At 38.6% G+C, this 144179-nt stretch overlaps 1 protein-coding gene across 6 annotated transcripts; it reads right to left on the bottom strand.

Annotated features, from left to right (window-relative positions):
* Positions 1-30270: 30270 nt before the first annotated feature.
* COL12A1 (collagen type XII alpha 1 chain) lies at positions 30271-132116 on the bottom strand. 6 transcript variants are annotated; one of them, XM_040058098.2, is made up of 67 exons: positions 132032-132116; positions 131427-131526; positions 128671-128778; positions 120373-120489; positions 119556-119699; positions 118632-118688; positions 117623-117886; positions 117345-117509; positions 116714-116887; positions 115594-115884; positions 114773-115375; positions 113130-113402; positions 110584-110856; positions 108712-108984; positions 97042-97311; positions 94878-95144; positions 92677-92869; positions 90983-91104; positions 88209-88358; positions 88002-88121; positions 87316-87480; positions 86980-87126; positions 86232-86371; positions 84951-85080; positions 84366-84511; positions 83970-84099; positions 83071-83210; positions 82203-82332; positions 80702-80841; positions 80279-80411; positions 80151-80177; positions 79698-79840; positions 77445-77574; positions 76432-76571; positions 75204-75333; positions 74397-74539; positions 73342-73471; positions 72282-72424; positions 70761-70890; positions 70455-70574; positions 69706-69852; positions 68831-68947; positions 68248-68394; positions 68086-68160; positions 67392-67531; positions 65374-65497; positions 65039-65182; positions 63073-63237; positions 60331-60369; positions 60097-60235; positions 57857-57999; positions 57379-57488; positions 52118-52267; positions 51638-51715; positions 50955-51041; positions 50064-50117; positions 49463-49558; positions 47975-48028; positions 46979-47032; positions 45712-45765; positions 43775-43846; positions 38051-38086; positions 37888-37954; positions 36135-36323; positions 35039-35107; positions 33834-34004; positions 30271-31442 (listed from the first exon to the last, which is right to left on the bottom strand). In XM_040058098.2, exons 3-67 carry the CDS (start codon positions 128741-128743, stop codon positions 31261-31263), a joined length of 9369 nt encoding a protein of 3122 aa, XP_039914032.1. In that variant the 5' UTR covers positions 128744-128778; positions 131427-131526; positions 132032-132116; the 3' UTR covers positions 30271-31260. The 6 variants fall into 6 exon arrangements, with proteins under 6 accessions (XP_039914032.1, XP_039914031.1, XP_039914033.1 ...); XM_040058097.2 differs by lacking the exons at positions 131427-131526; positions 132032-132116 and adding an exon at positions 131567-131698; XM_040058099.1 differs by lacking the exon at positions 132032-132116 and having other exon boundaries at positions 30271-32685; positions 131427-131692.
* Between the last annotated feature and the right edge of the window lie 12063 nt (positions 132117-144179).

The raw sequence follows: 144179 nt of genomic DNA, 5'->3' as shown, positions 1-144179 counted from the left end.
AAGCATGTAACCTTGAAGACTCCGTCTTTTCCTGCGTTTAGCACAGAGCTTTGCAAAAGGCCAAAACTCTAAAACCACCTGAGAGCCGAAAAATTTAAGCTCCTAAAAAGGAGCCCCCGACAACTGCCGTCCCTAAAATGAGACAGAAACAACTAGCACCCCAAATAAAATAAACAGAAACAGGTTCAGAACATTATTTCTTTAAAATTCCATGACCAATTTAAAATGCTGCTAATAATCACACATTCAAAACTGGCCAACCACAATCTATTTGCCACTAACTGCTTAAAAGGATAATCTGGCAGATAACATATAATCAAGTAAACTTCCAGCGTTTCTGATGTGTCTGTCTCAGGTGGCATCCTTCCCCTTCTGTGTCTCAGCTCTATGCACAGGAGCTGTGTAGACCATGGTACTATGCAGTAGCAAGCTCTTGAGAGTTGTTTTATAATTCACTCTAAAATCTGTGCTGGAGAACAGCTTATTACCACAACAAAATTGTATTTGGACTTTACTAATTACGCAGCGTATTCTGAACCTGTTTAAGTCTCCAGGAATGATGATCATCCCTGACATAAAAAGTTTTACAACTAATATATCAGTGGAAGTTAAGGATCTTCAATTCATACTGTGATAATCTCATTCATCCTTAATGTCTCAGGGGGCATTTATCTTTTGCATAGAAGCTCATGTTCCATCTGCACAAGACCTTGAGCATGTCCCTTGCTTTTTTGGCAAAGGTTTTGTAAATTTAGGATCTGATTCATGTAAAATGTGTCTATAATTAAATGAATGGTCCATATTACCCAGTCTGGCAACTCCTAAATCTAGAAACATCTAAAGTACTTCTGATGCCCTTCTAGTTATCCTGAATGTTCTGGAAGCAGATGAAGTATATACTTGAGAAATGCTGGATTCAGCAGCAACCCTTCTGGAAGGAGCTGGAATTTTTGGTTGTTCCTAAACTGAAAGGATCATCTATGCTCCATTGTTGAAGAAAACAAAAAAATCCCATTCTGATGGGATCAGCAAAGAACATGAAGAAAAACATCCTTTTCATATGGTTCAGATGACAAGAATTTAACTGAAGTATTTTGTTCAGGTAAAGGTGCTGCAGTTTGATAAAACTATGGATCAGTTAGGGAGAGTCCAAATGAGAACAAAGAGGAAGTCTAGAAAAGGATACCGGGGGAGTAATGGAAATTAAAGATATTGGAAAAATTATTAAAGTGAAAAACCAAAATAAAGCACTTTCCTTGGGATGATTTCTGTTCATCTGCTCTGTCTTACCAATCAAATCTTAAGGTCACCCAGTGCATATTTTAAAGTGTTTCCGCAACTGAGTGAGCTTCTAAATATTTTAGAACAAATGAGAGAATGTAGGAATTTAGCTTCCTTCCTTACTTTGTCCTATCCTCAGTAATGGATCTAGTAATCCCACTAACAACTGACTTCAAAAAGGACACTACTCTTCAGATTCTGCTCTGGATTCAAGAAGGATGACCTCAACAATTAATCTTCCACTGCTGTTCTTTGTAAATAAAATTCCACCAGCTGCTACATTTAGGCTCCTTGAAAAGTGAAGATGTCACTCCTCAAATATTTTAGTGGTTATTCCTTTTTTTTTTTTTTTAAATGGCTTTGTCACTAGCCTGTTATTATGTGAGGTTTTTTCCACATATGGTGTTTGTATCAAATCAGTAAGAAATAGCCATAGTGACAGGATGTTGAGCTTATGTAAACAAAAATAATGTCATTTTAACCCATGGACTCTTATTTATGGAGTGTTCTGAACATTGCTCCAAGGTCAGTAGATCTGGGTCAATGAGCATCACTGATATCCAGAGGATAGAAGGAGTAATTTTTAAACATGCTGTTTTCCAAAAATGCTTTTGAGCAAGTAGCTCTCTGAGATTTCCAGACTCTTACAAGCAGGGAAGTTTTTAGTTTAGACTTTAAATATATTTTATCACATTGACCCCACACAACATACGGGCAATAAATAGGAAGTTTTAAAATCAGGGTAACTAGTGAAGTATGTTAACCACCTCTCATACATTCTGCTCCAACACTGTGCTCATGTTGACCCATGGCATGTTTATTCTCCTATTACCTAAGACTCAATGCTACCAGTGTAACAGCATGAGCTATGGATATGATCTTTATAAGGGGTTTCTGTTAGGGCCTGAATAATTATGAAAAAAAATCCTTCCCTGAGATCAGTGACTACTCAGAACATACAGCAAATTTCAGTATAAGCCTAAAAATCTGTTAACGTGAATTATTCAACTGAAATATCAATGACATTTTAGGGCCTATGAAAAGAAGGGAAAATTCAATGCTACACAATATCACAAGCTGACCACAATTAAAAAGAAAAACTTCATATCTACTTCCTTGGATATTTCACTTCTAATCTAAGCTAAAGTATCTCAGGAACATGTCTTTTAACAATATAATTCCTAGAAAAAGTCCAGTATCCTACATGTCCATAAGTCAAAAACACCAGTCAAAACCAGATTTGGGTTTACCCTAACCAGTGACAATGTAGCTCTGTCTTTGTGGAAAATTTGTTTATCTGTTGGAAGTAATACTGTAGTGGATAGTAGTAATGTTGGCAGAGTAAATAGCCATTAGGGAAATGATAAAAATTATTCCAACAGCTAAACATTTTTAGAAATGCTTCAGTTGCCTTACTATTTTCATTACTTTTTTTCCTCCTGATGTTATTATTCAGCTTTTTCAGTCTTTGCCAATCACACAGCTGTCTTTCTTGTTTTACAGTCAGACAAGGATACTCCAAAATTCTCATGCTAAGACCATGAAAAACATTAAATTAAAAAAAAAATCCCTAACTTCTGCCCTTGTGTTCAGGCACAAATGTACATGTAATGGGGGCTGTGTCAAGAAAAAACAGATGTATATTATTACCTCGACTAGCACTGAGCAGGCTACTAGTGTCAGGAGCTTGATTTATCTTTCCACACTTAAACATCCTATGCCATTTCAGGAGTATTCTGCACATCCTCCAGCTTTAGGTCTCAAAAGTCATGGTTCATATCAATGTCATATCTCCTGGCCCACTGACAATGTCTGAGATTCATAAACATAAATATCTAGGATAATTTTAGGCAGCCAAAAGTAGCTGAAATGCTGCCTGTTTTGATGTAAACTAATGTTTGCATTAGGGCGAAGTTGTTCTCTGAGCTCAGAGCATTGACAAGAGACTTCGTTTGGCACATCTGAGACATTTGAAAAAGTCAAGAGAAAAATAAATAGCAGAAGCAATAAAGAAAAGAGCTAGGCCATTATATTGAGCAACAGGCCAAAAGCAAGGCCTGAAAGTATTTCTGCTCCAGTGATGGATATCCAGAAATTAGGACAGAAGAAGCACAGGGCAGACAATGAGTAGTCATCCCAATAGAGCAGCACATCAGAGGCCTCCTGAAAGGACAACCAGAGCAATGCACTCTCTGTAGAGGGGCAGGATACATAGGTGAAGGAGTAGTGCTGCACCTGAAATGATACAGTTCCAGTATCACAAGAAAAATAAACACCCTGAAGTTTCTAGGAAATACCTCATTCTAAAAAGAAAAGCATCATACTAGAGCTCTTCTACTGAGCGCATTTTTGAATTAAAATAATGAACAGGAAAAGCTGAACAGGAATAGAGAAGCTGCAAGTATTGAAGTTTTAGTTACAATGAGAGATTTCAGCTTCACAGTAATAAACTGCTTCCTCAGCCATCCAGTTGAGGGACCTATAAGAGATGATACTATTCCTGATTTGGCCTTGAGTGTTCCTAGGGCTTAGTTCAAAATGTATTAATGGGAAGGCCTTTCTGCAATAATATTCGTAATACAATTGGTTGCAAAGCTGTAATAACAGCTGATAAAGTAAATCAATGCATCACAAGGAATTTCACGTAAGAGGACTCTCTTAATTCGAAAAATTAGGGGATGAGGAGAAAAACAAGCAAACCATAGAGTACCAACATAAAGAAACCACACACCAAATTCACAGAAAATGCAATCACAAAAGCAAATCCCTACAAGCAGACTGAAGATGCTTCAAAAGAAACCAGCATACTCAGATAATCGCAATGCTAAATTCTGAAATTCAGAAAGAAATTTAAAAGTAATAATAAATAGGCAGGGCTAGCTACCACTCACTCAAGAGCCCTGAAGTAACTCTACCATAAAACTGCAGAATTGCTGGCTGAGATATACAGGTAGCCATGATGCCAGAGGACTAATGATACAACTGCCTTCCATAGAAGACACTCCACCGGAAAACTTGGGCTCCACAGACTAAGGAGACAGACTTTCTGCCCTGATGAGAGGATAGGGCCTATAATTTTGGTCTAGACCACAGAACACCCATATAAATTGAGTGCATCATAAAAGAATCTGTGTGACTTCTACAAAGGGAAAATCTTGCCCTCACTAACCTGATACCCACAGATGTAATATATTCAGATTTTTAAAAAGCTTTTCTGAGGCTCCAAACTAAATTTATTATTGTCAGAAAGCAGCAGGAGAAGGGCTGTTCCATGAGGGGGTAAGCCAAGAGCCGAGTGTAAGTACAACCCAAGCAGGGCCCTCTCCCTTGGGCTCGGAACCAGGCGTTCCAAGGTCAGGTGGGTGAACATGAGGGGTGACATCCATTACTCAGTGATGCCCTGGCAGGGCAAAGTCAGGTACTGAATCAGGCCCAGGGTTGGTTTGGGATGTCCTCCCAGGAGGAACAGGAGAGAAAGCAGGAGATTACAGCATAGGCTCAACCATAAGGCAGGTCTAGAGAGAAGGTGAAGCCAGCAGTACGATAAAATCTCACCCAGAAAGCCAGGGCAGGGAGGACAAAAGGCCAAGAAAAAGATTTACCTGCAGCATGGCTCAGACTCAGGGCTAGAGCTGAACTGAAACCCCTGGGCTCTCAGTTATAGGTGTGGATGTGGCCTCAGGTGAAGATGGTCAGGGCAATTAAAGCATATTGCTGCCCTGACAATAAAAGAAATTAATTCACCACGGAACTCCATTAAATGTCCTATTGTGAAATTAGAATTGGTTCAACAAGAAGAGGCAGTGTTTCCGTAGTAATGTGTTTGGGATGTGCCCTTTGGACTGGTTTAATTCGTGTTTTTATCAACGATCTGATGAGAGGAACATGGTTATACAACAACATAATGAAATGTCCAGATCTGATAATGATGTTAAAACCTTTCACCTACTAAAATGCTCAGTGGGTGGGAAAGACATGGTGAGTGAGTTTCAGTGTAAAAAAAAATGACAGATTTAAGTACAGGGCTAGAAATATGATTTGGGGCCTGTATCACCTCAGTTATGAGGAAAGGCTGGAGGAGCTGGGCCTGTTTAGCCTAGAGAAGAGAAAACTGAGAGGGCGTCTTATCAATGCATGAAAGTATATGAAGAGAGGGTGTCAAGAGAATGGAGCCAGGATCTGCTTGAGCAATAGGACAAGAGGCAACAGGAAAAAATGGAACACAGGAAGTTCCACTTGATTATGAGGTAGAACTTCTTTACTATGCATGTGACTGAGCACTGGAACAGGTTGCCCAGAGGCATTGTGGAGTCTCCTTCCCTGGGAGACACTCAAAAGCCGCCTGGACATAGTTCTGTGCAGGGTGCTTTGGAGGACCCTGCTTCAGAAGGACTACTGGGCCAATAGTCTTCCCAACCATACCCATTCTGAAATTCTGTAATTCTTTGAAGTAGAAATTATATGTATCATGTGCAGAGATTCGGTTCTCAGGTCTAAATTCAGCAATTCAGTGTGAAACTCAAACATTTGGAGTCAGCTCTCTGAAACTGGCTTTGTGTGCAGGAGCTGCCTATAAAGAAACTCTGCAGTGCACTGTGTCACTAGAAAGGGCATGGAAAACTCCATGGGCATAATTTTGCCAATGCTGTAAACTTTGTTGCACCTGCATTTGGTATAAGGCGTGTAGTCCTGGTCTTCACCTCTACAGGGAGCAGAAGATAAATAAAGTGCAGAGGAAGGCTCTTAAAATTATCAGGAGGATGAAGTAGTTGCCATATAGTAGGAAAATAAAAACCCTGGTACATTTAAATTTGGAAAGTAGGAGATTGAATGATATATTCATGAGGTTTACAGAGCAGTTAAAAAGAACACAAAGCTTTTTTTCAGCATAATCCACAAACTATAACAGCAGACACTGGCTGAATTTGCAGGAGGTTAGTATGAAACAGCTCTAAAATGAAGTACATTTTTTATACAAGGAGTAGTGGACTTCTGGAACTTTTTGTCACAGGAGTTTGTGGAGGCAGGAAATATCAGCAGGCTTAAAAGGGTATTATACAAATTAAGGGCAGCAGATCTATAGATACTTTGGGACTACAAATTGTTCTGAGTAGGAAGTGGTTCATTCTTTACTGTTCAGTATGGGATTCTGATTGTTTATCCTTGAGGTGTTGTTGTTGGACAGGCTTTTATAGCAGCAGTGTAATAGTAATCCACAGTTTATCTACATTTACTCAAACTACTCTCTTTGTTAATGCCAGCATGAGTAGGGACCAGAAATCCCATCCAGCTATACAAAGCAGTGGAGGGTAGAGGGTTTGGAAGCTAAGCAGTCAATCTAGAATAACAGAGAGAAGACCACCAAGCAGATTATTTAGGCTCCCACCTCCAACAATCTCTGAACTGCTGGATACACATTGTATGTACCTGGCTCTGTTTCCCAACTCACTTCATAACAGACTCTTCAAATTGGTATGGTTCAGTACGATATTTTTCTCAGGAAATCCCCTGAGCTGAAATAGTTGGAGGTCAGAAGAGTATTTGGGAGAAATAACTCCCATGGTTGCCCTCTAGGATTCCCCTTGCTCTTGTAAGAGGATATTGACTACATAAACAGAATGTGCTAATATTAAATTTGAAATTAAATCTACTTATCCATTGAAGCTAGATAATATTAGGTTTAATTCTTTTGCACCAGTCAGCTCAACCAGTTGGAGGTCTTAAGAATTCAACATGTGAAAAAAACATGTGGAAGACAATGTTCGTGTACAAATCTCATTGACTGTCTGTCACCAAATAAAAATTTGGTCACTGTTTGGAGGTGCTATGAGGTAGGTTGAAATTTCAATGGTTATTCTGTTCATTGTTATTTTGATCCTCTAAAGGCCACATTCTATGGCTTGCTTATACGTTGTTAATTTTAGTATATTTTAAATTGGCCCATTTGTCATCTGAATGTCATTGTGCTTTGAAAATATGCTGGATTTAGCATTTTGTAACTGATTAAAATACCTTCAGATATTTTCCTTTAAATCACACAGTTAAATAACAGGAAGACTACATCATTAATACACACTCTCTATAATTACACGAGTTCACTTTGTACAACAACATAAAGCCCCACTATTTCAGAAACTAGGTCTTGACAAAGTTCAAGAAAGGAGAAGTGCTAACTCAACATACTGGTGGGACACCAAAGCCTGGAGATACTACGTGATTTCCTTGAAGTTACTCAGGGAGGAGCAGAGGGGCTAAATTAATGCTAGGTCTCTTGGGTTCCAAATCACAACCACAGCATTGCCCTCCCTCTTCTCACTACTACTCAAGCCACAGCTTCCTATACTGATCTTCTGCAACTACATTCCTAGGGAATCCCAAGGGAATCTATCTTTTTGGACCTTCCTTCTGTGTGTAAGTGTGCTGGCAGAAGGGTGGCTGTCACAGATGCCAAACATCTGACGGGATGAGGCTAAGCAGCAGCCAGAGAGCAAGGCAGCCAAGCTGCTCCCTGGAGACAAGGAACAGAGCCTGCACATAGCCAGGAAATGTCCAAATGAGGATGTTAACAGAGAAACATCTCTAGCAAGAGTCATGTGCTTTGTCTCCTCCTCTGCTTTATGCCACCACGATGACACATCACGGTAAACCAAACTTGGAACAAGACAAAAACTCTGGACACATATAAAAATGCTTTTTTTCTGAAAGAGTGTTTTCCAGGCTTCCTCTGAGGTCAATGTAATATCTGCTTACTCTGAGCAATATTGCTCCCAACAATACAGACATTGTTTGAACAATGCAGTCCCGGACTGAACAATTGCTCTTAACAATGCAAGTCCTTAAACTCATCAGCCAGAGAGTTAATGAAACTGGAAAACTCTGCCATCTTGGACTATTTGCTTACAAGCGAAAGGAATTACCAAAAGAAGCATTCCCTAGAGCTAAATTTCATCCAGTACCACAGAACTGTTATTCTGTTCAGAACTGAAGGCCTGAAAGCAGTGCGCTGAAATACAACTTATTGGCTGCTGGAGAAGAACATTTCCCTTCTTTACTTGTAAGGATGGCCATTTGGGGAAAGCAGCTTCCTATATGTAACTCAGATCTTAACCCCAGGGCTTCTGGCCTTTGTGAAGGAATTACACAAACTTCAGAGGGACTCCTGAGACCTTGTGAGCCATCTCTCTCTGACACAGGACCCTGAATTTTTTTCCCGCTCACCTGGTTTTCTCAAGTCCATTATCCTTCTACATCAGGGTACATCCAGTGGGATACATTAGATATTAACTAACTAATATTAACATATTCTTCTTTGTGTCCAATCTTGAGATCACAGGTGATTTCAAGTCCAGATAATGTGTCATTAGGAACAAAACCAATATTCATAGCAAATGTTTTGCCAGGAAGCCTGGAAAATCTGAACTAGGGTAGAGAAAACCATTTAAACCCTTCCTGTCTTGTGACTGTCTCTCTGTTCTGCTTATAGATCTTCATTGGGTTATTCCCACAACCAGATTATATGTTTCCAAAGTGTGCACAGCTTTTACTTAGAGATTTAAATTGTGAGAAATTACATTTCCTTAGTTACAACATTTTAATAGTTATCTTCACAGTCAACAGTGTTACCTGGTTTGCTTGGGTTTCATTTCCAACTGCTGGACCTTTTGTTTTCTATTTTAAACTGCTTTATTTTTAAAGCAATTTAAATTGATATCCCCATGGAGAAGCATGGGAAACAATTTTAATAAATGATGGAACATGAACATCATGTTAGTTACTGGGTAATGTGCTTTAGCCTGTAGTAAGCGACCTGAACAATAATACTGTGAGCTGCCTCTAGGTTTTTACATACATAATTATTCGAAACAGCAGTGCTACACAGTGATGAAATGGCCATTTTTGCAGTTTTGTATGGCTTTTGAGGTGAATGTTAGATCAGAAAATCAGGGAGACAAGACTTCTTTTTAAAAGTAGAATGTAAAGTACCATGAAAATGGTGAACCTTGACACAGGATAGTCAAACCTTATCCCTGACTGCTTTTCGAAAACCACGTCCTACAATAATTTTGTGTTTGAACAATAACAATGTTTTTGCAAACATTTCTTAGCTCAGCAAATCAGTTTTTTTGTTAATTGTCTGTTGTCAATCATAAAATAGGACATTTTAGTGAGTATGTATATGCTCATATAGATTTGCATAAACAATACAATGTGTGTTTGTGTCACTTCAATCTCACCTTTTCCAAAGAACTTGTGCCATATCCGGTGCAGCCTGATTAAATACATGTCAATAACAGATGTTAGATTCCTCTCCCTTTCCTGCATATATAATTTTTAATTTCTCTCCTGAATGGAGCCCAGGATGGGACCTTATCCCCTGACACTTGGAGGAGTGTCTTGTGATTATTATTACACTAATTTTTACTGATTATTTCCTCCAGTATGGCAGTTTCCTCTGTGTGGCAGTCACATTCAGAACCCTTGCGCACTACACAGAAAATTTGTATAAAAGAAGAGACAATAGTTAGATCTGCATAGATGGATAGTACTTAACCTGATAGGCAACTCTCTCAGCATATCACCAACTAATTCTGAGGCTCTCAGGTTCTGTAGAAAAGGCAGATGCTAAAACATCTCTGGTTGCTGAATTTATTAATACTTATGAAGAGGCTTCTCTCTCATCAGAAGAGCAACTTGGGAAAATGCATGAAGATGTTTCTCATAAATATGTGATAGGAGGATGGTACTGTACTGCTTAGAGTTGGCACTGGCAATAAATAGATGATAAAACAGCTTTTCAGTGTGGTTGGAAGGAACAACAGAAATAACACTTGCAGAAGCATTCCTAATTAGGAGCCAAAATATTTGACATGCCATTTTTAGGTCAAGTGCTAAAATCCTGTGCTAATATGAGGCCAAACTAAAATCACGAAGGAGGAAATCTAACCTTTTTATTTATTCCATTAGATATCCTGAATAATGTTTTTATATGGCTTAAATTTGTGTTAAGAAAAAGGCTTAGTCAACAGATCCTTTATTCCAGCTTACACGATTTCCTAGCTACATCTGCCCCTCCAGGAGCTGACAGACTCTTTTGGTAGGCAGACTAGAGACAAGGGGTAGCAAGAACGGAAAAGAGGTGTCTGCTGTGCCTTTCTACTCCGAAGGACACCAGTGCATTACTTAATTGCACCTGAGGCAGCAGTTCCCCAAAAATGTTTGCCCCAGCTGGAGGGCCGGAGGATTTCTACAGCAGACTGGACTGCCAAAGAATGCAGTGGGGGAAACAGAGGTGAGTGGAACACGGGGTGAGGGCTGAGTGCTGGCTCATCTCCCTGCAGAGACACGGCCTTGTTGCAAGCTAAGGAGGAACATCTGATGGAGTTCTACAAACCAGTGCCAGAAGCCTCAAAGCAGCCTCATAGAAGTAATATCCTGTCAGGACTTTCAGAGAGACAGGACCACTTCAAGGCATTTTAAAGTATTATTTATTGCTGCAGTCTCATCAAAGGGCAAGAACGCCCTCACAGTATGCCGAAAGTCCGTGGCCAGTGGTCACAAGACCACAGGTTAGAAGGTCTTTTAAAGGTTAATTAGCCAATAAACTCCTGCCACAAAATTTGTTTATGTCTTCACACCACTAGTTAATTGAACTGTCTCACGTCTTGCCACAATGTGGGCTTTCTTATCCAAACATATAGTGACACACAAACTACCTGCTATACCTTAAAACCTTTTTACCATTTCTGTAACTACTTCTATATCCAAACTTAAAAATCTTAAAACTTTCCACTACCTAGCTTAATGTGTTTCTATCTAAACTACAAACTCGCATTTTATTTATGGTCTCTAAACTTGGAAGCCTTTTCCAAGGTCTCAGGTCGAACCCTGTATTCATTTTTTTTTGTATTTGGGCCTGCATGCACAAGATTTTGAGAATTTTCTGGGCCTGGAATTCCCACAATGTCCTTCAGCTGTCAGCAGAGTTAACCATTACTTGAAAAAAAATTGAATGTACTAAGCAGAGCAGAACTTTGAGTATACAAAACTAAGACTCAGGATCCTTGCTTACTTGTTGTGATTTATATCAAAAATGAGGAGTAAAAAACCCAGAACCCTTCACAATTCTTTGTCTTGAGTCTTACAAGCTAAAAGTAGCTGTAGGGTTGTATGGGATATGACCCATATTTACCAAGAATAGAAAACTTATTTATTTCTTTGGCTTTAGGTAAAACCAACCAACAAACAAACAAACAACAATAACAACAACAAAACGGTGCAAGGAGCTATCAAATAGTAAGCACCTGCTCTGCGTGTATTAGTGTTCACATGTTCAAAAAAACCCCAAAACTTTGATGGAGGAACAGAGACATCCTAACCCTGGACTAACTGGGTTTGGTACACACATCCTAAGGCTCTTCATGACTGTGTGGTCCTGCTCATTCCTCTAGTTGCTGGCAGGAGAAAAGGGCAGGGGAAATCCTTAAATTGCCTACATGACAGATTAAACAGTCGGGTCTCACAGTAGCACTAAGGAACTTGCTTGCAGACAAGGCTGAGCAGGAAAGCAGGACTTTGCTTACAGGAAAGAAGGACTTTGCTTGCATCATATCATCATTAATATCTACAGTGGTATAGACAAAAGCCAGACATCCAATGATTGCCTACATTTCCTTCAGGCAATCCACTCCAGATGCTGTCAAGCAACTTGTAGGAGTGCCCTGCTTGGAAAGAGGGATTAGCTGGATGATTCCTAAAAGGGCACTAACTCATTCTGACATAAAAAATGTCAGAAGGACAATATATAATAATTATTTCTATTTCTGACATATCTTACACTACACACTTTTAGAAATTGAAAAATATAGTTGGGAAAATCCCAGCAGTGATGATATGATTTGATCAGAACACTAATATGTGTTCCGATCAAATCACATCAGGAAGGAATTATTTCATCAGGAAGGAATTACTGAAAATGCTACCGTGCATACAAAGCTTTGATCCTACTGACTGACAGCCTCTTTTTTGTTGGTATAGCTCCAGAGAACTTCCAAAAATAAATTCAAATGGTTTTTAAACTATACATTTTGTATTATACTTCTGTCACCAAGTGATTGTGGAACTGATATGTCTAGAACAGGAAATTCAAAATCTGACCATTAAAAAGGAGAGATTTTGCAAGGAACTTGCAAGGAACAGTAGTCCCAATTTACTTAGATGTAGATTTAGAGGCGGAGCAACAAAACAAGCAACATTGTGATTTTTCGCAATTACAGCTGAAAAAAAAGTAAAATTGTATGCCAGGTCATAGTAAGAGAAAAACCTTCCCAAGGTTAGGGAGTGGTCAAAGATAATGCTCCAGATCTCTTTGCCTTCCTTCTGTACTGATTTTCCACAATAAGTGCCTTAGGGTTATGAATGTATCAAATATAGGATAATGCTGTATGAATTTTTCCCCCCCTAAAATTGACATCTATTTGTCTGCTGCTCCTGTTCATGAAGAAGTGAAAGTGCAGGTTATATCGCAAGAGGAGGTGCTGGTACTTACAGTGAACCCAAAGAGAAGGAGATAACTACTGGAAGAATTTAATCAGTGTATGTATTTTCTCTGTCCCATAGCCAGTGTCCCATGCTTTAGCTGCGCTGCTCTGTTCTATTATGTCACCACATTCAACTCTGGCTACACCAAACTCTTCCTTCACAACAGTTAGACAACAGAAAAAGGGATCAGATAAATTAGAAATTTCCTCATGTCCCTAAAGCTGCGGAAAAATTCAGATTGGATCCACAGATAAAAAAATAAATTTGCAGGGGGTTGGGCAGAGGGTTGGGCAGGCAGAAGAGAGGAGAAATAGCCCCAAGAATATATGTAGTGGGGAATAGAATCAAGTCTACGGGCATAACCTGGCCATGTGTGACAGCCTTTCTGGTTAAGGGAAGACAGCAGTTGTTCTGCCTCCAATCATCCAGGATTTACATGGTCCTAAATAGATTCTGAAAAGGGCACAAGCTCCTTTTTGGCCTCCTGCTCTTTTTGCAAACTAAGAACTCTAGGGTGCAGTCCAGTGGACTATGGCTTTATGGCTCCTTTAAGATTAATGTGGTTAGGGTTTATATGTGGGAAAAAAGCTGTTCCTCACCCCCACATTCATTCTATGCTCACATGGCCTCCAAATCACCCATAAAAGGTCTGCAACATAACCATTAAACTGGTCAAATATGAAAGGCAGTCTTTCAAAATTTTACTTAGTCACACTGCCTGTGTGAGTCACCTTTCATTTTAAACAGTAAGTAAAGCATTTTTTGGCTCTTGTTGTCACTACTGATGAAAATAGGGATGAATAGCTTTTCTGTAACTGTAAGGCAAATTATTCTTCTGTACTACTTTTCTCGTGGCATTTTTCAAGTCTGAAGCCGAAGTGTTTCATTCTGATCCATTTTATTGTGTTTTCTCAAAATCCTTGTGCTTCCTAGACATAAAAACACCCAGTGCATATACAAAGCCTCATATTTTAATTTATCTGCAATTTTACTTTTCAGGATTTAATCAAATGACAATGATAGCCAGCTAATTTATGGAGAATTTTCCATGATTTTCCAGAACAGAATTGAATAATTGTCCACCTAGATGTTGCCCTCTGTTGTGTTTTCAGCTGTTGATGTCTAGCACTCCTCTCAATGGACACATTGGTAGTGATTGAGTTTTAAACACCTTGTAGCATATTTGGGAAGGTGTCACAAAGCTGAAGATTTTTTTCTGTATTCCTGAAACTGACAGATAAACCAGGACAGATTATAGGACTCCTGCTGAAGAAAATAATCATTAATAGTTTTTGAAACACTTGTGAGCAAGGAGCAACAGCTTTCCAATCTTCTCACTCCTGTTCTTTACACACACTAGACCTCTTGAGAATATCTGAAGCATTGCCAGAAGTAATTTTTGTTTTCTTAGCTAACATGAGTAAAAGGTTACAGATGCTGAATGCAGTTTACATTCCACTTAACTGTGCCATTGAATATGCTCACCTGGAGATGCGCATGGGTCTTTCTCAGGAATACTTACAGAGAAGCAGCTGCCAGTATAGCAAACAGCTGTCTTAAGTTCCCTGAAAATTACTTACTAATAGTCTAATTTGTTCCAGTGAACAGAATTCTTCAGGTCACTGCTTTCTGGTATGTTTTTTAATGTGATGATGTAAAGTTCAAAGCACTCACAATCTCTTAAATGTTGTACTTAAAATCAACATGAGAAATAACTTTTAAATTGAGACCCGTGACTGTTCTCCAGTACAGTATGATGTTATGCTACACCTGAAGAGATTATTTTAGTACCTTGATACAGTGTACACAGAAATTTCCCCAGTGTGTTTTTGCAGCTCCCTTGGTACCTGCGTGCCTTACAGTCTTCAGTGTATTTTTCATAGCATAAATATATTCACTGGGCCTAGTCCCCACAATGGCAGATACTGTACCATGTAATCCTTTCCCAAGACACTCTCTGGCTACCAACTCTGCCAGAATCAGATTGCTCCCATAAGATTCCTCTCCTTAGACTTACCAATCCTCATCTCAAAACAGTGCATTTGTAGGTTTAGCTTATATCAGAGGTCCGGTTTCACCATGCTACTACTTTCCAGGCCATTTTCAGAATTATGCTCCACCTTTCCTGAGGTTTTGTAATTCCTGCCCAATATACATCTAGCTAGGAAAGATTTTGTTATTTTTTTTTAATAGCTGAGGCCTTGAGTCACAAGAAAACTCAGCAGCCTGGAGTGGAGGACTGGAACAGTTTGAATAAAGGCATCTTTCTTTTTGTAAGTGTGACTTGGATTTGAAAAAGCTGAATCTTTGAACTCTGGCCCACTGCCTGCATTTCCTGGTAACTATAACAGACATGGGCCATTTGTGAACAGCTCAGATATTTGGACGCCACTTACATACACAAGACTTGATCCAAAACCCACTACAGTCAATGGAAAGATTTTTGGTTGACTTCCATTCTCCCTGGATCGGGAATACTTCATAGGGCTAGAACATACATGCTGTCTTTTGCTGCTTTTTTTCCACGTAGTAGCACATCCATATTGCCTTTTCAAATATTTTCCAAATAATGGTCCAAAACAAAGACCCAAGTGCCTCAGCACAAAGTTGTCTTCTTCACAGAAAAATTCCGAAGGGCATAAACAGCAACTGTGAGTCACCACACCCAAAACAACAAATCGCTAAGTAGCAAATGCTCAGAAAAGGTAATACTTAATCTATAATGTCCAGAAAATCAAAAAAAAAGAAAAGCTTTGAAATAGGATTACCCCTATGAAGGTATGAGTTTGTACAAAAACTGACCCATTTATGAAACACTGCAGCAATCAGAACTGCCAGGGAAATTAAAATGAAAATAATGTGGGACTTTAACCTAGAAGCAGCAGACACAGTATTTTTTATATATAAAAGATGAAATATTGCTGCCAACTTCTAGTGGAAGTCATTGATTGCTTTCACTGACAAAAATTATTGTAAGATTGCCAATATTCTAAAATAATCATAGATGTTTCATTAAATATGACAATTGAACTGAACTCCTCAAAGAATGGGAAAACTTGGCACACTGAAAACTTTGGGCTCTTTGCACAGCCTGTAAGCGAAAGGAGATTTTCCCTGCAAACTCTTATGAAAGGACCTTAATGTGTCTGAGAGAGAGAGCACAGAGAGAACTTCTGTGCCTGGGGCTGCTGGACTTGGATTCTTTGGAGAGTGGAAGTCCTGGAGCTTCTGGGACACTGATGGGCTAATTGCACGAGTATAGCTGGTTCTGTGAAAAGCAGCAGTGGCCCTGCTGAGTCTCCATTCCATGCAATCACAGCAGTCTCAATGAGCTGGCACAAGTGTCAGTGTGTACGTCCAGAGCCACTGCAGTAGCACAAGGAAAAATTGGCGGTTTAATAGCAATAGAACACCTTGCCCAGATTCAGTCTCCAAGGAGAACCTCAGGGCACCAAGATCAGAGCAGCTGAGCCTGCTGCCCTGCCAGCCTCAATATGTGGGCACTTGGAGGTCCTGGGATCATGTCACTGCAGCCACTTTTACCACCTTGCCCTGTTACTGCTCCCCACTGAGGAAGACCCAGCTCCCACTGCTATGAGACCTTCAGAATGGTCTAATTCCTTCTTGAGCCCAAGGTGCAGCCATGAAGACACTATTGATTGCGTCCTTCCTCTTGTGAGGCTGCTGTTGGGTTTGAAGGCAGGGAAAAGTGTTTCAATTCTTGAATTTCCAAATGTTCTGGAGTAGCGTTATGGTTTTAAATCACCCAAATTTGATTGTTGTTTTGAAGATTGATGGAATTTAAATGTTTGTCATAAATCTGAACACACCAAACCAAAGTTTCTCTTTGGGGATGCAAAAATAAGAACAGCATAGGAAAATATAGAAATCCACCTGGTTTTCCAGTTGCAGGTAAGCACTGAGCAATCTAGGCCACTGACCAACCCAATCAATACTGGATTAGTGCCAAGAAGGACTAAGATAGCCCATCAGAAATGTTAAGATTACAAATAAAAGATCAAAAGAGGAGATGTCTATAGATATGAAAGATAATATTTGTTTTTCTTCCCAAAATGTTGTCTTGAGAACCCAACATTCTGCAAGAACAGACTGTACTGGCATGGGCAGACAAAAAACAATGGGAAAGACCATTAAATCCCCCTTCAACCACATAAACAAACTTGTCTCTAGGCATGACATCACAATCCATAAAAGCCTCCAGTGCTAGGGTTTCATTCTGCTTCGAGTGTCTTAAGAATTAATTTTAGACTTGAGCTGTTGAATAACCCCAGAGGGGAAAAGAAAACAAGCGATCAAGACTTTCCTCTATTCATCAAGTTCTGAAGGCGGTTTCCCACCAGCTGACACAAAGTATTTCAGCCATTTTCTTGAAGAGCAGCATAGCTGGAAAGAGATATAGGATGGATTGTCCTCCTAGCAGGGAGGTGAATTGCTGGTTTATATTCTGAAAGATTAGATGCTTTTGTTTGTTCACAGTATATCGACTTTAACAGAACCAAGAGAGTTCACTTACACATATATAAACATATAATTCATCCTTTCCTGAAAATGTTTCTGTTTGTGATAATGCCTGACAATAAAAGAAGCTTCCACTGAAAGGCCAGAATCTACTTCCCCAGAAAGAACAATTTAGTGATAATGTCAAAATTATATGTTACATCCAAACAATAATGTGCCACAAAGTGACAAACCACTGAGAGACAGATGTCAGTGATCTGAAAAATCAACAAACAACTATTTCAATGAATAAGAGGGCTCTCCCTTGGGTAAGTCACTGGTGCTCCAGGGTGCTCCAGTTAGGGCTGGGGTCAATGTTCCAAAGTTTTCTCTGAGTGGCAGCTAATGGTTAATTTGAATGCACAGCATTTGGATGTAGGGAAAGATTGCTCTTCTACTTCTTTCTCTTCCATTGCTTTCAGACCCTTATGAGGAAAGAGAAACAAATTGGACAAAAAGAGCTGAATCTATTATTACTTAAATTTTTAGTCTAAAAATAGAAGAGGGTCTTGTAAAAATCTCACTTCCCATGCTGTCTACAATTATTTATTTTGCAAGGTGCTGGGGAAAGATTAAGAGCAGGAATCACATAAGTACAGTCAGAAATCAGCTATTTTATGTCCTACCAACTCCAGCACCCTTTATCAGTCCTAAGATGGCTCTTTCCCTAAAAGCTTTTCCATGGAATAAATCACCTCAATTTTTAATTCTACACAAAGCAGTTCAGAACTACAGTTTTTCAAACCATGGTAGAAACTGGCGTTTGAGACAAAGCACACAGCTCCTTTGTGTGTGGGATCAGAACTATCACAAGCCGGATAACCTGGGATGGGAAATTATGCAGTCTCTGGAATGCTGCTAGGTCATGGAGGACCCAGAAGAAATGCTTATAAGCCACCTCTGCACACGTCCTCTACCAAAACTGCAGCCACTGTTTAGTATTTTGTCACCTGTTTACATAAAAATTGTGTCCTCTCTACGGGTTCACTTCTGAAAATAAGCCTCTGTTTTAAATGCTTTGACAGTGACTGCATAAATTTACAGGATGCATTTCACAATCCTTGGAAAATTGCTTTGCTTATGATGGATACTCAACATTTCTTTGAGATAAGTTTGCAATGGGAGCTGCGGGGGAAGGCTACACTGGCAAGACATCAAAATCTGAGGAAATCATGGAACACTGCTAATAACATCTTTGTGCTTTACCTCAACAATTATTTTTACTGCATGAGGAATTGTGCCAGAAATTCAAATTACATTTTTTTTATTACATTTGCCCAAGTGTTTTGCATGCAGGTATAATCCACTTTGCATCACAAGAATTAAGTAGGAGACTATCACTGGATCATAAAATTAGAGAATTGTCGAGCCTGGAAGGAGCCCCTGGAGGTCCAATCTACCTAGAGCCAGTGGCCCAAGACTATGTCCAGAGAGTTTTTGAATGTCTATCCAAGGATGGAGACTCCACATCATCTCTGGACAACCTGTGGTGCTGCTTAGCCACTCAGTCAGTGAAAAAGGTTTTCCCGATTCTCAGATGGAGCCTCCTGTGCTTCAGATTATGCCCACTGCCTCTGGTCCTGTCCCTGGATACCACTGGAAAGACTCTGGCTCTGTCTTCTTTTCTCCCTCCATCAGGTGTTTATACACATTGGTGAGATCCACCCTGAGCCTTCTCTTCCCCAGGATGAACAGTCCAGCCAGGTTTTCCCATCCACCAATATTATATTTCCTTGAATGTAAATGTACAGCTTGTAAATCTGACCTGCTACTTCTTTACCCTCTGCCCAGTGCCCTTTGAAATGTCTTCAGATGATTACAACATGGGGCTTTACTACATCAACTTTTTCCCCAGTTAAGAATAGCAGCACTAAAATGGACCTCATTTTTCAATACACATGAAGTCACAATTGGAAAGGAAGAAACCTCTGAAAATATTGTAAATGTTAAAGTGCAAGAGAAGGCAGAGAGATAAGTTGTTGTTTGTTTTGGTATTTTTAAAATTGTTCTAGTTCAACTACCTACATTTCATTTAGATGTATATGATGACAAAAAGACTTACAAGAATTATAAAACTGATTCATTTTTATTCATATTTTGCTAAAATAATTTGGCTTTTATATAAGCTACCTCATACGCTTCTGTTCAGTCCGAGGTATTTTGAGCAGACGTACTGCTTGTATCTTCCCTCTTAGGAAAGATGGATGGATATTTTTAATATGAAAGACACAATTCTTTTATCTATTGTATTTCTTCTTGGAGCATTTTCTGGTTTCCACAGTAATAATTGCCCACAGGAAAATTATTCTACATTTTACTTTTGTGCAATGTACATAATATATTTAGCTAAGACATCCAAATTCACCCACTAAAGATTATATTTTCCCAGTCTTGGGCTTGATGAAGTTCAACAGGAACTGAGATTTTGTAACCCAAAACATAAACCAGTCATGAGATCCCCACCACAGAGCACTTGCTATGCAGTTTCCATCTAAATGGCCTGGTCTAAATCAGGGAGGAAAAGATCTAAGCAAAAGACTTCATACTCTTGGCTCTCCACCTTTCTGCAAGAAGACATCGTCTCTTTCCTCATGGAAAGCACAGCGTGATTGCAAAGCACAGTCTCATGATGTAAAGGGAATGAGTTTACTGTAGCTATGGATGGCAAAGTAAACTGAGAAGTCCTCTATGTGCATGTCCATGGAAGCCTCACAATGATTCCTTTAGTGGAAAGAATTGAAAACATGACCATTTCATTTAAATTAAGGCTGCATAGAGACAAGTGTTAACCTGACTTGCATCTGAAAATGGGGAATTACAAGTCACCTCCCACTCAGAAGTTACTTAGACGTATTAATGTGGTACTAGACCTCAGCAAAAGCTGCTCTCATACTCTGCTATCATCAGATTGTGCTAGCTAGGGCTCAGCACCATGATAGCACCAGCTAAACAGGCTTCTTTAAAAAGCTGGTTCATGTCTGAAACTAGAGTATAATCGGTCCCAGTGCCAAACAGAAGCTGAACTTTCCGGGAAAAAAAAACTTACTTAAGTCAGGGTACTGAGACCTATTGAAAATCTGGCCATAATTCATGAAATTCCATGCTGATCCATTTCCAACGAGTTTCTTAAAGGCAAAACCCAATTGGTTTGGAAGGAACTTGTTCTTTCTCCGTGGAATTTCCACCACACTGAGATGTGGCTTTTCCCACAGTACAATGCACAATGCTACTAATGTTACAGGATAACCATAGTCCAATGTAAAGTGCCAGAAGACTGCATAATAAGTGAGAAATGTTGGTTGTAAAATCTGGCTGCCAAAGCTGAATTGATTCATTCAGCTTTTGAAATATGTATCCTTTTGCAGCATTTTGTGTAGGTGTGCTTCCTGGGCAAAGACTAGCAAGAATAAGATCCAATACAGCTTATAAAGGAAGGTGAATTTTAAACTGGAACAAAATGCCATACTGTATGGGTATAAAAGTAAGATCATCCCAGCTGTTGTAGCTGGAGCCATTCTTAAAACTTCAAAAATAAAATCAGTTTTATATGAGAAATATATATGTAAGACATGGCAGTGAATATACAATTTATGAATCACAGAACACATTTTATTGTAATGTTCATAATTTATTATTCTATTCTGTCTGTTTACACAGAATGCAAAACAAGGAGAAAACAAAGCCATTTACATGTGAAATATAAGCTATTTGGGTCCTCTGGGGTTCTAAAAGCACAGTTAATTACACTTCCTTAATTTACCATGTAGTGGAGTGTCTAGGTATCATAGAAACATTCTTCCAAAATGAAAAATATTTTAATGAAATTTATGATGCTGTAAGTTATCACAAAACAAATGTGTTATATTCTGACCTAGATACATTTTTGAAGCCTTGCAATACATGCACAAAGTCTGAGAAAGACAGTTGACAGGTAGTAAAAATAAGGGAGGTCTTCCTTTTTTTGATCACTTCTAGGTATGACCTATACCTTGATGTGAAATGAAACTGTTCTTACACATGCCTATCCAGAGGGTTTTTAACCTCTCCCGCGTTTCTAAGGTCAGTTTGAACACCACCACATCTTATGAGACCATCCTAGTACTTTTAAGAAGAAATTAATAATGTATTTTGGTTTTGAGATCTCAAGAACTCTTTATTTACTCCAATGTGCAAGATGGATCTATTAAAATACATTATATTACTATGCAAAAAATAGGAAAAACTCTTCTTGTAATACCTAATCATATATATGTATATATATACATATATATAGCCATAATATTACCCATTCATCTCTGAATAAGAGACATAGAATGATTCAGAACTAAGAAAATAAATTTTTTTCATGTAAAAGATAAATCTAAAATTGTAAATTGCAAGTCTGAGTAATGCAGTTAGACTGACTGTGAGACATCAAAAATGGACTGAGTCAGTCACAGCTAAATGAGCAGGGTTGTTAAAGAAAATCTTTATTGCAGGAAATCAGTAATGTTTCTCCTGACACAGTCAGTGTTTGGCTGAAAGACTATCATTTACGTCTCCTTTTAATGTCTTATCCATTCTACATTCTAGGACCATTTCTGTATACTTGTACATAAGGCAAGATGTAGGTATCATTCACATTTTTAACATATTCCCTTTTGAAAAAACATCAATCACATTCTGCTTCCAATGACTGTATTTTTAGAATATGCAGAAATTGTGTCTGTGTATCGTCTGCCAGAAAAGCATAGTGAGCACATTTATTTTAAAGCGTAGGCCTCTTATTCCTGTATTTGTATTTCTGTAGATTGTCAGCTACAATCTTCACCATTTTTTTCACAGTAAATCTCAATTAATCACAGCACAAAGCATTGCCTTAAATATGAACACGAAGATTTGTGAGCAAAACTGTGGGTTTTCTTAAATTTTACATCTATTTCAGTGTCCGTAGTTCAAGTATTATATGTGCAACATCTCAGTTCTTAATTTTTTCTACTCTGTAGAAATTACTCCCTCCGCTGTTGCTGATTCCAGGACAGTGTGGATGAACGTAGATGAGAGATCTCTGAAGCTGGGTTTTAGAAGAAGAGGTTTATTGTCTGGGACATGAGGCCTTGCTCGGAGCTGCCAGGTGCAGCTGTAGCATGGCCTTGGAAGGTGGGGGAAGGGAGAGATAAGGAAATTCCAAGAGCAAGAGGCAAGAGGCAAGGGGCAAGAGAGAGGAGCAAAGGAGAAGAGAACAAAGAGACAAGAGAGCGGCCCACTCTCGCAGCCCCCTGATAAGGGGTCTCGAGGTGGGCTGTAACAGGGTTGTGCCAATGGGGTTACAGCTACCTGATACTTCAGGGGGGGTTACATGTGTGGGATAAATCATACATAGGGGGGTGTTTTCCTAGGCATCCAGCAGCTAGGACATCTCAAACATCAAAACTTACTTTCAATTCTATCTCAGTTACAGGTTTCACATTCTCAGAATCTAAGCAATCATATTTATAGGGCTTTCTGGGTTCATCCTTCCCAACACCACTCCTCTGTTTCCAGCAGAGGCCTCATTTTCATCTTTATTCAGTGACGAAACTCGCTCTCTTCCATCCCTCCAGCAAGACTCTGCTGCAAAGAGTGACGTTCCAGTGTCAACAGCCACTGTCCCTCCCAGCGCACCTTCAGCCTTAGCAGGAACAGCCCATGCAGTCCTCCGAAGACACAGATTTTGTACAGTTTTACCACGCAACCCGGTGAAGGAATAGTCCCAGACATGATCATTTCAGGATTTCCCAAACTAAATATTGTTAATATAGTGCATGAGTAGAAAATAATATTTTCAGAGCTGCATGCTGAGCCTGACTGTCCTTTCCTAACAGACATGGGAACCTCCACACCCTCCAATGCCCCAGGATGCCATCTGAGCCCAGCCTGGGGCCATCAGCTCCTGCCCCAGCTGCGGGGCATGAATGTTGTGAATAATGAAAATACATTAATTTTGTGCCAATGTGTAAGTAAAGCTTTTGATCTTTACTATGCATTTAAACATCTTCCTCTTCAAGTTTCTGAAATCTTCCCATTTCATAGAAAGTTTCTTGCCTCATTTGTGGGGAAGCAAGTACCATGAAAGATCTTTCAGATCTGTATTTGAGAAAATGACCAGATACAGGAAATGTTTGGTGCCATTTTGACTTTTTTTGCTTCTGAAAAGAGATCAGTTCAGGAGACTGAGAAATATAACTGCAGGATACTACCTTAGAGGATGCATTGGTTTGGATTTTACAGTCTACAGGCATTCTCTGTCAAATATACTGTACACAAGGGCATTGCCAAATAACAAAAGAGAGTATTCATGGTATTCTGAGGAACTGCCAAAGAAAACAAGCCTGCAGATTACCCTTTATTTGATGTTATGCTGACATTTTTCACATGAACAGGGTTTCTGGAACTGAAAATTAAAGGATAAACATCTAAGAATGGATTCTGGGCTGGGATTCCTGCTTTCTCTTCAAACCTTGGTTATGGTTTTATATCTTTGCTTATTTACCCACGATGCAAAATAATGTTAGGGTCAAAAGCCATTTTCAGTTAAAAGAACATTTTTTTTCCTCTGTCTTTCCAGTGCACCAAAAAAGCATATATTTTCCTTGGAATTGCATTGAAGTAATCAATTTGGTTAAAATCATGTCTTGAGCCATCTTACTTCATAGTTGACAACTATGTGAAGTAGCTACTTAGAAGACGGAAATAATACATCTAATCTACCCAGAAGATGCCCCACTATTTAATCTATCACAACAGGAGTGTAGAAGCTGGAAGAGGTCTAACAGTTCAAAAAGATACAGGGAGACATGGAAAGGCCAATACTTATGCAAGTGTCAACAATAAGAAACCCTAAAACTCTATGTTCAATCCCCTGCTTTAGAGTTCTGGATGCAAGATGGATAATAGCAAAATGCAAGTTGTTGGGATGCAAAATCCCTCTGGGCGCCATACACACAGGCCCAGGGATGTCCAGAAATGTGAGGGCTGAATTAGAACCTTCAGAGAAACTAAAATACATAAATCCACGCAGACATGAGGTAGAAATGCAAGTTTAGTTTTAAATAAGGAGAGGACTTTTTAAGTGCCTTAGCAAATAAGAGACTGAATTAGTTAGTAAGAAAAGGATGTAAAACCTAGTTCAAAATTCAGTGGCATTGCCTTTTGCAAAGATAGTTAAGCTCTAGACATGGCGAAAACAATGTAGCCTTGCTGAACATTCCTAGATGGAACAGATAGAGCTATAGGCACAGAATTTGTGCAAGAAATTATGAATGTTGTTGTACATCAATCTTAGCTTAGGGTAGGTCCAGCAATACTATAGAAACATCATGTTCTCACCTGATCGGCTAAAAACAGAATAAAATGCACTACTTTAAGAATGCTGGTACGCTTGTGCTTACGGGACACAGACTGTGGGTGCTGTCACTGCTGCTGTTGCCACTATTACTGATAAAAATGCTGCTGCGTCTGCTTGGGGCGTAGAGACTCAGTGTTAGAAGGCTTCCTGGGTACAGGCATGGCCTGCAATAACTTTGCCTTCATGAGACTGATTTAATGATGCGATAAAGGACCTTGCTTTTACAACTACCCAGCTTTTGGTCATCAATGAAGACGCACCGACCTCTGGACGTCAGCAAGTCACATGGAGCACATGATTCAGGAATCCTAGAGACTTTCTTAATCTTATATACTTCCAGAAAAATGACAGGTAAACAGCTGCTTGGAATGAAAGGAAGGCAAAGGGAATGGAAGACAGCAGAGGGATTCCTTCCTGTCAGACTTTACTTTGCCAGGTTAAACAAGCCCAACTCTTGCAATCACCAGGTGCTCCAGCCCCTGGACCATCTTGGCGTTCCCCAGATGAATTAGCTGTAACATATCCTTATCCTTCATATTTCCTGCAGCTAAACAGGGAGGAGGTCTTTAGAGTGGGGAATGGCACATAAGCTTCAGGAAGGAAAGAGGGCGTGGAAGGAGGGAAGGAACACCATGCCAGGCACAACATGTTGGCATAACATAGCAGAGAAAAACTCTCCTGTACAGTGAACACTAATTTTAGTTACTTTGCTCTGTTCATTGTCATGAACAGAACCCAAAGCTGCAAACATTGAATGAAGTGTTGCAATTTTCCAATAGAAGTTGCTATGAAGCATGAATATCAAACCCAGTATTACTCAAGGTATTTTTCAGTTTTATATACTCCTGCTTGTCCCAGACAGGATTTTTTTTTTTTTTTCTTTCTTTTTTTCTTTTTTTTTTTTTTCCTCAGAGACCAATAATTCTGGTGAAGCCCATGACAGTAGGCCCTTGATGTGTTCCCTCTCTAATGGAAAAAGATAAAGCTTTTGTTTTCTTCTTTCTGGTATTTTCTGTGCATCTGAAGCTTTTCTACTTTCATTACAGATGAAGGAAGAAAATATATCTCCTTCAGTATTTTTAACTTCATAAATTTGCAGGGGTAACACACTCTGAAAATGAGAAACAGAATGTATTTTATTTCTTTGTCCCATTTTCATTGATTTGTTCAATATTTAATATTATAAAATAATCTTTGTAGTGACTTGGAAGATAACTCAAGGCTGGTTAAAGAGGCCAAGACATTAGGGCCATATTACATTCTGAAACTCAGAGATCAATGGGTGTCTGAAAGTAAGCACACAGAAATGTCATGTTCTTAAAACTTTAGGAACTCTTGAAAATCCAGTGAGTAACTTGCATCAGGCCAAGAAGTAATAAATAGGATCTTCACAGATAATATATGTACAGTGGTAATGAATAAAAACCTCAACATCCTGGACTGACTGTAGACAGACAGGGGGAGCCAAACTGGGCACAAAACTATTCTTTGCAAACAGTCCAGAAGCAAACAGGAGTGCTCAAGGATGAAGAAACGCATAAACACAAAGCTGACACAGAAATGAAACTGAGACCAGCACTTGCATGACAGCTCAGTAGAGTCTTGCCGCATTTCCTCATCAAATAGCAAACCTCTGATTACTAAGGGCTTTCTAAGTCTCCAAGCTTGGGAAACAGATTTGTTCACTCAAAGCAGGACTACACATGCAACCTCACTAAATTTGGTGGAAAAAACACAGTTAATCATACAAGAGAATTTCACAATCACTCTCTGAGGTGTAACTGTCACAATTAGCTCAATGATTGCACAAAAGAACAAAAAAAATTAAGGTGGAAACATATTAAGCATAAATCTATGAACATGTAACTGAGCTCTTTGGGTTTTTTTTTGTTTTGTTTTGTGGTTGTGGCTTTTTTTTTTTTTGTGTTTTTGTTTTGTTTTTTTTTTTTTGGTTTTTTTTTTTTTTTTTTTTTTTTTTTGTTTATTTTTTTTTTGTTTTTTTTTTTTTGAGATGCCAAGAAGGTATCAGCACTGAAATCACTGTTGTATTCTATTTTTTTTAGCTGAGTGTCATCTCAGAAATTTTCAGATCTGGAGAAGCATTCAAGACAATTTCTTTTAATCCTCAAATCCTTTTCCAGAACATGAAAGTGATCAGTAAGCATTTTTTAACTAGCTGGTGACAGCAAAATTGTGAGGCCTTCTGCAGGATACTGAAGGAAATAAACCATTCATTAGAAGATGTATTTCTTGATGGCTATAAGCTGGTACAATCTTTTTTGTTTTGAAGACCACAAATACAACAGTAGTTTCAATGATACATCAAAAATAAAATTATACAAAAGGTGTTCATTCTCATTTAAAAACTGGCATGAAAACAATTTATATTCTCACAGTGCAACATCTTCCCAAAATGTTTTCCCATTCATCGCTGTGGTCTGAGCTGCAGTCAAAAAACGCCAACACATTATTTCGCTTCATAACAAGGGACAATCTCAAGGCTTATGTGCCTTTTTTAATGTGTTTTCCACAGAAGAATATATTTTTGAAACTTCCTAATAAGAATTATTGCCCTTAAGATCTATAGAGATTGATTAATTTGTCACTAATATATTAATATTTTACTTTTTTAATACAAAGAGGGGCCTTCACAGGAACAAAGATAAACTGCTTTTTGTCTGGCCAAATCAGTTCTTTTCTCTTTATCTTCTTTTTTTAATAAGTCCCTCTGTGCAGTCAGTACTAGGGCATTCAACTGACTACTGCAAAACCACAGCAAAAGTGAAAATGAAGGACAACACTCTTCCATCCTTTCCTTTACTCCCTTTTTTGCCCACTATTGCACAAAAATTTCAACAGTGAGGCATTACCACAATATTTAGCCTCCATAAATCAGTAACATTGTCTGGGTATTTTGTCAGTTCTGCTATCCATCCTATCAGAAGTGCAAAGAACTTGCTCTCTGAGCAGGGGGCTTGTGGAACAAAGACTGTCTTCATTAAGCTCCTCTCTGCAAACACAGAATCACAAAATTACAGAGTCACACATGGGTAAGTTTGAAAGGGATCACAGTGGGTCGTGTGGTCCAGCCTCCCTGCTCAAGCAGGGTCATCCCAGAGCACATGGCACAGAATTGCATCCAGATGTTTCTTGACTGTTTCCAGTGAGGGAGACTCCACACCCTCTCTGGGAAATCTGTTTCAGTGCTCAATCATTCACAAGTAAAGTTCTTCCTCATAGTCAGATGGAACTTCCTGTACAAGAGTTTACGTCCATTTCCTCTTGTCCTATTGCTTGGTTCCACTGAGAAGAGCCTGGAGACCTCCTCTTGACACACTCCCTTCAGGTACTTACAGAGTTTGATGAAGTCCCTTCTCAATCGTCTCGTCTCGAGGCTGAACATGCTCAACTCCCTCAGCCTATCAAGTGGTTCATACTGATTTCAAGCAAGCAGCAGCCCTTTCCCACCTGCTTCTTTGTATCCACAGCTTTTGCCAAAATGAAAGGAAATGTGTATGCAATTAAAATTCAGCTTTCAAACAATTTCTTTCTTTCAAACTGCCAGACTACGTAAACTGCTCAGTTGTATATGAGATATCCAGGAACTGAAATTTGTTTATTTGCATTGAATCTGTATTTTTTTCTGGATTTCTTCAGCTCATGTTTGCAACAGCTTTCCCAGAAGTATCATCAGTAACCCTACCACCTCCTTAGAGTCATTCCCATGAGAATTCCTGGAAATAAGTTTTCTTCTTTGTTGGCCTCAAACAGTAAAGGTTTATAAATGGCCCAAACATCTAAAGTATTTTCTTCATATTCTGGATGGGCCAGTGAAAGCTCTTTTTGATTCAAAATGTAGTCAGAAATCTGACTCATGTCAAACAGGTGAAAGAAGTGTTAACCAGCTGTGGGGATTATGGGGATTTTTAAATGAAATATAAATGCTTATCAGCACCTATCTTAAGTACACAGATGGTCACAACTCATACTTTGGAATTCTGTGCCTGTAGGGAGCACACAACCTAGAGCTTTACATCTACCCTGCAGATCTTTGAACAGAATTTTGTCATTAAAAATACATTGACTACCAATAAACTCAGGTTTCATTGAATGTTTAAATATAATAAAGGCCACCAAGGTAAACAAACAGTGGCATATTTATTAGAATTGATATCAATAAAGAACAAAAAAATTACAAGGCATCCTTGGCAGGCATTTGGTGTATTTTGTGAAGAAATAAAAAATAATTAAAAATAATATGCTTTAAAAAAGGTAAAATTTTCTGTCTGGAGGACAGAAAGGAATCTTTTAAATTAAGACATGGGCATCTAGTTAAACTTATCCTAGAGAAAATGCCAGAAAAAGACAGATGGGAGTTCAGTGAAAGATGTCATTATTTTTAAATACAATTCAGATAAAGTTTTTAATGACTTCTCCAAATTTCTACCAGTATCTTTTTCTGCCTGACATATGCTTTCTTTGTTGTACATGAAACTGCAGAATATGTTTTTGATACTCAAGTCTGAACACTTAACAAAAAGCATAAAAAATTAATAGCTTTGATTCTACTTCCTCTGTTCAACCCAAAATTAGTCTCTTACTGTCTAAAAGACATGTAGATGTAATCAGGATCACTCTTTGAAATGCTGTTTGTTTGTATTTCATTTCACTGATAACCAGTCAGTGACTGATTCAGTCTGAGGAGTTATGTAATTTCCATTTGTGGACACTAAAATTTGCCATGCAGCTTCCAGTGTGGAGTAAGATTCAGTGATCAGGAAGCCAGCCTGCACATCTAGCTTCACTTCTGTGACAGATGTCTTGCATGATCTTAAGAAACACAGCTCCAGCCTTCCCATTTACATCAAAAGGCTTCGCTCCAGGTCCTATGGCAAAAGCCATTTCTACTTATCAGGTAGAGTTGGGATACCATGGAAAATAGGGATCACCGCCAGTCCACTCTTTCCTCAGTTAGTGAGTAACTCTTCTGGCCCACTGTTGCTCTTTCCCAAATCACTGGTGTCACCCTCTGCAGGTAATGCTCCATCACAGCCACCGCTGTGATCAGAGCTTGTGTGAACACAGATGACCTCCCAGGCAGGGAGGAGCCAGCTTTCTAGAGTCCCAGAAGGATGGAACTCGGCAGACAGCACACCCTGCTTCCTCAAGCAAGCTATTTGCTAATGCCACAATGCTCACAGCACACCACCAATTAGAGGCTGTGTAGCTTTAGACACTCTCTGCAGTTCAAGTGGTTCCTCAGGTGGAAAGACATTCACAAAAATCCCCAAAAAGACAGAAATTAATCCTCACAGTCGATCTCATTTTCCTCTCCCAAAGCCTTGCAGACTGAATTTCCTAGAAGTTACTCATACCTCAGACAGAGGAGGCATCTCCTGCTTTCATCCCGCCACCTCTAGCCACCACAGCCCAAACATCTCTTAGACTATTCCCGTTCTAATTGGTTTTTGATACCTGGCATTGCCAGTTCTTTGAGTAAATAACACTAATACAATACAAATATATCAGTCCAACAATGGCTTTCAAAAAAATGAATAGACATACACATTTTCAGTAGTTTTATTGAAAAATGCCTCTTTCATTTCAGAAATAAATAATATAAGGCAGTGAAATTCACAATTTGCAGTTAAAATATAAAAGCAGCAATTCTATATCCATAGTCTTGCGAACAATTTCCAACTGCTTTTGGTAACTAAGAAACCTTGTATTCTGAAAAAAAAATCCATACTAAATATACAACATAAACATGCAATTCCACCTCTGCAGGATTGACTGCAATTTGGCATAAATGTAACTGTGTCTACAAACAAGGAGATTTCAGGCATTATTAAACTGTATCCAGTTGATACAATGATTTCAGCTACTTAATGTTTGTGGTGTTTAGAGGAGATGTATAAGAGCAGTATATGCTCTGCAGATTGTAACTCAGAATAGAAGAAAATTACAATGATACTGGAAGGAGAGGGAAATTTTTGCTTCTTTTAACTAGATATTGCAGACCTGTGATCTGACTGAACTGAAAACATGCACTTGAAAAAGAAGAAAAATGTAGAGCTAAAGCAGACAGTCCTTAGAAAATATGCAACAGCTCTGTGGTTATTTTTGTTTTGCTTTTTCGGTTTTCTTTTCTTTTTTTTAATGTATTTGTTTTTACTTTATTTTAATGAAAAGACAGGACTGGGATAACTGAACACACACCTTAATCTGTATGCAACCACTATAAGCAACAGTATTTTACAAGTATTTCCAGAGCAACATGAAGTGTTTGGGTACACACATTGCTATCCCTACATAAGCGAGATACAAAACAGGGGTGTGTCTGATATGAAAAGACCAGAAAGCCATATTGCAAAAGGAATGATGCACTCTCCCTGTGTGTATCTGCAAATGCAAGCACAGCATAAAACAAAAAACAAAAACAAACAAACAAACAAAAAACCCAAACAAAACCAAAAACCCACCAACCAAAAAAAAAAAAAAAAAAAAAAAACCAAAAAAAAAAACAAAAAAAACCCACCAAAACAGGGCCCAGATTTTTACGGTTTTGTTTTTGCATTTCTTGACAGTGATCTTTTCCAACGCATGTGCTCAGGGTATTCTGGTGAATGTATTTCAACTCCATAGTCCTCATACTCGTCCTCTCTCCTTTCTGACTCCATAGGCACTATAAAGGGTTCACCTTCAGGCTGATAGGGTCCACTTTCAGGCACGTATGGTTCTGGTTGAAAATAGTTGTCCGATTGAACATAATAGTTATCATATGTCTTTGAATCCACATATGCAATGAAAGTTAGTCTGTCTACATAATGTTAGTTCAACCTTATTTTCATATAATAAATATATAAATAATTAGTTCACTGGGGGTATTTCTCAGTTTTGCTCAGGAATGCTTTCTTTGCAGTAAAATAAGAAAATGTTTAAAATTCATCTTGAAAGGCTTTGTATTTATAATACACAAAACAGTGCAGAAAGAGTCATAAATTAAGCAAGGGACAAATCATGGTAAAACTATTAAAAAAACCAAACAAACCCAAGTAAATCAGATAAAATTACTATTTTACAGCTACTTCAATAAATCTAAGCATTGGGCTTTATTTTAAACTGCTTAATTAATAAAAGACATGGAGCAGGTAAAATGAAGAGATGGATTTGGCATATACTAATTTTTTCTGAGAATGGGGAAGTAAGTGTAGACATAACTATCACCAGCGGCAATATACAGTACATGTCATTTTGTCGTGCTGTTCCTCGTAACAAACCGAGTTACAGCTGGTGCTTCAGGAACACCAAAAACTACAGCAAAACAGAAGAAAAATTATTATAAAACTTTGGTATTTATAACTGCAGTTACAGATCCAACAAGATTACACATAAAGAAAGGTATATGTCCCATTTCAGACATGTTGGTAACAAGAAACAAGGTAGGTTTCCTAAGTTGTCGAAGATGTTATTCTGGCATACAGCAAGCAGCAGCAGGCTTTTATGCAAAAGTATCACGTAGAGTTGTTAACAGATTTTAGTGGATACAGTCCCATACAAATCATCTACAAGCCACAATTAGTTTACTATTTACATAAGTTATTTCTCATTTTCCAGGTTAAATCTGTCTCTCTTCTCATGGCATTACCTTTGCTGGTTAGTAGTTTTACAAGCCTCCTCCGCCACTGAGGTTTTTGGTGGTCTAGGTCTTTTTTTAAAAAGAAAGACTGTCTATTTTATTATTGAAATGCAATAGGCTTAATGAATTGACGTCACTGTCCTTTATCTCATTCATGAGTTGTGTTAGTAAAAGTATCTCCCCGTTCTATGAGGTCAACATGGTTCAAGAACCATATCCGTGGTGAAATATCCATACGGACTCATTTTCTAATAAGCACGTGCGCAAACATCTCAGAAACAGGATTTTCATGTATTCAAACTGTAAGCAGCACTGGCGACTTAGAAAATTTGTTAGCCGAAACCTGAAACAGGTCAAAGATGATGTTAGTCTTTTAAAAAGTCCATCTCATGTGCAAAAACATACTTTCATCCAACTAAATACATAACAGTTAAGTCTTAGGCATATATTTATATATGTATACATAGCTGCTTGCTAGAAAGAACGCTGCTGAATCACATGTACAATTTTCTTTATTTTTCATTTAAATAAGATTTTTTTTGTGAGATCTGCACAACCACCTGGCTCTTTAACCAGTATCACTGAGTCTGCAAGTGTGTACATATATATATATATTTTTTCTTTTCTTTTTCTTTTCATGGATACATGCACAATTACACTAACAGCAAATCATATCCAATAGCAGTATCACATACACTAATTTTGAGATCTGGCAAGGCATACATATTAATTTGTTAACAATACTGTGGTCCTGCAGGATCCCAATATTAAAATATATTAGAAGCTTTCAAAAGCAGTCAAAAACTGGTGGTCACTGTGACCCTTCATTTTGGTTCCAGAAGCAGCCTACTGCTTTGAGCTATGTCACAAAGTGGAAGGCTTATATGATTCAGGGTTAATCAGAGACTCCATGGTGTTTAATTTGGTAGATACTGTAGGACAGTGGTGCTTTTCAGTTGTCTGCACTGTTATTACCAAATAGATTTCCTTTGTAGAACATTTTTATTTCAGGAATCAATTTTGTATAAATAATCCTGACATGGCTCAAAAAGAGACACGTGGAAACTGCCAACCACAGCATTCTTTTTATTTTTCAAGAGAAACATGGAGAATTCAACCTTGTTCTGAAGACGATTGGAAGGTATGGTGATAGAGGGGGAAAAAAGAAGAGAAGAAATTGGTCACAAATCCTATGAGCAACACTACCAGCTAGTAACCATCTATGTTAAAAAAAAAAAAAAAAAAAAAAAGACTACAATATTTACTCACTACTTCCTATTTAAAGCAAACCATGCATAACATCAAGTAATCCTACACCAAAGTCTAAATGGCTGCTCATATACCTGCACATTACAATGAGGCAGGCCTGCTCACTGCAGCCATCTCCTCATGACTCAGTATATTCAGATTAGCAGGACTGTCTCATGTAAAGCAGCTCAATCTGTGAAGGCTATTTAGGGCAAGGTTAAGGTTAAGTTGTTCACAACCTACCTGGGAATCCTTGGCCATTGTAAGGGATGCTAGCACACTGGGATGAATCACAATATCCTGGTGGCCCTGGAGGACCCCGAATGCCCGCATTTCCAGGACGGCCTGGAGGCCCTGGTGGTCCTCGTGATCCTGTGGAGCCTGGTGGACCAGCTCTAGATTCTCCTTGTGGACCTAATTTTAGAATTGAGAGGTTGGGAGGTTGTTTTCTTTAAGAACCATCTTGATAAAACAGCTAACAATACTTCTGTCTAGACTACACAGCCCCAGCTGTCTTTGGTGAGAAAGCATTTGCACTTTGTTGCTGTATGGGGGTCAACAGAAAGAAAACAAAAGAAATCTAGAAATGTGACTCATCATGAGTTGCTTCCCTGTGTGTGGCTTATTTAAATATTTATTCTTAGAAACTAATTTAGTAAGGTTTGAGCCAAGTAATAAATGTCAATATATTCTCTGGTTAATTTCCCCTTTGTATAAGATATGATGACCTCAAGGGAAACTACTAGATTAGACAAGCACACTGGATTTCAATTAAAATACAGGAGTACATCAATTATACTGCCCAGTAGCCCCAGGATAGATGAGGTAATGTTTTTCTTGGAACCAGTCTTATTATGGTTAGCAGAAAAGTAAAGCTTCAAATAACTGGGGCTACAATTTGCTGCAAGCATATAACGGTTCCTGTAATGAAAAGCAGTTTTAGCATAGTAAATGACAAGCAGGAACAAGTGATGCAGCTGATTTATGCCAAGACGTAAACAAAATTTCATAATGCAAAAACCAAAACTAATAATCAAATAATCTGTCTCTATTATCCGGTAACTCTGCACGTGGGAGTATTTTGTAGTCCAGCAAGTAAAAAGAAAAACCTAGGTACTACAAAAGAGTCATCTGATAAGACATATGAAAAGTATCTGTCAAATATTTGGACAATGTATTTTCATGAAACACATTTTCATATTAACAAGCAAGCCAGATGACTAAATTAAAAGATAAAGATAAATACCTATTAGCCATGTCCAATAACCATTCTAAATTGCTATTTTTGTGGTGGCTTCCTACAAATTTATTAGAGTAAACTCTAATACATGTGAAAAATATGAAGTGGGCAAAGAGTGTTCATTCACCATATCTAGTCTGGTTCTCTATGAAAAAATGTTTGCTTTTCTCCTACTTTTCTCTAATCTGACTAAACAAAAAATATTTACCGGGTGGTCCTGGCAAACCTCGTGGTCCTTGGGATCCAGTCCCTCTTTCACCTTTCTCTCCAGGGATTCCTACACAATAATAAAAAGGAAATGAAAATCAAAGAAAGGAAACCACATCAACAGATATTTCTTCACAATCTCTCACTGACATTAATATTTACTTCCCTTGATTTAATGCAACAGGGGTGGTTAAAATTTATGTTCTACAGAGGTTCAAATGTGAATTTGGGAAAATAATTTGGATATAAATATAAAAAACCTCAAGAATAAAATAGAATGTAGTTGTAATTTAGCACAAATAAACTCTCTCAAACATAGAAAAGTTTTGAGATACTGAAACACTGCAGAATCTTAGTTTAAACTACAAACAAAAAGGTATTTTCAGTCTTGAATACTTCTGCTAGAAAGGATGGTTTACACTTTCTTAGGAACCGATATAATGAAAAAAGTTTAACAACTTCTTCCGAATTCCTTGATTTAATCTTAGTCTTTTTAAAAGGGTGTGTAAAATATATTCTAGAAAACACAGCACTGAATCTATACTATAACAGAGTAGTGAAAATCAACAAAGGCCACAAAATAATACATATGGAAACCCCATGTGATTGCAGTGATCCAAGATAAAGTAGGTTTACCCATATGTTCACATTCAGTTCTGTAGCTTCCCTCCTTCTGATTATTGTAAAAAGCTAAGGATGTTGATCTAATTGTTTAAAATCCTACACTTTATATTTGCTAATGACTCATTTTCTCTCTTAATCAGTGTCCTATTTTGCAAGGAGTTGTATTACTCCGAACAGCCTTTCAAGATGCAGCTGTTTAGTGCCAGAAGAGATCTGAGACCACCTGCTTTCCTGGGATATTATGTGGAAGTCCCAGACAGCAGCCAAAATGTTATACTAACTTGTATTTCATGAAACCTGAGCAAGAGAGAGACAGGAAAGCACTGATCTAGTTAACCTTGTGCTTCAGTACACCAGTGTCCCTCAGGCAATCTAACTGGCCTAGCAGTGCTTCCTTGTCTGACATGGTAAAGGGAGCAGAGTGCCCCTCTGGCAGCTTCTGCACTACATCCACAGCCTCAGAATTTATTTACCTCTTTCACCAGGTGGTCCTTGAACCCCAGGAGGTCCTGGGAATCCTGGTCTTCCTCCAGGTCCAGGTTCCCCTCTTGTCCCAGCAGCTCCTGGGGGACCAGGTGGACCTGGTGGCCCTGGCTGGTTTCGGTTTGAATAATAATCATTCGGGATTTGATTCAGCATTTGATTGAACCGGCTCATTTGACCTTCAAAAGAAAATAAAAATGTGAAATAAGTGACAATCTTTTATCAGAGTGGGAAGAAATAAAATATTATTTCTCTTAATGGAATCCTATTTTTGTTCCCATTCAATAAATTAGTACAGATTAATTAGAAAGACTTAAGATGAATGATAAGAAGGCTGAACATAAATGGAGGAGGGAGGGGGTCAGGGAGAAAAGGTAAGGGAGCTTCTGAAAGCTAATGACATCAAAAAATTATCATAGAACCACTAAGATCAAAAAAGAGGCATTTTTTTACTCTTGCCCTTGGAGCTCTATTTAGAGGTTGCTTTTACTCTGAAGAACACAAAGGATTTGCTCCACTTCTAAAACCGTAGTATCACATTTCTATGTGCTTTCAGACCTCTGCAGCTACCACAGGCAATATAAATTATTAATGCATAGAGTTAGCAGCACAGTCCATTAAGTCATTTTCTTAAGCCTGTAGGATGCACAGGCTTGTACCTATATACCTTCTGCGTATGGGCAAATTTCATTTCCAAAAAAGGGTGTGTCAACAAAAGCAACACCATTTTGAAACTATGCAGGAAGGAAGCCTTAATGGAGAGACACATCTGATTAGTATAACGTGTCAGTCCTAGCATAACACTGAAGAGATCAGCTGAACATGAAAAAAATAAGGCGGGGATGCTCTAAGAAATGTTAAAAGATCTTGGACATTATATCCTTTTTCATAAGCCAAACACATTCACAAACGTACTTTACTTCTTCTGTCATGGCTAACTACATGTTTTTATTAGCAGCCACCACAGACATTCTAAAGGACGTACTTTCCTCCTCCCTGTACACAAGCACTCTTAATGATCCAAAAGGAATGTCTATTTTCCTCAGCCAGCCCTTACCCTTTTAATAGATACAATATTAAAAACCAATTTGCCTCTGTCTTTCTTGGCAGGTCTACTGATAGCAAAAGAACTGCTTCAGGGTCAGAGAGAAGGCCTCTGTAGAGAGTGACTTCATGGGCTGCAGAGCTACACTATGTGGCAGTAGAGGACTGAAATTATATTCAAAGTTCTTTTCCAAATAAATATTATTTCTACTTGCATAGCACCACTGATTCTGTGCATAGTATTTACCCAGCACTCATCTGTCTTTCCCTGCTGGCAAAGTAACTGCAGTAGGCATCTTTTTTCTCACTGATTTCCTCCTCTTGAAGATAGGACATGTTTAATGAGAAAATATATACTGATTTTATCACAAACATGAAGTAATTTTGGAGCAAAATGACAAAGGGAACCTCACCAGAATGTTAGAACTCCATGTGTATTTCCAAAGTTAATTTTCAGATTAGTTCCAGCTCAGTATATTCTGTTATTCTGTGGTTATCAAGCTAGCCTCTGGATCTGGCAAAAATTTGCTGCTACATTTTTTCCACTAAATCATTTGCATTGGACAGCTATCAGACTGGTAAAGCTCTTGTGTGCTCTGTGGCCAATGTCTGTCACTCAAAGTTTAAACCATTGTTTTTCTCTTTCTAAGAAAGTAGTTAATTACTTGTATAGGATACAAAGCAAGCAATACAGTTTACCATTTATCAGTTGTTCACAAACTTGTCTTGCAACAGCTCGCATCATGTTTTGAGAAGCAATATCACCCTAAATAATCAAATGCAAAAGAAGTGTTTCATTAGCCAGTGTCTATAGTGCTTAATTTTAAAATTATGAGAAGAATTGACTTTCAAGCAGACTTACTCTGTCACCTTTTTCTCCCTTCATTCCAGGTGCACCCTAAAATAAATAAGTAAAAATTAAGCAACTGAAGGATTCTGTTATTTACCCCAACTTTAAGTTTGAGATGTATAATTCTGGAAAAAGTTTTGACTTCTCAAGAAGAAAAATCTGCTTCTCCTTGAACTTTTCATTTCAGAGATGCTAAAACAGGTGCTAGAAAACAGTGGAGAAACAATGATCTTTTGTCTGTCATCAGACACAGTAACCGATGCAGAAGAAAAAGATCTGGAGGAAAAATTAAAACTAGGACCAAAATATGTGTGTATTCTGACACTTGAATCACACTGTCCATTTCAGAGTTGTATTTCTAGCATTATATTTCTGTAAATGGTCAATCGTCTTGTGAGAGTTATATATGACTATTTAATTTTAAGTTTTAAGACAACTTACTAATTGTTTTAAGACAATACTTATTACAAAAGGTATATTAGGAAGAATAACACATGTCAAGGAAGGGTAGTTGTATTCTTGAATTCATATGAAAAGGATTCTATATTAAGTAGAGTTATGCAGAGATGACACATAACATGGAGAGAGTGCTTATTCTGTTTATAAAAACAGCTTCCCTCTTAATTCTCAGCAATTTCTAGTCTTAAAAATGTCTCATAGAAGTCTTAGCTTTAGCTCCTTTATAATTACTAACATTTGCCAACTTTTCTCTAACAGTATTTTCTATTTGCCTTTGAATAGTTTAGTGGTTGTAGGGTTTTCAGTTTTCAATAATTTGTAAGAAGCAAACCAGAAGGACTGATTCTAATTTTTATATATGTATGTGTATATGAAAAACACCAGAAATAATGATGGGGCTAGCATGAGTTCACATTGATTTTCATTTCTAGCCTAAATTACTATTTGAACATAAGGCATATTTCAAAGGTGAAAGGTCAGTTTGGTCATATGCTGTTCTGCATGGCTCTCCACATGGTAACACAGACATCCTGAATGTTACTGCTTTTTACTCTGTAGTATTTCTTTAAGGAATCTATTTATCACCATTAACAAAGCAAAGGCCAAGTGTGGGCTGCAGCTGTTTCTCATAACATTCCTACAGTACCCGCAATTAATTTCAACAACACGAAACACCAAATCATTCCACTGAGGTCACAGCAGACACCTCTCAGATGTGGTGACACTGTTTCACAGACTTATGTCGAGGGTTTGGGCAGACAGATGCCCTTGGGGTATGTCAGGGTGTGAACTTAGTGTGGTCTCTGAGCTTCTCTGCTGCACACACCTACCCTGTGACATTCCACAGAAAATATGAGACAGTTCATCCATCACCAATTTAAGTAGATGTCACACGGTACATTCACATCACAAATAACAGATTGTTCTCGCAAAATTAATTGTACAGACTCAAATGAAAGTTTTAGAATGGTGACACCATAAATGTGTCATTGGAATAAATTATGCCACCAATGAGGCAGCTGCTAATACAGACAAAATATACCCATGAAGCTGATGAATATCTTTTCCCTTCTGTCCTTTGCTTTTCATTTATATTTTTCTTACACTGTGTAGTCCACAGGGAAATATCTGTCTTTTAGTTTTAGCTTATTACAGCCACATGCTAAAACAGACTATGGATTTGTAAATGCCATACCATAAATAAACGGTAACAACTAAAACCATCAGGAAAATATGGCACTTTCGTCTGTCATTCTCCCATAATTAACACTGTGGTAAATGAGGATGTACTGAAGCTTTTAAAAAAACCCTTTATTTGATTCCCAAATAAACAGACATTAACATCTCATTCATAAAGTATCACATATACCTGACATATCCATTGAACAGAACTATAGGGTTTTTAATTGCACTAGTCCATTACATAAAAACCGAGGAGGGGAGTGGGGTGTGAAGGTAAAAAACTATTCATGCTTCTCTTTCTCTTTGAAACTTGCCAATTCTTCTATTTCCTGCATGCATATTCCTTTAAAATTTTCCGCTATGTATGTATTTATAATACCTGCTTGTTTTATTCTTTCTAAGGTTTTCATAGTATGGCCTCCTACCAGAAGCAAGTCATACAGTACATTTTTGTTTATTCACTAGGTAAGTGCAGGCATTGTAAACCAGATTTCTTATCTACTATCCTGAAAATATCCTGATAATTACTTAAAATGCTATGTTCCAATCTCCTTACCAGAACATTCACCACCAGAACTATACTGCGAAGAGAAGAGAAAAGAAGAGAAGAGAAGAGAAGAGAAGAGAAGAGAAGAGAAGAGAAGAGAAGAGAAGAGAAGAGAAGAGAAGAGAAGAGAAGAGAAGAGAAGAGAAGAGAAGAGAAGAGAAGAGAAGAGAAGAGAAGAGAAGAGTGTGCAAAGTTAAAATGTTCAAATCCTATATACTGTTTCTGGAAAAATTTCTGTGGACTGGTCAAGAAAAGGTTGTCAGGCTGTCTTCAACTACAAGCCCTGTCCGTAAGACAGGGTGGTGCTCTGGTAACAAAACCATAACATTGTTCCAAAGCATTGACAACAAGGTCCCCCAGAGAGGAACATGCTAATGCCATTCCTTCATTATAAGCAACGCATGGTCAATTTTAAAATTCATTGAAATAAAATGAGCCTCTAGCTTCAGTCTGTGACCTTGCAAACACACTGATTCAGCCTTGTGGCTGGAAGTCTACAGCCTATTGGGAACTTACTTTAAAATTTGAAGATTAGAGGCTGACTGGCCATGTTAATAATAAAGTGCATTTTCCACCTGGATATTTTAAAAACAAATTTTCAAAAAAAAATTACAACTGCAATTACTGAGTTACTTATTTGCATCTTCCTCCCTATTGGTTATATGCCTCTCAAATTTCAGTTTATTTTCTTTTAACAGACAAAAAAATCTAGTTTAACCAACTGCTTCATGCCATTTTGAGAAACAGCAGCTGCTGCTGGCATTTTGTTTTGTTGATATTCTGCAATGAAGGAGTCACTTGAGGTCAGTGCAAGGAAAAGCTGGTTTATGTTGCATGTGGGATTTTTCTGAGCTGTGGGATGAAGGCTGGGCCTGCAGCATAGTTCTACTGCTGAAAGATGACAAAACAGAGGAAATTTTGCTATTTTTACTTTTAAAGATAATGTGCTCAATTGTTTTTTCCCGAAAGAATGTTTGCTTCCCTCAAGAATCATCAGCTCATTGCTCCCAAAGCAGTGCCTTTTTGAGACTTCATCTAGGACAGCTGCATAGATGGATGCAAGAGCAGTGAACAAATGGCAGCAGAGAATGCAAAATTCTCAAAACTTGCATGTAACTCACAACAGACTTGGACTACCCTCAAAAGGTTTTCACAGTTTATTCAGTCCTGGAGGCATCAGTTTAATAGCACCTTACTTATTAAATTTAAATGCATTTTTCCCCTGGAACCATCTAAATCAACCAAGTCAGACCCTGTTGTCAGAGAGTCTGTTTTGTAAACGGGACAGCTCTACCTTAACTTGGTCTGCCTACCCATCGTTACTGTTTTCAGTCTCACACCTATAAAACAACAAATACTGGAACTTCTCCTCTCTAATAGTCCGACATCATATACTTCCCATTATGTTTATTCATAGGAAATATATCCATTTCTTCCTGAACCAATATCCTCTTCTAGTTTAATGAGTCTTTCTTACCTTAGATATGTGCATGAACCACTATAGAATTCTCACTCTCTGACCAAACAGATGACAGGTATCTTAGTCTCCTCTAGGATAGCTTGGACACAGATCTCAATAAATTACCAACTCATTTGTGTTCTTACAGTTCCTTTCTCAGTCTTTTTGTTGCTACACTGGAAAAAACACCTAAGTTTCTCTTGGAAGTACTTGTAAGCAGACCAAAAAGCCAAATTTCCTATTTCCATGAAAATTCAGTTAACACCTCCAGGATATACTTGTTCTAATATAAGTACACAGTGAGGTAGAGAAATGTTTACAATGTGGTCTACCTCAGCTTAGCACATTAGTGCTGTTGAATACATCAAGAAGGAGCTCCAGCTGACCACACTGACTGGGAGTAACATCGTAACACCAAGGCTGCTCATAATTTGCAGGTAACTATACCTTTTACCTGGAATTCAGTATCTCTTGGTTTGCAGGGGTCTTTCTCCTGACTTTCACTTAATAGTACTAGCAATACAGACTGTTCAGGTAGAAGAAAAAGTGGCAGGATTTGATCAAAAATTATTTATTCCTTGTATTTACCAGAGGCAATGTGAAGCCTCATTATCTTTCTCTTCAGGCAGAATTATGATTCATGACAGTGAAAGTTGCATTTGGCTGTCAGGCTGCACCTTTGGCAACTGTAATACTGCAAGCAAAGGAAGGCCTTGAAATTCTGTCCACCAGGAATCTGATAAAACATCTGTGCAAGGCGCAAGCCAGAATTTCCTGCTGGGATCTGTTCTAGAAACATTAGAAATGGTAAATATGTTGTGCAGTGTCTCATTACAAGAAAGTGCAATATCTGCAGGGAAAAAAAAAAAAATGCATTTCTAATTGAAAGGAACTCTTAACAATTAGAGTGCAGGAGAATTTAGACATTTTGCTTGGACAGGAGTTGACTGCCTTACTTTGCAAAAGCCTTTAAACAGGGTTGGTATCCAGATTTCCTTCTAAACACATTATTTACCTGCAGAATATCTTTGCTTCTGAACTGGGTCAGCTATCCATTGTCCCAGGTGAAGGAAAAATCAGATACACCTGACAATTTAAAGCTCCCTCGTGAATAAAGCACAACACTTTGTGCTCATGCCATGTCTATTCAACATCTAACCAAGAATGTATATCTCATCAGCACTGTATGTCTAAAGGCAGGAAAGCTTCAAGACTTTCCTAAAACACTCTGTGTCCTACAAGGGGAAGTGGAGTTTATAGTCCAGCAAACACAGACTGAATTCAACATGTGTATGAGAAAATGACCTGGCCTCCTGGTGCTCCTGGGAGCTTCCACTTCATGGCCATCAAGTTTCCCAGTCTACTACATATTCTTTCAAATTATGCAGCTTTTTTATTTACAACTACACAGGCAGAATGGAAAATTCTAGATGACTGCCATACATTATTCACAAGTAATGAATGGCTTCTCATTTCACTTGCTGTCTCCACTCCTGACTCAAGCATAATTTCTCAGAGATCCTATAAGTGAATCAAATTAAATTTCGCCTGAAACTGTTGGTTGGAGGCAGCACCTCCTGCTTTTTCCCCTGTTCAGGAAGCACTTTAAAAGTTTGAATAGAACCCACAGAAACCACTCCTAAATAATTCTGAAATAACATTGTAAAAAAATGAAACATTTGCAGAGCAGAACTGATTATGTAAGATTACCAGAGATTGTCCACCTTCAGCCGTTTATCACTTTTTTACTACATACACATGCACCAATGTAAACTTTACAATCATTTTGCTGACCTAGTTTTTCATGCTTATGCACTATAGGAATGAATATATGTATTGGCACATAGTAGCCTACGAACTTTATAGTGGAAACCAGAGACCACAATTTCCAGCCCCAACTATTAAACTCAGCAAAATGGCATACTATAAAAATAAAATTGTTTTTGAAAAAAGCTTGTGGGTTTAGGTCTACTCGACTGTATTAACCACCATCATAAGTGCAAGGCAACTATTTAAAGCAGCAGAAGTCTCATGTTCATCAACAGACTATAATTTTAAATTTGATACTCTAAGTGTATCATTATCTTACTGGTGTCCCACGATCTCCTGGTTTCCCTGGTTTTCCACTTGGGCCAGCAACTCCTGGAACTCCGGGAGCACCCTGCAACAAAAGACACGTAAAATGAATTGTGGAAATACACAACCTAAGCGCTAATAAGAAATGTGTTACTGTATTGAGTACAAAGCAATATTGAAAATTATTCCTATCTGGTTGTTTTCTGTTAGGTACATATAAGGCTTGAATTTTTTTTAATGGAATAAACAGGGTTTTTCTTCTTACAAATGTATTCTTTTACGTAACACCACAGTTTAACAGGCGTTTCAGCAGTGAAAGATGCAGAGAATGTATATGTGTTTTTCGTATCATTCTTAAAGACCAATTCCTAGAGCAGTACAAAACAGCTTGGCCGCCTGAGTTCACCTAGCAGATCTGTGATCCATGTAAAAATCCACAACAAGAAGACCATAAGACATTCTGGTGATTCTAGATAAATATAAAATTTAAAAGACCAGTATCAGATTACATGACAAAAGCTCATTTGCACATTCACAAAGGAACATGAGAAAGACAACTGTGGGGGAGTGGGGCCAGCCCAAATAATACCCTGTTATCTCTAACCTTAGAGACTGCTATCTATATATGTAATTGTTGGGGGTTAGGTTTAGTTTTGGGGGTTTTTTTCTTTCCCTATAGAATTCCCCCCCCCCCCCCCCCCCCAAATTGCTAAGAGACTACATACTGATGCTTAAAGGGTACTTGACCCACACAAAAGAAGTGTCGAGGGTGGGGGAAGATCACTTAAGTCTGGGGGAGGGAAAGGCTCAGGGGCTCCGGGAGCTGAGGGTGCTCTCCTCCTGCTCTCGGCATCAGAGAGGATGGTCGGGTGACTGCTGGCTGCGTGAGGAGCCCACTGTTAACAGAGGGTCCGGTCCTGGGAATGCTATCATCTGCTGGAGCGCCCAGGAATTCAGAGCTCCTTGCCTGCCCTGCTGGAGCTGGGTCAGCCCCTGTCCAGCCATCACAGCTTCTTCAGCACTGCTCACTTTGCCTGCCGGGACAACCCGCCGTTTCCAGCCATCAGCCCGGAGTTTTTCCACCGTTCCAGCTTGGTGCTCTCGGGGTCCCAAGGGATCAGACTGCCCGGGACTTGTGAGACAAAGCACCTCGGGGTTCTTGGTTCCATTTATTATTATTGCTGTTGCTGTTGTTGTTTGTTTGTCCTGTTTTATTTATTAGTAAAGGACTGTTATTCCTTTCCCCATAGCTCTGACTGAAAAGCCTCTTTAATCTCCTAAATTATAATAACTTGGAGGGAAGGGATTGGGATTCCCCATTCCTAGAGAGGCCCCGCCTCTCCCTAGCAGACACCTGTCTTTCAAACGGAGACAGTAATGCAAATATGTGCTCTGTGTGCATCTGCCTTCTGGAAATGCACCTTCCAACTTGCTATATGTTAGACCTGGTGACATGGAGCTGCAGCAACTTGCTTATCTCAGGCTGTCTGATCCAACATAGGCTTCTCTCTAATAGCCAGCCTCGTTTCTAGCATGGTCCCACAAAATACAATGAAGCAGTTCTTTAGGCAAAAACTAATCCTCAAATACTCCTGTCAAGAAAAACTTTGATTTGCAGTGTTTGTTTTCACCAGTGTACAATAAGTAAAATAAGCCAATTGGTTTCAGAAGAGCTAGCTATGTGTTTAAAGATCATGGCTAAAGAACCAGTAAACTGGTCCTTTCCTTACGTGCCCTGGCAGAAATCAGTATCAAAACCACTGTTACAAATATTTGTGAATATATGCTTTGCCCAGCTATCTGCTCACCTTCTACCAAGAGTTTTTTCGGACCCATTTAGGAGATTGAGCAAAGGATCTGTTTCATATTTGACAGAAATGGAAAATGTCAATGTGGTTCTCTCTTGGCTCAGGCCTCTTCAGAGTATATAAAAAAAAAAATTATATTTACCGCTGGTCCTGGTGGGCCTCTGGGACCTGTGGGACCATCTTTTCCTGTGAAACCCTATTCAAAAACACATGCAAGATTAGAGAAAAATTGTCTTCACAATTATATTATTTCCATAATCCTGATTACTAGTAACATTTCTTTTAAAACCAATCCACAACATAAGCTATAAAATAACTATCACAAATCATGCTGGAGAAGGCTATGGAACAATGAGCTTCAGACACTTTAGATGTTCAGCTGCTGTTGATTAACTGAAAATGAAATCAATGTTTCTTAATATTTTTAAGAAAATGAATAATTATTCTATCCCAGGGGAGAAAAATCTCTTTTTTTACTGTTCTCTCATTCACGGTTTAACTGGAAAATCAGAGGTTTATACTTAACTGGAGAGCCACCTCCCTCTCAGATATTTCCCTGTCAAGAATGAATGTTGAAAAATCCCATTTCATTAATCCAAGATTACTGAGCATTCACAAGTCAATGTTGATGGTCGATGACCCACCAATCCAACAGCATCCTCTTTGGCAACTGGCTATCACATGGTCATCTATTTTCATTTCCAGCTATCAATTCCCACTAAAGGACATTCATAAATGCATATATCAGCTATTAATTTTGACTATAAAGGCAAATAATTGCTTCCGTCATCTTAAAGGGGATATTCTACTGTGACAACAAAAGAGATTTACTTGACTCCAATCAGAAGAAAGGAATTGCAACAACTCTGCAATTAAATACCTGTGTACATGCCCTTCATTAGGAAGACATTTCACAGTTCTTCATCCAAAGAAGCCTCCAATAGCCAAAGGTTTAGGGGCAAGCCTGACCTTCACAGTAAGTTTGGCACAGACAGATTCCTCACCAATATGACAGCCCATAGATGTTGAGTTAAGCAGAGTTTCAAAGGGATTCCCTGCAGCAGCAACAATGTGGGGAAGACAGCAGGGCTGAGTCCCTCAGCAGGGCCCTGCCCAGAGGACATACTGCCCTACTGGGTTCTGAAGGCAGCTGAGAACCTAGTCAGGGGAGGGAGCAGTGCAACTTTTACAGAACTCATCTGGGTACCAATAGTTGTCTCGGGAGGTTTTCACCCCTGAGGTGTTAACAACTCTCCTGCTTTTGTCTCTCCAGAAGGGATGCCGATAAAAGGTCTCCTCTCAAAAAAAACATTTAAAAATTGAAAGATATTTAAAGAAGGGGAAAGATCAACAAAACACAGAAATTACATTACTTGGTCTTTTCAGAACATAAACTCGGGAAACCTTACCCTTTCTCCTGGAGGTCCCACTGGTCCAGGTGGACCAGGTAGACCTGGCGTTCCCTAGAGGGAGAAAGAGTGAGAAATTGTATCCATGACAGAACAAACACCACTGCTATGTCATTCCATATATCTCAAGTACATATGTTCTTTCCTCCTTTCTGTCTAAACTCACTGTACACTAACATGTAGTATTGCTTCCTACAGGACATTGCTACTCCTTAAAAGTATATTATTCAGGGTTGTAAGGACTAACGAGACAGCAAAAGAATACAAGACCCTTGGCCCATGTCTGACCTTATCTGATATATGAAACTAAGTTTACAACAATGTTTAAACATTCCTCATATAGTCTTTTTATCATCAGTAAAATTAAGGACAATAGAGTAACCAAGGAATATTCATTATGCCATGACATGTGCATATCAATGACCTTAGATTATCTATAAATTTGGCCAATTAAAAAAGACTAATTTTTTCTCATTCTTGTATAGTTTACAATACAGAAACCTGCACATAATTGAACTTTAATATTGTTTTCTTCTTTCAGAAAGCATGCAATTAATATCCCAAGGCCATTTGAATTCCAAAAGTAGAAAGTAATTAGACAACATTGCTGAAAAAGGGTTCAGCAAAGGTCCTGCAATCTTTACTTTAGGAAGACCTTAACAACAAGTGGTCAGAAGATGAGAGTCCTTCCTGGGGAACTATCAGAGTTAGGAACTCTTCCTAATCCAACGGTCTATCACTGTGCATTCACCACTGTCCAGATGGACATTTGGCTTGACCAAGAACAGCTGTTTTTTCATGATTGCTCTTTTGAATGGCTTACTATTACCTACATTTCAAATTTGTAAGTGTAAGATAACTGTGTTTCCAAAACTGTGGCCCAGGGAGGTGTGAAAAGAGCCTATGACTCCTAGTGATGTCAAAGACAGCTGTCCAGCAGCCAGATTGCATCAGAAATAGTGGAAATGACATTATTTTGTCTAAGCGTCGACTTACCGATCGCCCTGGGAGTCCAGGCTGGCCAGCATCCCCTTTCATTCCTTGGCGACCCTATAATTTTCACAAATGATTACAGAATACATCACACGTCCAAGACACAAGATGTAGAAGCATATAAAGAAGCAATTTGTTGCCTTTCAAAACTAGCTTGCCTTCCATATATGCTACAGCACTGTAGTATAAATGGACAGTCCAAACCCACATGTGATAAAGTTGACAATTTTTTACAGTGGCTTGCATGATAATTCAGCATTAACAACTGGTACTAATCAAAAAATTTGTAAACATAGACTGAGAACGTGGATTGCAATTGATAAGAAAAATGAAAGCACATGACTCAAATGTGCTCTGAATTCTTGTTAGCTAATGAGAAATTCCACAAATGTTGGTGTTTTCATTTTTCAGACTTTTTCAAGTGAATGTGACAAATAAATGTAGTATTTGCATCACACGTGCAAAAGGAATGTTTTTCCTTTCTTGCTGTTTGGTGCCTCTAGATCTTCTTGATTAAATTTTTCTTCCCAGTAAAAAAAAAAAAAAACATGAAAACCAAAAAAAATCCATGAAAAGAATCTACATGGGGTAAAAAATCATTCTACATTGTCCTTACAGAGCAGAAGGTATTCCTAGTGTCTATCTTAGAGCACATTTTATTTTCCATTTCCCAAATTCCATTACTGATGGAGCAGGTAACCAATTTTCAAGTGAAAATGAAAAATGACACAGTATTCAATTAGACTTCACTTTTTCTTTCCATAAACTTTATATTTTGATCAAAGGCTAAATAAAAAAAGCTCCTGAATATATTAAAATTCAAATTAATCCTAAATAGGAAACATCAGAGTTATATTCTTGCTTTTAGGGTGATTATCTATTGAAATATGGCAAAAACAGCCTTAATACATTCACAATGCAGAGTTATGTATGCTATCTTCTATAAATACCAGAACAGTGAAACTTCATCAGTGTTAATGAGAATTATTCTGGTTTTCAAGGCGTGCATATGAAATCAGAAATAGCATCTTGCTAAAATATGAATGCTGCTGCCAAGAAAAACCCTAGCTACTGATTTAAGCTGGAAAATAGAAGTAGAACATGTAAGTTTGAGAGAAAGTCCTCAAAGTAATACTGCGTGCTTAATCTTCCTGTACTACAGTTTGATAGTTTTGAGTCCTTAAACTGGTATGTCTTGCAACTCCACAGTAAAGCCATTAAGACTGAAAACAGAGTAGTACAACTTACATTACAGCACTCAAACTTTGTCCCTTCATTAGAATCCCACAAGCACGTGTAACATTCAGGACAGAAAATGCTAGTCTATTAAGAGACATGTTTTGGAAAAAGATGTGTTTCACAATACTACTGTTGCAGGGAAAAACGAATGCTCTGGCACAGCTGGCACCCTCTTCCCAAGACTACCACCCCCATGGAGAGCTCTGGTTCCACACACATTGCCTGCTGATGGTGCTCAAAAGAGCCACTCACCGGTTCGCCTGGGATCGACAGCCCATTGGGACCCTGTGGTCCTGGGGGACCTTGAGGGCCTGGAGGACCTGTCTCACCACGAGGTCCAGGAGGCCCCTTAAAGCAGAAAATTAAAACAAAATTGTAAATTACAATCCCATCTGAAATCCTTTGGGTTAGACATTTAAGGTAAGTCAGAACCCTGGAGACACATTTAATACTTCAGAATAACAGTGGAAATTGTTGTTCAAGAGGCATGCCCTTTCATAAACTATTCTCTGATTCATGTTGGCAGTCTTAGGCCAATATATGCCCTCTGGCAGTGCCAATTAGAAGTATTGCCATGTCCTCTGTACAAAAGAGAGAACAATAATGCTGCAGAATGTGTATTAACACTCTGATGCACATTATCCCAGTATCCTGACATGTGGTCAATGCCTTTGAGGCTACACAGACTCTGATATATAGTCTCAAATAGGTAGGCTGCACATAAGTAACATAAAGGTATGTTTTCAACTATTTTTTTAATCTAAATTCTTAGACTTAAGCTAAGCAGAAAAAATTTCATACACGTAAGCCAGTAGTAACATCATTATAGATGCATTTTGGGAAACATACTTACTGATGATCCAGTCAGACCTCTTTCACCTCTGGGACCTTTAGCACCTGGGCCACCCTAAATTGAGCATTTGGAAAGAAAATGTATTTCAGACACGGAAAGCAAAGGAGCATAATACTAAGGTGCATTATGAATTCTCCTTAACAAACTCTTAAGTGAAGCCCCAAAGTTTTGAAGTATGCAGATCACACTGCTAAAAAGAGTATCGGAATAAAATATGCATCAGGAACTCAGAGAAACCACATCAGCTTCAGCCTTGCCAATTCAGCCCATGAAAAATTATTATTTTGATTTTTGTCTCTGCAGACATAAACTTCAATTTATATTCATCAAAATCCCTGACTACCTCCCTAGCAGACTACCAGACAAGTTAACTGGGCTTTAGATTCTTCATGCAGCACTTTTGATAGCTTCAAAGTATGACTACTGGGCTGAATATAACTCTCTAATATTCAAAGTAACTGATAGGAGTATATCCATTCCATAAATTACTATCTCTCCTTAAAAAAATAAAGTAATTTATTTCCCTGGCAGAGTAAAGAATCTTTCCTTGGACTGAAATCTTGACTCTGTATTTAGGAAAATTATTTTTCCTGTCCATTAAAAATATCTTGTACATGATGTGCAAGAGACTGGGCCAGTGTCTTTCAGCCTATCAAACAATGAGGAGCTAATCTCACTGATCACACTGGAAATACAGGAAAAGATCATACAACCAAGTAGATGTGGTAGGAGCTGATGAAAAGCTTACCATGTTGTTAAGGATATATTGATAGAAACTATGTCTTGGACTGACATTTGTTTCACAAAACCGCAGAGCAGCACAAAACTACTTCCATAAATTTAAAAATCAGAAAATATGTCTATTGTGAATAGTTACAGCTGGTAACTTACAGCTGGTCCAGGAGGTCCTGGAGGTCCCACACTGTCTTGAGTACATGTACAAGCATTTGGAAGAGCTGGGCATTTTGCTTCATCTCTCTGAAAAGTCAATCACAACTCATTACTGTCCTTTTAAAGAAATGTACTTAGTGGCAGCATGCTTTTCTGAAACAATACCAAGAATATTCTCTATTATTCTATTTCCAAGTAAAACTCACAGCTAAACTGTGGTTTCCAAATGTTTCTACAGGATCTTTTATATTTTTAGTAAATTTTCTCTGTGAGCTATGTAAGGTATTAGCAATAGAAGCGTAAGCAAAATGTTGTTCTAGTATTTATATGCATTCGACATCTTTATGATGAAGAATAGTTACTTTTTCAATGCCTCTCCATGAACAGATTAAACAAATAAATATATATATTCCCCATTTATAATACCTAGCATTTCAAACATCACTGCAGTACAAATAGAATGGACATTTTTTTGCACCATTTCTAAGGGACTCAGTTCTAGGATTACAATTTTACTGTCTCAGACACGGAACTTTGAAATAAGGTGCAGTTTACTGGCTGGTCTGACAACTGTGATTTACCTGTTTTGTCAGTCCAAGGTTTAACAGCAGCCTAACAGTGATATTATTAAATTTACTCTTAATAACATTTTTCTGGATAGCCTCTGGTTCATTTATACTTACCATAGAAGGGAGGTCACAGCATCTGTCTTTGCTCGTCCAAACTGGACTGCATACAATGTCAAAATTCTGGATTTCTAACTGTAAAAGAAAGTAATATTCTTGAAAGATTATTAAGTTGGGTGTGTTGTTAAGAATGAAATCTATTGACATTTTCATTAAAAATTACTCCTCCATTTATTTCTAAAGATAGAAAATCCACAGTATATACATTCAATTACTATCTGCTTCTCTTATTTAAAAAAAAAAAAAAAAAAATCCTGCTCTCATTTGAATTTACCTTAGTGCAACATTTTTGTTCTTGCAATTCTGCTAGAACAAGAAGCTCTAAAGACAAAACTTTTCTGTTAAGTACAATGGGTTTGACAGTACAGATGCTTGAAAGCTTTGGATCCAACACTGGTCTCCCAACAATCCCTAATCTCTTTCCTCAAAAAAATTCAAGGTCTTGCAATAATGAATGGATTCATATTTATTGCTTACTGTTGCTGATCTTCTGTCTCCTTTTAGAAGTTTCCCAAGTATTTCATAGCCATCAGTTGTGATGTTGCCAGCCTCCTTAATTGGTTTTTCCAGTATTTCACTGCAGTCAATGTAAATCTTAACATTTGATGAAGTTACAACAATATGGACCTGAAAAAAAATTTAATGAAATATTTAAACACAGCACATGGGCACAGTTACTTTAACACTGTGTTAACAGTGGATCTTATTTGTGTATTTCCTCCCAAAATTGCCCTAAACTAGGACAACTGATTTGTTAGTACTGTTTTAAATTTTTTTTCCTAGTAATCCTGCTTTAATTCCAACTGGAGGAAAAATTCAAACTCAGGGAAAGTCTATGATATTTATAACCTCTTTAGAATGTATTGTAGGTCAATAAGATGAACACGTAAGCACAGCTAAGAAATACTATTTAATGCAATAGTTGAACTATTATTGATTATTTTAAAAGCTTACCTGTTTTGTTTTTTTTTTTTTAAGATGGCATAAAAGTAAAAAATATAAGAACTTTTGAAAGGAAGTGAGTATAAGCCTTTCTTGCTCTCTTCTGGTGGCTGGGACCACACAAGATGTTTATAAGCCTGGGACTGCCCACTGGCTAATAGACTCGGTAGTTCACAGAGTAGATTGTTTCAGACCCAAAGATACAGAGTTCAGTTTCCACAGATGACTCAACCAGAGGCATTAACTACATTGAGATACAGGAAGTGACCAGAGAAGCCTGCCCAGAACAAGACAAAATAATAGAAGATGCAAGAGAAAATTTCCACGAGAGAAATCTGGTTACAAAAACATATGCTAAAACAAGGGGAAACAGGGAAGAGGAAGAGAGGAAGAATTATTGGAAATAGAAGACACTTAGGAGGGAGAAAGGAATGATTGTAATAAAGAGAGAGTAAGTTTACCAGGAGACGAGAATGAAGTGCTTGGGGTAAACATAGTAAACCTCAAACAGAGGAACATAAAAAACCTAAGCGAAGATTACCTTCCCAAACATTTATAGTATGTATGGCAAATGTTACAAAAGTGAATTTTCTACCTTTCTCTGGAAGCACAGAAAATATTTAGGAGTCTCTGACAAATAAACAAGGGCTGCTTTAACATGTTTAATATGCAGTGGATGAAAGAGCACCTTCAAGCAACAGAAAAATTTCAGGGGATTTATATATCTTACCTACAGCATATATTTAATATACATCATTATAACATCTATTTAATTGTTAAAGTACCAACACATTAAGGTCAGGAGTAAAACATCCCCAAAGTATCTATTTATGTTTTAAAACTTCTCTTATCACTCTATGAAACCATACAGAAGCATATTGCTATTTGATGACTGCTTTAAAAATTGGCATAAAGTTGAGACAGACCCCTAAATGTCCTGAGTCAACAAGTGCCTGAATAATCTCTTGGGAATTTTTACTTTTTTTTCCCTTTTAAATATTTTCCCATGCAGACTTGTCTCCAAGGCACCAGCACAGCTTATCTGAAATTCTTTTAAAATTATGTGCTTACATTTTATATCTCAGTGATGTGTATGCAAGTGAGGTTTTTAATTAAAATTCCCAACAGTATTCATGGAGCAAATAATAAAATTAAAAAAAAAAAAAAAAAAAAAAAAAAAAAAAAAAAAAAAAAAAATTGAACAATAACTGTGTGTGTCCAAAGTATAATTTGATATTACATACCAAACTTTCTATAAAACAACATAAGCACCATGCCAAAACTTTAAATTCTTTATAATTTGTACGTTATCTACTCAGTCATTTGATTATATAACCAAATTTTACAAGTTAATTGCTGCATCATCCAGTTTAAACATATCACAGATGGAATTTACTAATTCTGAAATGCACCTAATATGCAAGTCCTTCTACTTTAATGTTAAGTATTTGTCACAATTTAAATAAAATAAAACACAGCATAGCAAATATAGATTATATTTTCATTAGCACAAAAAAAAAAAAATTAGGAGAGGTACATCTGTGTCAGAATGTTGAATGAGATCAGCTTGAAAAGGTTCAAACAGGAATAACTGCTGAGCATCACCTATCCATCCAAAGAAGAAGAAATCCCAACAATCATAAATAAGGAGAGCTCTCCTGAGTTATTGATTCAGTCACTTAAACACTTATTTACTGCCAGATCTGAATTCAAGCCCAAATCTCATGGCCTAGGCAATAAATATAATTAAAGGAGGCATCAGGTGTCTACAGTAAATAACATGTTTCTGTATTCAACCCCAACACATTTTGTTTTCAACAGTTTCTAAGACACCAAAATAAAGAATCTATTCTGTTTAGTTCTGACTATTTATTTCATTTAAGACATTTTAGGACAGAAAACCTACTTTATCTTATAAGGCAGCCAGAAAGAAAAATTAAAGTTTGATGGTGTTCTGATCTGCTGCTAAGTGAATCACATCACTAAGCCGAGCAAACTAATTTCCCATACGAATATCAGCAGAAAGATATAAACTCATAATCAAATTTCCTCTTGGTAACTACTGCAAAATGGCAAGCTAAAAGGAAGTCTAGTATGGTAAGAATAAGAAAGCAGAAGTTGTCTTTCTCTCCAAAACATCAGTTATAAATTTAATGACTGTTTCAGGCAGTCAGAATTTTTCCTATGGAACTTGCCAGATTCAATAGCTTTCACCATGGCTATGCTACACAGAGTGCTCAAGCATGCCAAAGTAAATTTCCCTACAGCTAGGTGTAGTTAACTGTATTTCACTGAATGAGCCAGTAAGTCATCAAATGAAAGCCACAAAAATGTTTAATATTTTGGAAAATATCTCCTTGCATTGTAAAGATTTGTCATTTCTTTGAAACTGGATGGTAGGAGAAATTGTAAGGAGACCTTTAGAAATGTGTTAAATCTTACTTTCCCTCTTTCATCCATCTGAAACTACTGCTATCCATTATTAGGAGCTAATCAAGACAGCTGATGCACAAGGCTTTCCCGTCAGGTCAGCTCGGGATGCCATCATTAACAACCTGACTGAGATAGCAGTCTTAGTAATCATCTGGAGAGAAGTCAGAAAAGTCAGCCTAGTTTCATGGTGAAAAATCCCAAATATAGCTCTTAACCAAGACTCTTCCAGCTACTTTAAATATTACCAAAATCTGAACTTTTGCTTCCTTTCTGGGGGAAAAAAAAAAAAAAAAATACAGGGAATTACACATTGCATTAAGTAACTGAGAAATTTTTTCTTAAGAAATAATCTCTTAAGCAAGAGTTCATAGTTGTAAAGTTTTAAGATGATTTGCAAATCACTGCTACTGCTGTTCATTTTTTGGCATCTTAGGATCACTTTTTCACCATATGCATTAGTGTATTTAACTATTAAAATTATACAAAATTTTGGCATTTTATTTGTCCTGTAATTTTTTTCACTAGCAAGTGTAATAAACAATTTTACGTAACTTCCAATTTCTAGCAGCTAGCAGGGGTCACAGATTTTTCTCCATTTGCTCTGATAATTTAGCAGAACATCACTGTAAGTGCTGTCAGATAAGTTTGCTCAGCTCTATCACATTTAGAGAAACTATAAGGAAAAACATGATTCTAAACATCAGCTAAATTAGCAACAGATATTTAGAACATCCCGCTGGCATTACAGCATGTGGACTTTAAGAAATGTCAGGTCTCACTGTGATATCTAAAATGAGGCATGCTACATACTGCTATGTGTCTAAACAGTACCTCTTGGGAATGATTCAACCTTCATACCAAAACAAGATACATCCTAGCCTTTACTGACAGTTTTTCTCATTTCAGTAGATCCTTATATCTCATTAAAATTGTGTTGTCCTATCAAACTACTTAAAAAGAGAAAAAAAAAAAAGAGAAAAAAAAAAAAAAAGGCAAGTGTCAAAATCAAAATAATGGCTGCTTAATGTAGGTATGATCCAAAGTTACTCATAATTTCCATTACAAAATCAATGACATAAACATTTCTTCATATATGCAAAAATAATCAGGCCTAATTCTAAAATAACCAGGCATAAATTCTAAAATGAGAATAATTGGATATAAGACCAGTTTGTGAAGTTACTCCAGATTCTGAAGAAATCAATAGTTTTTATAGTACTGTGTGATTTTTGTAATCACCTGTGTTTTACAGACAAAAATTCACAAAATATTATAATGCTGGCACCAGCTATCTTTCCTGACTTTCAGCTAGCAAAGCTCAGTTGTTGACTTGTCCTCCAGTATCTGGAAGCTGACAGAGGCAACTCCTTATCAGTATCCTCAAAGGAATGCTGGTAGTGACAAGTCATGCAGAAGATGGTATCATAAAGAAAACAAATGCTATACTCAAGCCATATTTAGTCCTCAGATGAAAACTAAACTAAATAGAAGGGAGATAAATGAAAACATGCAAATGTGCATTTCAGCTAACCAAAAATGTTGCATTTTCAGCTCACTTTCTTGTCCTAAACATATATTTAACACAGCAATAAAATATTTTTAAAATATTTTGATGTACACGTAACCTGAGTCAAGCCCTTCTTGAAAACTAGGAAGGAAGCTTGGCAAGATCAAATTTTCATAACTTGGTGGACAAAATCAGAAAAGTAAGCACAAATCTAAGACAAGTAAAGGCAGATGCAGCAACATGTAACATTATTTCATTAGCCATTTTGTCAATTTAAAAATTGTAAGTTTCATTCTAAATCATAAAGTGACCTTTTAGTGACTCTCTCTTTCTTGTTACGTCCTCAGTTAACATGACATTGCAATATTTTAGGCTTGGTGTTTATGTGTTATGTTTGTTAAACATTAGAATCTTATTCAATATGCTAATGACCTCCCAACACTGGTTCCCTGCCTACTCATTTTCTCTGACTATATCTTCCTCTGCTCTAAATGATTTCAAATAATTACACTCCCATGCAATCTTTTCTCACCTCTACTTCCTTTCCTCCTTCCTTTCTTCCACTTTAACTGTTATTCTTCCTCTTTCATGTGGCAGGAACTAGGCTACAATTTCTTCTTCCGATATATCCCTTCACTCACACAATCTTAACAAATTCTTGACAAATCTCTTACATTGGTTCAAAGAAGACCTTCACCTTCAGAGGTCTTGTTTCACATGATCTGCAGGTCCTTACGTCAACTTAAAGTACTATCCAAAAACCAGATACAGTCACCTGACAGTGACTTCTGCTTGGTTGTCTTCTATTTAAAAGAATGGTACTTCAGAAAGCAACATCATAATTTCAATCCTTTACCTTATGGAAGCTTCCATAAAAGATTTTCTTGATGTCATCATTATCAAAAGTTACAGTTTGAACCTCTCCTCTTGTATCCTTGTTAAAGAATGACAGCACTTTGCTGGCAGCTGCAATAAGTAAAAATAACACATTTCATTTCACATGTACTACTGAAACCACTATCCTAATACACACTTACAGATAAAATCTAGTTTACCCCTTATTTGGATAAACACAAATTGTAGATGATCCTAACAACTTGAAAGTATGTAGATGTGCTTTTCTCTGATTTTGGAGTTAATACCAAAGTTGAAATGTAGTTTAGATGAATTATTCTTAGTTGAAGTATAGATGTACAAAGTTTAAAAGAAATCTCTTAAAACTAAAAATGTATAATCCTTTTATCATGTAGAAATGCTTCGGGCTTGGAAATATGGTAAGAACACATGCAATGCAACATGCAACTTCTCCATGCAATAAGTATAATCATCCTTACGATCAAGCACAACTCCAACTTGTGGTTTGTAATCTCTGTCTGTAATCTGCCAAATTGCAAAAGGCTCATTGGGGGATTCAGGCAGAAGACGGAATAACAGAATGATAGTGTATGCCTGTGGCAATCCCTCTGGGTGAATCTCCCTGTTAAGACAATATAAAGACATTTTTTCACACGGAAACACATGACGAAAATAAGATCATTATCATTTGCTCTTTTTCAAAGAAAAGACATGAGTAACAGGGAAACCACAGCGTTTAGTGGAACAGAGCATTTTAACTGCTCTCAAATAGAAAACACCTTTTTGAAATAAAAACACTGTGATTTGTTAAGATGAACTCACAGCCTGTCTTCAGTTAGTCCCAGCACCACAGTTAGAGAGGATGCCAGAATATGACCAAGAACTCTTGGGTATGTATTCTTGTGGCAAAATTTTGTATAAAGTACATGTTTTAAATTCCTTGATGATAAGTACAGAAAAAAAGGACCACAGCTTTACTCATTTTTTTCATCTGGCCTGTTTCAGTCAGGCAACAGCATTTAACTACGGCTGCCCTTCAGGAACAGATACAGTGATGGAATATTTAAAGTCTTCTTTCCAACTGGTGATGGATTTGGGCTCCAGCTCATTCTTTAGTGGCTCAGGTTTAAATTTGTGACGTTTGGACTGTTACACATTAAAAAAGCAGAGAGCCAAAAGTAAATAAAAACATGCATGAAAACAGCCTCCAGAATTTTCTGTAGGGGAAAGTAGGGAGTGCAGGAAGAGAACTGTAAGAAAGGAGGTGATCACTGCTTCTTCCTAACCATTGTAATGGAGCTCAGAAGGAGATTTAGTCACATGAACATAAACATAATAACCTTAAGAGAGGATCTGCTTTGTATGTTAGACAAAGCCTACGAACACATACAGTTAGGAATAATGCAATAAAACCATATCACTAAGTCAACAACATCACACAGCACAGTGCAAGGATTCAAATATTAAAGTAGATATGGCAACACAATTTATAACTTGTTATAACAAGTTATTTCAGGTATGGAAACAACTATGCCACTAGGATCAGTATGTGTTAATTGTTTCGCTGACTCAGTCTAGAAATTTATTTTCTGGATTTTCATGTAAAATAAGTGCCCAGAATACCCCGACATGTCTATTCCACCTCTTCAGCAGACATTAGACTATGTATAACAACATTTCTAAAAAAAATGGAATAAATATGAAGCCTATTTTTTATTGTCTTTTCATCAATTTATCCTCAGTGCAAGAGAGTTGAAAACTGGGATTATCTGTATTTCCCTAGACTGCAAAAATCCACCCTGTCAGAGACCTATCATCCCTACAGGTATTAACGTCATGCCAATGAACTTAAAAGTCCTCCACTTTTAAAGCTGTGATCTTAGAAGGCTAGCAAAAAGAAATTATTTCTTCATAAACCTCAGTTTCTGTGCTTGTGAACGGATCTTTACCCAATCTGGAAGGACTGCAGACAATTTCAAAGGCTTCTATGAAAAGAAAACTAAATTTTCCTAAATTTAATAGGAACAATGGGCTATTTTTAGGCATCTCCTCTGAACCAGAATAACCTTTTTTTGAAACTTACTTAAATAGATGAGAGAGAAAAAAATGAAAAAAAAGAAAAAATGGAGAAAGGTACTGTTCCACTTCTAATAAAACTAACTGATAACTAAATCTTTTTTTTTCTTTGGGCAAAAATGTTGACAAGAATAACCATTGTATTACCCATCCATAACCAAGCTCTAAGACCACAGCCCCTTGAAAACTCTATTGCATTTGCCAAATAAGGCATGTCAAGTAGAGGAAGAACTACCCTAAGTCAATGGCATCAATGTGCTGCCTATTGCAGTAAGAATGATGCTTCTGGAAAAAGTGATGCTAATCCCTCTATACTGAAACCATTTCTGTCCAGCAACGTAGAATTCATTGTACTAAAGAGGTTGTTGTTCAACTGCCTAAGCACAAACTGTGGATTATATGCAACTTGAATGGTTAAGGAGCGTAATCTCAAAGAAAAATAAGCAATTAGATTAATAGTGAACTATGATTGCAGTGGAAGAAATAGATTAGTATTTAATGGAAACAATGATAGATGCTCTTCAGAGTGTATTCCTTGAAGCTTAGTAAAAAGAATATTGAATTAATGCATCTTCCTTAACACAAAAATGCTATCTATAAACTCTGTTAATCCTTCATCACCTGGGTCTTTAGGTTTACTTACCGTATTGGCTGGCTGACAAAGGCATTTTTGTGGAGTTTATATGCTACATAGCTTGGGAAAGAGCCCGATTCCAGTGAAACTCCTTGTACAGAAGCAAAATGCTTCTCTGTTAGATTGTATGCTTCCAGCATCTTGAAACCTTTTAGTCCAGAGAGAAAATAAAGAATAAAAAACACTCTAGAGTTGTAAAAGACAAAAAATGAACCTATGCCAAAATATTAGACAATTACTTACCAGGTGAAGTGTATCCCTCCAAGTAAATAAGGGGACAAGCTGAAAGACATGAAACAATATATAATTCAAAACTACTAAGCCTAAGAAGATATGAACATATGTAAACTTTAGAAAGTTTTATTACCAAGTTTTATTAGTATGCTATTATTAATTATGAGACAGTTTTGTTACATTTGTCATACTGTGTCCTGAGCTGTGGTAGATGTAATGTCAAAATTTTTACACGTCACTATTAGTAGAGTGTTTCTACTCTGACAAATTGTATGAAATGACATGAACCCCAAATATTTTAAGAGTATAATTCATAAGAAGAAAGGAGGACAATGACACAGTCTTTCCATGAATATTTAAGGCATGAGTCAAGCTGCATAATAGCTGTCAGATTCTCAAGAAATAACTGCAAATTTATGTGTCTCCTCAGGAGCCAGCAGATGAGGCAGTTAGGGAACATGCAGTTGCACATGACAGGCCTGAGAATTTCTTATTTTTGCCATAGAAGGATTTCACTTGAATAAACAACTGAGCTTTACTTAGATAATTTTAAAGCAGCATTGTGCACTATAGCTAAACATCTTTAGCACCATTTACCTATTCCAGTGGTAAATAAGAGACCTGTGGTGCCCTGCAGTTTATATTAGGCATCATTCTACTTCTTAATATTGTCAGTGACTATTACTCTTTTCTTCTTCTACTAGTACTTTTGAAATACAAAATTAGATTACATAAAAGACAATACTCCAAAATTTCAAAAGTAACTGTCTTCCTTGAAGTATATCCAGTTATTTTGAAATCTAACTTTTTAACATGAACATATCTTCTGATGTACCTTAAATAAGATGGCAAATTGCATTCGGTTTGAGTGGCAAGGCTTTGGTAATGGGGGAGCTACAAGGGTGATTTCTGTGGAAAGCTGCCAGATGCTTCCTGTGCCCAACAGAGTCAGTTCCATCTGGTTCCAAGACAGACCTGCAACTGGCCAAGGCTGAGCCCATCATCCATAGTGGCAGTGACTCGGGGAATACCACATTTAACAAGGGGCAGTGGCTGAGGTAGAGAGTTGTGTGTGTTGCAGCTGGAGATAAATGAGAATATGTGAGAGAAACAACTCTGTCAGGAACCAGAGCAGAGATTTCACTGCTTTCTTGGTCTTCCCTGCAGTGAAGACTATGGTGAGGCAGGCTGTCACTCTGCAGACTGTGGATCTCCACAGAGAAGCAGATATCTGCCTGCAGCCCCTGGAGGACCCTATGGTCCTATGGCAAGTGAATGTCTGAAGGAGACTGTGACACTGTGGGAAGTCCACACTGGAGCAGGTTCCTGGCAGGACCTGTGGCACCACGGAGGGAGAAGCCAGAACAGGTTTGTTGGCAGGATTTGTTGACCTCGTGAGAAACCCACAACAGAGCAGGCTGTGCCTGAAGTACTGCACCATGTGGAAGGGACCTAATGAGATTTAAGAAGGACAAGAGTAGGGTCCTGCACATGGAGAGGAATTACCCCAAATTCAGGTTGGGAGGCTGACCTACAAGACAGCAGTTCTGCTGAAAAGGACATGGGGGCTTTGGTGGATAACAGGCTGACTACGAGCTGGCAGTGCCCTTGCAGCTAGAGAGGCCAATACTATCCTGGGTTGCATCAGGGAGAGTGGCCAGCGGGTCAAGGGAAGGGATCTTGCCCCTCTGCTCAGCCCTAACCCTAGCCACATCTGGAGTGCCATGTTGAGTTCAGGGCTCCTCAGTACAAGACCAGGAGCTACTGGAAAGGTTCAGTGTTGCATGAAGATGAGGGGTCTGAAGCAGATCTCTCATGAGGAGAGACTGAGGCAGGTGAGCCTGTTTAGTCTAGAGAACACTGAGAGGGGATCTCATTAATACATATAGATATCTCAAAGGTGGGTGTCAACAAGATGGTGCCAGACTCTTCAGGAGTGCCCAGAAAAAGGAGCAGAGGCTACAAACTAAAACACAAGAAACATCACCTCAGTATGAGGAAGAATGTTCTCATATTGAGGGTGGCAGAGCACTGGAACAGGCTGCCCAGGGAGGGTGCGGAGTCTCCCTCCCTGGAGAAATTCAATATCCACCTGGATACATTCCTGTGTAACCTGCTCTAGGTGACCAGAGGCATCAGACTGGATGATCTCCAGCAGTCCCTTCCAACCCTAGGTGATTGCATGATTCTGTGACCCACAATGGAGCAGTTAATGAAGAACTGCAGCCCATGGGAAGGACCCATGTTGAGAAGTTCGTGGAGGGACCCATGGTAGGGACCCTCACTGGAGCAGGGGAGAAGTTTGAAGACTGCTCCCCCTGGGGGGGAAGTAACAGTAGAAACAACATGTGATGAACTGACCACAGTCCTCATTCTCTGTACTCCTGTGGTGCCCAGGGTGAGGAGATAGAGAAAATTTGGAGTAAAGCTAACTCCAGGAAGAAGAGAGGGGCATACCTCATTTTATTTCTCCTTTTCCTACTCTGATTTCATTGACAATAAATTAATTTTACCCCACCCTGAGTCTGTTTTTCCCAAGACAGTAATTGCTCAGTGATTTCTCCCTGCCCTTATTTCAATCCGTGAGTCTTTAGTTGCATTTTCTCTTCCATGTTCAGCTGAGAAAGAGAGCAATAGAGCAGCTTTGGTGGGCCGCCAGCACCCAGCCAAGCTCAGCCCACCACTTATTTGTAGCTGCATATAAGCAAACATATTAATTTGGGAAAGGGGAAACCAATGTCTTCTACTCACTTGAGGTAGCTGTCTCACACACAAAGGTGACGAGGTTATCTTGAATCTTTTCAAAGGCATCAAAGTCATCAACAATAAATACATGCCGCTCACTGGGCTTGCTGGCAATCTTGGCCAGTTCATTGTAATCTACATCAGCCACACCAACCACAAAGATACTGAAGCCTGTAAAAATAACACTTGTTACTTGAAATGCAGTGAACATACATTAACATTTTTCACGTTGATATTGCACAAAACATTGACTTGTGAGGAGCTACCTATGAGCACACATTTCAGATCTCTTTTCACCCTGTCAAAGCTCAGAAGGTTTTTGAATCTTTCTTTCAAAACTTTCTCCTCTTTCATTGTTTTTTGGGGGGGCATTATCCAATCTCATGCAGCCTTGGCTACATAGTCCCCTCACTCGAATACAAAACATACAATTCTCTCAACTCTACAGTATCTTACATCTGTTCTGTGGCCAAAAACTGTACAGACCATTAGTTATCCAGTTGTCTATCTGTTTCCATCTCTCGCATTTCATGCCTCTCAGTTTCTCTTTCTTAGAGTGGCATTCACCTCACCAACTTCTACTCTCCAAGTCAAATTGTCTAGTTGTTTTCTATGATCACCAGATTATGGGCAGACTCAGAGAGTAATTCATCTTAGGTCCCTAACATGCTGACTTTAGGACAGGAAAAGTCATTGTCTATAGATGCCTGTCTATCGCTCTCTTCACCAGTCATAAAAGGACCCTACATGATGACCTTAGACTAGACATTTAGTAGACAGTTGTCTTAAGTTAAATGAGGAGAACCAGACCATAGAAGTCAATCATATCACCAGGTGTAAATTTCACTGAAGAAAAACTGCACAGGCATTGGAAAAGCCAGCTGAAGGCTGAAACTGGAATTCACATTTATTTCAAATGATAAAAGTTTCTCTTCTTTTAATAGGGTAATCGCTCCTCTGTAGCCAATTCTGATGAAACTCTGGCTGAAATACTCTGTCCGGCTTTAAGCATGTGTAGAAAACAAAGCAAGTAGAGAGGAAACTAAAAATGGTAAGAGGTTTTGAAAGCATTGAAGGAAATTGAAGGAAACAGAATTGTTTGGGCTAGAAAAAAGAAGACAGAGAAGATGACAGCAAGGCCCATTACTGTGGAGAGTGATTAACTTCTTTCCCGGTAAACTAGGTAAATGAAGATAACAATCTCACTAGCATGAAGAAAGACAGGTGAAATGTAAGACAAAAGTCTCCTACCAGCAGGGTAGTTAAGCACTGAAGCATATTGTCCAGGGAGACTGAGAAACCATTTAACAGAGATAATTCTTCCAGATTTAAGAGACAGAGAAGATGACCACTTGTGCTTTACATGCATGTAATTCCCATAAGGATGCATATCTCCCTGCTCAGAGATCAGCACTAGGTGGTTCATGCACTGAAATGCAAAATGCTGAGTGCTGGGACAGGAACAGATTACTGCACTCACATAGGACAAAATCATCAAACCTGATGAGGAAGTGCAGTGCTTCTTAGCTCAAAAGGCAACAGAGGAGTCCATTCAGACCCAGCTCCTTCAAAAACAGTTACTTTAACTGGAGCTCCACTGATTTATAGCAGATAAAGCATAAACCTCAGCAAACCAGGCCCATTAAAACATAAGCACTGGTATGGAGTACACTTCCCAATGATTTCTGGGGTTCACACGCTGAAAAGAGGAAGTAACCAAATGCCACCTCTTTGAAATTACATGCATGAGGAATTACTTGAAAATTTTGGGAATTCCCACACCCTTCCCCAGAGAGAGCGCTTAAGAAAGAAAATGTAACTCTAAGCCCAGAGAGCATAAATTCTTTGAATAGTTTTGAGGTTTTCCCAAATACTCAGAATACATTTCCGAGTCCATAAAGGATGTGTAAATGATTCCCAGATAACAGAAACAATACAGAAAAGAAACAGCCAGGTGCTGTGAATTGCTTACCAGAGTGCTGTATAACTGTTGCTGCTTTCCTCACCTCATCCTGAGACCGACCATCTGTGACAACAACAAGTACCTTGGGAACACCTCGCCTCATGCCACTCTCCCAAGTCAAAACCTTTTCTTTGATAAATGTTAGGGCTTTGCCTGCAAAGTGCACAATAAACAAGGAATTGTCCTTATTATCCACAAGAGAATAATTCTTTTACTTCATACGGCAACAGCCACAGAATTAAAACACAACAGAAAAACCTACTTCAGCCATGCAGTATTACGATAATTATGCAGTTTCTGAAAATATTTTATCTTAAATAAATATAATTACAACCCAGAATTACCTGTCCTTGTATTTCCTCCTCTGTACTGAATATTTTGAAGAGCTCCCAGGGCCTGGGCTTTGTCATCAAATGTATTCAGTTTAAATTCAGATTTTGCCTCATCACTGTACTGCACAAATGAAACCTGAAATGAAATATAACAGTGTTCAGTCTCATACCTCCACATTCAGGCCAACTCTCTCCATTCAAATATGTACATTTGTATATTAATAAGCCTTAAGTAATCAAAAATTCTTTTTCAAATGTCTGATTATGCACACACATATATACTTTTATATATGGACATCACAGCAATGTGCACACAACTATCTTTTCTTTTTTTTTCTTCTTTCTGTCTATGTATAAACTGTAATATGCCTTTAAATGCATATGAACAAGTTCTTGCTATCACTATGGTGAGGTATATATGTCTATGCTCTACTTCTGGGCAGATGTACAGTATCTACTAGACTTCCAGCCGTCTTTATTTTTAGGAATAAAAAAGAATTTGTCAATAGACTATCAATAAAGTTGGATACACACATCAGTGTATTCTCTCTTGCCTTAAATACTGAAATACAATGACGGAAAATTTATTCATAAATAATCTTTAAATATTTTTTTTTAATTTGCTCCTTCTAATATTTTATAAAATTCCAATATTGTAGCATACTATTTTAATGCTGAATTATGCACATTTCTGTACATATATATTAACATTTTTTGTAGTACATTCCCCTTTTGAAATTATTTTCAATTAAAAACCTGAGATTGTTGCATCTCAAGTGCTATGTGACTTCATTTACTAAACATTAGTGTTTATATGTGTCTGTCATCTATATTGTCTTCTCTACTTCTATAAATATTAGCAAGAAAAATATATGAAACAAAACAAAACAAAACCAAAAAAACCAAAACAAACAAACAAACAAAAAAAACAAAAAAAAAAAAAAAAACCAAAAAACAACAACTACCCAGTATAGATTAGAGCTGAGAATGATAAAGAGTGTCTGACACAGAGTGACTTTAAAGAGTATCTTTTCCTCTAAAAGTCTACAGTTAAATATAGGGAATAAAATGACTAAAAATATGCCTAGAAGATGAAAAGCAGACCTTTAACAATGTAACTGTCCTGTCAGCCTTCTAACCAAAGAAAATTCATTGCACCTGCAGCTCTCTGCAACACTCCAGAAATACCATATAAGAAACTCTCTCAGACCTCATGTCTTTCATTTCATCTAGTGAAAGAGAAATGGTTATGGGAACCTAGACATAGATTTCATCCAGCTTCCTACAAGTAGAAGAAAACTGATAATGGTGCAATGCTTGTGGTAAGAAGCCTGACAGGAATTTACTTTGACATAGCTGTGGACAGGCCAGAACTCCTGCAAGACTATCCTTCATTAGCTATTGTTTATTCTCTCAAAATGCACTAATTCATTAAGAGGACTTTTCATACTTTTACTACGTCCACTGTGGAGTGGACCAATGTTATCACAGCATGAAAAGGCTTCTGCAAGTACCTTTTTCAAAGGCATTCTGTTATTTAGTGCAGTTGGATTCTAGGGAGTTCAGCAATGGCAAGCCAGGTGGACCCTGCATGCACAAGACTCATTTTTTACACTGAGAATTTAAACAGTAGCCCTCAAACAAAAGTCAGAATGTCCCTAAAACAGATTTCTGATATGACAGAGACAAAACCTATGATATAAGAACCAAGCATTGTGCCAGTTGTTGGTGCTGCATACAAATCAACAAAAATACAAAATTGACCATACATTGCCCCAGTTTCTCTACCTGGAGAATTCCCACAAACTGTAACTTTTGTATTTCAGAATATTAGCATCTCAAAATAGACTGGATTTCCCTTGTATTTATAAAATGGTAAATATATTTAATAAATAATAGGCATGCACACTCATATACATGTGTTTTACAACAATCAAATACAAAAAACGACAGCATTCTGAAAGACAGTAACAATTCAGTTCATCTTCAGTTTCCCTCCAAAATGTACCCAATGGGAATAATAAACCTACCTGGATTCCAGCAGGATTGATTAAATCAAAGGCTCCTACTGTACTAAAAACAAATTTCACTACTTTGTTGAAATTATCATCACCAATACTCCAGGAAGCATCAGTCAAGAATACTATGTCTGCTTTGGCACCTCTGCATACTGCAAGTGCAAGAAAAGGAACCCTTATAATACATCAACCATATCACCATGAAATAAATATGGCTTCAAAATTTGAAAATTCAAGAATGACAAACATTCAGCAAATGTCTACTACTGCACGTTCAACCTGTCAGATGACTAATGCTCTACACAAAAACATTTATTAAAATATACCAAAGAAAACTTCAGGAAATGTGAGAGTTCAATAATAAAATGTAAATATTGTAAACTACTTTTTCTTTTCTGATCAGCTACTGTAAAACATGAATTGTTTGCTGAGAGCAGAAAAGCTCATAGGCTTTCTATAGCAGAGCTATAGAATATCAATAATTTTTTTCCCCAAGGGTTTGCATCTTGCTGTTCTAAACCAGGAAATTCTGAAGTCTAGTAAAGCTCTAGAACAAAGGGATGGCATTAGGAAATGTCGCAATATTCATTTCCCTAAAATGCTGTGCTAGATTTAAATCCAATTAAAGTTATGAAAAATGAAGGTAAACTATGAAATAGTACAGCAACTACACAAAAATATTGAATAATTCTAGAAAAAGACATACCATCCCGAGCTGGAGGGATTGTGGGAGGTGGAGGAGGTGTAGGTGGTGGAGTTGGTGCCTCTGTAGGTTTGAGGACTGAAAAGAAATAATAATTTTATTCTACAGCTGAAGCAAGACAAATTCTATAGCTAAAACTTAAAATTTATGGTATCTGTTACCTACCTGTATGCTCCCTCATGGAGACTGGAGGTCCCTCAAGGTTAGGGGTCTGAACAAAGACAGTAGCGTTGTATTCTGTGTCTGGTGAGAGGCCAGTAAAACAGTGGCTCGTTTCTGACCCACGTATCGTGATTTCCTGTCCTCTGGAACCTGTCAAAAAAAGCCCAACGGAAAGAAAATTAGAACCTATTACTTCCCTTCTAATGTATGTATACATAAGTGTAGAAATGAAGAAACTTCTTGAGAGGAGGTTAGAGCCAATGGGACAGCACTCTTATTCTCGTCCCATAGTAGTCTTTCTAGACCAAAATTGTGTGGTGATTATGAACCCTGGAGCACACTGGAAAGTACAGTTGCAGTGTACATGTGAAACCAGGCAACTGGTAGATTGTCCACTTGACAATAAGCAGTATTCCCTCTTTGCAGCTTTTTCACCACTTAAGAAAAACAGGTTATGTTCAGAGCTTTCAAACTCAGCCATATGTATCATTATGGTTGGTGCTCACCATCAATCCAAATAAGTGGTGTTGTCAGTGACATAAGACAATTGTGTTTCCAGAAAATGCAAAAAACAGAACACACTTACCATCAGTTGGGTTTAGCTTCAGTCTGTAGGAAGTTGCTGACCGATGAGGTGACCACCGGATACAGAGGGTATCCCAACCCACTTTGTAACTTGTTAGGTCAGTGACATTCAAATATACTGCAAAAAGAGAAAGAGAGAAATTGTTCTCTGGAAAACAGTATGTAATATGTAAACACACCAAAATGAAAATTATATTAGCAGTGCTGGTTTGGAATTTGATTTTTAAAACTACTTGCAGAAAGAAAGAGCAGTTCTAGTCAAATCTCTTTATTTTTCACCCTAGAGATCCCCACCTAGCTATTTACAAAGGCCCCAGATCCCATACTGGGCAACAGCCCATTTTATGAGTTTCCACATGAAGTTGATTCCTTTACAAAATAAGAAACCTCCAAAAAATAAAAATCTGACTCATATATGTAGCAGTAATGAAAAGAATGTACTGAGTCAGGATGCTTGATTCATCATAATTGAAGACATTTTTATAAGTTTCTTAGCTGAGACCACCATCAAATTCACTGGACATTCCTATGAGGTAAAAACAGAGTATTGAAAAGCCCAGACCCGCTTAGTAACATGGTTAGATTCTGCAGTACCATGTAGACAGGTAAAGATTGACTCCAACTATAGCTTAACAAAATTTTAGGAAATAGACTAGAAAATTTTATTTCATCATGTCATTACCTTAAAATATATTTTCATTACTCTTTCCAAGATTAGTGTTTTTAAGATCTACATCATGTACAGAAGACAAGTATTCTCCATGAGAGGATGCTCAGGCTTCCTAGCAACCAGCCATCAAAATCTTCTCTTTACCAATGCTTTCTCAAACCAGCATATGAATCTAGCATGGCTACAATAAAATTATTCTGACTTACATGTAGTGCCTTGATCTGTCAAAGGTATGCTCATTCCAGAATCGTACTGGGCATAAACATTCACATCATAAGTAGTACTGGGAGACAGATTATGCAAAGTGTAGGAAGTCACTTCGCCCACAAAAAACTCCCTGGGCTCATTTGAACCTTGAATTAAGGAAGCATTAAGAACAGAGAAAGAAAGAATCATGATTACATGAGCTACAAAGCTATTCCGTCTCTTACACATCAGTAAATGTTAACCTCATTTTTTCTAAAACAAAGCATATTGATTTCTTAAATTTTAATATATTACAATGTTGCAAACAGAACATACACATTGTTTTACATATTGTGCAATGCTTGTGTTCAGCTTCTAGGAAGATTATGTATATTGTTTGAAGGCCACATAAAACAAAAGTTCTCCAGGCCATTAGTACCCAAATACCTGTCCAATGTCAGCTCATATACTCCAGTTCATAGCCTTAGAAGGACAAGAGGCACTAAAGAGGTTAAAAACAAATCAGGTCACTGTATAAAGTTTTTAACTATACAGTTCAATCCCTTTAATTGAATGTATGAAACTGTGACTGATAGTTTGTGTTTATTATAGAATACTGATAATAAACTAAAGTTTTCATGAAAATTGGTAAACAAAGGAAATAAATAGATCCTTTAACACAAAATGATATATATGATTTCTACTCTGGTCTGCCATTAGCTACTCATTGTTCTGGAAGTGGTATACTCAGATGAACAAGATTTCTTACCCACAGGTTTGTATACAATTTTATAGCCAAGAACAGGAGATGGTGAAGGATCCCAGGAAACTCTGAAACGTGTATACCATTCATCAGTTATATACATATTTTGAGGAGGAAGCAGGCCAACTAAAAAGAAAGAAAAAAACCCCATTCTAATTAGGCTAGTAATTGTTTCTCAATCTTTAGAAATGCAGATTGTTACTCTGCAAGGTAATTAATTCATTAACTTAATGAAACCTAAACAATGTTGAAGTGCTTGAGGAATATATCTTAAATTTAAAAAAGAATAAACAACATGAAAACTGTAATTACCAGTTCTGCCATTTCCAGTCAGTTGTCCACCATCTCCATCTTCGTACACAGCAACAACAGTAATTTTATATGGTGTATCTGATTGTAGTGGCTGTAGTATTACATTATTCCTTATGCCAGGAACTGTGGTCTAGAAAACAAAAGAAACAGAGGTAAACACACTCAGAGTCTTGTAATTGATCAGTAGTGACAGTAGATAGAAACAAAAGTTTGTTCTGATGTTTGGCACACTATGTTTTCTGTCCACCATAGAAAAACTCATTCAGGATCCCTTAAGGATTACAGCCTATAAACAATTGTTAGTATTTGTTATTTTGAATTATAAAACAATGTGGCCATCACAAAAAAAAATAAATCATATTAACTCTTCAGTCCAAACCCTCACATCAGACTGAGATGCTGCAGTTCTTCACCAAGATTTCAGTACTCTTGCCCCATAGAAATATAAAAGTCATAATGATGTTTGCTTTCTTGGCAGAAATAAGTCATTCTGAGATGGAAGCTCTAGATATACTGACATATAAAAATGTCCCTATTTATGCATCCCTCAATCTCAGCTTGCTTATGCAGCCATGCACTATTGCTCCCTTCTAATGAAAATGTAGGTATAATGCCAAAAGTGATCCTGCTCCATAAGAAAGACATAAAGCACTGAAACTAAGGGACGTAACTTGAGATATCTATCTCAAAAGTCCATGGCAGTCAGAACTTTCTATGAATACTTGACTAAAATTTCCAGTTGTTTGAGACTTGCTGTTTTTATGGATTGTCCAATCTTTTCTGCAAAGAAGATACGTGTGTTGACAACATGTGTGTCCTGATTAAAGAATGCAGTAGGGAATTTTCAAACAGTGAATTTTCAGCATGTGCTATACAGCAATATAAAAGCAATAATAATGTCATTTTGGCTGGTGGCAGTTGGCAGAAATTCTGCCATTGTCTTCTATAGGATCTGAGCTTAGCTTTGCTATAAATATTCTGTGAAATTTACAAGCTTCAGAACTTGTGCTGTCATTATGGTGCAGGAAATGAAACACACTTGCAATTCATACTGAAACTTAGAACAGCAAGTTAGATGCTGAATCAAAGTTACCATTGTTGTCTTATTAGACTCTGTTAACTCTCTTCAATTTATAAAATGCAGACTTACGTTTTCTCTGTATCCTAGCACACTGACTTTGTAATGAATAAAGTATGAAGTAATAGATAGCTATTCAATGCATTACATTTTAATGAAATGCCAGGAAGAAGATCCTGTTCAGAATCTTCTGGTTAATGTGTGACTCACATATTTAACATTATTTCACATGCATATTTGTTCATGAAACCATATATTTTCTGTAGCTTCATGGATAAAAAACTGTTTTATACAAACCATGGCTTCCTAATATTGACAACAATGACTGGAAAACCCATAAAGCCTGCACAGTGTACTACATGTAGAATATGTGTCGTTTTTTCGGCAGCCTAAAGAATTAGCTTAGAACACCTCAGTGCTTACTAAGGAATTAAAGAACTTACGTATTCATCGATAGGGTCTCCCACAGTGGGTGAATAAATGATTCTGTACTGCTGGACTGGCCCATCAGCATGGTCCCATTGTACAGAAAGGCTGTTTGTAGTCTCATCAAATACTCTCACATTCCTTGGACCACTGCGAGGCACTGAAGAATGAAAATACAGAAGGTTGTATGGGGCATACCTCCAGACCAGTGTTACCCTCATCAATTCAAATGTTGCCCTGAAGCCAAAGTCAAGGGCCCCTCCTGAAACCCTGAATAAATAAATATACATGGCGAGATGAAGTCAATGATCATGCAGCAGTGCCTGAAGGTCTTAAACAGAAAGAGGGCCCAACTGGAGGAAATGGAGCAGTGCGGAGGAGAGAGAACATCCAGATGTGCAAAGTGAGCATCTACACATATGCTGCTTCTCAAACTCCTGCAGACAAGCAAAACTATAGCTTGTCACATCCCCAAGTTTTAGAAGAATATGGGAATTTTACAGGGAAAACATAGAAAAAGCAAAATTATTGTTGTTGACAGGTTCTGTACATGTTATTTCTAGCATGAATTTTAAAGAATCTAAGCACAAGCCAACCAGGTTCCTATGAGATAAGTTGTAACAAGGAGATTTTGGTGTTTAGGTGCCTGCAGCAAAAAAACCAAACAGCTGGGGAGGTTAGCACATATAATTACCATGTCAGACACCAAACACAAAGCCCTTTTTTTCTGTTGACAACTAATTCTACCCGTGTTAATAGGCTATTGGTTTTTTACAAAAGAGAAATTGTTATTTGCCTGTAGTTTGATTTTGAGAACAGCCTTTAAACTTACACATTCAAATTAAGCTTATTTCCCAATTGAAAAATACATTGCTAATTATTCAAGTACCACAACTGACAGACAGCATAGCAAAAGTTTTCTGCAACAGAGGCCTATAATTTGCTGCAGGCATAAATCAGATGCATTAATTCAGAGTTGCACTAAATAGCTTACATTATTCGTAATTGTAAACCATTTTATAAGTTCTTCACACATCATTTTTGACATATACTTCATAAGTATTGACTGTCTCTTACATGTTCTTCCCTGTGCTTGGCTTGGATTTCCCTCTCCATCTGCATACAGAGCTACAACATTTATTGAGTAAGCAGTGTCAGGAGTCAAGCGCTCCAGAATCACATCACGAGTGTTGCCTGGCACCACAATCTAAAACAGAAACAAAAAGCAACTATATAAACAAAGTTTCAGCTCATACCATCTCTTTTTAGAAAACAATTTGAATGAAATATAGAAAAATTGGAAACATGCCCATGCTGCGCACTGTCCAAGAAAAATAACACAAGTCTAGAATAAACATGCAATATTGATAAAAAATTCAATAGTGGGTGAAAAAAAGAATGAACAGTATAAGGAGTTCTCGTTCTGCAAATACAACTGCTATTTTTTACATTTTACATTACAATAGTTCAGGAAAAATAGGAGAAACATTCATAAACAGAAACTAAAAAAGTAAATTCTGTCACAGTTTCCTACGTATAAAGGACATAAAAGTGCTTATAATTCCTTTTATAAAAACATGTACATCTACATATACAATATGGGCACACATTTTGTGTGGGTACATTCATATTCAAAGTTTTAAAACTACACTTATTTCTATAGAAATCCAAGAATTCTTACTTCACACCTCGAGGGCATGTTTTTACCCATAACCAGATTTAATTGCTCACCAACCCCCACTGAACAGTAATGATGTGGGGTAAGCAGATGGTTTGGTGGTAAAATCTCATAAACCTGGTACTTAGTTTTACAATTACAAAATTCCTGATAAATATTTGATTTCTCTGACTCTCATAAAAATAAATTTTAAAAAAAATTAACTCATCTTTACCTGCAATATGATAAAGGATACCCAATCCTCAATACAGAGTTTTAGATGGGAGAGTCTTACTTCTTTCATTTTACCAAATTAAGCCTTTATTAACAATGGACTAGACTCCTATAAACACTATGCTTTCAGCACTCCTGGGCACACAGTTGGCCTGAGTATACTATGACTTTTTACACTCCTTGAAGGAAGCAATATTCTCAACACACATTTGACTAACATTATAAAAGCAAAATTACTTACAGATTCTGATGGCCTTGGGCCAGACAGTGGAGCATAATTAATTCTGTATTGCTGTACTGGACCTGGAGCAGGTTCCCAACGGACATTCATGCTGTTTGGTGTGGGATTGTAAATGTGAATGTTTCTTGGTGTTCCTCTCTCCACTAGATCAAGGATAATTTAAATTAAGCTTTAAAAAGTTGCTTGTGTAAGTTCTAGTTCTATGTAAATTTACAACAGTGCTCAAAAGGAGCTGAAAAGCACCTCAGCCTAAGATAAACATACCACTTTTGTTAGCCCCAGATTTACAAAGCTAAGAATCTCCATGTTTAGTCTTTCCAAACTTCCATACCAGGCAGCAAAGTACATGTTTGAACTTTGCAAATTGAAAGTATGATCATAACACTTTGTTATCCTACTCTTGATCAGATATGTATGAAAAATAACCACAAACCACACATTTTAGGTTGAGTTGACATTTGTAGCTCAAATGTCCTGGAAAATTTTAAGTACATGCTAAGGACATTAGCATGGATTAACATCAATATTCATTGTTCATGAATATTTCTAATAGCACTACAATTAAAATTTGACTGTTCTGTGAAGTAAACAGTAAGTGTGCTGCACAACTTTGGAGCTGAGCTTGCCCGAGTTAAGTGGACTGAAGCATACAACACTCCACACAAATAAGCGTAGGAAACAGAAAAAGTTACAAAGCTGCAAAAATAACTAAGCATGTAAACTTTTAATGTAAAATCAATTTATAATGATCTGAGTCCATTGATTAAAAAATCCTAACATTTTCTTGGAAAGGACTGTATTCCTTACAAGTGCGTCCAGTGTCAGAGGTACGCCCACCATCCCCCTCTGGGAAAACTGGAACCACAGTTATAGTGTAAGGTGTGTTGGGTTCAAGAGTCCTCAGGATGACATAGTTTGTATTTCCTGGTACTGTAGTCTACAAATTTAGAAAGAAAGGAAGGGTCAAGAAACTTACAAAAACATGAAAATAAAAACCAAAAACAAACAAACAAAAAGTTCAAGCTATTTTATTTCTCACTTACTCCCCTACCATGTCTCATTTCCAGACTGGATGTGATAAAAACTTTACAAAAGGTGAAGCTTAAAAAAAACATGATTCATGGTATCTTCTGGAGCTGTCTTTCAAGAAGATTACGTCTCAGACTTAATACAAATTAGTTCTATGTTCTCCCATATAATCACTTATAGCTCTCTTCACTTTTGGGTCCAGTTCCTGCTGTAGCGAAATGAAGTGTAATGGGAGTAGCAGAATATGCAGTGATCTCTTTAAAGACTACTATTTAGCAGCTCAAAGGCATTAAAATATCACTTTCCAAGGAAAAAAAAAATACATAACACTACAACATGCTAATGACAGGAAGTAATGAACAGCTCATGTTAGGAAATAAAACTCTACAGCATTTAAGAATATTTGTCATCAGTAGCACTTTAGTTGCTATTGAAACTATGGCATTCATGTATGACTCATTTCATGTGCACATTAAATTGCACTGATGTGGAAAAAAAGAAACACAACTGGGATATTTCCCAGTCTGCAGCAAGAGTTTCCTATTTTCAGGATTCTTTTAGCTCTTTAGTAATTAAGTAGTTTCAGAAGATTAGAATGTGGATTTTTCATCTTTCACAAATACCATTGAAGCCTACAGTCACATGACTTCTTAGTGGTAAAAATGGTTAGAAATTAAGTCTGCTAACTTTATAACCTTTTGTATACCCTGAATTCAGCTTTACATAGTGCCCTAGAGACAAAGAAAAAAAAACCTGTGAGTGGTATTAAATCCCATGCCAAGAACTAATCACTAATGGTCTACTATATGAAATCAAACATCTGTAATATATATGGGAGGAACTTTCATGGAAATGCTGTGCGTTTTCTCCAGGGTGGCTACGAACAGAAAAAAAAGCCAGTGCACAGGCAAACAAGAACCTATTTCACTCAGCAGCATTTCTTTCACCACCACCATGAGCTGTAACTTATCTGAGATGGTTAGTGAAATCCACATGAAGAATTTACCATTTCTTCTGCCCCTCCAGCTTTAGGTCCATAAAACACTTTGTACTGGCGAGGACTTCCTTCTGCATGATCCCATCGAACATTCAGAGTACTGGTGGTTGGGTCATAAACTAGCAAGTTCTTCACAGTGGTGAGAGGTTCTGAAACAGATCAACAAGATGTCAGAAATGTGGAACCCTATTCTCTTATTTTTTCTGTCAGATCACACCTGTGTAATGTATCGTTAGAAAATTTTAAAAATAGGTTTAGTAGGTCATGTTAAGTTTTATTTATCTTCATCAATGAGAACACATCAGCCCTATCCAACACCACAAACAATGCTAGTTAGAAAAATTTATTTATCGACATTCTTTTGGAATTATGCAATGAGTTCATTAGGATTTTTTTCTTCATTCCTCATCAAACCCATTGCTGTGTCTGACTTTCCACTGCAAGCTCATAATTAAAGTAAATGCAAATGTATTAATAATTTTATAGTTATATAATTAATTAAGTAAATATATTGAAATGAGTTCTATACCTGGAGTGTCTCTGATAACAAATCAGTCAGTGATTTCTTCAGCAGGATCAAAAGAATGCATCAATATGAAATGATAGAGTCCTAAAGTGCACACTATGAAGATCAGCCTCTCAACTGAAGGTGCTTAAAAGCACACATACATATGAGAGTAACAAGCCTTCAGATGTTTTAAGGTGTTGTTAATTATGCTTTACTATATTATGGTATAAAATAATTAAACAAATTAAAATTAGGAAGATGTTCCATAGTAAGATTAGGGTTTCTCGCAGCTGTAAAAACTGGGCATCCAATAAAAGACAGCGGTCCAGGGTTTCTCCAGCCAGTAAGTAGGCTGACAGTGTTCTTACTTCAGGAACTTGAAAGCCACCAAATGATAAATGACAAATACAGAATGGGATGAATTTCACCACAAGAAAGTTTCATCAGCTCTTCTGAAAAACCATACATCGATATTGTTTTGTACCTAATAAGAAGACCTGAAGAAGTTACTTACTGGTTCTGCCTCGCCCTGTCATTCGTCCCCCCTCACCGTCTGTGTACATTGATGACACAGTAATAGCATATGGTGTGTCAGGCTGCAGCTTCTGTATCACCACACTGTTCTGTCGTCCTCCAACAGTAGTCTGCAGCAAAACAAAAGGAAAATATTAAAATTCCTATTATACTTTCTCTTTTGTGCTTACTGCTACAGTAAAAAATGCAAGCATTTGATGCAGAGTGGAAAACACTGTAATGTATCAAATGCTGCATTTTTCTTGTGACTGACACTCACAGTAGACATTGAACAGTAGTGATATTTAATACATATTAGTTTTAGCAAGTTTAGACACAAAGCCACTATTCCTTAAAATCTCCAAACTTGCATACAACCACAATTATATATAAACTTCCAGTTCTGTACTAGCACAAATGATACTGTAACTCCCATCATTCTTTGTACTTCTAAGATAATCTGCATGTTTTCAAAGCCTATTCAACTAACACATTCAGCATAACACTTCAAATCATCTGCTGATGAAGAACTGACAACGAAGAAGCACTTACACTTCTTCACATTTCATAGCACTAGATTATTTTCATTTACAAGCAGACTATTTTAATTTACAATCAAAGGAGCTTTTTGTACTCAAGTGTACAAAGCTCCTTTCAAAGCACTATCATACCATCATGGCTGCCTCTACATTTTACAATTTCTGATTGCCTCTCAAATCCTGACCCTAAATGATCATGACGGTCTCTGTAGTTCTGTGTGCAGTTTTTGCCGACCTTTTTTTTTTGTCTTCAAATCACCTGTGATTCCTCTTGGTACTGAGGCCATTAAAAGTCAAACTGCACAATAAAAACCCTCCAGAAATTATATTTTAAATACTTTGGTGGGGACTGTTCTACTGCCTGCCCAGCATCTACAGTTTAATAAAATATCAGAGTAACAAAAGAAGACAAGGAATTATGACCATATGACTGCAAGTCATTTGCAAACAGACATTAAATGCCATGAACAGAGTATGAGAGTTCTGTGTGCTCACCTTAAACAGAGGTGTTTTCTCCAACTGCCACTGTTTGACTCTGTCCAGCAGTAAGCAATTAAGTCTGTTAACCATATTCTTTGCACAGATTTCAAGAGAATGATCATAATTCCCTTTTTACTCCCCTGCTAGCAATTAATTACGGATACTAATTAAACTTATTGCTGTTCCTTATTCCTCTAGTGCTTTCTCACTAAAATTGCATTCAACTGCTCAGTATACATTTCAATTACCTCAACCCAAATGCATGTTGTTCAGAAGAGAGTTAAAATGGGTGTGTAAATATCCAACTGATTCTAAAGTAAATATTCCTAGATATACTTCTGAAGATGTTTGCTCTCCAATTACAGGAGCAAGCTAAATGAATGTGGTTCTCATCTGAGACTGTTCCTCTGACTCATATGATAGTAACCACAACAGCCTCCTACTACAGAATGGGGCATTTTAAAGTAGCACACACTTCTGATAAACAGTCTGACTGAATTACCATTCCCAGACTGTGTTGTGTAGTCTGCCAGTAGCCAAAACAGTTCATGCTGACAACACAGGAAAAGCTGGCTGATCATAAAGTACTGTCTCTCTATGGCATTACAGCTTCTTATCCTAGTAAAAGAATCTAAAATACCCTAAATATTTCATTATCACATGTTTTGCATGGATTTCTAATTGCAACTGCTACTTCTGTGGGGTTATTCTGACCCTAGAGTGGTGAGAGACAGTCTTAACTGTTCACAGCATTTTCCATGGCAAAGCCTTCTGATAGCATGGGAACCACACTATGAAAATGAAGGAAAACTCTGGACTGTGAAAGCAGTCACGGTAGTTCATATTATTGATTGTTGTGACACCTGTATCTGTGATTTGTAGCCTTCAATGCTAATTGACTCATTCCTCAATTCACTTTATTTTAGTTTTATCCATGGATAAACAGTCAGAGTTTATGAACTCAAAGATCTTTGCAACCTAAATGATTATGTGATTTTTGAGAAAAGAGGATGCATCCAAAATTATTGCTGCTCAGTTAAGAGTATTCTAACTTTGATTTCAAAGGGGAGAAAAAAAGGTAGGAGTATACACTTATTCACTACAAACATAAATCTTCACGTATAAAGTGATTTATATATACAGTGTTGTGCTTTGAAAAGAAATTATTCTATTGGATTGCTTTGCAGAAGGTTGCACTTAAGGTTGAATAACTTCAGCACTTCAAAATTACTTACTGACTGTTCAGGGCCATCCCCACTTATAGGCTGGTAAATGATCCTGTATCTCTGCACTCTACCACTGGCAGGATCCCATTTGACAGTCAAACTGTGTGAAGTTGCATTGTACACCTGGAGGTTTCGTGGGCCACTCTTTGGGGCTGAGAAGCACAATAAAGAAACTAATAAATATGTAGTTCACCAAAGAGCAGAGGCAAACACTTCATTCTTACTTTTAGGGCTGCATGAATGCCTGATCAAGAGCAGAATGTATTAAGTACAGGGGAACATAAACCGTAATGTTTGTAAAATAGTAAACATGTGGTAATCTAGTGGTTAGTATTCTTCCAAATACACAATAATATTTATTAAATGATCTCAGCTTTTTAATGTCAACATTCAACACAGTTTAGAAAAAGAGAGCTATGAGTTTCCTTCAATAAAATGGTATCTGGAAATTCAGATTCTTACCTTGTGTAGTGATAGGTACCAAGGGTACTAGGAAAAAAGTAGAAAGAATTTTCAGAATTCTTGTATGTGTATGCCTTCTGTTTCAATAACTATGAATAACAACATGCAGAATCCTTTTATTTACTTACATGTTCGTTCACTGCCAATGAGCTCATCACTTTCTGATTCATCAGGATAGATGGCAGTAACTGAGACATCATATAATGTATCTGGATTCAAATTTTCAAAGACCAAACTATTCTCATCCCCATTTAAGATAGTCTTGTGAAGAAATTAAAAAAAAAAAAAAAAAAAAAAAAAAAAAAAAAAAAAAAAAAGGAAAATATAAATAAACAAAACCAAAATATACAAATGTAACAGGCAAACAGAGCGTGGGATATAACTGAGTGACTTTTTACTCAGTAACGTCACTGACCATGGCTGTAAGTATGTGTCCTACACCTTCTCAAAGAATTTCCAAGTTATAGGCCATTTACATTACATTTCTGAGTTTAAAAATGCACCCTCTGAGAGACTGCCCACAAAAGCATAAGGTAGCTGTCTATTCTTACCTCCTGTTTTTCTGCTCTTCCATAGACCCCCCATGTTATTCTATATAGAGAGACATCTGGAGCGCCATGATCCCAAGTACCTCTGAAACTATTCGTGGTTATATCTGTGATTCTGAAATTGACTGGTGCTGGCACAGGTTCTATTATGAGAAAAGGAAAAATATTCCACAAAATGTAATTACAAAATAAATACAGTTAAAAAAAGGAATTACTCAGACAAAGAATTTAGACGATTATGTAGAAGATTCATCTCTCAGTTACCATGCTTCTAATGACTACAATCAAAAGCTGTAGCATAACCCAGTCTACTTAGACTAAGCAAATCTTTATAAGGTGACCTTTATAAGGTCACATCATCAGGTCATCATCTGATAAAACAGACCTCAGCAGAGGTCACAACTCACATGCCTACTCAAAACACCTGAAGTCCTGGCTGTTACATTTTGGAGTTATATGGGGTGAATATGAACTCCCATAGACACAGGTCAAGTTCCCACATGAGTTTCTCGCAAATCTTAAAATTCTTTATATAAGCCAAATAAGTTGCCACTCATTTAGAAAGAATTCACAGAGGTTAACTGTAGGTTAGGGAGGAAAAATATTATAGCCACTGGGAATAAATATGTAAATAGGTAGAACCAGGGAATTAAACTAGACATAATTTCTTTGGCAGACCTTTCCTCTTCTTTCCTTACACACAAATTCACAGAAAACCACAAGTACAGAGCAAAGACTAGTCCAACAGCAAGCAGGGAATCTCAAAAACATTTTTAAATGCATCAGATGACTAAATGAAAAATTCAGAAGAAAAAATGAGAGAGAATATTCATGGGTTTTTCTTCTTTTCCACAATAGATGGAGGGGCAGTGGAAAGGTAAAATTACTCTTTTCTATTTTAGCTTTTCTGGTTAACTACAGCCTTAAATCCTAAGCCTTGATCAGGATGAGAACTTCCTTGATAGTTGCTTTGTCCTTTCAGTCTGTCACATCGTTTAGAGCTTGTGCAGCTCCATTTCCTTGCCTCTATTTGTTGAGGTCATTCAAATGCTGCCTTTATGAATCTCTAAAAGTAGAGGCTGCTTTAGCATTCCATTATGCAAAACCTCTCTTAGGTCAGGGGCAGGATGGTGTCTCTCTGATCCTCTAGTATATGGCCTAGCTTCTTACTCACTTGCCTAGATTCCTGCATAGACTAAACCTTTCCTCGGTCCTCATATTTTCTTCCCAATTCTACACCTACACTTCTCTTTCAGTCTTTAAATAGAAATAGTTTTGCTTCAGTGGCTCTTCACCTCTCTGCAGACTGCAAAGTCAGTGTTCACTGAAGTAAAACACAACTCATCTAAGATTCCTGTGGTTTATTATATTGCAAATAACACTACAAGTGCAAATAAAGTATTTCTCAGATTAAATTAGAGCTCAATAACATATTGCAACACACACCACTTAAATCAAACATAAGGCAAAAACAACCACAGGAATGATTATTAGGAAAACTTACGAGTGACAGCTTCTGCATTTGTTGGTATGGATTCCCCTTCGTCATATACAGCAACAACTTTTACATTGTACAGTGTTTGGGAGGAAAGGTCAGAGAGAGTAATGCCTGTTTTGAGTCTGTCAAGTTCCACCTAAGAATAAAAATAGTGACTTAAAGGATTGTAAATTGCTCTGTTTCTTACTCTGCATTTGGTCTAATGGCAGAAATTCCTGCACTGAAAAACAAAGAAGTATTCTGAACTAAGTTTTGCCATTTGCCCTTAAATTTACACCTGAATATTAAGAGTTCTCTACTAATTCCTTTGCAAAACATATTATATCAGATACACATAGTACTTCTGGATCATTAACTGCTTTACTCTTTTGGAAATAAAGATGCAGATTGAGCCTTTGGAAAATTCTGATTCCTTTAAAAAACAAAAATAATTCTCCAAGAGCTGGTTTATGCCTAGCAGCACAATTAAGAAAAGTTTGTACATAACTAAAAGACATCTCTAACAATGCTCAAGGCAAAGGGGCTAACATACCCTTATACCACTATCTTGTCCTCTTAATTGTAAGTTGTTTTAGACCTTGGCAGTATGATATTTAAGCAGAGCGTAGAAATGGTATTTACCAAAACATATGAAAAATTTCCAGTCAGTTTAAGGATTTTCCTCTCTAGAGGAGCAGGAGGAGGAAGAAGGGAGTACCCAAGAAATCTATCTTGTGCTCATTCAATTTCCAAGAAATCAATACTCTCTCCTGATTGCAATCACTATGAACTGATGTTCTTTACTCTCACTGGTGGCTTATAGTACTATGTTTAATATTATTTTAGTAATCTAGCTTTTCAAAATAAATCTTTCCTAGTACTTTAAAAATTTTACCTCCTTTATATCAGCATCATCAGCTATTTTGTATCTTAGGATGTATTTTCGAACTTTTCCTGGAGCAGGATCCCAAACCACATTCATGGTGCTATGAGTAACATCCTGAATTGTTAAACCTCTGGGTCCAGGCAAAGGTACTGTAAAAATAATTATAGTAGTAACTGAATGCTAATCATAGCAGAGGTATAAGTCTCTAACAGATAGAAGTGAATTCTCTTCATGTCTCTCAGTGAACGGAAGCAATCACTTTCTGACAAGTTCATTGTCCTGGGTACTAGATGAGAAAGTTCAGAAGCTTCTTTTCCCAGCAATGAGCAAAGTAGCTATAAACTATGGTAGTTTCACCTTTGTAACTTATAAGCACAATACTTCCAGAAGTATCAGGGATTAAGACCTTAATTTTTGGTGACAACAGCCACTTTTCATCTATGGTTAATGCTTTAAAATTTTTAGGGACATGAAAGTACCATGTTGCATGCCTCTAGACCAGAAGCATGCCTCTGCCAATAGGAAATGTTTAAGGAAAAGTAAAAAAACAAAGCCATTTTTAGATCTATTTTTTTTCTTGATATAGCATATTTTTTTAGTAATTTCTATGTTTAAGAGTATGTCTGAATTTGGGAAAAAGGTTTCTAAACTAATACAAGCAAAATAGAAACCTTTTAAAACCACTGTGATCTCAGATTTCCTTCATTATTCAAGTTAAAAATTATATTGTTCCCCTTTTAGTAGCTGGACACTCATTGAAATTGCCTTTGAGGTCTTTGGAAAGTGCATAAAAATGGTTAAGATGGTCTTCTAAATTAAACAGATGATATAAAAACTGTTGCATGAAATATAATATAAAATTAGGTGCTGCTAAAGCAATAACAAAGCAGAAATCAAGATGTCCATACATGTCACTTCCTGTGTGGTTAGTGGGTCACTCTTCATATCACCAAACAATACGTAAGCTGTTAAAGTGTACTCAGTGTTGGGGATGAGATCTACCAGCTGCACCTCATTCACTGATGGTCCCACAAGCATCTGCACATGAAAAATAACACACCATGTTTAAAAACTGACGAAAGCAATGGCAGAAAAGCAAGCAATGATTTAACTTCAAGGGAATTTTGTTTGTGAGATTCACAGTATATTTACATTTTCTTGACTGATGTCATTGTATATAATATCCCAGTAAGTTCACTGCTCTTCAAGAAGTACATGCCAGTCTTTTGACTATTATGATAGTCTAACAGTTTTTCTTTGTTTATTTTTGGTAGAGTACAGGTAGCAAAGACAAATTCTCTTACCTCTTTCTCTGTGGCTGGGACTGTAGCATTCACAGGTTCATATGTTAACAAATAACCAGTAGCTCCATTGAGAGGTTCCCATCTCACTCGCATGTAAGTTGATCCAATGTCATAAACATTCAAGTTTCTAACTGAAGAGATTGGCACTGTCAAATAAAAATATATATATTGATTTATTTCTTTCAGCTTCTTAGTATTTTATATCATAAGTCATACCACTGAGAATATTGCACATGGGTATTAGGATATGCTAGCTTAGTTAGTAGAGAGGTGATCTGTAAACAGAGGTATTTAAATTCTTATTTCTTGTAATTCATGTATGTTGTTCTAGTTTTGCACAGCCATGCCTTATGAGCCTAGAAAGAAGCTGGAACAAATATTTTCTACCGCATTGCAGTTTCACTTTGCTGAAGTCTTCCGGACAAGGTCTGAACAACCAGAGTAACACAATATAGTTTGACAATTCAAATTAAAAATTTTACTTCTGCTAAGAAGAAAAACCGTAGTGCTAAAAGTTCTACTGGACAGTTCCCCAGGTGCCAAACCAGCTGCTAACATGTAATTCAAGACCCATTTCTTACTTACAAGTTGTTTCCCTGCCAATCAGAGGTTCACTGCTTTCATCTTCTACCACAGAAAACACATTAACCACATATTCTGTTTCAGGCTGCAGATCTTTCAGAACCGTTGTTCTTTCCATTCTACTTACATAAAACTGCAAAAGAAGCAATGTTAATCACTCTAAGCCAAATATGTTTGTAATCTTATCTCTAAGAAAAGCAATCATTCCCTGTGAAACTGCAGGAATCAATGACAAGGAGATAAGTCTGGTCCTAATTTTGTATACATTTTGTCTGGCAATATAGCATTGTTTTTGCAAAGCAAGCTGTAGGGAAATCTCAGACACTTGTTTCAAATTGAGCTGGATCTGCTTAGCATCACTTACAGCGCATTCTGATTTCACACATGGTTTACACTTCTATCACACTAAAGAACATAAAGAAAGGACCAGGGAAAAAAGGGCCAGTTTGTGAAAAATTTCAAAAGCCAAGATAATCTAGATGGTTACAGCACAAGGCATTAGCAATACCTTGCAGAACAGAAATACCAGGAAGCAGTCAAACTGTAAAGTCGGTGTGCACTGGAACAACAGCTCAAACTTTAATCAAAGGCCAGATCTTGAACTCTCCATGAGCCAAGTATGAGTTAAGATTTAAAAGCCACAATCAGAGATGGGAAGTTCAGATCTAGGTAGGAGAGGCACCTAACTACACTCTCCTAAATACTTCATTTTCCTAATACTATTCCATTCGGTTAAAGAGAGTAATGAGCAATTCAGATTTCCTAGAGCCAAGAGTTGCCAGCAACTGGCTCTCTGTGTAGGGAAGTAATAACCACAAGTTTGATCCTGTGCAATAAACCACACTGGAGTCATATAGTGTTAATCTTAGCACTTCTTAAAACCTGTATCCCCTACTGTCTTGTTTTCTACAAAGAAGAAAATGAGTTAAAAGGACAGGGGTCCTACCCATGAGTATAGGCAGCCAACTTCTGGTACAGACATATTTCAACTAGTAAATGACAATGGAATATGAAAACAAAGGAGTTACTAGAAATAGAAGACAACGCTTTATAAGAAATATATTTTACTTCTGGATTCATGATATTAAAACAATCGAAGTAATATATATGCTCCTATTTTTTGTAATTTTGTGTATCATTTACCAAAGCATGATATTCTTGACATTAGGAGTATTTTTAAGTTACTGTTATATGTTACTCAGCACCAATTCAGAATGATATTACAATGATGTGGAAGTCCAAGATCATAATGGACAACGTCAAAGATGAACATACAATACTAACCTGTTTAGGGCTACCTCCAGAGGTAGGATAATATTCAACTCTGTATCTATCAACACTCTCGGGAGGTGGGTTCCATCTCAGTCTGAAAGAACGAGGTGTTACTTCTGAAATAACTAAATTTGAAGGAGGTGGCAAATCACCTGCAAGAGGAAAGCAGATTACAAAGATATTAATTTATCTTATCAGAAGAGAAAAAAAACCACTTTGTATAGTTGCTACTATTTCTTTTTTATCAGGAATTCTTACAACTGCATGAAGAAATAGCTCACCTTAACACACTCAGGACTAAACCAGTTCCCTTGTAATTCCTATTCCACCTTCAACACCAGTGTTTCACTGAAGAACCACCCAGCTAACATTACTGTTTAACCATGCTCAGCTTTGGGTTGAGAGACATTAATACTTGAAAACAGCAGGGCTGCTAAAATTTTCCTCATTGGATGAGTATCATCAAAAAACATCCCACAATGAATAAAAAGCTGACACACTAAGAAAGCTACTTCACAATTCCAGGGAGAAAAAGGCACATCCAGCAATGTCATGCTGTGTTAGTTATAACATAGTCACTGATGGAAGGAAAAGAAGAACCCCTGCAGGGTAGTCCAGGTGGTCACCACAACTTCCTCACACCAGCAGCTGAAAAAACAGCCCATGGCTAACACAGTGTCCCCAATAAGTAATAAAAAGGAATTAGCAGTGCAAGCACGTAAATGGGCAAAGAACGAAAGAGACTGAAAATGTGATGTACCTGGACCTTTCACACTGTTACAGAGATTCGTGGTTACATTATCAACAATGTTAGCCAGGAAGGAGAAATCTGCAACATTGTAAGCATGGATGTCATCTGGATCCGTTGCAATCTGCTTCAATTCATTTTCATCTGCATTTTTAATACCTTACAAGAGAAGAAGAAAGCAAAACCTGTTTAAAATTATGGCTATGAAGCACAATAACGTGCAATTAAGTCCCTAAACACATTCTTTGAATATCCTTTTATGTACCTAGGTATATGGACACTTCTCTGCACGTTTAGCAGATGAGCAGGAGGGGGTTGCTGTAAGCCATCTCTTGATAGATTACTTACCAATTGCATACAGTTCCACTCCCTCATCTTTGAGTTTTCTTGAAGGGGTGACTACATCATCTTGTGATTTGCCATCAGTGATGAGAACACCAATTTTGCGAGCTCTGGGCCTTAAGCCAGCAACTGGTTTGAAGTTGTTTCTTAAGATGAAATCCAAGGCCATTCCTAGCATGACACAAAGGAAGTAACCATCACTGTAAACTATTTTCATATAGTAGTCACGGTAAAAGAAATCAGTGCATCCTAGTGACTTCACTCTGACAAGACAGTTCCACAGTTTATTTCCTTCTAGAAGCATTTTGACTCTAGTTGTAGCCCATCATTTAGAATTCTCAGCAACTGATACTATTCAGTGCTCTCCTACCTGTTGTGCATCACCCTCCCAACTTCCACCACCCTTCCTTCTGGTTCCTTGTTGTCTTCATCCCAACCCTCACATGGAACTGACCTTCCTTCCTCTTATAGGCTTAACAGCAACACAAGTTCTTCATCACCCAAAATCTCTTCTAATACATTTCTCCTGAGTTTATAAGCCTGTGCCGGACCTGCTCTTTTCCAACCATATTGAGCTGAACTGCTAAGTCCCTTTCATCATGGACACATTTGAGTTCACTGAATAATATCAGGGTCAGCTACTAGAATCATTTTCACTGCAGCTCAAGTAAAATCCTGACACTTTGACATACCTGTTAGAGTATTCCCTCCTTTGTATGGTAAATTGGCTACAGCTTCTAGCAAAGACTGTTTGGTTCGGTAAGCATTGAGATTCCATTCTGTCCTGGGATCACCACTATACTGTGCAAGACCTGGGAAAAAAAGCCATCATTTACTCAGTTATTATGCGTCTCTGTAGAAGTTATGCTCTGTTTTCCCTCCCACAAATGAGAACTTACCAATCTGTACTTTGTCAGGACCAATATCAAAAACTTCAACAATACGGGCAATGAAGTTCCTGATGGTTTTAAAATTTGGCCGCCCAATACTCCATGAGCCATCCACCAGCAGCACAATATCAGCTTCTGCTCTGGTTCTGCATTCTAAACCTGCCGTGTCAACCAGAAAAATATAGCCTTAGCATGATGGCTTTCTTTCCCCATCCTTTTAGATGACATATGTCATGAGTTAGCTTCCAAAATAGCTCTAGTTTTATTCACTGGCACTCCGTCAAGTATGACCTATTTGAGAGCATTATTCACACTAGTCAGTGGTTCCATGGCAAAAGCTGTCTAAATTCTTTCATGTATGTTTCCTTTTAAAAATAAGCCTTTGCAAATGTCAAGGCCAGTGTTCTCTATTGTCATATCATTGTCTGTTTTGGTCTTTAAAGATGGCTGATAGCTTGATTTCAGAAGTTTTGTACAAGACTAATAAATGAACCACTGATATAGCAGTAAGCACCATTAGATTATGCATCTTTATGGTATTTTAGTCTGTCACATACAGCTAAACTACTGATTAATTTTCAACCATGTAACAGTGAGATTAACAGCATATATTACAATCACTTTCAAAAAAATAGCATTCCTCAATTTTCAGGGGAAAAAGACATAATAATACTTGTGGTATAGAAGTTTGCATGTACAGAAAAGAAAGAGCATGATCCAGAGAAGACACACAAGTATAAACACAGGTCAAGAGATACAGAGGGAACAAGAACAAACATTCATATAAAGCTGCAGTGTTCCAAAAAGGTAGGAAGTTATTTCAGATATCTTCAGTTTACAAATTACAAAATAAAATATACACCATATTGTTTTCATCACAGGGAAAATCACAAAATATTTATACAAAACAGAAAGATACAATAATTTTATCCACATCCATTTCAAAAAAAAAAAAAAAAAAAAAATTCCTTTCTCTCTTTTTTCCTGTAGATTTTGTTACCAGCTGCAAATTTTCTGGCTTCTTGCCATCAGAGCTTCTGGTCTTTATGTGGAAGAAATCCCATTGAGAAAAATCATCCACACTCATCACAGTTGAAAGATATTGTGATTTCATATATGTTCCACAGAATTGATCCAACATTGTAGACTCATGGATATAACTATTCCATGTACCTGGGGGTTAAAAGCATGATCCTCTTCTGCACAGAAAATATAGATCTAGTCTTTAGTCAGGACAACAAAATCAGTTGGGACTAGGGTTTAAGTCAAACCATGTTAGTTCAAAAAATTGCATGCATAACTTTGATATGGAAGTTAAAGTTAACTTTATGTACAATATAAAAGTTAATCTATTTTGACTTTTATGTTTCTTCCAACATACTATAGTCCCCCACACGGAAAATTCTGGTAAATGTGCCAGATCTAGGGTGATTTTTTCCCCCCATTAATAAATTATTTACTATTTCATTTGGAGTTCAAGATATAAATTAATTTTTCACATTAACCATGACTCAAATCCATGCATTAATAAAACTAATTAGCTTAGAAAGTATAACACTGAAGATAGAAATGAGACCTGTTATAATGAAAAATAACAAACCACTCTTGGTGCAATTTTTGTTCCCAGATTTATTAAAGCCTTAGTCTAATGTCACTGATAACTTGTTTTAGGGTGTTTTTTTTTCAGTTTCACCCTCTAGTATTAGACAGAGGGGGAATACCAATTAATTAAGAATATACTAGAAATGTTTCAATAAAGTTATATACAAGATGAGTATTTTTTAAACAGCCCCAGTGTGGGCTAACAAAAATAATATAGTCAGCTGTCAGGAGCCTTTTTTTCTTTATTTAACTCTGAAAGGACTATGTAGTTAGGATCTTTCTCCTCACCAAATTCTCTCTGATGGTTATGCAAGCATTGAAATGGCAGAGAAAAAAAAGGCTTTACTTATTCATGTATACTTGGCTATTCAGAAGCAGACCTGCTTTTCCTATGCTTTCCATGAAGGACTGAGCCCTGGAACTTTCTTCAGGTGGTATAATTAAGAGTATGATGAGCACAAATATTAACATGCAGAGGCCTATTAACCACACCAAAGGGAGATGATATCATAACATTCACAGAAACCTTGAAAGAAAGGTTTACTAACTACACAATGAGAAACTCCCAAAGAGCACTGGAGAGCACTCTGCAGTTGCCTTTATGAAAAGGTCTCCTTCTACTATAGAAAAAAACCCGAAAGACTAAACAATGACTAAACAATATTGAATATAAGCTTAAATAATATACTTTAACACTAGGACATTCCCAACTATCAGATCTTCAGATCTTTGTTCATTATATCATCTTAGTCTTAAAAGGAAAAATCACTATGTAAGGACAAGCAAAGGGCCAACAATCTGCTTAAAATTCCTTGTTCTACTCCTGTGAAGACCCCTGTAGATGAGCCATGATCTCTGTTCAAGAATTTGACCTTATGTGATTTAACACAGATGTGGGCTGCTTGAAAATGCAACACAGATGGCTTTGAATAATCAGCAGAACACAGGTTGCCTGCATTATCATCTTTGCAAGATGATCTGAAGGGTGCAGAGGACTAGAACTGGGGCATCCTTTGTGGTAATTTCAGACCAGGATTTATGTCATCAGGGAAGGGAGTATCATGAATCCTGTAAACAATTATGTATGTGCATTAGAAAACCAGAAAGGAAATGTAGTAATTTTTGATCATATTTTTATCCAAAATACAAGACTTCCTTTTCTTCAATTCACTCATGTTTACCTCTAGATAAAAATGGCTCCGTAGTAGTATCTGAAAGGGTGGTCATCTCTTGTCCAACCAGAGGGTTGCTCTCTCCTCCATCAAACATCCCAAAAACATTTACCTTATAGGTAGTTCCTGCCCTGAAATAGTCAAAGAGCTGTACTTTAACTAAAGTCAGTTGGCTTGTTAAATGCTAAACACTTCACTTAATTCTCACAGGAAAAAAATACCTCATGGAAAACAATGTGCTAAAACACAAAGCCCAAATACTGGCTCTTCCAAAAGACATTGATGTTTCAACAATTTAAAAGCTGATTCTACACTCTATACTTAAAAATATAGCCTTCCTCATTCAAGTTATTTAATTCTGTGAAGAGACATTGTCCAGTCAGCCAGAGATCAGGCCAGGAAAGCTAAAGCCCTGACAGAATTAAATCAGGTCAGGGACATCAGGGGCAACAAGAAAAGTTCCTATGGTACATCAATGAGAAAAGGACGACTAGGGAAAAAATGGGCCCCTCCAGAAGGAAACAGGATATCTGGTTACCCAGTATACAGAGAAGGCTGAGGTACTGAATTATATTATATTTCTGCCTCCGTTTTCACTGAAAAGTGCTCCAGCCACACTGCTGGAAGGTCACAGAGGGCAAATGCAGGGACTGAGAGTGATGCCTGGGTTGCATCCTAAGAAGTGACCAGCAGGTCAAGGGAGGTGTTTGTGAGAGTCATGTGAGACCCCATCTGCAGTACAGCATCCAGCTCTGGAGCCACTAATATAAAAAGGGCTTGGACCTCTTGTAATGAGTCCAGAGGAAGATCAAAAAGATGATCAGAGGGCTGGGGTACTTATCCGCTGAAGATAGGCTAAGAGTTGGGGTTGTTCAGCCTAGAGAAGAGAAGGGTCTGGGGTGGCCTTATGGTAGGCTTCCAGCACTTAAAGAGAGGCTAAAGAAAGCTGGAGAGGCACTTCTGACAGGGGCATGTAGTGATGAGAGTAGATTTAGATCATATGTTAGGAAGAAGCTCTTTACTGGGAGGGTGGTGTGACATTTGAACAGGTTACCCAGACAAGTTGTGAGTATCCCATCCCAGGGCATCAAGGCCAGGTTGGTTGGGGCTTTGAGCAACCTGATCTACTGGAAGGTGCCCACGGCTATGAGGTTGGAACTAGGTGATTTTAAGGTCCCTTTCAATTCAAACCATTCTATGACTGCATGATTCTCTGACTTAATGATTCTGTTTTAATCATATTTATTATACTTGCCTAACGGATTTTGATTTGGTGTGAAGCCTGCTTTAAAAATCCAAACCTCTGAGAAAATGAATCAAGAGCTAAACTAAGCATCTTTTGAGCATGAGACAAGAAACTTTTGAGAGGAAGCTTTAGAAATCCCAAATATCCTTCAGTATTCCATTATCTTCCTCATATGTAAAATACAGAATACAACTCCAGCCTGTATTTTTGCCTCCTTCGGTTCCTGTGAGAACACAACAAGTGATGTAAATAGGTGATCTTAGAAAGATACCTGCCAGGTACCTTTCAGAAATGGCATAACAAGATTTTCATAGCTAATTGACAAAATTACTTGTTTAACTTACAGTAGATTTTGCCAGGCATTTCGATACCAGATCATGATTAAACAAAACCCTAGACTAAAATTATTTAAAGGAAACAAAACAAAACAAAAACCAACATGAGGGAATATCCATACCTAAGCTCCTCCAGTACCACTGTGCTGTCATATGGCCCCACTATTAATTCTCCAAGACTCCCATCATCTTCAGTAGGGTGGAAAGTTACTTTGTACCCCTTCACTCTCCCTGGGGCTGGCTCCCAGGTAACTCGGAAACTTGACATAGTTGAATCAGAAGTTCTCAGATTTCGAGGTGGCTTAAAGGGAGAGGCTGAAAGGGTGGGAAATAAAAGAGTTACATTAGGTCTGCACAATGCAAAAAATCAACAAGTATGCTTTTAAGTATGTATGTGTGTGTGTGTGTGTGTGTATATATATATATATATATATATATATATATACACACACACACACACATATATATGTGTGTGCGTGTGTGTGTGTGGTGTGTGTGTGTGTGTGTGCAAATCTAGTATTAGCGACAGTCCTAAACTCTTTGTTCCTTTCTTTAAGCACAAAGACAAGTATCAAGAGATGAAAGATGAGATTCCTGTCACCTAACTTTAGCTATCTAACCAATAGGAATATGGGCTAAGTCTATTGTTAAGACTCCCTCTGCAGTCAATGTGTTAAGGGATAAACTGCCTGGCAGCTAAACCAACTTCACTGACCAAAGGTGTGGCAGTGTATCAAAGAGCAATTCTTCTGAGGAGTGCCAGCTAAACAGCTTGAGGTTTTTAGGTCAAGAGCAACTTCCTCAGAAGACTTACAGCTGCCCACTCACAGACAGAATGGTTAACAAGCTGTTTCTATCTTCTGCATTTTGTGCAACTTTTGCTTGTGTGTAACTCAAAAGTGTAGTCACGGAAGCAGTGTAACCTCAAAGTTCCAAAAAAATGGGAATTAGAGTAAACAAAAAGTTACCACTATAGCTTTGGCACGAAAAAGAGAGGAAAAAAAAGAGTTTCCTTTGTCCCTGTGCCTATGCAATTGTCTAGCTATAGCCAAAAGATCATAGATGTCCTCATATTGTGACTTTTGCTGAGAAACAGTAGATACACTTCCACTCACAAGGAAAAGTACAGAATATCTGTCTCATCTCTTATCATACTCCCTGAATTATCATGGTAGCTTCAACTAAAAAGATGGCTCAGGCCTCACTTGTTTCCAAAGAGTGTTTACCACCACAGTTATTTAGACTGAAAGCAGAGGCATAACTGTATCAAGATGAAGAGTTCAAAAATCAAAAGCAGCTGGATGATGTAAAATTTATCTCAGTATAATTTTCAGCATTAAAAACTAGGTATTAGTCAAGAGCTGATTAAGTTTTTGTGATTCTTTTATATCAACCACATTTTAGGTTAGGAAGAAACCTTTCTTCAGCATCTGAGGTGCTGATATCTCCATTGTTAGGATACCTTTATCTTACTTCCTGTCATTCAATATAACATATATTCAGAAAACAGAGAACAGCTTGATTTATTTACAGAGTACCTCAGTGAATGGCACTAGTGGCACACAGGCAGAAACATCTTGAAAAAAAATTCTCTTTTGGTAATAGATTTCCATCTATGGAAGCAGAAAACTGACACTAAATCTGATTGATCTGAACATCTAGAGAACATTTCCTTACATGTAAGGAAATGTAAGACCAGCATCACATTCATACTTAAAGGTAGGGTAGAAAATGGGTTTTACCACAAAAATGCCTTCACTGAGACGTAATAAATGTTTTAGAGTTTCAGTTTCTGAGGGAGAAGACAGCTTGTCCAAAAGACCATGAAGTCAGACTTTCACAGATGAATCTTCAAAATCATCTGCTCCCCTTTTTTAGTACCTTTGTTTTTCCACAGAAGATATAATGACCAGAGAAGACAAACCTAAATAACAGGGTGCTGGGCAGCTATTTAACCAATACCCACAAGTAAAAGGTAAATTGTGCAATGGCTGACAACACTTGATTAAGTAGTCTGTCTTCTTCACAGAACAACTTGTTTGAACTTCTGATGACAGCATTTCAAAACAATTCTAGTATTTTCAAACAGTTTTTACACCATATTTACACCTTTCAGTATCAACAGCAAAAAGCTGTGCTCAGGCTAGGCCACAATGAAATTTCAAAAAAATCAAACTCTCTTCTCAACTCGTAACATTTTTTTCAATTTGCCTGTCAATTCGTGATCTCGGCAGACTCCACCATGGTTTTCTATGTTTCCTGGTTATTAATTTCAAGCACAAAACTGGTATTATGAAACCCTGTACAACCTTTTGGTACATACCTGTTGTCCCTTCTCCTTTTCTTGATTTCCCGTGTCCAAAATCATAAATTGGAACAACAGTTATGTCATACGTAGTTCGGGGCTTAAGTCGCTTTAACACTATGCTGGTAGCAGGAGCATTTACTCTTCCAGACATTTGTCTCCCTCCGCTGCGTGGTCTGTAGTTCACACGGTAAGACAAGACTTTCCCAGGTGGAGGCTGCCATGTAACTCTCATTGTATTTTCTGTCTCGTTGTCTACTGTCACAGTCCTGGCATTTGGTGACACTTTTCAGTGTAAAAATATGGATAAATTTTTACTTTATCATATGCAGTTATATTCAAATGCATGACTACAAAATTAGATCTGTTGTATTAAAAAATAAATTTGCCCTTTTAAAAATGCCAGTATTTCATTGTAGGGAAGACACAGGGGAATCTCACCAGCCATTGTTAACTATTTTTCACTTGTAATGGACTAAACAAACAGAAGCGTGGTTTTTGCCACGGAGACAAAAAAAAGGGGAAGTATAAATCACGTGATGACACAGCAAAATTGGGAGTTTTATTTAGTCATGCTTTTTAGTAATCCATTAAATAATGGATTCAGCACTCTCAAATGAAAGTGATAAATCATAAAGTTGTTGATTTCCATGAACACAATGTCCTATAGAGTTCAGATAGTCTAAGTTTTGACTTTACGGATCTGATAAGGTACTGTTGAATACCTAAACAGCTGGCTGTTGAACCCCATGCAAACTGTCCTTCAAATAGAGGTGAGTGACTTTCCAAATGCTTGGAAAATCACTCATCACAACGTAGCATAAGTGCTGAAATAAGCCCATGAACTAATAAAGCATTTTCTCAACAAATTGCAGCATTCAGCTTCTAAGAGCTATTTTCCAGACTGTACAAATGGTATAAATAATCCCAAGTGAACTGACAGGTATGCAATGCTGGCTGTCAGCCAAAATAAGCCATCTAGCTTTTGGCAAAGCTGAGCCTACTTGGCATGGTGGAATCGGTCGGTATTTCATCACACAGTAAGGTAGGCTTTGTAGTTCCTAGGAATTGACAATTTCTAATTGTGTGTATACCAGAAAGATACAATATTTGTTTCAGGCTCTTAGCCCCAGATCTGGGGCATACTTATAAGACTAATGGCAAGTTCCCTCAGTCAGCACAGAACAAATGAAATGGTTAGGCTGCCTATCTAACCTGGAAAAGCTAGAACAGCTAGTGTTGCTGTGCTTGAACAAAGAAGGAAGCTGTGGGACAGCAATCTGCTTTGACTCTGGGGAGTCAGCTCTTACTAACAGCAGCAATCACTACTCTTGCAAAACTTTAAGAACTGCACTGGGTCAAGGACAAAGGTTAGCATAGTTCAGCAGCCTGTCTCCAACAGTAGTCAAAACAGATGCTTAGGACAGAACACAAGACCACGTAAACACACATGACGCTTCCTCAGAGCCCTCCCTCAGTCTTTGTCTTCACATGGCCCCTTTAGACAAACAACAGAAATGTTAGGCCTTATCCAGGACATCCCTTCATTCATTCTGACTCCTTTACTTGCCAGTTCTTGCTATAAAGAAACAAGCCATCCTTGGTCTCTGTGGTTGTTTTTCACTTTGCCTACACTGTAGGAGAGGCTTGAGCCTGCTTTGACAAATATAACATAAAGTTTGGCAAGTAAGAAAAAGAGCCCCAGAAAGGTAAATAACAAACATCAAAATCACCCAGTGAGCCTTAGTTTGAGGACTGTGAAGATTGGAAGGGCAAAAACTTGGAAAGGAAACTGAGACACAGAAACTGATTCTGTGGGAATTTACCCCATATTTCCTCCTTGTTCTATCCATATTTCCTTCACCTGATCTTTAGCAGTCATACTGAACCTATAGGAGGCTGAATTCAGAGTAATATGCAGACAAAAATCATATCTTGGAAGTAATTCTTGCTGAATCCAAACCTATATGACATAGACGAGGTTTTGTGGGTTCTTAAATGGTCCAACAAAATGTCAGAATTGGCTGAGTTAAGGTGGCATTTTGGTTTGGGGAAACTTCATTAAAAAACAAACAAAACAACAAAACAACCAAAAAAATAAAAATAAGGTCCATTTTCTTTAAAAAATCATAATTTCATCAAAACCAGAATGTTACAAATGGTGGTAATGTACTACACTCACCATCAGTAAAAGCCTCTCCTTCTACTGGGTCTCCTTCTCCGCTGCTGTAGGCTGCATATACTGAAATCCTGTATTTAGTCTCTGGCTCCAAGCTTTCTATCACAGCATCCACTGTATTTCCAGGGACTCTCTTCTCTCCCATGGTATCATCATAAAGTGATTTCCATACTATCCTGTAATAGTTAACTGTTCCTGGAGCTGGTGTCCATGATAACCCAACTGTAGTGTCAGTTATGTCTGTGGTAACCAAATTACGTGGTGAACCACGTTCTGCAAGAAAGAAAACAACAAATTCTCTCTTAAACACAAATAGCAAAAGCTAGTAAGGCACAAATGTAAAAGTCAGATGATTTTAAGAGCTAAACCAAACTTTTCCCTTCAATATAATTTTCAATAATATATGATGGTAGCCCCAAGAGAAAATATATGAAGGTTTCCACAAAACACTTAAAGTTAACTTTAGGCAATGAATGATCCTACCCTTACCATATAAGACACCTAGCAGTCATGCTTTAGAATATGCAAAATAAAAATGGCAGTATTCAAAGATGTGGAATGAAGCCAGTGCTTAAATGTGGTGCAGCTCACTTAGGTAAATTTTAACTCTCAAAAAAAAAAGATTTTATTTCATTCATTCATTTTCATTGTTATGTGAATAACTTTTTTTCCTAGGGTTAAATAATGGAGACTTTTCAGAGAATCACAGAATCAATCTGTTGAGTTGGAACAGACCCAGAAGGATTACCAGCTACCCAACCCTGCACAGCACCATCCCCAGGAGTCACATCACATCATTGTCCACATACTTCTTGAAATCTGTCAGGCTTGGTGCTGTGACCACTTCCCTGGAAAGCTGTACCAGTGCCCAGCCACCCTCTGGATGAAGAACCTTTTTCTAATATCCAACCTAAACCTCCCCTGACACAACTTCAGGCCATTACCTTGGCCCTGTCACTGGTCACCACAGAAAAGAGATCAGTGTTTTCTCCTGTCTTCCCTCTCATATTTAACTTGCCATCAATCAGGACCGCCAGGTCCCTTTCCATGGCATTGCTTTCCAGACTCTCATTCCCTACTCTATCCAGACACCCAGAGTTGCCCATCCCAGGTGCAGAATCTGGCACTTTCCCTTATTGAACTTCATATGGTTGGTGATTGCCTAGGCCTCTAATCAGTCAGAGTCCTTTCTCTGACAACTTTATTTTGTTATTTATTAGTACTAGTATCTTCCAGAGTCCCACTTACCAGATCAGCTATTTCATTTTATGTTCACAACTAATTTGCAGTGTGTTTACATCATCTCATACTAATTTAGAACACACTATCCATTTTTCCATTCATAAGACCTGTACCTCTTTCCTCACTGTAGTTTGTTTCAGCCAGCTTAGAACAAAGGAAGCAGCTCATTAGTCTGTGAAATCCAGTTGTCAGATGGATATGCAAGTCTCACCTAACACACGAGGGTAATTCCTCTGCTTAAAAGTGCAGCTCATTGGTCTAAAGCGGTGCAGTGAAAGGAGCGCCTTTGTTTAATGTTTAATGTACATTTATAACATATGTTCAATTTTCGTGTTGCAATGGAGTGCTTTTGGTGTCAGGAAAGGAGCATTGACTGGTCGATTTAGTGCAACAGCCTCACTGTAGCAAAATCTGCAGAAGGGCTCTATGAAACCAGATCCACAAAAAGAAGTGAGACAAAAAAGTACTCAGTTCTTCGGTGTGTATTCTCTACGGGATTTCTCACTGTACAGGACATTCCTGAGACACTCTTGCTTAGCAAGAGGACTTACACACTTGAGGTGGCCTCATGGCATCACAGTTAAGTTTTACCCTCACTGATAAAAATATATCCTTATACTAATCCACGGCAGCCACAGGACCAGAATCAAAATTCTTTGAACACAGAGGAATTCAATACTTATCCAATTTCCACTACTTAGTTTCATCGCAAGAACAGACCTCACTACATTCAGAAACCTGAAGCAGTTTTAGGCTGAGCAACAAGTTGCTCAAAGTCATATACTGAGTTTTCACTTTTCATATTCATTTGTCTTTTACTTCCACCAAAATCTGCAACATTTCCAAACACAATCCCACTTGAGCAGAAAAGAGTATCTGTAGAAAGTTTTGGTTTAGAAACATCTCATTGCCAGTGCAAGTTCTTTAAAAGTGAGCCAACTAATCTCACTTGGCTTAATGATGAAGAGAAATTAATGTCAACCTATCAAAGATTCACCAGCTACACAGAATACAGAATCAGAGAGTACCATAACAATCATGAAGATGACTCTTAAATAGAGCTAACAGAACATTTGTTGTGGGGTGGTTCTGGTTTTAATTCAATCTTAGACACATTCCATCACGTTTTTCTGGAGACAGTTCTTTTTCTATCCTGCATCAGTTCTTAAAATTATACCCTTTAAACTGATTTTTAGCCTCACAATATAAATTACCACAATATATGGCATCTTTCTTTCAAAAAAGGATTAAGATACAGAGGGTTTGGCAAGTTCACTTATCATTTCACAACAGTGATTGCACATACTGAAAAAGTTATAGTGAAAGGGCCCAATTCAGCTCATGCTTCATGAAGTCTCACCAAATTCAGTGACTGCCTTAAATGAAAGACAGGGCAGAACCTTGACTCCAAATACCAATTTTCCTGGAAGCCTGAAAAAAAGATTTGCCTTCAAAAGTAAATTACACCAATTTTTCTGTCTGCTCTTAAGCTCCTAGTCTCAAATCTTGGCTTTTTCATACAATTAAAAAAAAAAAAAAAAAAAAAAAAAATTAAGGCAATCCAAATGGAAAAAATATGGAAAACCTAACTTGATAGAATGCACAGATGTCTCACAATAAAAACCTTTCTTTCCATATTTTAATGTAATATAAATATACAAGGCTCTTTATTTTGGCTACTTTAAAACATGGCTCTGCCACAACATGATTTCAGTATTCAAGTATCTGCTACCACAGCACAATTTTTTGCAAGTCTACTCTTGGATACTACAGTTAGTGATATATGTTGGATATACTGCAAAAATAACTTCTTATTTAAAACCCTTATTGATTAAGTCATTATTGAGGTCATTAAATAACAGAGGAAAATAATTTGTTTGGAATAGATTATAATGAACAGCAGTTACTGTAATATGTTGGTTCTGAAAGAAACATTCTTTGGAACTAAATGTCTTTTTTATAAGGCAAGGTAAAAGAGGGAAAAGAAACTGGGATTTCTACCAAACCACTAGAACTAAATGGAAAATTTTTACTTCAAATAGTTGGAAACTGCTGACAAGACAACTTACCTACTAAGGGAAATTAGACTTTTTATATGTTACATTGCAACTGAGAACATTTCTTTAACATTACACACTAACTTGATCTGCACCTCACGTGTGAGGTGGAAGTTCACTCACAGCTTCTTGTTGTTGTTGTTTCGGTTTTGTGGTGGGTTTTGTTTTGTTTGTTTGTGGGTTTTTTTGTTTGTTTTTTTTGTTTGTTTTGTTTTGTTTTGTTTCACTTGTTCTCCCAGAGAAGGTTTTTTAAATCCATTATTAGGAGAACAGCTATGTTTAACATACAGTCCAACTGTAAGTCTTAAACTGTTAGGATTCCATGAATATTATCAAAGCTGCTACACTCAAAGTCAAAAAACACATTTATGCTCCATGATAACACTGGTATAGCATGGTCGCTAACAAACATACAACGAGACCTATGAAATATTCATCCCTTGGATTAAAACAAAATAGCTGGGTAACTTGTTAATATTTCATACACACAAAAATCTACAACTGTAACACCGGAATTTTTTTTTTCCTTTGGTCCATGTGTTCAGAGATGCTTGTTGAACATCCACTTCTTGCCTGCTTGTTTAAACAGGATGGTTAAGGAGCATGGAGAGGCAACGCATATCGTAAGAAAGAAAAGTGCTGGCTGGCTAGCAAAAGACTCCTGCTTTTTCTTGACTGGAAATGGAAGCTAATGTATGTTCATCACTTCCTACAGCCCCCAAAACATCAGCAAACAAGGATGGAATTGTTTTTTTAAATTATTTCCCAACACACATGAGGTCCTGTGATGTTCTGAAGCACCAAACCAGCTGGTGTAAGCACAGCTGTAAGCCGTGGTGAGTACATACGCAGGAAAACAAAGTGCTTGCATGGACAGGTCAAACCCTTGCCTGGGAAAGCAAGTCAGGCACCAGCTTCAGGCTGTCAGATTCACTTTGGCAGTTTTTAGCTCAGAGTACTTTTCAATGCCTACAGTCCCTGTACATCTCTACCATTGCTTAGAGCAGACACACTTTCAAAAATCCACTTGGTAACTTCCAGTCAGGTGCCTTTATACTCTGTTCTGAACTTCTGAAATGTCCAGTTTCCATATTAAGTTTTTCCATTGTAGTGTGCCAGAGACACAATATGATATTAAAGCAGTTTCTCTCTGTCCACTTGGCTTATTTCCCGTAGCTCTCCAGCAATCACTGTTGTTATTGAAGACAAGACTGAATCAGCTAAAATTAAAATGTTGACATTCATAAAAATCAAATGTCCTTATTCAAATGGCCTTTCCCCTCAGAGACATTTACACAACTCCAGCTGATCTCAGTGGGATTTTTTCATGAAATTTGGACCCAAAGTCTAAACTGTCTGTATGTGTTTTTTAAAAAGAAGTTCCAAAATCAATCTGCAGTTGTAAATTTTGTGCAGAGCCATGTTTCATTTAAGTTAAATATAGGACTTCTGTAAACCAGTATCCTAAAATGTCAGAACCAACTGAATAAGCCTTCACTTGCAGAGGCATAGACCAAAATGTTCTGGCCTGAGTCCTGCCTTGTTTACCATGGGCAAAATAAGGAGCACCCCATTGTGTCAGCAGGCTAGATTGCCACAGCCAAGGATTCAAGTGCATGCATCAAAAGAGATGATAGCAGGATCCCTTCAGTGTTACTCTAATGGTCAAACCCTCCTCAGCACTGGAAGAAGCAGTCACTTGGGTGGGCTGATATCCCTCCGTACAAGCGGCTAGCGACCAGCCCTCAGGCAAGTAGACAGGGTATGTGGCCATGTTGCAGGGGAAATCCAAAGACTTACTACACAGAGGTATCCTCACTTGACCCCATTAGGGCAGATTTCTCCTCTTCTGCAGAAAGGCAAGAAGATGCCATCCGGGAGAGTTCTAACCCAAAACAGAGGAACTTTAGCCAGACCACTCCTTAGTCCCTGATCTAGATAATGCCAACAGGTGTTCACATTCAGTCCCTTTAATATTCTATCTGTCTTTTCCAAAGATTATTCAGTTAACATTATGTAGAAATATCTTTTTATTATTCACATAACCTTCCCCGTTGTTGTTTTGGGTTTTTTTCTGATACATGTTTCATTTCCTATATAAAGCTAAGATAATTTTCCTCGGATTATCAAGTCACTTTCAAAGGTCACACTCAAAAATCTTGGAATGTGTCATTTTAAAAATGCATGATACAGCATTAAATCTCCCAAGGACACTGAGTCCTTGTTTCTGTCAGGATGGAAGCAGAAATACGCCATCTGACCATTACGTAAAGTCCCCATGATATGCTAAAAACCTCATTGTAAGAAAATGTCACTTGAATTTGTACTATTCTGCTTGTAGGAGGTCATTCATTTCTAAAGCATTCTTATGCTGCTACAGAAACAGCAAAAAAGAATAATTCATTTACCAGAGAACTGGTATTCATTTTCTGACCAAAAAAGAGTCTGCCTCCAAAATCTCCAAACCTAAACTATAAGAAACCTATACAACAGAAAATCACTTCAAACTGAAAATTACCAAGTCATGGCAACTTTTTTTACATATTGCTTGAGTACAGCCTAATTCTCACAACTCAAATAGCTATTCCTCAAACAGGATAGAAGATTTGGGCCCTACATCACTAAAACAAAGATTCTCTTTCTAAAGCAGAAGTCACAATGACATAATTATCTCTCAAATTTATTTATACTCTCCTGAATATATGCCTCTTTTTGCTTATTCTAAAAAACACAAAGATAAGAAACAAAATGGGCTGACAGGTCTGCTACTGGAGACCAGCAACCTCATGTATGCCAAAGAACTTTGTCCTTTTGTATCAACAGTGTGCCTAACCTAAGATCTTCATTGATATAAGTGGAAATACTTGGAAATTTCTCAGTGCAAGCAAGATGGAAACCTGATCACTGAATATTTTTCTGGAGGAAAACAAACAAACAAACAAACAAACAAACAACAAAAAACCCACAACAGCCTTTTTTCAAAATTTCTCTGAAATTCGTATTTAAAGGTGTAATGACTTCCCTGATTACAATCAGTTACTCAAATATTCTTAAAACTTTTCTGAAAACCATATAGCTGCCAGCAAAAGGACACATAAATCATATCTTCAGCTTTCAAGATTTTCAGACATTTATTAGAATTAAGCATTTCTGTATTGATTGCTTAATCCAGCAATGAATTTGTTACTCTTTAAAACAAATGCAAATTATGAAAGTTAATCTCTTTAGCAGCTGATGTACAGTATGTTCTTTTCATCTGACAGCATGCATTTGGGCAGAAAATCAAATTCTTGCCAGACTTAAAGCCACTTCTCTTATTAAAAAACAGATTAGAAAAACAGTAGCTCTCACAAACTGCTCAGCGTCTTCTGCATTTAGACTCACTGCCTTCACCATGTTTCTCATTGTATTTTATTTCTGGTGTATGAAGGCTTGGGTAAAGATCATATGATTCCAAGAAATACTGAAAGCTAAATGGTTTGTTTGGATTGTTTGGAGATAAGAGAAAGACTTTCCTCTAAGACATTCCATGGGTGTTTCTTGCTTGTTCTTCAGTCTGAATTGCGCGACATCAAATATAACCATCAGTGCAAATTTGTTTAGTTCCCCCAGCTGTCACAAGTCTTGTTCCACCCCAAGGCAAATGGCAGCCTTCAGTGATTTAATTTACTTTAGCAGTTTCAACAACTTTGTGTGAGCTGAGGGGAATCATAGCCAAAAAAGTATGTCTGAGGAAAATTTTTCCATGGCACCTTTATAGATGCGCTCCAACCAAAGCTGCCCAGTGATGGATTGCCATGCACTTTTGAAAGTGAGAGAATAAAAGTGGAGAGCTTTCTACAGCACATATTTTGCACATGTAGTTATGTTTAAAGCAGTATGAAATATAAAGCTCCAGAATTTTCACCTCTGGATGGTACTTCACAACTGCAGAAAAAATCAGCCATTGACTGAAAGAGGTCATATAAAAGATGAGCACGCTGTAAGTTTCCTAAAATCTGGATTACCGAAGAAGAAAAGCATACTCCTTCAACAAAGGGGCAAATAGATTATTTCCCTTTTCCTTCTCCAAAAGCACCCAGAAATAAATCCATTCTCTCTGAATAACAATTACCTGGTAATGGAACAGCACTCTCAGAAATGAGTCATTTTCTGATTACTCATTTGCTAAGCTCTCTACACTGTGTTGTCTGTGAACAGGTCATAAAATGCTGATCCTCTGGCATGTGTTTATCTTTGGGCTGGACCAGAGAGCTACACAAACAGTTTATAAAAGAGAGTATCTACAGTTACTTGGGGGAATATTTGCCCTCTCTGTTTTATGCAGAGAAGCAATAAGAGCAATCATGTGCTTAGCAAAAAGAAAAACACAAGGAGAAACTGAGATTACCCAGATGGTAAATTATATCAAATACACATAATGGTTTCTGGGTTTCTGTGGATTGATTTTCCCGTGAATCCTGAAACAAACAAGCCACTTCAAAACACTGCAAAACTACCATACAGAGCAATGCAGAGGAACAGGGGGCAAATAGTAACTGCTCCAAAATATTTTGGAGATAAAATACATAACTGAAGGGCCTTCAATGAATGCCTGGGCAGCCATGTCCATGCAGATCCGGTTAGAGCAGCCTAAAAAATGTCTCAGTTTTTTCCTCTCTGCTGAAGGATACTCTTCTCTGAGAGTAACTGCCCATATGAGTTCTACTACTGCATGCAGAACAAAATAAATCATTACTGAAAGCAGGAAGAATGTTAACCTACATCCATAACCACAGGAGACCATTTAGTGATTCAGTAAAATTCCATAAACATCTGAGAGTTTGGATTTTTCATTTCCTGACACTTGAGTATAAGATAGTTGGAAAAGATATTGTATCCAGCTCCTCTTTTCTCACTTTCCTATTAGTGCTGAAATGTTCTCTACACCCAAACTGATTCCTCTTAGGCTAGATAACAATTCCATGAACTAGCAACCATCCCAGTTTGAAAGGCAATCTCAAGCCTAGCTCCTGATATGATGAGCAACCATGGCATCACTGACTGAATAGGTTTGGTGAGAATTCATATGGTGAAGACATCAAGTAAGCCCCACAGGGATTCCTGATACAGAAAAATACTTAAGTGCTCAGTCTTTCTGGGTTGTTGGCACTGAAAAACACACACCACATTATTTTGTTTCTCAGACACCATGGCTCATGGAAAAACTAACTGAAATACTAAACACTTTCTTATGCTTCCTTTCACAGCTTTTTTGTCATTACTGTTGATAAGTTTATTTCTCCAGAAGTTAAGACCTGTCCTTTTTCCAGCCTCAGTCAGACAAGTTATTTCAGCTACTCATTAGTCAAGTATTCACTTCACTGACCCGTGTACCTTTTCATCCTGGTCCAACCATATTTATTTTAGCTTCACAGCCAGCGTGACATTTCTTTTCATGTAAACTTCTATACTGAGCTTTGAAATTTGAATGTTACCTTTCAGTTCCAAAATTGCAACCCTTTCATTCATAATTGTCTGGGTTTCTTTAAAGGTTTTATTTTATCCTTCACTATGATAAGATAGGGCCATGTAGTGAAATACCATCTTATATGCTGCAACAAATATTCTGAAAACCTTTCATACTGTTAGTCAGAGAGTCTTTTAAAATATCTGCGACTGTGTTCAAAGAGTCCTGGCCTAATTCAAGTACTTTTATAGCACCATGAAACTGCAGATATGCTGATTACTGGAATACACAGTAGATATTCCATGAGGAAATATCATGAATTAGGTCTTTGCTGTCATGCAAAAAGAAATTTGTATTCTGTTCTTTCCCTTTGATCACCCAGTGAGGACTGACATCTCTAAAGTGCTCTTACTAACATTTTATCTAACCAAGAAAATTTAAGAGACAGCTTTAATATGAAGAGTAATGTTTTCTGAAGAGCACCCTGATAGAATATTTAAATCTAGCTGAATCTTCAAAGAATTTACACTTGAATCATAAAGCTATACATGTCAAAAGGTAAGCAATTTTTAATTTGGTTTCCTCCCAGCTGAAGAACTGAATAAAAAGTCATTCAGTTGGGTGATGTGATGCTCCTTTATTCATATTTATCCCAAGAAAAAATCTGTCACTGAATTTTTAATGTAATGTTTTCATTCGGTTACTTAGACCAAAATTTCTTACAGAAATGCTTCTGTGACCTTTTAAGTCCAACACCCATTTTAAACTTCATCTGGTTACATGTAAGCCCATTCCTAAGATAAAGACAAATATTCTTTCAAATTATTTGGCTCTTTAACCAGTGTCAAGAATGTTTTTCTTCTTATTAGCAATATAGCGATGCAGAAAGTCCAAATAAGAATCAGAGCCCTCAAGGGTGACATAGGGCTGGGAGCACTGAAAGGACAAGAGAATCTGTACCTGAGACTGAATTGTTTTCCTGATGATTTTGTCTTTTTGTCTTTTATATTCACTGCTCTAGGATGTGTTTTAACTGAAGCTCAGGCAATGCCCCAGAAGACTTCTCTTTTGCTCAAGTTTTATGATTGGTTAAAAAGCTAAGCTTACTTTATGAATTTGAAACACACTTGATGTCTCCACAACTCCATGTTAATAAAGGAGCTCTCCAAAGTTTACTGCAAATATATTCAATGAAAATGTTTCCACCAAATGTAAACAGATAACTTGGTCAAACCTTTACTAAAATTTGAGGTATGACCCTAAGGAAGTGAACCATTCAGTCTGTTTAACAGTGAGACAGGCCTCTCAAGATTTGCAAAGGAAGACTGAAGCATTCCTCTATGCGCTGATAGCACAGAGGAGAAAGCAAGGCTATCAGCTTCCTGTGCCTACTTGGGATCCCGTCTGTTTTTGTTCTGAGGGTGAAATTTGTATTCATGGATGGACAGTGGCTCATGTTCTTGCTCAATACATTCTGCAGTATTGTGAACCTGCTGGAGTGTAAAGGTGAATTCAAACTCTCACACAGCACAAAATCTACATTTTCACCCTCCTCCTTCCCTCCAAAAAATGTTAGACCAAGAAGTAGCAGCACCACCACCAACACGGAAGTTCATTACATCCCAATTATCTCTGGCTTTTCTGGAGGGTATGGGCAGACTATTGATACCTGATCTCATTTTCCTGGATCTTAGCAATGTTCTGAGCAGGGGAGAGGCTCTCTTCTCCTACAAAAGGAGCATTTTGGACCTTGCATGGGTAGTGAAAGCAAGGAAGTCAGGAAACTTTCAGCCCGAATTGCAAGGTGCCTGATTCTCTGACAACCACATCCATCAGAATAAGCAAGTCTCAGGCAGTGGGACAGGCAGGCAGTTGGTGTCTAGAGCTCTCACTTACTCCTCGTATAGTCAGTGACAGAGAAATTCTCATTTGAAGGAAAAATGAGATCTCAGATGCACTATCTACCTACTGGAAGTATTTACCTTTCTTCATCTATCACAGAAGAATCATAGAGCGCCCATGCTACAAACGGCAGTGTTCAAATGCCTACATTTTTGTAGGAAGAACTCAGCACACTGGTGAATCATTGAAATTGATTTAAAAATTATTTTATTTTACATTTTCCTATTTAAAATAGGTTTTCTGGATTGCTTCCTAACCTACATCATAAAAAAAAAAAAGTTGAACTGGTGGAGAAACTGAGAATCAAGTGTGTAACTTGATTAGCATCGATGGACAAGTCTTAATTCCATATAATTCATCCATAAGTTGTTTTCAAGAGTGGTGTCTACACAGCTGCAGTGCCAGATTTCAGAAGTGCATCCTTGGCCAGCACAGAGCAGAGTCACGCTTCCTTTCAAGGCCTATGAGGCAGCTTTCCCTATCCTCTGACAATCTACAGATCACATTGAGAATGCTCACAGAGGATTGGTCTGGGAAACTATCTGCTCAATGTCAGAGAAAGAACAGCCTTTCCTCCTTATGAAAAAGCCTTTGGGTCTGACTTACACTTTTGCCAGCATTCTGTTTCTGCTCAGCTGCAGGTTCTTTGTTAGAAGCAGGATTTGACTCCATATACCTAAGACTACATGTTGTTTCTCTGATGCAAAAGTGGCCCCTCAACATCTTACAATCTGGAATTGTAATTCCACAATACTGGAAGCTGGTGTGGAAGCACAGTCTGTTGTGCTTGGTGCTTCTGGCAATAGCTTTTTCAAGAGACACAGAGTCCCCTCCACAACCAGTGATTTAACCCACTTTTTTTTTCTTTGAGGACAGAAGATTTGGAAAGTCCATGTAAAGTGTCTTTATATCTATTTTTCATTTAGATATTTACTTCCACAGTAAACTTGGGAAGACACTTTAAAACACCATAAACATCAGTCTGAAAATGAATAAATAATAACAGACACAATAAATAATTACCTTCAAGTGTTTCTCCCTCTCCAGAAAGGGCATCTCCTGCTCCAGAGGCATACAAGGCGGACACAGTCAGTGCATATCTAGTGGCTTCATCCAAGTCTTTCAGCACTTTAGAGGTAGTGTCACCTCTCACAGTCACTTCCTTAGTTTCACCTCCTGCAACAGGTGTGTACGTTATAAAGTACTGCTGCACTTTGCCAGGAGCAGCACCCCAAGACAGCTTCATTGTTGATGTTGTAGCATCAGAAACTCTCAAATTCCTCGGATTTCCTCGGACTGCACATGTTAAAAAACATTGAAAACAAGTTGAAGCAAGCTTAATTTCTTGGTTTATCTTTTAGGTTAACACTACATAGGATTTTCTGCTAAAAAATAATGGTAAAAAATAATAGGCTGGACCAACACTGCTACGGTGTACCTCTACTGTAATCAGGACAGTACAATCCCATCCCTACCCTCCTTAGGCAAAAATGCACAATAAAGTCTACTTATTTCTTTTTCCTGTTAAAGCAGGCTCAATCCTGGAGCACTTATACATACTAGCACCTCTAGATATGCTCAGATTCAGCAAAGATCCATGTTGAAGTCACTGTCTTCAGAATCAAGTCAAAGGTAACAAATTAAATGTGAAATTAACACGTTTTGGTTTCCTAAAGAAGTCTTTTTGATGATAACTTTCATGGGTCAGTGAAACTTCAACAATGATCAGGACAGTCACACTTCTGTACTCTGGGTTTTGTTTAATAAAGCATGATACATGTTAAAGGATCATGCATTTTCACATATGTTAAATCTACAGTGATAACTTGAAAAAATTAAATCTTTCCTTAATTTCTTGCTAAACATTCAGCACAAAGCAAACATAGTCTGACCTTGCTCAAAAAGGTATATAAGGTATATAATTTATGTCATTGACAATATGAAGAATCATGGGGACAATTAATTAAATATACAAGATTCTTCATCTGAGTTACCTTGCCTGTACTGGTGTGAGAGTTGTTTTATTAAGTTATTTTTGTAAGATTTTTTGAGTTATTTTTGTAATGGTTTAGTCCACTGTATACCCCTGTGTTCTGTATTGGTTTTCCCCCTTTTGAGTTAGGTATATAACCAGACGTTTTCTGTCAGTCATTCCTTCCCTGCACCTGTCCCTGTCAGTTCCCCTCCTCTCCTCATGGTTGCCCTATCTGCCACTTCGAGACCCTTCCCTGGATTCCGGAAAGATCCAGGAGAGGTGTCGAGTGGTAGGCTGGTGCCCGGGGAATCCCCTCCTACCCTCCTGTGATTTGTTAATGGTTCAGAAGTTGACACCCCTGTTACCACCCATGTTCCCTGGTTGGCTGACCCGTTGTCAGCCCTCCCCCGTTTATAAGTGGCTGTCAAGCTTTGATCTCTGCTCTCTCTGGGCAGCAGTGGTCTGAGGTGGAGCTCCTTGCCGGAGTCCCCTTAATAAACTACCTTCTACCCTGCCTAAAGAGAGACGACTCTTTTTCTGTCGCCGCAGTCGCATACTCCATCGGGTCCACTCGCTGGCGTGGGGAACCAAGAGCCCACCGGGAGGAGGTTACTCGCCCTGCCAGTAACCCCGACCGAACCTCGTAGTAGCAGTGCAGAACTGAGCTAGCCTGCACGCCCGCCAGGCGTGAGAGGCACTGCTATACTTGCCCATATCATGTTTAAGACACTGTATTTTAAAATGAAATGTTGTCATTTTGATAAATTCTATTGTCTTATCTCTCAGCTAGGCTTGGGCAATGTTATAATTCTCTCTTCATCTAGGATAATACATATGGTCTATTCTCCTTTCAGTATGAATATGTCAATATGCAGTGAGTTTTTCTCACGCTCACTACATTCACAGCATTGATCATGTACCTTCATCAGTTTTTGCATATCCATTCAATGGATTCCCAGGCCCAGACTGATACTCAGGAACAACAGACACTTCATATCTTGTATCTTGGATTAAATTCTGCAGGGTAGTAGACCTATCATTTGCTGAGACAGTCACTTGTCTCCTTTCTCCTCCAGTAAGCGGCCTATAAACAAGCCTGTACCGTAGGACATTTCCTGGAGCTGGAGTCCAGCCAACAACGAAGCTATCAGTCGTTTCGTCTGTTATCCTTAAGTTTCGAGGAGCGCCTTTAACTACAAAAATATACACATGTAAGTTGTAAATATTTGCCTTTAGTGAAGCAGTATCTGAAGCAAAACCATGCCGACCATTTTGTTAGCTCGTCGAGTTTACCAGAACTGTTTATATTGCCTTCCCATTGCCTTAGGGTACACACACCTTTAGTAATTTCTGAAAATTTAGGGTCATAGTTACATTCAGCAGTAGAACACAGTTGTCCCCAAAAGTACATTCACCCCAGTTTATACAACTGCTTCTGAAACTTAAGTCAGTCTGACTGTGTTTAGTGGTAACAGTAGAACTGAAGTGTGTAAGGGACATTGGGGCATAGTGAGGAAACCTCTTAACAAACGGTATACGTTTCCTTGCTGTGGCCATTTGTTTCTGCACCCCTTCCACTTACAGGTGGGAAACAGCACTTGTGAGGTACATCTGACTACACTCAGGCAGCTATCCTATTTGCAAGAGCAAACAACAGCAAAAAAACCCACCAGATCAATTCTATTTCCATTGAATTTTTCAGACAAAAAATATATTCATTGCAATATGAGTTGCATCTAATGTTTAAAAAAGGTTTCTGAATTTAATTTACTAATTCTCTAACTCAAAGAAATAGCTTGTTGTCCTAGAAACTGAAGAAAAACTGTGGTGAATTCTTTAACCTGCTCCTTGACAAAAGCTAAAGCAGTTCAGATAAACTCAGTGGGCGCACCAAACAAGGCTTGACTCTTCCAACAGACATAAAGATCTACTGTACTGCACACTGCCTAGCAGTACATAGCATTGTCACTTAGGGGAAAATGTTCTGGTTTTTTGTCATTTGCTAGCTATATTCCATAAATATTCTTCTTCAAAGTTGACTAATTATTAATCCCTGTTTAAACTTCTTTTCTATTAATCAGAAACATAATACTCAATTTCAAATCCTTTAAAAGCCTGAAACCAAAGTTAATTGCCAAGAAAGCCATCTGGCTCAAACTGTTAGCTAGATCTGCATGGAGAGCTGCTGATGTTTATGTGGCTGTAGAAGAACTCAGTCTTCTGAGACGTGCTGGGATGTCACCAGATCACAATGTTAATAATTATTTAAGGTAGTATCAGTTACAAATGGGAAGACAGATTATTTTTAGTAAAGCTTTTCCTTCTGCTGTCCCTTATGCACAATAGCTACATGTACTATCAGCCAAGAGTTTGTCTGTTTTCCTAAGGGAAAATCTGCCCAAAATATTCTGACTGGTACAGTCATGGAAATGTGCACACTGAGAGTGAAATCTGTATCTTCCAAACTTAGAATCCAAACTAAGCTATTTTATAAGTGTTTATTTCTATCAGTCTTAAGTGGAAAGAGCAATTAACAAATCTTCATGCTGTTTCTTTTGCTCACTTGGAACCATTTATGTCACCAAAGGTCACAAATGACAGCATGGAATAATGAAAAAGAGTAGATCAATATTTTTAAGAGCATGATTTAGAGTAGACTGAGTGTTCAACTACTGGAATAGAAAATCAAATCTACTGTCATGGTGGTCTTTTCAATCAGGAGAAATGCATCATGGCAACTCCATCAAGTAAAGCTAGCATGCTTAAATTTACAGCCATTGATCACATAAAGCACATACTGACATCAGTGGAAGTTTTGAATCAGTTATTGGATCAGAACCATGAATTTCTGATTAAAAAAAAAAAAAAAAAAAAAAAAAAAAAAAAAAAAAAAAAAAAAAAAAAAAACACCACCACAGTTAACCAAAACTCAAGCCCTTTTAAGTCTACTGTATATAAAAAAAGATTTCTACTAGTGTTATATTAGAAGTAGATGCAGCAAATTGCACAGGCACACATTTGTCTTTAAATGTATTGAAGTCAGCATGCATTCCTGCATCAGTCTCATAATTATTAAATAGCATAGAAAACAACTGAATAGTTCAATTGGAAAGGATCTACAGTGTTCATCTAGTCCAACTCGAGTCTATATTGTCAATAATTCATGCCACGGAATTTAATATGGAGAATACTTCATTTGAAAGAAGGCCACTGCAAAGGAACACAGCATCTATCCAACCCTCAGGAAAAAAAAAAAGGCAATCTTAGCAACTTAATGCTTGCATATTATTGGTTTTTTAAATCTTTACTGAATGCATTGAGATATAACAATGTTTATTCTCATCCTGCATGGCAGTTCAGCTTCTCAAGCCTTAGTTGGCTGTTCCTCATTTACCAGTTTTCCAGCTAAGTAAATTCTTATTTGAATATATGACTCCTTTTTGTCTGAGAATAATGGCAATCCTACCTTCTAAGGTGGTTTCCTCTCCATCCAAGGGAGGTCCATCACCATCTTCATATTCAGAAATCACACTGACTGCATAAGTAGTTTCAGGTAGTAAGTTGGTGAGAACCGAGCTAGTACTTGAAGCTGGTACTGAAACAATGAATTCATCTCCACCGACTGCTACTTTATATTTAATAAGATAGGACAAAACCTCAGATCCAGCTGGAGACCAGCTCACTTTGAAACTCTCTGATGTTATGTCAGAAAAGACCATGTTCTTCGCAGGTACATAAGCTGTATGGAAAGAAAAATGTGCATATCAGGCATACTTGCCAGAATACATTAACACAACATTTCTAAAATAAATAATAAATGTTCCTCAATTACTTGATTTATTTTAATTGAATATATTTTGCTGCATGTACACAGTATCTGTTTTCTGTACTTGTTCATATCTATCAAATTTCAAGAAGATGCCATCTAGGCTGCTTAAAATCATTCAACAGTAAGTAGAAGCACCGACTCAGTGATTTCTAGAACAAATGAAAACAGTGCATCTAAAAAAAAATATTTAATGAAAACTTAATTTAGAATCTGATGATCAAGTTGGGTTCCCTATTTTATATGTCTGATGAACAGCAATAATATTTATGTTTCAATGGAAACTAATTTTTTTTTTTCAGATCTATATTAAAAATAAGACAAAACAAAAAATGATATTTTTTCAGGAATGAATTCACAGGGGGAACAAGGAATTTGACACAAGGCACGAACACAAATCTGACATCCTGGGCTGTTTTGCTTGGCCTAGCCAGCCTAACAGTGGGGATCTTAAAACTGTTCAAGCCCTCTAAAACAAAGGCTGCTTTGCTGGTTTGTTCCTCAAAGCTATCCTGAAACAAAAGGCTTATTTTTAAAGAGAGTGGGGCTTTCAACACTGGGGACTGTTCAGTGTTGGTGTCCTACAAAGTACAGGTAGGGACACTGTGGTGGGTGCAACTAATCATAACTTTACCTGACCAAAAGCTGGCCAAGTAGAAAACTTTTGGATGTTGAACGTTATCTATGCTGGCCTAATTTAGATGCATGTGAAGACTTTCAGGTGCTACTTCATTTCAGTCTTTACAGTTAGATTGCAATCACTATCACCTAGCATCTGCTGTCTCAAATTGTCTTGTCTGAGCCCATTTCAGAGAGCCATTCATTTTGCCCCAAAATTAATTAAATTGCTCTCTAGCGTTGTTGGTGTTACTTTGTTGCCATTGAACATCTAAAAGATAAGCTTAGACTTGCCACCTCATTTTGCAGAGCTGATAAAAAATGCTCTGGTAACTATTTTACTCAAGACATAGAGTGGAAAAGCAGAGCACATCCACTAAGGTCATTCCAACAGAGACAGATTTTAATAGCTTTTTAGATACCTAGCAGGGGTGGGGGGAAAAATGTCTCCAATATTTCTTCATTTCCATTTATCCATTAACTTCATCTGTTGCTTTTATTATGTTTGAAAATGAGAAGCAAATCCCCAGTTATTAAAATGATCATTTGTAAATGGACAATATCCTCAATATAAATTCTTTAGGTAACTATAAGCACAAAACATTGGTTCAGATCCTTTTTTCATTGCATTTTCTACATTCCTCTAAGTAATAGTAGCTACTTACATTTTCTCCTTATAGCAGCCAGTTCCTGCTCAATTCGTAGGCAGACAGACTGTGTAAGCTCAAATGATATTCTTTGAAAAGCATCAAAATCTTCCACTGTGTAAACATGGGTGTCTGCAGGAGGTGATGCTATTGCTTCCAACTCTGTACGCACTGCATCCTTCACACCAACTGCAAATATTTCTACATCTGCATCCCTCAGCTTAATTGCAGGTTCTTTAAAAGCATCAGACGATTTTCCATCAGTGATAAGAATCATGACTCTCGGCACGTTTGGTCTCGATCCTTTGCTGGTAACAAATACTTTCTCCCTCACATATGTCATTGCTTTGCCTGTGTTGGTAGATCCACCTCTGTAGGGGAAGGTGTTAATAGCCTGAATTATGTCTTCTACTCTGTTGTATCTGTTCAAAGAAAACTCCATATGGGGATCTCTGCTGTACTGGACAAGACTTATTTGTACTTTTCGAGGTGATATCTCAAAGCTTTTAACTAATACTTCCAAAAAGGCTCTTACTTTTACAAAATTTGCGATACCAATGCTGTAGGAACCATCCACTAAAAACACAACATCAGCTTTTACATCCACACCACGTGAGCATTCTGCAAAGAAAAAGAATAAACACTGTAAACAGATTTTCAATAGATACATAGCATTATGATCATCTCTGTAGTTCATGTATCACACACAACCACTTACAAGCAAACTATGCTAAGCAAAACTGTTTCTCAGAAATAATAAAGGTATGATATTAAAACAAGCATCAGAGGTTTCATCAATGAAAAGCTACAATTTGAAAATAAGGTGGCTCCAAACTCACCCACTTGTACTTTTACTTGTTGGGTTTTTTCCATTATTGTTACTGGCTCACTGGGGGTCAGTCCTTTCATTGCATAGACATTAATTTGATACTCTGTGTCTGGAGAGAGATCTTTAACATTCAGAGCAGTAGTCTGAGGACCTACACTAAGTACATGTTGTTTTCCCCCAGCAATCATTGGAATGAATTGCAGACGATAGCCAGTTATTTGGCTTGTGGATGGATCCCAAGTGATTCTAACAGACTTTGAGGAGATCTGAGTGGCCACCAGATTTGAAGGAGGCTCCACCACTGAAAGAAATCAAAAGCAAATCCAAAATATTAGTTACAATTATAAACATTTTCTCAACAATTTCTATTTTTTGGAATAAGAATCTCCTGTTTAGTTATCTTTGCTTGGTCTATACTAAAAATCACTTTTGGGGTTTTTTTTTTTAAGCATAAATAGACAGAAATGAACTACAAGATAGTCCAAATGAGACATCAGTGAGAGGGCAAAAATATGAACAATGCATTTGTGGTCGCCCAAGTATAGCAGAAGTTCCAGAAGTGCTGCCCAGATCTAAAACTGCTTCAACCAAAAGTGAAAGCTACACTCACAGAAACACAGTAGAAAGTGCAAACAAATGCAGACTTGAGCAGAGTACTACAAACAAGAGCAGAGTCATACTGCCATTTTTGTCAAAGAATAACTAGTTACTTAAAACCTTACAGGGCAAGAAAGCTGCAGTGATACAGCTTCATGTCTTTGTTTACTCAGTTTTCTCCAGTTTTCATGCTTTGGTTCTTAATCTATTACAAACTTCACCAAGAAGTTGGTTTTTTTCTCCTTTAATACATTTTTCCACAGAAGTGATGCCTGTGTCCAAACTGACTCTGATAACTGCACATCACTGTGTTGCCTTTGAAACTATAGAATAACGGAGTAATTCCAAATCTGCTGCATCACATGTTCTGTTATCTTGCGCTTAAAGACACAAAACTGAGACCAGTTTTCCACATTTGCTAAGTGTGGCAACGGATTAAATTCTAGATTTAAAGCAAAGGAAGTAGGGATAGCCTCTTCAATAGACATTGGAATAAACTGAAGCTATAAACAATTTTTTACAAAATGTCTCACCTTCTTCCCCACTAACCAGTTCACCTAGCTGTTCATCAACACCAGAGCACACTTGCAAGATAATTTCATTTTGTATATCCACAATTCCATCAAAATTAGCCACATTGAACACGTGCTTCAGTGATGGCTGAGATGCAATTAGCTTGAGTTCCTTTGCATCTGCTGCTTTGATACCTAGAAGTTGCAATAGACAGGACTGCGTTAAGTAGCTACAAAATACAGACACCTGTGAATGTACTCTTGAAGTATCAAAACATCCTGGGGTGAAGCTGACTTTAAATTAGTCCTGCTTTCTGTCATGATAAATAATCAAAATGCAAAATAATGATTAATGAAATGAGGTGGCAGACTCAATTTTCAACCAGGGAAAATAATGTGGCGTAAGTGAAGAATGAGGCCAAGGTTCAAATTATGCTAGTCAATCATATTAATTTCCAGGTAGGAGCTACATAATTACCATCAAATTAACACAACTAGTGTGTTCCACTCTGGAGGGCACAAATGACTCATTTCAAGGCATACACATGAAAAGAGGGGCATAATGAAAATCTTCAACCACACAGTCTACAAAACTTATGAATTCGCTTTTCATGAACCTTAATTTCTCGATCATTAGAAAAACTCAACATACCCAAGGAAAAAACTTCAACTCCTATGTTGCGAAGTTCTCTTGCAGGAATTTCTACATCATCTTGAGCTTTTCCATCAGTAATGACAATTGCTACTTTGGGAAAGCCTTTTCTTGCTCCAGCAGACTCCGTGAAGGTGTTTTGAACAAGGTAATCAATAGCTTCACCTAAAACCAACATCACAAGTTGCATCTTATAACACTTGTATGAACTAGGATTTAAAGCAAATCTGAACTGTGAAATTAAATGCTGAATAAGCATGTATGTGGAAAACCTGTACCTGTCATTGTGTTGCCACCTTTGTAAGGTATCCTTTTAATTGCATCAATAAGATCACTTCTTCTGAAATACTGATTTAAATTGAACTCTGTTCTTGTGTCTGAACTGTACTGAACCACTCCAACTCTTGTCTTTTCTTCCCCAATGTCAAAAGCTGATACAAGGGCAACCATGAAGTCCAGAATATATCCAAAGTTATTTCTTCCTACACTCCATGAACCATCTACCAGGAAAACTAAATCTGTCATTGCACTTATGGAGCATCCTGGAACACAACAGGGATAAAAGGAAAACCAACTCTGTTAGCAAATGAGAAATTGCATCCTTAAAAACCCATGAGAAATGTCTAATGGAAACTTAGAAGGTAAAAGCTGAAGCAAATGGATATTTAAAACATTGATCTTATCTGGGATTTCTTGCTTGGGGGATCATTAATCACATAAATGGACACCCATATGAATTTTCTAACTGCCATTATCGAAAGGGAACTGCTTCAAGACACCTCTCAGGCTAATCCACAAGGTCTGTTACGTTGTTCATCAACACCGGAGCACACTTGCAAGATAATTTAATTTTGTATATCCACAACATATATCTGTAGTATACATGTACATCTGTTATACAATAGATGAAAACACCCATACAAAATTTTTGCAATGATTTGATGTTACAGAAAATTTTATTTTGCTACCACTTGTGCCTTGCATTTTTATTTCCCCATTGTAGCTGCTTAGGCTCTTCTGCAAAGCCTTTTATCCACAGCACAACATTTGTGTTAATGGGACCAAGACACTCATGGACTTGCTCAGGTTAGTTGCATGAAATCGTTTTCAGCACCAACTTTGCACCTTAATCTTTCAATACAGCTTATAAATTCCTTCTATCCCAGTCCCTTCACAAGTTTTCTTAACTCTGTGAACTTTACAAGTTAACTCCTTTCGTAAGTAACACAGAAGCACAATTTAATTTTGCGAGCTTTGTCAGATAAGTTGAAAAGAAAAGCACCTTACTTTGTAATTGAGCTTCAACCTTCTTTTCGTCTGGTATCCCTGGGCCGCCTGTCTGAACTACACACAGCACAACATAGACAGAATGAATGGGGAAAATAGGGTTAAATTTTTTAAACATAAAAAAAAAAACACATAAGGAATTAGACAAGCCTCAGAACACAAAAACAAAAATACAGGTTCTGAATATACCACCTGTACTTGCAGGTTTGACAACATAGTATTCAGGGTGACACAAAATACAGAAAATGTAAATATCTAAGAATCCTCTGTATTTGTACACCTTGTACAGTCATTTCCTGAAAATTAATTGCAACTGCCTGGAAGAAATACCAATATTATTCCTCTCTAACACCTAGAGTAATTGATAATTAGTAATTTTCCCATGGTTCTTTGTGAAGCCTGAGACACGATACAAAATGTGTCATAGAAATGAATCTGCTGTGCATTTTTATTTGATTAAATTTATTTTATGATTTTTAAATTATTAATATAAATCATTAAAACTTAAATTACATATTTTAGTATGCGTTTAGGTATATTGTGTCACATTTTATTATTATTTGATGAATACAGTTTGCTTTCTCACGCAGGATGTCAGTCCATTTGATACTGAGGTCAATGACTGTCTTCCCCTTGGATTCAGCAGATGCAATTTATAGGAAGAAGGTATAGTTCAAAAAAACTTAGTGGCCTCCTGCCAAGAATTCTATAGAGGTTGGCAGACATTATATCCATGTTAGTATCCTTTGATCTCTTGAAAATTTTCTCTGCTTCTACTAGAACAAATGGAAAAAGGCTGTTCAGACAGCTCCATCGAAGTTTAGGTATGTGGCAATTTTGTTGGAGAACCAGATCAAAGCCAAGTTTTGTGAATGACCGCTCAGTTATCTTAATTAGCTTTCTAATTGTACTGCAGCTACTTACTTGTCAGCTGGCCAAAAACAGGTAGACTCTCCTCTCTGTTGTCATATGAAGCTATTGATACAACATACTCTACATCAGGTATAAGATCTGATATGACAGTTTGGGTAGTGCTAGGTGAAAGAGTAAATTCTTTAGTAGGTCCATCTGCAATAAATATATAAAACATTCAATACAGCCTTAAAATCCAATAATATTGATAAGATGACTGTAAAACAAAATGCAACAGGCAATAATCTACCTCAAATCCAATGATAATTTTAGGATGACACAGTTTCTGTTTTCATGAAGTATAAATAGTAAAACATGAAACTTTAGGCTAATGTGGTTTTTTTAAGTGAATAAAATTGCTGAAGTGTTTAATAAATTCCAGGAAATTTGAAACTTGAAATAGAATACAAAATGTACTATCATCTAACAAATCATGTTCTGTTATGATTCAATATCACTTTTACACTGATTATTTCTCCAAGTGAAATAAAATAATGGCTGTCTTACACAGCATAATACAATTCTTGAACTTCAAGGTGAAAGCATAAAAGAGAAGCAGAGTGATGATTCTACCTTGTTTTTGCTCCTTGCAGTGCAAAGGCATCCAAAACTTGTTACTTGCAGTCCCAAAATGGTAAACACTATGGCAAGAATAGCTCTATCTTGGAAGAATCACTGTTTTTACTCTATGCCCTTGCCGCTACCCAGGGCTGATCACTAACTTCCAAAAGATTTTAACAGCTATTCTCATACCTAAGTTAGATATAGATGAAAAGAAACTCAACGTTTCAAAACATGCAACCACATTAAAAATTTTGACAGAACTCACCATTTGTTGGAACCACAGTTATTCTGTAACCCACTATTGCATCTGGTGGCCTTTTCCATGACATTTGAACATTATGTTCATCTATAATTGTAAAATTCAAGTCTGATGGTGGGTTAACTGCAAAAGATTCATACCAGGTAGATGTTTAAAACTTGAACAAGTTTTGGCAAATGAATAAATAAAACAATTTTGAGCAAAGCTTACTAAAATTGTCTTTGCATAAATTTGTTTCCAACAAATATAAAGGTATATTGTTGGAAAAAGAGTAAAATAAAAGCTGACAAAATATGACAAAACATCAAAGAGTATATGCATTACAGAGGACAGCACAGAACATATATTTCTTGAGTTGCCAAGACATTCAAGAATGGCCAGCAAAATCAAGCACAATAGAAAACACATTTGGATACATGTACAATGAGTTCACAGATAATCACCACGTATGCAAACATTTCACATAACAATTAAAGGAAATTTTTTTACATGCTGGGTGCAATCCGTACAAGCATGCCAAATCACAACCTGCTTACAATATGCTGAGATCATTTAGGATGTGGAGAACAAAATACTCTTCTTAATTAAACATCAAATAATTGATCATCTCTTTTAATATAGTCTCTGCATATGATATTTCTTATCAATTTCACTGAATCTAGAAACTTGGCAGAGAAAAGAAACAATTTAAAGAATACAGGAGAAGATTGGGTATTTAATGTTCAGTAAAACAATTTCTGTTAGGGTCTAGATATGAATATACATGCAAAATGTATATCAGCAATAATGATACACTGATGTATCATTATACTACAGAATATGGAGAACTCCACCCCTTTGTTCCTAGAAGCCACTAAAGTGACATACTTTGCATATAGCAACAAAGGATTCAGGAACTAAGGGAATAATAGATGGCATTAGTAATGGTTGCAATTTGCCAAAATATTTGAGTTGATGCGAAGTTCTCAAAAATAAAATTTTACCTGTTTACACCAGATTTCTGCACAATTTCAAAGGTGTAAACTGTTTTCATGTTCCCTTTGCAGCAGGTGTACCCATACTAATAGTGGCATTTTAACATAAAATGCCAGTATGGTTCCAAACAACACAATGGTTAATTATGAAAAGACAACATCAATATATATTTAAGGACATTTATTTTACAGAATTTATAGAAAATGGCAAAGAGGGCACCAGTGGACTGAACAAATGACTGCAAATAAAACTTGTAGGAGCTGATGACAGAAGTAACTGAACAGTACAGAAAGAGTTTACATACGCTAATTTGCAGCATCATGCATATGTAAATGAAATGTTGATTATTGGTTTTTTAGCTTCCCACAATGGACAAAACTTCCATGTACAAGGTTCATTACACAAAGACGTTTCATAAATATTTTATAATGATATTCTCTTTGTAAAATTGTCATGCTTATTCATGCAGTATTTTACTGACTCACTGTCAGTGCATGGTAGGTGTATTATATATTATTGTTTAAATAGATCTACAAAGTAAGATTAGATCCAGCCATACTTTCCTTAACTACTAGTGAGAGAGTTTTGCAGGCATTTTTAAAAGATGGATCTTCTATTCCATAGATCTCCATCATATGTCAGATTTCATATCAGATTTGAGCATCATTTTAAAAGCAGATAAAGGAGTAAATGCTAGAATGTTTAATTATTAAAAGACACTGTCCAATTACAAAAAAGTAAAACTGAGCTAAAAAAAGGCTTTTTTTTTTCCTTTAAATTTTCTGTAATTTCCGACCATAGGATAATATGGCTTTGTAATACTGATACAATAGATAACACTAGTACTGAAGTAATTGTTATTTTTCTTGTTGTCCATACACAGGCAGTGAGATTAGACCATTAACCTGCATGCACAGTTTATTCATCATTCAGATATGAGTATCACAATGCTAGAGATGGCAGGGTAGTTACTTAGTATCAAAATCATGCAACACGTTGTTATTAGTAAAATACATTTCGATTATAAGAATATCATTATAAAATATTGTTTCAGTAGCAATGGCTCAGGACAAATTTAATGCAAAGGCAGAGACAACTGACCTGAGCATGCTTTTAAAAAAAATTCAGTACATGGAAAAAGTAGCACCACCAACCTTGCAAGTAAATTGGCATGTTGCAGCAGAGACTTTAGGCTTTAACTGCTGAAGGACAGCAGCAGCCCAGCTTGTTGATATCCAAATGACCGGATTCCAGATAAACTGAAAAAGCTGACTGTGAGGAGAAGTCTTTAGCATTTTAAAGGATTTTATTCCATTTTATAAAAATTCAGGTGCGGATCTTGGTAGGCAACAAGAATAGTACATTGGCACATGAGAGATGTATCCATCCAGGTGGTCATAGAACAATGGCATTGCAGGGGAATTTGAAAGTCCACTTGTTCATCTCATAGTCAAGACAAGATCGGCCACCCTGTGTGATTCCTGACATGTTTTCTCAGATCATTCTTAAAGACCTCCACTATTGTCAAGACTGACAGCTTTCCACAGAAATTACTCCAAAACCTCACTGCTTTTATCATCATAGTTATTTCTGAGAACTAATCCCCATCTTCATTGCTGCACTTTAAATCCATTCATTCTCAGCCTACAGCCAACTTATCAAACTCAAGCACTGAATATTTCTCCCACAGAAATCCAAAAAGGAATCTTGCTTGAGTGAAAAAAATAAGGTTAGGATCCAATGTCATCAAAATGTCTTCCAGATGGCCTGTGAGCTTTTGATACTCAAGTAGAATCAGAATCTCCAAAACATCCATGGACCTTCACAAGGGTCAGATTTCACCCAAGTGAAACCAGCTGTGGGGTGAAGCCCAAATGATGGTCATATGACTGAGAGTAGTAAGCTGATCTGAAGTACAGAAAAATGTTTAGATGATAAAAACCTTATTGTGATAAGAAAATAGGGCAACTGTTACTCCAGCTCATTAAAATTCTTCTTCCAGAAGGGAATTAACCAGTGGAAAAATAATATATCTGCAATACTGAATCAAACCAGAGTTCTAGGGAAAAAAAATGCCCCTTGTTATAGTAGGAGTTTTCCCCTTTAAAGGAGGGACAAGCCTTAAAACTTCATTCAACAAAATCTTACGTGTGACTGCAGCTTCACTCCAGCAAGCAATCTTGATGTCAGGCTACTTGCAGCAGTGAAGCTGCACCTGCTCTTAGTGTAGTGACACTGCTGATCCTCTGTCCATCAAAATCCATGCCAAACATCTCACTGACCTGTCAAGGTACAGGATTGTGATCATAACATGTTATGGTGTTATAGTGTTGCATTCATACAGGGATCCAACTGTTGATACACAGAAACGCATGGCTCCCCTGTGGGTTTACAGAGTAGTAAAAACATATCCTGCTGTACAACAATCACCTTTCCACAGCATTGATTTTGACCACTCTTAGAACAGTGTTATGATAATTTACTTAACTGTATCTTCTATATTATGCACCACAAAAGAAAAACAAAAGAAAAAAATCAGACATAATATACTTAAAACATTGCCAGCTTTTTTGTTATACACACATATAATAAGGGTATAATTTCTGAAGAAAAACAAAACAAAAAAAAAGAGAGCAAAGCATCTTTCTCATGTCATGCAGGTCTTACATATCTTATATTAGCTTGTATTACTTCACAGGTAATACAAAAATTTTACAGCTTTTTGCAGATAATGCAATGTGACTGTTAAAGGATCCAAATGAATACCTCAACAAGACAGAAATAAAATATAACTGGGATATCAAGTAATTTATATCTAGAACCAGATTTAAAAGTGATGTGACTTGGAAGTAGCTGCCATCCATAATCTCTATGTGAAATATATTTTGTGATTCCATCACTGGAAAGGACAGGGTATAATTAGCATATAAAATAATGTGTTAGCCCATGTTAAAGTAACATACAGTCTACAGAAACTGAAGAGTAAGCTCAACCTTACCATCCCAGCCATAAGGCCTGTGGAGGCTGGAAGGTGCCCAAACTCTTCATTTTCTATTTTTTTCAGAAATTACATGAATTTGGAACAACTAACTAGATCATGACCCCAGCTAAGCTCCTCTGAAGTCTGCATTGCCAGTGTGGCTGGGAGAAAGAATGACCAACAGCCTAGAAATGTAATAAAGGGCAGTTTGTCAAAAGGGCAGCTTCTCAGACTTGTTAGCTATTCATTGCCAATCACAACACAGAAACATTATTTGTATCTTTGCATTTTTAAAATTTTATATATGTATATGAAATTTCTTCAAAATAGAAGATGCATAGCTCATAAATGTAATTTGGAAAAAAAAATCATTTAAATCTATATACCTATACAAATAAAGACATACGTTTCTCAACATAATGCATGTATATGCACACATTGTATGTGTGAATATATACCAAATTTTACACACATTTGTGCATATATGTGTATATACACTTACATGTGCATGTATATTTTGCTTCTAATTAGCAGCAGGAAAACCAGGGATGTATAGTCACCGTAGTGTGTATAAAAATGGCAATTTCACATGTCAATCTACATGGCTCTCTATTTAGGAACTTTGAAATCAATAGCTGCTTTAACAAAAGATATTGCCATCAAAAAATAATAAAATAATGGTCCTACCAACCAGTTTCAAAAGTTCAAAAGTTTCAGCTGTCCCAGATCACCTCTAAATCATTCAATCAATGAAAATTAATGTAATCAGCACAGCTTTATTAAAAATTCTAATCCTTTGCAAATACTGTGCTACAATTATTTGTCACTTTCTATACGGGGTAACAGATTTTTCACCAGACAAACATTTTTATGCACAACACAAAGGTTCCATTCCATGCTTGGGTCAGTGATGCCCTCCTTCCCTACCTCCAGCCTAGAAAACAGACTTTTCTAGGTCTGAACCAATTCCTGAAAAACTGAAAAGCCAGCATCTTCAGAAGTTCTGTTAGGTTACACAAAACCAAAGATTTTCTCATTTCTTTCCTGTGCCTTTGAAAATCCTTCTGTATTAAGAAACATCATAGGCTACAGAGGCTATGACTACATCATGGCAGCAACTTGGGGTTATAATTAATAGCTTCTTCACATGCCAACATACTTGACTTAACTATGACTAAAATAAGAGCCCTCAGCTCTTTGTGATCACAGATGACAGAAAGAAATTCTGACATGTGGACAGACATGGAATGCATTGGAGTATTGTTCTGGACTAAAAAGGCAAGAAACAACTTAAAGTATAAAATATAGAATCACATAGAAGGAGTTTAAGCTGGGAGAGAGATATCAGCAGGATTGCAAAATAAAACAGAAAGAAAAGTGCAAAAATGCTGAGCATGAAAACAGATTTGCTTCCTTGACCACCGTAAACAAACAACTTCCCCAGTGAAATGGCATGAATGCATTTAGACTATACATGGGTTTCACCCCCTCTACTCCTACAGTGACTGCCTAACTAGAAACTCCTGTTCTGCTGTACCTCTGCAGAAAAGCTCTAACAACCATTACTGCAGCTCACTGCCTTGCCAAGAGCACAGCTCTCATGAAGGACTTCAGAGCAGTCTCATACCAGAAAATTCAGGAATCTATGGACAGCAGCATCAGATAAACATCAGATCTGCTCCCAGGAAAGACTGAAAAATGAAAGCTGAAGGAGGGCAGAAAATAGAACTAAGCTTTTTCTTTCCTCTCTTCTCACCCTATATCTTTCCACCTCATATCAAGAATTTTCATCAAATTAAATGGCCCGCTCCCTTATTCTGCTCTCACTTTTCATCCCATGAAGTGTCTACCCACACCTTTGGGAAAGAAAATTCAAAATGCATATCCTGTAACTGGTATATGGAGAGTCAAAAAGAACTAAGAAAAAAGACACAGGACTGACTGCTGAGGGAGGATAGTTTTGCCACAGCGTGATCTGAAATTTGAAAAAACAAGGGACAAACATTCACAGGAGAAGGTCAGTTCAGCAGACAGGATTTAAGTTGTAATGACACCAGAATAAAGTAAATAAATAAGTAAATAATTTGCTAAAGTAAATAAGATGAAGTTTACAAAATTATGCAAACTTGCAGGACAAAATTAAAACAGTGCAGAAGAATGACCAGTATAGTGCAAACAAAAACCCCACTGTAAAAATCTCCGTAAATCACTGTAAAAAGCAGTCCCCACCACAGCAAGTCCTAAGGTACTCCTAGGTTTGAATTTTCATTTTCAGCACCACTATGTCTCACTCCATTTTCAGCACCAGTTTTTCACCCCACACTTCCTTGCTCTTACTTCAAAACTCTGGAGCTAGGAGAATTTTCTCATAGAAACATGATCACTGTAAATTAGGTATTTTCTTTATCAAACATTTCTGAATGCAAAGTAATATAAGTTCTGTCCAAGAGCCCTCTATAACTCTCAAGATCAGGCTTTACCCACAGGTTTGCTTGGCAATAGTGCATCTTCCAACAGCTAATCAAGGCCGTCCAGCTATGTGTCAAAATTTCCTGTTACAACTGTGCTGCTCCAAACACACTTTTGTAGCTTGCTTTAACACTAGTGAAGCTATGACTGGTTTAGTCTATACTATAGCTAAATAAAACACCTTCACTTATGTTACGAAATAACATACTCCATACATGTAATTTGTAGTGCAGGACAACAGCAATATTACTCCAGCTCCAAGTGAGCTCCCTCCTAAGATGGGGAAGAATGCACAAGCACATCCACTCCCTTCCTTCATCAAAACCATAGACGTTCTCTGCTTTCTCTGGCACGCCAGTCCTGAGTTTCAAATGAAACTCTGAAATGACTTCAAATGACCTTTTACAGTTCCTTTGCCAATAGCATCGCAGCATGAGAAGAAGGCAGCGGACTGATTCTCTCCTAGGGTGACCAGATGTTGCATTACTGTCAAAAATGCCAGTCAAAAAGCCAGTGTACTTTACATCTACATGCCCCAAGCAAGCACTACGGCTTGGAGGGGCAAACACTGCAGAGGCATCTCTGACACCCCACGCTTTCAGAAGAGATCAGCCAAGGTGACCAGGTCCAGACAAGGGAGCTTGTGGCAGGCCATGATCAGGGAATGTGTTTCAGTTCAAGACAGAAAGAGAAGGAAGACAAAAAAAAAAGAATTATCAGTTGCTGGTTTCTTTTTTTTTTACAGTAAATCCATGGGAGTTCACAAGTACGACGGAGTCAGGCCCTGGAGGTCAGATCAAGTCATTTCAGGGCAGGACGTTCAGCCTTTTTATATCCCCTGGCAGCCACTGCTAGCAGAAATGCCATGACTATGACCAAAAAGCCAAGCAGCTCACACTGGGGGCACAGGACACAGTTGCTGTTATTCCACTGGGGAGCAAATGCTGGGCCAGGCCCTTTGAGCCACGCTGTGGCAAGTGTGGCAGTGAAGATGGGTCTCCCCATGTCTTCAGCTGGAGGCAGGATGCTGCCGGGGCTGACAGGGGCCTCAGCCTCCAGAGAGACTGTGCCGAGGGCTGAGGAGGAGAAGGAAAAGGAAAGCCTTTTTGGAGGTCACAGTACCACATGTATGTCAGAGCCTTGGGGCCCCGGCCGCCACAGCAAGGCCTGTCCCAGCCTTCCCTTCAGCGGCACCTATGACGCATGTTACGGCACTGACAGCATCTCCTCAGGCGCGTTCCCCAGGTCAGACCCTCCACAGAAGCTGAGGTGTCCCTGAGGGAGGGTCCGGCCACCCCGAGGCTCAGCCGGGGGTCGCCCCGCCGAGCAGGGGAGGCCGATGCACCGGCAGGCCGGTGGGGCAGACGCGAGGGATCCAGCTGGACAAAACACACAGGCGCAGAGAACCAGACTCTGTTGGAGCATTTTATTTCAAAGTTGCGGGTTGTTGAGTAGTAGGTTTTCCGTTTTCTCTCTCAACATTACTAAAAGAGGCCAGAGACCAGCCCTTCTTGGTCCGTCCTGGGGGCAGAGCCATGGCCCTGGCCACGCCGGGCTGCCTGCCAGCGGCAATGGGCTCCTCGGGGCTCTGTGCCCGGGTGGCCACACCAGCTGGCCCATGTCCTGTCTGTGGGGTGGTGTGGACAGCACACCAGAGGGACAGAGAGAGGGAGCTACGGTCCGGCTCACTAGCCGGGAGAAACAGAACACAGAAGGAGCTGGACAAGGAAGGAGAGGTGTTTCTCTGAAGGAGAGAAAGAGAGAAGGTGAAGTATTCACACTCAAAAACAGAGAGGGAGAGAGCCAGTAGCTCAAGGCTGTTTGGGAGATTTGCTGGTCAGAGGGGCACCAGGGCAAGAGGGCAGGGAGGAGAAGGTTACCTTCAGCCTCGATGGAGGAGAGGAGGGCGGCTGCACACAGAGCAGCGACTGCCGAGCACAGCGCTGTCTTCATTTCTGCCCTTTCAGATCACAACAACATGAATGAATCTGCAATGATGGGGAAGGGAGGAAGGGGGAGAAATGAGAAGGAAATGATACATGTGGATTAAAGGATTGCGTGGGTGTATTCATGAAACATAAAAAAAGACAAACCATGGATTTCACTTTGTTCCCTTATCCCCAGCCCCCACCCACGGGACCAGGTTGAAACCTCTAGACTTGAAAGCTGTCCAAGACAACGAAAGATCTGTATGACTAACTGGAGAGTCTCGTCTCGCAATAATGTGCCTTTTGTTGCTGAACATTTTCCAATCACAGTAAGCACATGAAGCTTTAACTAGTTAGGGTTAATTTGTTCAGGGAAGTGCAGTGAAGATCTGTGCCTCCGCACAGGCAGAAGCCAGAAGGGAGCTCCATGACTTCATCGCTGAATGTGATGATAGCTAATTCAGAGGTCATTCCTGCCTTGGATCAACTAAATGTCTCTTTCAGCTGGGGATTTTAATCGGCTCCTTTTTCATAACTGTTGAACCACTTAGTTAGCTTTGTTTTACTGGTCTCAAGGCAGTTTGGAAACTGCAATAAAACTTTTTTGAGGGGTTCTGCCTACAAATGTGCTATTCTTCATTTCTTGAAAGTCTGAAATAGGTTATACAGAAGTGTGTGTAACACACATCTGAAATCTGACACGTCTGTCTAGCCATGATGTTTCAACATCTGATAATTCATTTACATGTCCTGAGAGAAAATATATTTAAAATACACTATATAAAGCAGACAGGCATAAGTCTCACAACCACTATAGGTTGTCCAGCAAAATAAGTGGGATTGGGCCAAATCAGTGGTTTGTAATTGCAAGCAGCCATACCTTCATAACTATATTCTCTAGGTCATGTAAAATTACTGCCAATTACTCCAGCAAAACTTCCAAATTATTTCCTTATCTAAGTAAAGTCTAATATGAACCTACACACGCATGTAAGTGTTTCTCCAGTTTCTGATTTTCTATTTCAAGAAGTAGGGGGGTGGAAACTTATATGAATAAAGTCATACATGCATCATATATCATAATTAGGCTGGGGGAAAGAGAATTCCAAAAGCAACTAGGCAAAAGATTTTATCAGAAAAGTTCCAAGAGTGAAACAAAAGAAAATACATAAATCATTAGTCCACAGAAACAACTGAAAAGGAAGACAATATTCTTCTAACATCTAAAGAACTACCCAGCAAGGCACATTTGGTGGGAATACACTATGGAGATCCATGAATTTCCCAATTACCAACACTGAACTTAACAGGCTTCATTTGAGCAGCTGTATATACTTGCCTTAGCCAAACGCCTTTACTGCACATGAAAATACCAAAAGCTCAACGAAAATCTAAGCAAACATTTCAATCTAATGGCAGTTCCAGCAGCTAAATAGAAGAGTAATATTGACCATAATGACACTAACACAAGAAAGACCAAGGTTAGTATTAAAATGGTTTGAAAGCTCCAAAATCGAATATTGCTCTGCGTGGGAAGCGGCTGCCCCTGGGCAGATCTACAGCATCCTGCAGTGAGTTTAAGGATCGCCCAAATTCAACTCAAACGGACCTTTTGTCCTGACAATCTCGTGCGAGCTTTGACTGCCATCTTTTGATCGTTTTGAAAAGCAACAGAAATTAATCATCTCACAACGGCATCTAGGAATTCTCCACTGCTGCAGGTCTACCATTCCTGGTTTTGTTTCATGAAATACACCACCTCAGCCAAAGCATTCATTTGCTAACCTAGAAACACTGTTTGCTTCTAGGTGTGTGAAAGAAACCCCGGCGGTGACAGAGGACGCCTCCTGGCTCAGCACGGACACAACAGACTTTGTGTCAGGACTAAAGGTTTTCTCACTGATCTTCAGAGACCACTCAGAAAAAGTCAGACCCGAGCTTTCACAGTGACAGTCCTATCTCATACTAATTCAATCTACAAAAGCTTAGCCAAAGCATTTCTAAACCACACGGTGCACGACATTTACCAATTTACCACTTCCAAGAAGGAAAAAAAAACCTAACGTAAAGAGAAAAAGAAAACAAACAAACAAACCAACAACAACAACAACAAAAAAAAAAAAAAAAAAAAAAAAAAAAAACAAAAAAAAAAAACGCATGAAAAGCCCACTACCTATCAAAGATATAAAAAACTGGAAGCAGGAGAAAGCATCACCGGCAGCTGTACACACAGGGGAGGGAAGCGGGAGGTCCTGCCAAAGCCGCAGCGGTAGCGTGCCTGCAGGCGCGCTGGGCGCTGACAGCGGGCTCCGCCTTGGAGCCTCCGGCCGCCGGGAGCCTCCCTCTCAGGGACACCACCACCCCTGCCCGCATTTCTGCTCAGGCACCCGTCCGCCGGCAGCGCTGGGGGCCGGTATCCCGCCGGGCTCCCCCGTGCCTTTCTCCGGGCTGACAGCCAGCAGCCTCGGGGCGCTCTGCCCTGCACCTCTCCGCCCGCCCGGCCGCAAGCCGGCAGCCGGCTCTGGCATGCCCAACGCGCACACACACGCTCCTTCCTAATCCCGTGTCAGCTTCCAGCCCGGCGCTGCTACCCCAGCCTAAGGTGCTGGAATTGGAAGGGGCTGGGTTCGTGGTGCGTGCGGACAGAGCGGGACACGGGGAGCGGCGGCGGGGCGGGCAGAGGACGCACAGCGCGGGCACACACAGACCTTCCGCGGTGACCGCAGGGTGCCGGGGTCGGTGACGGGACAGCTCCTCCGGCGATGGCTCCGGCGGTGCCCGCAGCGGCGGGAGCTGCGGCCGTCGGACCTGGATAAAGGGAGGATAAAGGATGAAGCTCCGGGGGCACCTTGTGGAGGGAGCAGCAAGTAGCAGTAGCGGCGAAGGAGGAGCAACAGCAGCAGCGGCAACAGTGAGCGCAGAGGAGGCGTCTCGATTACTGTAGCTCCCGATGCGAGGGGTCTGTCCGGGAAGACTTGCCTTCTCCAAGTGGGAAGAGCCTCTTCTCAATCTGCTACTTAATAGAGGGCTGTTCCCAACTCTCAATTTACCCTCGTAAGCGGTTACGAAACTTCAGGGAAGGTGGACTGTTGCCACCGGGTGATATATGCGCTGCTGTGCTCCAGCAAGGAAGGGGATCCACTTCTGGAAACTGGCGCATACCTCCGCGCATTCCTGCGGCATGAGACGGGAGCCGCGGCGGCAGCGCGCCCGGAGGCAGGGGCCCGGCCCGCCGCCCCCTCCCTCCCTCCCCCCCCCCCCAACCCAGGCTTCCCAAACGGAGAGGACACGGGAGGGCAGTGGAAAAAATTACTCTCCGGGCAGGCTTCGAGGGACGGCGGCGCGGAGGGTTCCCCGGGCGGGGGATTCCACGCAGCCCCCGTCGCCCCCGCGGAGGACCCGAGGCTGGGTTGATCCCCGGCACAGTCTTGCAGAGAATCGTAGGCACTCCCGTTGGCGTGGCCGGGAGCCTTGAGGGCAAAGGCGATATAATCATTGTCACACGGTTCAGGTGTGTCTGGCCTCAACCCTCTGCAGCCATACACACATTAAACATACATTAACCCCCCGACAGCCCTCCGCTACACGGGTGTTTTACTTCGAGCACAAAGCACCGCGGGCGCCGGGAGCGGCCTGCGGCGGAGCGCGTAAGGCTCCCCGGGCCGAGGATCCCGCGGAAAATCTGCCCCTGTAGCCCATGTCCGAAATTCTGTGCCTTCCAAACGAGCTTCTCCTTCCAAAATCGGGTAATCCGCTGGGGAATAGGCTCCGCGAGGGTCTCCCATCACTCGCTCTCGGGAGCCTGCCGGGGTCACCCGACGTGTCCCGGCCTCTGCAGCGCGCCGTGCCAGAGAGTGACACGGAGAAATACTAGGGCCCTTCTCTGCCCGAGGGCCCAGACAGAGCATCCCAGGGGCCCCGCGCTAGCAGCGGGGCTGCTTCCACACCCGCGGAAAACGGCATCCCCAGTAACGCTAGCGGACGAGACTCCTCCGGGACCCCTTCGGACTCAAATACGGGTTGTCACCGTCCCGTCGGAACGGGTGCGCAAACTCGGGACGCGGAACAGAGATGGGCGAGGAGCAGGGGTAAACAGGGAGGGGGAAAGCTGCAGGTTTCTCCCAGCCCCGCTCGTCCCGGAACCCCGGCGCCTCGGGCTCGCTGCACCGGGGTCATCCGTGGTACCGGAGCGCCCCCCGGTGGCGAGAGCGGGCAGGAGCGGCGACCGACAGACCGTCCGTCTGTCCGCCTGCCGAGGCTGCCGCCGGGCCCCCAGGGCCACCGCTGTGGGGACGAGATGGAAAACAGGGCCGGGGAGGGCGGAAAGAGGGAGAGATGGGGCCTCAGCGCAGATCTCCGAACCCCCGATCGGAGCGGCCGGGGAAATTCCGGGGTCACACTGGGTCCATTTCGGCTCCGTGCGTGACCTGACTGGCACAGTCATAGCGGGGTGTTCCAGCCGGGGTAGAAGTGACCGATAGCGGAGATTGATATTTTATCAGACGACTGCTCCTGGGCACTTTTCCACAGGACTGGGAGATCAAGAACCTGTCGGCAGGAGGACTTGTGTCTCCTGAGCTTCATTTCCGCAACAGACCTGTCATCTACACAAGAACACAAATGCTGAAAAGAAAGTGATAACCAGAAGACATGCACTGACATTTCCAGACACTTTGGAAGTGAGTCAGCTCCTCTTTGGGACACGGCACAGTTTCAGCTGTCTGGTATTAATAGAATGCAACATCTCCTCAGCTGATAAAACTCTTGACCTATTAAACCCCCTTGCCCAGCTGCTGAGTTGGGTTTTCTCTTTTGGCATCATTTTGGCATGGGGAACTGGATTTCTTCTTATCCAAAACTGATGTGGAAAAGCAATATTTCTAAGAAATAATACATTTTTAAAATTTTAGTTCCGTGATTGAACACACCAAGAGCGCGAGTATGAATGTGGTGTGGAAAATAGTTTTGGAAGAATGGACATCAGGGATTACAATGAAATATCCTTCCACAGGAAGTAAATTTATGCAAACGAGGTATTTTTACCACTTGTGCACTACAATGGTATTTTTTTACAATATGCTGTGGATTTTTTTCATCATAGGATAACCAAGATTTTATGTTAATAGTTAAAAGCAATTAATGCAAAAAACGAGGCTGGAAGAAAATATGCATTATTGTGTGTAAAAGTTAAATCACTCAGAAATATTGTTCTTAAATGTTTAAATAATTTGGTGTAAAGCTACAAGTGGATTTACATTAGTGGAGACTTTGAAAGCAAGGGGTCTCTCAGGTCTGCAAGAATCTCATACACTCTCCCTCAAAGAACTAGTTGCTGCTAAGGAGAGTATCTCCCCTTCCTCTCTGCTGACCAGCTTTGCTTAATTTCTTTGTGTGAAATAAGAATCAGAGCCAGCAAGAGCAAACGATTAATTGACTCCAAGGGCAGCAGGATTTTCTTCTTACCATTAACCCCTTATTCTAACTCTTCTAACCATGATTCTCCTAAGATCACATGCAAAACATACCAACAAATTGCATTTAGAGTGTGTGCTTCCATATATCACAGTAATTAAATGTGTTGTTTTTAATCAGCACTGTTGCTATGTACATTCATAGTCTGAGTACATAGTATGTGATGCAGAAGGCATTTCTGAAATGCATAAACATTTACTAACACTCTCTTGACTGCTTGTTTCTTAGACAAGTGTTAAGCACATTAGGACCATTGCACTCCAGCTCCACAATTTTCTTTGCTGTCTAATCTGAACACACTGAAACAGTGACAGATTTAAATTTTAAAAAATCAACATTTAAATTCATATTTATACTTTTAATAACATTGTCCATTTCTGGTGTAGGTGTCTAGTAGTAATATTGCAGGTGACCAGGAATTTTCTAGAAATTTTGAAATGGTTTTGGATCTAGAGTAATTCAGGCAACTTTGTCTTTCTGACACCTCTTTTCTTTTGTTACCTCAAACTGCATTTCAGGGCAAAATAAAACAGGATATTCTGCATTTCAGCATTGTAAACCTTGAATATAATTTCCTTGTGGCTATCACACTAGACTTCGCCTCTGTGTTGTCCTGACAGATAGTTGCATCTGCTTTACATATGAATATGGTAAATGTGTTATTCATAGGCATATATGCATTTGAGTATATGTTTTGCACAGAGGAAGAATTTTAAAAAGTGCCAGGTCTTTGAACATCAAAAAATATGTAGATTAAATATTAAGTATTGTTATACAAGCAAAATTGTGCTGCCACCAGTGACTTGCAGTCAGTAAAGTACATCTGTACAGGAAGTACTTTGCTGGTCAGTCTATCACTGCATCTATCACTACAGTGCATCTAAATGAAACACTGTCTTGGTACAGTCATTTAAGAAGGCCATTCATTCCTGACTGCACAATGGACAGCCTTTCCAGTACACTTTTTACTCCCTGTTAAATCAGTCATAAGACTAGTATTGCACGAGACTGTATCTGCACTCATAAAATGCAGGACAAAACACATTCAGCCGCTTCCACAAGGCTCTTCCTTTTACGAGAGATTTCCAGTCAATGGCAGGAGAAAAACTTGGTCTGGTGTTTGTTTATTTGGATAAGTTCATTTCAGAGCTGGTATTCAGAAAGCAGAACTAGTCTGACCTCTCATATTGAGGACTGGCTTCTTATATTAGCAGTGTTCAGAGAGGACTGGTGCTATCTGAAATCTGCTCACAGAACAGCTACAGAAGCAGCATCCCTGGAAAGTGTGACAGCCATGAAATAATTATCTGCCTTACGAGGTATGTTTCCCTTAGCAACTATCCATTTCTCTAATTTGTACAACTGTTTTTTCCTATCATGAAATGTTATGAAAGTTAATTATTGTGGCTGCAGATAACCAGAACTGGAAAGGTAAAAAAAATCTGTTGAAAGCAGAGATATAAATAGAAAGAAGCTGGTGTTTAGTGGAGTTTATGAGTCTGAGAAAATCCAGTTAATTTGTAGGCAGTAATTTTTAAAAACATACAGATCTTTAATACTAAAACTGAAAAAAAATAGATGCAACAATCTTATAGTCCCATACATGTACACAAAGACACTTTATATTGTAACATTTCTAAATAAAGTTGCTTTCATTCAAAGATTCTTGTTCATTATTTCATGAGAGTCCTGATATATTCAGGAAGCATTCCTATATGAAACCAGTACAAATCTTGCTTGGTTAAAGAGGACAAGAAAATAAATTAACTGAGGACAGTGACTCTATATTTTTCAGGTATCACTCTATGTTTTAACATAATTGTTCCTGTCACAGCAATGGACTAGCCACAAAGAATTGTGAATGCAGATCTAAGCACTCCTCTTCACGTAGACGATTCCTTGGTGAAAGAATGGTGATGCCCTGAGGAAACCCATAATTTTGAAAAATTGAAATATTTTTAGAAATCACTAGCCACTAGCTGCTACTTGCAGAACATTATAGTACAATGCTCATTGAGTACCTAATTGGATTCAACATCTGCTGAAGGGTTAATAGCCATAGGTTTCCCTATATTTGGTAGCACTTCAACTATTGCAAAGTAATTTCTTCTCATGAGGAAACTCTCAATATTAATTGGCAACAAATTCTGAAATGGCACAGTGCCAAGCTCTGAATGGAACATTTGGCTAATTCCTCTTAGTTCTTCTATATATTAAAAAAATCAGTACCTATTGGGACAGCAGAGTCTGTGTAGGTGCTAGGTAGTCTCATGGAGAAGATAAGCTTGTGTCTGAATGGACAAAGTATTCAAAGCTGTTGAAAGTTCAGGTTGCATTTAGAGTGTGTGCTTCAGGTCATCAGATCATGACCTGATCCTTTTGTTGCAGACAGTGAATAATTAATTATGGGGCAGAAGGGAATTTTAAGACTCAATTACCTTGTTATTAGGCCAACTGCTAATGCTGGCCTTCTCTCCCCCACAGACACAAAAGGCATTGAGGATGTGGTGATTCCTCTTTCTGAAGAGCAGGTTGGAGGAAAGCTGTCAAGTCAGAATAGTCAGCTGCTGCTGCTGGACTCTATGCTAATAGGTATCTTACCAAGAAGGTTTAGAGGATGTAAAGGTCAGCCCCAAATCCTCAGTTCAGCAGGACAAAGACTCAAAACTTTAAGCATTCTGACAAGTGAATCTGATGCAAATGCATAGAACCATAGTAAATGAGGCTGGAAAAGATCCCTAGAGGCCATTTAGTTCATGACTTGTTATTTCAAGTACTCCAGGACTTCAAAGAGAAATTCTCCATACCATACTTAATATTAACAGCATACTTTGGGGAGTTGTTTTGTAGCAGCTGACAATAGATAATTTGTTTTACGTGAGTTGCAAGTTGTCCATAATATGACTATGAGCACAGCCATCAGAAATAATAAAAAAATACAACTACACCAGAGAAGCCTGTATCTTTGAATCAGAAAATCATAAAATGGTATTGGTTGGAAGGGACCTTAAGGATCATCAGGTTCCAACCCTCTTGATTCCACAAAAATAGCCTTGGTTTATTGTGAAAAATTTCTTGCTTAACTGGCATGTCTGCAAACTCTCAGACAGAGAGCAAAGAAGCCAGACTGGGAGAATCCTTCTTGTATTTGACTGTCAGAGGTACAGATCCCACCAGTCTTGCTAAAACCCCTTTTGCTATTTCAGTATGTCTGCATATGACAGTCATGTAATTTTGTTTACCATTTCTAAACTTCATGGGAAATAGACTCCATGGTCACCACCATCCCTGCTCTCCACTCCCCCCAGCTTCTCAGTCTCAGTGCCTTCATATTCAAACTGGCAGATTGTGGCATTCATCACAGCTTTTTCCTCTGCAAAAGAAAGAGCACCAGAGGCAAAACTTGAGCTAGGACACAGGTAGGGAATGCACCAGGCTCAAAGAGCTGGATAGCCTAAATTATACATACTTTCCTGGGATCTATCATCTGGGGCTCACATATTCATGCCACCTATCACAGATATTGATGGACACATGGAAACTTTGAGTGTTTGTGAAAAAAATAATCAGGCAATGGTTTAGCTCTCCGGCAGTAAAAGCACAGCCTAGGTATCACCTGTCACAACATTATGAACTCCACATGAGAAAAAGAAACCTGTTTCTTTTGCAAAAGTCATAATTGGCAAGTGACTAAGGAGAAAAATACATGGACCAAAAAAATGCAGATCTAAATCAGTATTTTTTAATGAAGCCTTGTGGCTGCTGCTTCCCAATATGTTGAATATGGACAGTTCCAAATACCAGAACACAAGGTTTATTTGGATTATAAATAGATGTTGCCCTGTGCTTCAGTATCAGAAGCATTCTGTTGTGTAAACAGAAAATTAGTGGCTTTTGTTTATACTTTTAAAGATTACTTGAAAGCTTCCATGTACTCTGTGGACAGCCTTTTTCACCTGTTGAAGTTGAGTCTCTCCAGTATCAACGCCTCTACAGCCTGCTGAGAAGTTTCATTTGAAGCTGTTAAAATATCTGCTCTCATATGCCCTTCCCTCCAATCTCTTGGAAGCTCTCCAGCTGGCCTTGCTACTCTGTTAACTTTTAGCAAGCCTGGTTCAGTGAACATGTCTTGGGTTTGGCATTGTCTTGATTTCTGCATGTATTTTTTCATCCTGAGAAATGTGTTTGCTACTAGCTCCAATGTCTCTTGTTTATTTAACCAAAATAATAAATTAATAAATAAATAAATTTATCTGCTAAAGGTTTTTAAACAAATAGGCTTTCGGTAAATCTGACCTGTTGTTCTTTTACCCTCTGCCCAGTGCACTTTGAAATGTATTTAGGGGATTTCCTACTAAAGGCACATCACAACATGGGGCTTTACTACACCATGATCTTCCCCAGTTAAGAACAGCTGCTGCAAGATGAGGTCCCTTTATGCTAGGAGTAGCTGTTGGTACTTAATTTTCTAATATAAACTCCAGAGTCTGCTTCTCTAACCTCCAGAGTGGTTGAGAAGGCAGACACGGTACATGTACTCCTTGGCACGTGCCCCACCAGCAGCTTTGCCTTTAGGAACATTGGCTGTGCCCATTGCTCTCAGCTGCATGGTCACCTCAGATGGCATTTGGCTCTGGGTTATGGTACATTAGGTGCCTGCACATGAGCCCAGCATCTAAACTTCTGCAGTGGCTGATGAAGAGCTGAGTTACTGAACTGTCATGGGCTGGCACAGTTTGTTTTTTAGTTAGGGAGGAAGGTAGAGTGTTTTTTGTGTTTTTCCCTGTCACGACCTTGAAATTACTTTAGAAAGGACAGGGACCTATCAGAAGGCTAGTTTGGGATATTGGCATCTGTTTTGACCACTGAGAATGTCAAATGTGACTTTGGGAAGTACCCATGCAAACCCTGACTTCGTGCACGCCAGCCCCTTTTCCTCCTGGTCACCTGAAGAGGTTGCATCAAGTTGGGGCCTGCTGTTCCCTCCCCGGCCCTTTGCGGGGGGGAACTGGCCCCGAGGCCTGGCTGGGCTCCATTGGCTCCTGGCAGGGGAGGAGAGGTTGCAGCTTAACATCAACTACTTTTTAAGACTTCTCCAGAGCCCCGGAGCCCCCGGAGCAGGGAGGGATCCCTGCCAGCCCCTGATAAGAGCTATAGGCCCAGTTAGGCTGAGGCTGCCCTGGTGGTCACTGAGGGGTGGGCAGAGCTCTCTCTCCCCCCTCTAGTAATTCCAGATGGAGAAGGAAAAAGAGTGGATGGAGGAAACCCGGGCCGATAATCTGAGATACAGCAGCGGAGACATTGCTGTCCTGCAGAAATCACATGGCCACTGCAAGCCTGGGCAGATTTAACCCTTTCCGGGCAACATGAAGCTTCCAAGGCCTAACCCTTCCCTGAGAGGGAGAAGAAAGAGACAGAGTGGACATAGAAAAGACACCACGTGAATTCAGTGGAGCAAGAGTGAAAGAACTGATAATATTACTGGACAGAGGGACTGAGGAAGTGGACATTTTTAACCAGACTTCTCTGGGGTAAACTATGGAGAAATTGACTGTTTCTTGTAATATCTTAATGTTATTTGGGGGAATGCTGGTTCTAATCAAAATTAGGGACTGATATGATTGAGATTTAATTGAGAATCTCAAAGCCCCTCGCTCCTGGGGTAAAAGGAAGTCTTTATTTCTTTTGAGATAGAGATGATTTTAGAGAGAGAAGAAGAAAAACCTTGTTTTATACTAGAAGAAGCATTCTTAAACGGTACCCCAGATCCACTGAGAGGCCCATAGGTAACCAGAGGAAAGGCTACGAATGGGTGGAACAGCACAATCTGCAAAAATTCTGGGCAATTGCAGATTTGTGACATTGGGAGCCACTAGACTGTTGTAGTCTTGTAGCAAGTGTCTCCATGGGACTCTAGAGAGACTCCTCTCCCAAAGTGATGAAAGATTATTTTTAAATTTTAACTGACTGAAAATCACAAGTTGTGTCTCTCTATCTTGTTTTGTAAGAAAGTTAACAGTTTGTAGGGGGAAGGGAGAGTGTTTTTGGAGTTTCATTCTGTTTTGTTATAGTTTTTTCCCACCTTTCTTTTTTCCATTCTTTTAGTGTGTGTTAATAAAACTATTTGTTTATTTTTAAGCTTAAGCCTGCTCTTCTTCTGATCTTCTCCCACAAAAAAAGAGGATAAACACTAAGACCACTACACTAAATTTGGCAACCAGAATTTAGTGAATGTGAAACCACTATATTAATTGGTGTTTCCACCCTGTTATTGAATTAAAAACCATTACATGAACTCAGCAGTGCCTGAGCAGTTTGGCCACCCACCATCCATGGGATTTAGATCAGTTGCTATCACAGTGGGCTCTAGAGCCTTCTGTAAGCTCTGAGTCTTCTGCAGCATCAGAGATATCTTGTGGAGCTGCCAGCTACAGACAAGGACCCACATATGTTGACATATCTCAAACTGTTCTGGACCACTCAGGAGGCAGAGGCAAGCCCATGGTGCTGTTTTGGGTGTCACAGCCTCCTGATAGTTCCCCCTTGCTGTAATGCAAGTGTATGAGTATCCTGCAGGTCCTCTGTTGTATTTGCCAGCCCCAAGCAAATGCCTCAAGTATAACCTGAGATGGTGTTGGGCACCATCAAGCTGAAGCACTGGATCAAGCACTTTTACTTTTCATGTCTGGTACCCTAGCTAGTGAAGTCTTCTGCTGGTGCAAAGCTTTGTAGTCTACTCATATAAATATCTATTTACCAGGAACCAGAATAAGATTGGTAAATGGGCCTGGAGCTGATCAAAAAATATGATTTTCGGGTCCTACTCATCTGTTTTTCTGCTTTTGGAACTCAGACCCAAACAGAGAGGTACGGACTGAGACAGAGATTCCTGCCTAACTCTGTAAAATACATCATACCAGGCATAGTGTTGAGGTCTATCCTGCCCCATACTGTCTTATGACTTTCTTTCAGAAACTGCATTTATGCCCCACAGTTACTTAAGCTGGGGAAACCAAAAGTAGTGGTTCACCTCTTCTTTTCCCAGAAATCTGCACATACATTTGAGCAATGTTTCCAGAAATAATAACATCTTTATTTGTTCTTGTAAGGCATTTTTGTATTTTATTATTTTAATACTTCCTTGGTATTGCTTTACTAAAAAAATCAGGTTATTTATGTAAATGCCAGAGTATGGATTTAGCAGTCTAAGCACTTCTTTCTGAAAATCTCAACCAGAGGGAGGTGGGCTAACATCTTGTGCACTGCACTCCAGCTGTGTGGCAAAGTGATCCCAGTGCAAGGCTCTACATGGAGCACTAATTAACACACCACACTATATTTAGAAAAATGTTCCTGCTGTTCCTAAGAGATGACTGAATTAAACTTGATAACACAGTTGGCCTGATTCCTGTGGGACTTGTAACTGCCCGCTGAGCAATAGAGATCATTATAAAGTTTTAATTATTTAATTCCCTTATGCATAGTGCTATCTTAGATAAGATTGATTGTGTGTCAGACTTTCCATTATAAATGTCAGAACACAAAGCATTAGTCATTTCCCAGGGGTGATGAGCAGGTGTGGGGGGGTGATTTCCAGTGGGCAACTCCCACTGCCAACAGAGCACAGTGTTCTGCATGTCCAACAAGTTCATTTCTGCAGTGCCAAAGCCCTGGAGAGTGTCTGGGTTGAGCAGGATGGAGGCCCAGCAGCAGTGCCTCCTGCGTGGCCCCGGCCCCGCCAGAGCTGCCAGGCAGTTTCAGAGCCCAAGTGGAATGGCCAGCATGGCCTGAGAGTGCAAGGGGAACACAGGGCAGAAATTGTCTTTGTCGCCACCGTGGTCTTCAGTGGCTGCTGCACCAGGGAGACCATCGAGAGGAGCAGTGTGCAGTGAGAATTGTGCACCTTTGTTAAAAAAGGCTTGCTAAAAACAGTGCCTACTCCAAGACAGTCACAAATTGACAACTAGTGGAATTTACAAATACTCTAAGTCTGGTTGAGTTCAAGAAGAGCTTGCACAATCCAGCTACTGCACAAACTGACTTATTTCACGGTCTGCTTTTATCTTGCTTGATGCGTCTTCTGTCTGCGCTTTCCTGCGCTCTGATGCGCTCTGACGAGATGAGTTAGGACTGGCTTCTCGCGCACGCCGCTTTCTCGCCGTTTTCCAGTTTATTGAAACAGTAATAAAGAAGGTTGGGGATTGCTGAACGCACTAATTTGAGAGTATCAATATCTATAGTGAAAACACTAACTAGACTGTGCCTATAGATATGTAAATTCACTAACTAGAGGGTCCTAATAGATATAGTAAATGCATTAATTACAGGGTATTCATATATACCATCAATGCCCTAACTACGGGAGGTTAATATATACAGGGTCCGTCAAGAGATCCCACAAGCACAGCTCTGTGCACGAGGATCTCTTTCAAGGGCCGTGGGTCAGCAGTTGTTTGAGCCCGTGTAGCAGGCAAACGTACTCCTGCACGGCCTTTGTGTGGGTATCTGCACTGCTCGCCAGGTGCTGGAAGATGTTTAGCGGTTCAGCCACCTGGAAGCTGGAGGGCAAGCTGATCTCCATAGGAAACCTTTCATTGCCTATGACAAACTGGTGAGGCTGTTTTGTCTCCAGCAAGGGCTGGAGGTACTTCAGGATATCCATCAGTCGCTGCTGGAAATCCCTCCTGCGCCACCGTCTTAGGGGTACAGTGATCAAGAGGTGTATAACCACAGTCTTCAAGGCATAGCTGGAAAAACCCATGCCCACCAGGAAGGAGGTGAGGAGCTGCAGGCACTTGCAGCGCCAGCTGTCCTGGAGAAATGCCTGGAAATGCACCTGAAGAATTTTGCCTCTGCCACGGCATACGTCTCAAGCCACGTTGTGCTTGGGACGCCTGCTTCTGTAGGCTGGCTGCCCACAAAGACATCTGAGTCTCCCTGCTGCACTCCAAAGATCACCTCAACCACAAAGCTTTCCTTGTCTTTGCTCAGCTGAAATTTACAAGAGCAGCTGGAGGGCCGCAACATTGAACGCCAGCGGCGGGATTGAGGCAACAGCAGCCAGGCTACTCTCACGAATCGATAGAACCAGTGGACAGTTTTCTCCACATCTAGATAGGCACCAGTGCAGAGGGTGTGCAGGAATCTGGGGTCCTGCTTCCTTCTCAGCTCCTCCTTGGGGTGGTAGAGGAAGCAGAGCATATCCTCCTCCCCCAGCTGCTCCCTCCTGCAGGTGCACAGCAGCTCCACATGGACACAGAAGTTCCTCTGGAGCATCCCCACAGTGTCCAGCTCCAGATGGAAGGCATGTCCTGGGGGAGGACTCAGGAGTACAAGCACACGGTACACAATGTCTTTTGCATGGAGACTCCAGCCTTCAAAGGTGCTGGCCACTCCGTTGGCTTGTCGTGGCACTGGGTAGAAACAGTTGGGCAAGCCTTGTCCAAAGATGTGTGTGAGTTTGTCCATCAGGTCTGTTATCAGCAAGCAACCTTTGTCCAAATCCAGAACAGGCAACTGTATGCGCTCCTCTAAAAGGCTTCCAAGGTTCCTTTGGACATTGGGATCATTGCCTTCCTTTCCAGCAGCATTGGCTTCCTGCTCCTTCTCATCACAGTTCATTTCTTCCACGGCATCATCACTGCCTTTTTTTGTTTAATTTCCAGCATTGCTTTCTGCCTTTGCCTCAACATTGCTGCCTCCGTCATTTCCATCCTCGTTGTCTTCTTCCACATTTGCATTGTTGCATTCTATTTCTTTCTTTGCAACAACATTGTGTCCTTCTGCTTCTTCTTCCTCCACCAAGTTGCAGCTGGACCTCTCCTTGTGGTCACTGCTGTCTGGATCGTGTCTAATTTTGCCGAGTCCAAACCACAGCACCAAGAGAAGGACAAGGATTTCAATCAGAGCCCAGAAGTGCCCCACCAGCATGGCTCCTCAGGCCCCAGCACTCGGCTCCAGGATCTTCTGCTCCATCTCCTGAAGCAGCT

Source organism: Hirundo rustica, chromosome 3 (assembly GCF_015227805.2).
Source record: "Hirundo rustica isolate bHirRus1 chromosome 3, bHirRus1.pri.v3, whole genome shotgun sequence".
Taxonomy (NCBI): Eukaryota; Metazoa; Chordata; class Aves; order Passeriformes; family Hirundinidae; genus Hirundo; species Hirundo rustica.
This window is presented reverse-complemented; position numbering and strand designations above follow the sequence as displayed.

What these genes read in the sequence shown, in the direction of transcription:
- COL12A1 (XM_040058098.2), bottom strand. Translation starts at nt 128,743, where the DNA reads ATGAAGACAGCGCTGTGCTCGGCAGTCGCTGCTCTGTGTGCAGCCGCC. An exon ending in AGAGGAAACCACCTTAGAAG is followed by an intron (nt 110,857 to 113,129) that starts GTAGGATTGCCA and finishes ATATTTTTGTAG; the next exon opens with TTAAAGGCGCTCCTCGAAAC. An exon ending in GTGTGAGACAGCTACCTCAA is followed by an intron (nt 60,370 to 63,072) that starts GTGAGTAGAAGA and finishes CATGTCTTTCAG; the next exon opens with CTTGTCCCCTTATTTACTTG.